This window comes from Artibeus jamaicensis, unplaced genomic scaffold (genome assembly GCF_021234435.1).
Source record: "Artibeus jamaicensis isolate MK-2021 breed Jamaican fruit bat unplaced genomic scaffold, CSHL_Jam_final contig_1015, whole genome shotgun sequence".
NCBI lineage: Eukaryota > Metazoa > Chordata > Mammalia > Chiroptera > Phyllostomidae > Artibeus > Artibeus jamaicensis.
The window spans coordinates 17136480-17280658 of NW_026521194.1; the positions used below are offsets into that span (position 1 = coordinate 17136480).

Genomic DNA, 144179 nt, shown 5'->3' on the forward strand with positions numbered 1-144179 from the left:
AGGTGAGAGTCTTCTTCGCTTGGTGTTATGTTTCATTTAGCTCAATTCCAAAAGGAATAAAAGAAAAATCCAGCCAGGTAAACTTGAAGGAGCTAGGTCTTTCATAAATCACAATTTGCACAATTTCGTCACAGGACTCAGATTTTAAATATCATGATTGAAAAGAGAATATTGTAAGGAGTGGTTATTTTTATGGTAGAACAATAGTTGTTTGTATTTCTGTAGTCTTCAAATGTCCCTGTTATGTATTATCTTATTTGCTGTTCACAGCAATAAAGTGCATTAGCTCAACCAGTTATTACACAAATTTTAGCAGTGAGAAAAGAATGACATTGTGTATCAGTGGACTTTTTAATTGAAATTGTGACGGGGGACCCAATTCAAACTGGCTTAAGCTAAAAAGGGATTTTATTATTAAAGGTGGAGGAACAGGTATGGCTTCAGGTCAGCATGATTCAGATTTCAATGAAGCTGCCAAGACCCCTCTCCTGGCTGTCTCACTGCTTCCTCCGGGATGGATGGTTCATTCCTCGGCTCTATGTGGCCTGTGGCTCAGTGGCTTTAGGCTCCTGTCACGACAACCCTGATATGCAGAGGTGGAGCAAGTCTCTTCAGGTAGCAAAGTTCTGAGATTCTCTCTGATTGGCTGCCCACCCATGAATCATCGACATAATTCTGGGACGTATGAAATGTTAACGGGCCAGGCTTAGTTTCTATGCTTCACTCCTGCAGCTTAAAAGAAATCAGGTCCATCCTAGAGCTGCTGGGCTGTGACTCGAGAAGAGGTAGCTCTCAGAGGACAACCAGACTGGGGCTACCAAAGCAGTAGATCCAGGATACCAGAAGACCCCAAATCAATAACTGGCTGACAGAAATCTTATATAAAAGCAGGGAACATATGTCTGATGTATAATTATCACCAAGAAAAAGTGCCCGAGCTAGAATGAGAGGCCCGGTAGGCTGAGTATTAGATTGAGTAGTACCACTGCTAACAGGTGGGGTTAGCTGTCCCGCAGGTCCAGACCGTGGATGGTTGTTGCTCTTGATCTCCATGTCCATCTGCCTTCTCGTTTCACGGCTGGGCTAAATCATCCTATATTCTAAAAGTTGCCAGTGGAGGTCATGGTCATGCCCATACACTGATATCTCTAAGACCCCCATGGCTACAAAGATCCCCAACACTTGCAGAACAGAACCCAAGTTGGAGGTGGGGATGGAGTTGGCTCCTATGGGTCAGGCATCAGCCTGGAGAGAAGGGCCGCCTCTACCCGAGGCAGTGGATCGAAATGGGTGGCTGAGCAACAGATAAATGGTGCATCCTTCATCAGCACTGATACCCCTTCTAGCTTGGGGTCTTCTGGAAGAGAACCTTCCCTCCAACCCCACAGCAGGGAGCACAGGGTCAAGCAGGGGCATCATAGCAGAGCTGCAGCAAAGGCACTGAAACACTGTGGAAAAGCATGTTTCCAGGGAGGGGCCACAGTGATTCTTCATAAGCCAAGTGCTGGGAAAATGTGAGTAAGAAGTGGGTAAAGCAGTCAAGGCGTGATCACTTAGTCAGAGCATCCTAAGGATTCCACCCAGAGTCCTTAAAAGGCTGACTGCCTCAGGTGGGTCAGCTCAAAACCATCCAAAACACCCTGGACACGTTTACAGGCATTTGGAAAGATTGCTAATTTGGAAATGTGTTCTACTGATAATACATAAAAAGCTTATGTATTAGTATCCTCCATTTTTGGTCTTTGAGGAGAACTAAATAATGGGAATATAGGAAGTAAGTTGAAGGACCAATCTTTCACGACTCTTGACCTCATGTGTGTCACCTTTCTTCCCTGTGCCCCGATTTTTGTCTATAAATCAAAAATAAGTAACCTCCTTCATAAGAATGTAATGAAGATGAGAAGATACAATGTAAAAAAAAATCGAGGCAAATAGACAAAAAATACTATTTAAACAAGTGTACAATTATAATCCACATTATTACTAATAATGACAGATGCAGTTATAGTAATACATCTATGTACAGGAAGAAGAGAATAGAGTAATTTCCAGTTTGGGTGAAGATAGATACACAAATTGTGTAAAGAGTAATAACACTTAGCTATCAATTGATTTTGCCTTTGTTGCAAGGAAAAGATTGAGAATTTCTACTTTTTGAGTAAACATACCCTTGGGAGTATGTTTACTCAACAAAGAATAAGCAACGTTTTGCATTTGAGGCCAAAACTAGAAATCAACGAACGTAACTTCAAGTTTTGCTCCTTAATTTTCATACCTTTCTAACAATAACCACCAGATATGTCAAAACCGATCTTTTACTGTCTACCTTGCGGGTATTTTCTAGTGTGAATGGTCGTAAATCTCGAAAGAAATATTGCTCGCTTTTTTTTGAAGAACCAATGGTGGGAGTGTACAGCTATACATCACACCCGCCAGCATTAGGTTTGCCCAGCAGGGACGTCTGGCAGCTTTTGTGGCTTCCAGCGATTTCACAGTTATTGTCAGAAAGGGCATCTCACCAAACTATTCCTTCTAATGTGATTTTATCTTCCTGAAATTTGTAATATTTTTCCAGTAGGGGTAGGAAATTTTTTTTGAGAGTGCACAGTCATGTTCAAGTAAATGCCCTGGAGAAATACTTTCAATTAAAATTCAGAAGGTTTAAAAATCCAGGCTAGAAAGGATTTCCCTGACCTACAAAACCTAATAAGATTTTTTTTCCTTTCCATTTTCTCCTTCCTCATCTTCTCTGAGTGTGCGGAGCCGGCCTGCTTTCTTACCTGGTGGCCCATTTAGCTCTGCCCTCTAGGCATTTAAGTCAGAAATGGCTTTAAAGATTGTTTTGAGAAAACTTGACATACTGATCTACTCTCGAAGTCAATGGAAAATTTTTAAGGTGGAGAAGAGAAAGAAACCACAAAAGCAAAGCAATAATAAAATCTTTTAGGTGAGTAAAAAAAAAACCTGACCAGGAGATAAAGAGGTAATTTGTGGTGACTGAGGGAATTAAAATAAGAAAATCTTAGAAAGCAGAAAGTTTGAGGCCTGAAGAGAGGGCAGGATGCAGGCAGCCACTGTAGGCTTGGAATGCGTTGGCCCCCGGTGGCCCTGTGTTCTCTGGGGCTGGCAGCCAGTTGTTTCATCCGTCCCACTTCATCGACAAAGTGGGATGTGGATGCCTAGGCTGCAGAATTTCTTCCTAAGTACTACGCATGGTATATGTAAAATACCTAACCAGTGTTGGTACATTAGGTATTCACTTATTTAGAGTTATCATTGTAGAAAACTAAACACCTGGGTATCAGGGAAAGAAAATTCTCTTTTTTGGTGAATGCATTCTTATTAGGATTATGGTTAAAAGCATAGCTATTCAACTGAAGTTTATAAAACATGACAAGTTAGAACCAACAAACAGACGCGTAGCAACTGAGATAAATTTAAGGGGATAAGCGTGTCCATCAGAGATCACTTTTCACTGGGAGGCAGGAGAGGTGCTAGGGCACACACACCCTCGGGGCCCTGCGGGTGCTGAACCCTGCACCACACGGAGCTGAGAGGGAGCGCCAGGATGTCTCCCCTGCCTTCCCCTGGTCCCTGTCCACTCCAGAGGTCATCCTGCCTGGCTCACTGGCACCTGCACTTTGCTTTCACATTCACTGTCGCTGGAGACGCAACAGTCACTGCTGTTAGACAGGAACTCCAAAAGAGACTAATACAGGACGCATGGTGCATGAAAGGGAACAGGGCTACAGTTAAGACTATAAATTTGAACGGCAGAGATGATCTCATGCTCAGTCGTCAGAGAGGTACACAGAAGGACTTGCTGAAATTTCCACTGTTGAGGATACGACGTCATGACCTCATTCTTTAGCTCCAAAGCCTTAATATAAGTGCTAAGAATAGCAAGCAGGACCCTTTTTATGGGCTTGTCCAGAACAACAGGGGGGACGGGCAGGTACTAATCACCTTCAAGAACTAGCAACAAAGGAGAGTTTGATGGCAGAGTTTGGTGGACAGCTTCCAAAATATCTATTTTTCCTAGACATAATCTTCAAAATGCCGTTATTTAGTTCATTCAACCCCATTCTCAATCTAAGTCGTTTGTAAATGTAGCTTGATGATAACTAGCACTTTTACTCTGGATTAATTGGGATGCTTGGATAAAATCATGTAAAACTGGCTTTTTAGTTTGTTTGTTTTAGGATGGTTATACATTAGGAACGTGTTTGGCTATAAGTCACAGAAAACCCAACTACAGAACTTTTAGCACAGGAGGAAATATTTCTCATGTTAACAAGATGTGAAGAGTCAGGCAGTTCCTAATTTTGGTTCAACTACTTAGTTCTCCCGGTCTTTCACTCCTAATCCCGATAACGCCAGGCAGCTCCAGACTGAGGCGGCGTAGAAGGCAGAAAGGAGGGACAGTGGGAGGATGGCACACCAGGACTATCCCCTTTTCTGAGGAAAGCAAAGGCTTCCCAAGAAACCCACGTTCCTCCCCCCCCCATGTTATGTCTACCCATCCTGCTTCCACCCCTGTGTCTCTCCTCCCCCCATAAAAGGATATGTTGAAGTCCTAACCCCCCACACTTCTGAATGTGACCTTGTTTGAAGATAGGGTCTTTACAGAGGAAACTAAGTTAAAACTGAGTCCTCAGGGAGAAGGCCATGTGAACAGGAAGGCAGCCATCTACAGTCCAAGGAGAGATACCTGAAATTGCCTTCCTGCAGGGCCCTCAGCAGGACCAAGCTTGCCAACGTTTTAACTGCAGACTTCTAGCCTCAATAGCTGTGAGACAATGCATCTCTGTTGTTTAAGCCCCGAAATTTGCGGTACTTTCCTACAGCAGCCCCAGCAAACTAATATATCCCACAAGACTTCTGTTTACATTTTATTGGCCAGAGCCCTTGGCCACTCCTAACTACAATGGAGGCTGGATGATCATGTATGTAGCTGAACACATGAGGTCTGTCTGGAAAAAGCCCAGCCGTTATTAATATAATGAAAACAATTCTCGAGGCAGCAATGTAAGCTGGCAGCCAAGGAGAGTGGACTGGAATGTACATGCAGGAACAATGACGACTTCACTGTACTAGTCAGTGGGGCAGTAGACGCCATTGAGTGAGCAGGTGTACTGAGTGGCTGTTGCATTCAAAATGACTAAGTGAGTAGAGCAATGAATCCGTGTCAAATTTTGTGTTAAGCTTGAACATTCCTCCTGGGAAACTAGGAGGATGATTCAGAAGGCCAGAGCTATAAGTAGCTGGTGATTGGCAGCTTCATCATGACAATGCACCTGCTCACGGATCACGTCTCAGGCAGAATTTTTTAGTGAAACATTAAATCACCCAGATGACTCAGCCCCGCTACAACCCAGATTTGGTGCCCTGTGACTTGTGGCTTTTCCCAAAACTAAAATCCCCTTTGAAAGGGAAGAGACGTCAAATTGCTGATGAGATTCAAGAAAATATGACGGGGCAGCTGATGGTGATTGGGAGAACTGTGTGAGGTCCCAAGGTGTCTACTTTGAAGGGGACTGAGGCATCATTGTCCTATGTACAATGTTTCTCGAAATTTGTATCTTCTTCAATAAGTGTCTCTATTTTTCATATTACATGGCTGGATAACTTCCAGACAGACCTCATATTCCAACCAAAGCATTAGGATTCTGGTAGGAAATTTAAAAAGATTGAATGTTGGGTGGATAACCAACAGTGTTTTCCATAGCAGGGAAAGTGTTTATTCTTGGTAGGTGGTGCCAGGATGGGTAGGACTCCCTCCAACACTGTTCAGAGATTTGACATAATACTTTGGACATAAAGTTGTGCAGTGGAAAGAACACGGGGGTCTGGATACTAGCAATGATGTTGCCACTACTCGCTATATGGTTTTGCCCAAGTTGCTTTAACCTCTAAGGCTCAACTTTTTCATCTCACAAATGGAAATACTATTCTATGCTCGTAACATTTTAAAAAATTAATTATTTTTTAAATTATTTTTCAACTACAGTATTCTTTCTTTTACTCCCTTCCCAGCCCGCCCCCCCCCCGTTCCCCCCACCACCAGCTACATTATAGAGTTGTCAGGACACCTAGTAAAATAGCAGACATGAAAATGCTTTTGAAAATATGATGCTCTATTCAGATGTAAAAGGATAATTAAAGAAGACATAATTCAGCTTTCATGTTTTGGGAATGAAGAAAAATTGGAATGAAGCAGTCATTTCTTAGAAGTTAGAGGAAGTGAAAAGTCAACCCCCATTCCACTAAATCTGATTTTTACCAATAAGCAGGCATTAATTGATGAAGTAGAAGTGACACCACAGGAAACAGTCTTATTATCACAGAGTAAGTAGCAATCAGGTAGGTGGGTGTGGCCAGGTGGAACTTGCTGTAGGCTTTATCACAAGTTTAGAAGAAGAGAGGTTCTGAGTCTGTGGCCTATAAGAATGCTCCTCAAATGTTTCCTGCCCACAAATTACCTGGGGGTTTTAGTAAAATGTATATTGCAGTTTAGTAGAGCTGGGGTATGGCTTGCCAGTCTGCATTTCTCACAAGCTCTCAGGGCTTGTCAGTGCTACTATATACAATCTAATTTGTTATTTTGGTAAATGTTCCACACGCAGTTGAAAATGTTTTCTTATATGCACTGTGTCATATTTTATATTTGACAATTGGGTAGACATCTTGTTGCTCAGATCTTTTATATCTTTAGTGATTTATTTCTGTATGTTCTGTCAATTTCCAAGACAATCTCAGTATAATTATAGATTTTTTCTACTGCTCTTAATTCTTCTAGTTTACTTTATCATTTTGGGGTTATAATAATAGCTACATATAGATGTAGAAGTGTTGATTATATTATAAAATATCCTTTTTATGTCTGTTTGCTTATTAACTTAAACTCTAATTTGTTTAATATTCTTGGATCTAAGCCAAGTATATTTTGGTTTTATTTGCATAATTTATTTTTTGTTCCTGTTACTCTCAACCTTTCTTTTTCCTTATATTTAATAACATCTCTTATAAGCACCATATGTTTCTGGTTGAAGAATGTGAAGTATTAATATAAGACAACTTCTGATCTACAAAAACGGAAATTTTATTACACCTGAGTTTTGTTTATTATTTAGTTTGACACCATCTTTTAATTGAACATTGCAGTCTTTGAAATTATTGAAATAATTGACATATTTAGGTTAAATTCACCAGCTTACTATTTGTTTTCTAGTTGTACTACTTATTCTATTTCTTTTTCTCCTTTTCTAGATTAATAATTTTATTCTTCCTCCTTTATTAGCTTGTTGTTTAATATTCTTACACTTTTCCTTATAATGGGAATTATAATATTCTCTTTGATTTTTAAAGTCTAATATACAGAGTCTGGCACAAATAACACCCCTTTTATTATAAAATCTTTTATTACAAAATCAAAAGCATGTAATTCTGTAACATAACAATATCACACTTCAACACACCATATGACATTTTAGATGAAATGTTCAAAGTAAAATTATATCTCTGGCTGGTATGGCTCAGTGGATTGAGTGCTGGCATGCAAACCAAAGGGTCACTGGTTTGATTCCCAGTCAGGGTACATGCCTAGGTAGCAGACCAGGTCCTAAGTAGGGGGCACATGACAGGCAACCACATGTTGATGTTTCTCTCCCTCTCTACCTTCCTTCCCCTCTCTCTAAAAATAAATAAATATTTTTTTAAAAGAAAACTATAAATTATTACACCCATGTATTACCCTACCAATCTCACTCAGGCAGGCATTATGTCTGCAGGACCCTGTATAATAATAATTTTTCCATGACTTGGGACCATGAAAGTGCTTTAGGATATTTTGAGTCCACTTACTTCCCTTTTTTGTGCTATTTTAATTCCACATAATTTAAAACCTCACAGACCTTCTTATTATTTTATAGAATCAGTATTTCTATTCACCCCCTACCCTATCTCCACAGCTTTGTCTGGCCCCATCATCTGATTTACCATCCTGATGGATGAACTCTTCTTAGTGTTACTTCAGGGTAGACCTGGCAACAGTTTTTGAAGGACATTTTTACTGGGTATGAAAATCTAAATTGGCGGTTATTTTCCTTCAGTACTTTGAAAATTTCATTCCATCGTCATCTGCTTCCAATATTTTTGTTGAGACTAAAAAAGTTCAGGTCCTGGCTGGTGTAGCTCAGTGGACTGAGCACGGGCCTGTGAACCAGACAATCGTGGTTCCATTCCTAGTCAGGGCACATGCCTGGGTTGCAGGCCGGTTCCCTGCAGGCCACTTCCCAGCAGGGGATGCACAAAAGGCAACCATACATTGATGTTTCTCTCCCTCTCTCCTTCCCTTCCCCTCTAAAGATAAATAAATAAAATCTTTAAAAAAAAGTTCAGTCTTATTTTTGTATTCATGAAAGTAAAATACCTCTTACCTTAAATGCTTTTCAGATTTTGTCTTTGGTTGCTGGCAATTTTTCTGTAAGTTTCTTAGAAATAGTTCTGTTCTATTTATTTATTTTGGCCATCTATAGCTCTTTGTAATTCATGGGTTTGATATCTTTGTTTAATTTTGGAAAATTCTTAGTCATTATGCCTTCACATATTGCTTCTGTCCTATTCTTTTTTCCTTTTATAGAATCTAGTTATACACATCAGAATGCTTCACCTTGTCCATTTGCTTCCCCATGTGTTTGCCTGAATATTTTCTTCTAACCAACTTCCAATTCTCTGTTCATCTAGTTCTAATCTACTTTTAAACTCTGTATTAGTCAGAGTTCTCTAGAGAAATAGAACCAATAGGATATGAAGATTTTATATATAAATACAGTTACTATAAGGGATTAACTCATGCAGTTATGGAGGCTGTGCAGTCCCACAGTCAACCATCTGCGGGGTGGAGACCCAGGAGAGCCAGGGGTATGACTCAGTCCAAGTCTGAGGGTTTGAGAACCTGGGGGGGGGGGGATAATGATGTAGATTTCAGGCTGGGTCTGAGGGCCTGAGAGCCAGGTGTGCTGAGACCAGGAGAAGATGGATGTCCCAGCTCAAATGATTACGTGGGAAGGGCAAATTCTTCTTTTCTCTGCCTTTTCTATGGGGATTGGAATCCACACTGGGGAGGGCAAACTGCTTTACTAAGGCCACTGATTCAAATGCTGACTTCATTCTGAAACACCCATGCACACCCAGGCAGAAATAATGGTGAGCTAATATCTGGGCACCATGTGATCCAATCGAGCCGACACAAAATTAACCATCACCAACTCTTCCATTACATTTTTATTTTTAATCATTCTGATTTTTTTGTTACAGAATTTTTTGTTAGTTATGGTCTCCAGTTCTATGCTGAAGTTCTGCATCTTGTCATTTGATTTCCTGATTGTATTTGTGAGAGTTATTTCAAAGTGTGTGTTTGATCATGACAACATCTGGATTTCTTATGGGTTTGCTTCTATTATCTGTTTTACCTTTTTATGTTTGTTTGTTTTTAATTGAGTGATGGACATTGTAGAGTTAGTTTGACATTCTAGCTTATCTTTTTTACAGCAAGGATTCACTCCTTTCTTCTGAAGGCAGCTTGACTTGGAGCAGATCACCTTACTGCAGTCAGGTAGTACAGTATCTCAAAGTCAGACTTCAGTCCTGGTCAGGAGGGGATAGTCTATTTCTGAACCCCTCCCCCCACCACCAGCTGTTTGGAGGACCCCATTATTGATATCTTCACCCATTTGAATTATTGAAATCTTCACCCAGCTTCTTTTTCAGCTGTGTTCTCTGATCATTTTCATAGCCACTCAGCTTGTTCTTTGTTAGTTACTTCAGTGGGATAAGATCATGCTGATTTGGGGGACTTATTTTTTGGAGTTTCCTATCTCTCCAGGACCTAGATTTGGCTAGTCCTTGCCTAGGCTAGTTGCTACTTCATCACGTAGCTTTTATAATTCATCCAAATTTTCTAGTTGTTCTCCGAGTAGAGGTGGGGTTAATCCAACATCTGCTTGTCTGCCTTTGCTGGAAGCACACAACACCCAACGATATTTTTAAAGCTCTTTCTAACACACAGCCAGTGGCGGGAATATTGAGTTTAACAGTGCTCACTGCCAGAAGCAATGCTGAACTTCATTCTCACTTTGCTTTTAGCCCAATAATTCCTTATTATCTTGTCCATTTATCGAGGCTCATGTCTCAGCATTTTGGTTGTTTTTACATAGAAGGAATCTATTCCAACAATCTAGTCTGCCATATTACCCACATTACTTTTTAATTAGATTCTTATTTAAATCTGGTTTTGGTTACCATGCTAGTTCCAGAAGGGCAAGCATCCTATCTCACTCATTCTTATAGCTCTGACCCTAACCTGCTGTTTGGCAGAAGAGGTACTCAGTCACAGCTGAGTAAATGAAATTACGCATGGCTTTAAATGAGATGACCCGGCTACATCTCAGTGGGTCCACTAGAACTGAAAATATGAAAAAAACCGAAGCTCAGTTTTGCCACTTTAAAAATGATCAAGTTTACAAAGAGGAGATTCTGTGCCCCAAGGGCATTAGTTCACGTGAAGAAAATTTACAAGAAACTCATTTATAAATAACAATGTAGATTGCTCAGGTTTAATGGGAGACACAGTTCAATGATAATGAATACCTATTATATTACTTCTTCCCTTATCTTTTGGTACTTGACTTCTGTCTTGTTTTCAATGCTGATAATTTTCTGTGTTATCATTCTTGTACTTTATTGTCTTTATTTATACTCCTCTGGAAATAGAAGAAAAAAGAAACAGGTATGTAAATAAGTAAAAATTGATATTATGTGTTTACAAAGAATGATGTCATACAAGTAAGTCCATGCAGAAGATCAAATTACAGATCAGAAGATTACTGTGGTAAACACAAATTAGAAAGGGGAAATTCAAGTTTGCTAAATACTTACTTTCAAGCTAAAGTAGATCTCTTTCTATTCTGTGATCTTTAAAGGTCATTTAGCATGAAGACATCCTTTACCTCAGGACACTGTAAAAGAAACTGAAATTGAATAAATTTTTGTTCCTAGTTTTTTTTCTTTTGCTCATGTTACCAGTTCCCAGAAAAGTCTGTCATTATATCACTTTGTGAAATGTTACAATATTTAAGATTACAGTCTCTCTTAAAATGTAACAAATGTAATAGTGGCTATTTCCTGACAGACTGGGAAGTGTCTTATTTAAAGAAATATCTCTTAATCATTCTGTAAAGTGGGTTCTTTGACAATGTTTCTCATATACTTTATGTAAGATTGGGTCATTTTAATTACAGAGATTTGTTACTAGAAGTCTTACATCTTCTATTTTCTTTCAACCACATTTGACATCACTTGAGGTAAAATCATTTCTCCCCATTTAGGCCAAACTAACAGAAGCCCACACAAACAATACCATGTCCAAACAATACTGAACAAAGAGTAGTTATTATTTTTAAGTTTTACTAAACATGCTTTGTGTAACCTTTTAAAAGTTGGTTTTAAAGTTTACATGGGCCCTGGCGCAGTAGCTGAGTTGATTGGAGCGTCGTCCCAATGCGCCAAGGTTGTGGGTTCCATTCCTGGTTAGGGCATAAACAGGAGCCGGCCAAAGAATGCATAAATAATAAGTGGAACAACAAATCAATGTTTCTCTCTCTCTGCCCCCTCTCTCAAATCAATTAAAAAATTAAAAAATAGTTTATGTGTACCGATATTAGATTACATATAAAATGAACAGAAAAATGTTCCCGAGGAATTTATAATCTCAAAAGGGCAATGATGTACATGAAAAAAGGACAGAACAAGAGGGGGGTTAACACTGACATCTCTCAATTATCAAGAGTTGAGACTGCAGAAAAGCAAAGGATAGTTTCATTTGTGGCACAGAGGGAACTGGGTAGAATTTCACATTCGAACACATCAGGTGAAGGGAGGGAGATTTCTACAGCAGGTTGCCCTGTGGCCCCCAACAAATGGGATTTCCCTAGCTTTCCGAGTAATGGCCAACCCTGAAGTAAAGCAGAAGAGCATGCCACACGTGGGACCCAGCTGAAATAGCCCTGCGTAAAACATGGGCACATTTGCTTAGAACAAGCTTTTGCAAAGCAGCAGGGAGAGATAAGAGCTGGCATTCTGAGGTGGACGCTGGAGCGTTTTTCCCCATTAGACGGCATAAGTGGAGAGTTAGGGCATTTGCCTCGCTCCTGAGGAGAGCAGTAACCAGTACTAATAACTCAGTTGACTCTTCTAACCATTCACATAAGCATCCTCCTGGTAAAGAAAATGCAGTGAAATTCAGATGAGCAACCTGTCAGCAAAAAACTGCTGCTGACATTATTAATCTTCCAAACTACCCAGATCTATCATAGGCATAAAAAGTCATCATTGGGCACTTGTGGAATAGGCATCCCTCACTTAGAGGAATGGTCACTGTCAGCAAAGTTGGAAGTGCAGAGACTTTCCATCAAATCAATCTTATTCTCCCATTGATTTCCATTATAAAATCTGAGATGCATTCTGCCGTTAAATCCCATTAACTGTGTACCAAACCCTTTGGAAATGGCATGTTTAAAAGAAAAATGAAATTCTGATAAAACACTGACAGTGATATTTAATATACTAATAGTACTGCTGTGCTGTATGCAACATGTCAGAACACAAATGCTTAGGATAAAACATAATGTGATTCTACAAACTGTGCTTCACATACAGCAAACGGTAATAATTCCCCAAACATTAGCAACTTCATTTCTTACTAGTTGCACAACTGTCTTGGCAGTTCTATCATTACATAGCCAAAGGAGTGTTTTCTTTTTCTTATTTAAAAATATTTTCTCCTTTTCTGCTGGTCTCTTTCCCCAAATCTTTGTCCAGAACTCCTGAATAGCTTGTGATGCTATTCTTAGGTAGGGAGAATCAGCCAACCTGGCCCAGTCCTAGTGGTTTATTGGATCCTCAAGCAAATTAAGCCTGGAACATCACTGAAGGCAAAACTCACAAAACTGAAGCTGTCTTACTGTCAAGAGAAGACAGCGTTCTTTGAAAAGACAATCAAGGCAGGGAAAGCACAGGAAGCAGGAAAAGAGGAGACCAATGTGCGATGGATCGGCTCCATGAGAGAAGCCATCAGCACAAGTCTGCAGAAATTGAGCAGGGCTGTGGAGGACAAAACACCGTGGACACCACTTGTGCATAGTGTCACCAGGGGTCGAAGCAGTTTCAGTGACACACAGCACACACACGCCTGGGATGTACCCACCATGGAGCGACTGCGCATCTCCTAGAAGGAATGCGGCATGGGGAAGCAGGGGTCTTTGAAGGCTGGACTGGACACTTACTTAGGAGCTAGAGTACCACTGTCTGACGTGGGCAATGTGTCTGAGTCTGCCATTTTGTTTTCACCCTATGCACTTGCATAATCTATGTTAAATGATGAAATGTTTTGTACCATATGTGTTGAATGACCAATTCCATTAAAATAAGAGTTCTAAATTAGAAGACAGTGACACTTCTAAGTGCTGGTAGCTCATGCTGGAAAACTGACCTCGGAAGAGTTACCAATCTTCCCAGGATTTAGATACCACGGGTCATAATGGCATTGAATGTCCAACATGCTAAGGTCTGGGCAGGACATTCCAGACAGTAAACTTCTGCTGACTTCTTGAATTCTTTCCCTTATCATAGTGGGAATTCAGTTGTGTTAAGCAATGGACTACTCGACTGAGAGCAACGAGCACATCACCAGCAGTGCACCCTGGGCCCTCGCCCTTAACCCCTTTGGTATGACACATTGCATTGCAAAACTCAACATTCAGCGTTGGATTTAAGATTTTATTAAAAAATAAATGTTTGCTACACTATATACCATACCCACAGAACTCTGAAAAGTCAATAGCAAGATTGAGATGTTTTCTGGAGATCAGCAGGCTACCTGCCAAGAGTTTTTGGTTAAATAGCCAAGACCAAGAGGGTTTTTGCCTCCCATCCTACGTTCAGAAATCTCAACATGTCAGAGTCTCAAAAGTGACACACGCAAGGAGTCAGATCCACGCTAATTAAACGCCCGAGGAACACAGTTCCAACTAAAATGTCTTTGTAGGGACAATAACAACCAGAACCCTGACAATGGTCACCAGGCTCCCCTGGTCATAACCAGCACATTCTTTCCCTGCAGGCGGGACAAGTGGGAAGCCAAATTATGAGCTGAGTACACAACAAAAACAAAAGGAGATGTGTATTCTCGAGGAACGTTTTATGTGGGACCCAACGGCCCTAGTGAGGCTGCCACCTCCCTCTTCAGTCACACAACGGCTCTCTGGTTGCATGTGTGCACGTGTGTCAGTGTATGGAAGGACACCTCCTTTTCTTCCAGACTCAAATATCTCCCACAGACTGGTTTGCTGACCTCCCCCTCTCTGACACTCCTGTTTTCTATGGTACAATGAAAGCAGGGTATCCAAGTTCCCAATACTCCACTATAGAAAGATCGTGAGAGGAAACAAGTTGTTACTTCATGAAAGTATTTACTGATGACATGGCCACTTATACATTAGTCCACTATTCAAACATCTGTTTAAAACCCCGGGATTCCAGCCCCCTCGACCCTCTGTGGTGGTAAACGTGTATAATACAATGCAAATACATTGATCCCACTGCAGAGTAAAACTGCAAATCTTGCAAAAGGTGTAATGTTTCATGATGTCAAGGAAAGTGAAGTTGGTAAAGAAACTGGCAAATGGGGATCTCTAGAGTTAAACAAAGGAAGGTATAATGACGCTTTACAAGAGAAGGAGGGAACACTGTGGATATCAAAGAATTAATTGAGACCTTCGGGAAAACTATGAAACCCTCAAATATTTATACAAAATGACCCTCTTTTTGAATATGGTGTAAAAGTCAAGTATGAAATAAAGCACATTTGATAAGGTGCTTCACATTTTGTAGAAAAAAATTAAGCCGACACTAACCTCCTTGACTTATTACTTATTTATTCTATATCAGGACATAGTTGTACTTACAATGTAAATTTTGATCAACATTGGATAGAATAAATGTATTTTAATAGTGTTGTTTTACTTTTTTTTAAAAGAAAAGTCCCCAGCAAACCTTCTTTCCCCCACTAATTGCTCTGAAATTTGGTTCCTGTTCTAAGCAGCTTTACTTTAAGGAGGCTTTACCAGTGCTAATCACACAGTGCTAATGAGCACTTCCTGTACTAATGAAGCAGAACTTTCCTAGTAGTAAAGTTTGTGTCTATTTGCAAATTAAATTTTTACTCTTTTGTTCATAAAATATCCTCATTTTTTAATTCTCAAGGGGGGGGTAACTTATTTACTCTTAGGAGTTTCCTATAGGATCACTTCCAAAGAGTGGTATTATTAAAAGTAATATTAGTGCTTAGAACCTAACCAGCAAAACAAAACAAGCCAGCAATATAGAACCAGAAACATGGAAATAAAGAACAAACTGACGGTGACCAGAGGGGAGGTGGGTGGCAGGGATGGAATAACAGGGGAAAGAGGGGGAAGGGTCAAGTCCAGGAACATGAATAAAGAACCCCTGGACAAAGATAAGGGGGGAGGGGTAGAGCAGGGGAGAATGTGGGAGCCAGAGGTGGGTAGAGCAGGGGAGGGTAACCAGGAAAAATGGGGACGACTGTAATTGAACAACACTAAATTTTTAAAAAAGTAATATTAGTGTTTCCAAAGGCAACTCATTTAGAGGACACAGACTTTGCAGTGAACTTGGAGTCAGACTTACGTTTGAATCTGCTTCTGCCATTTAAGACATATATGTTAATGAGCAAATTATGTGCCCTCTCTGAACTTTGGTATCTTCATTTGTGAAAAAGGAGCAATAATAGCTCCCTCACAAGACTGTGGTGAAGGTCAGATGCAAACATGCGTACAATGCCATGTACAGAGAAGGCATTCAATATGCAGTCGTTAGTGCAGTGCTGTTTATTTTGGGTTTGTTTGACTGCCAAAATTCCCTTGTGATCTTAATTTACTGATTAATTTGTATTCAGAGTCTTTGCATGTGTTTCAGAATGTGCACCTAAAAGTGGCTAACTATGACTAATACTGAAAATATACCTTTAGGAGTGCCTTGTTGCATAAATCTCTTGGAATGAATTCTAAAATATTCTGTAAAGTTTTGAAAAACGTCACAATGAGGTTGTCAGGATTTACACTGCAAAATTTTGGTTGACTTCTTCTGTAAGTTAGATGGCTGATATTTACATGGGGAAAAACCTCAATGGAAGCTCCCCTTCTCTACACCCAAGCAATTTTTATAAACAAATCTTGACTTAAAAGCTAGACACACAGAGTCCCATGCAGAGCGCAATCTTGAAAGTCATGCTTCTGGATTTGGACCCCGCTCAACTGCTTCTTAGTTGTGCGACCTTGATTGACCAACATATTTCTAAGCTACAGCATCTTCATCCATAAAGTTGGAGATAACTAAAGTACCTACCCCAGGGTTGTCACAAGAATCAAGTGAAACTTGACATAGAAAATGTTCACATGCCCATACAGCCCAGCACATTAAAAGTACTTAATAAATATTAACTATTATTTGCAAAATCTTCAAATTCAAAAATTAACAGGTATGTCATGCTTTGTTAAAAAATGGCAATAGTGTAACTCAAAAAAACAAAAATTAAGTTCACTTAAGTCTTAAACATCAAGTTATAGGCTTTGGTCTTTTGCCCCTGGAATTTCCTATATCTGAGTTCCTCTCCTTCCCCTGTTCCTTCCCCATGAACTTGGCTTCCTCCTGAGTGCTTCTCAATGGCTTCCTCCCCATCCCCCCACACAAAAGGAACAGCATGGTGGGCAGGATCAGGAAGGGAGACCTTGTTACAGATTGGCAAGGGTCTTCTACTTCCCCTCCTTCTCCAAGACTGTGGTATATACCTCTACAGGTCCCACTCCTTCAGATATTATTTCATTTACTGAACTAAAGCCAGGGGACAACAATGGCTAACATTTGGTATTCACCTAAGAGCACTAGAACTATGTACTAGGTGAGTTACAAACACTATTTTGACTCTTCATAACAACTAGGCAAGATAGACACCACTGTTCCTATTTCTGAGATAGGTAAACAGAGGGCCTGGGCTGTAAGTTGCTTAAAGACACAACTAGTAAATTTGCAGCAACATCAATGACCCAGAAGGATCAAGTTAATGCTTTAATCAGGATGTGATGGCTCTAAGTGTTTTTCTATGTCTGGGAAAGGCCCACCCCGCCTTCCAGAGAGGCACGGCTGCTCTCTCACACTGGCTCTAACACACACGTGTGCTATCATGATATCATCTTAATCAAATATGACTTTTAATCTTTTAATATCATTTATCACGTAGTAATTCATTTGTGTACAGGTAATACTAAACGAAGACTCTTGCGCATACCTTGCATTACTACAATAAGTACACCAATTAAACAATGGATGCTGTAGGTTTGACCAACAGAATTCCAGATATCAGAAAGTAAATAAACTACACTCTGCTCAATCGCACTAATTCCAGATTAATTCCCTCTAGCAAATATTTAATTTCAAATTTGTTCTAGAAAGCAGGATCTTTCAAATATTACGATACGGAATTCCACAGTCAGGAGGGAAAGCTGAGATGAGCCACAAAGGTGGACGTGTTTCTTCCACTACAAGAATTAAGTAACTGGATAAATAACCAATTCAGCAATCATTCCAAAAGTGGAAGTTCAGCTCACAGTCCATTTGTGGGAAGCTTGAACTACACTAACCATTTAAGGTCAAGAAAACAACCGGTCAACCTTAACAACGAGCGCTCTTCAGAGTTTTCACCTAAGAGATTGCAGGATCACTATAGATCTCTACCTGCCAGCTTCACAACACAATACGGTTCCACCTCCACATAGACATCTCTCCCAAAGCCACATGCGGAGCCAGGCTAACGTCTAACTCCCCCCCCTCCCCCCCTAGAAAGCTGACTACTCTCGCCTGTGCCGCACACCTACTACCCAGAGTCCCGCCATTCTTTTTAACACACTCAAGCGAAATGCCCTCTCCATCTATTCTAACTGGGAGTCGGCTTCCTAGTCTGGCCCCGCGCTGGGGGGTCAGAAAGAAAGGGCGGGCGGGTGGCCGCGGCTGCGCGAACCCGGGCGCTCGCGGGGCGGGGCCGCGCGCGGCGCACCGGGGGCGGGCCGGGCCACTCTCAGAGCCGCTTCCCTTTGTTCGGTGCTATTGTGTAGCGCTTCCTCTCCTGGCGCTCGGGCGCTGCGCCCGGGAAGCCTGTGGAGGAATTTGTAAAGGTTTTTTTTCTTATTTCAGTTTACTTTTTAGTAAGTGAGGATCTTCCTTGCACGGCCTCTCCCTTAAGGTTCCTTAAGTCCTGGTGCCTAAGACCTTGGTGGAGTGGAAAGGGTCATTCCCTCCCCGCCGACAGCTTCTCCGCGGGTCTATTGCCCCGCTCCTCCTGCAGGAGGCGTCCTAACCCCGTATTCTGGACTTGCTCCTCTAGACCCGCAGAGTTCACGCCGTAACGGCGACACGGGGACCACCCCCCCCCCCTCCACGAGGGGCGCAGGCACTAAGGCGAGGATCCGAGGCCGGTATTCGGCCCGAGTCTGGCCGCCCAGGCGTCCAGGGTACCGGCACGATCGTCGCCCAGACCCTCCCCTTGCCTTGCGCTCGCGCTCCCAGACCTCCGAACAGCCGGCTCAGCCCCCTTATATAGCCCTCTAAAAATAGCTCGCCTCGCACCGCCTTGTATGGCAGCAGGGAGATCCACAGTGCACCAATCCGCGCTCGCCGCTACAGACAAGCCCCGCCTCAGACCCCGTTTTGCACTACCCATTGGTTCTCAGTGACTTCATGAGCCTCCTGTTTACCTTACATGGTCACACGCAGCCTAATGGACGCCCTCCTCCGAGATCCCACGGCTGCGCGGAGAGCCCGGCGGTGGGAGGGAGTTTGGGGAGGGGGAAGAGCAGGAGGAGGAGAAAAGGAGGAGAGGCGGGGGAGAGACTACAAACTAGCAAGGGTGGGGTGGGGGTGGGGAGGGAAGGGAAGGGGGGGTGGGGAGAGAAGCGATCGCGAGAAAAAAAAAAATGCAACCTCCCAAAATAAAGAGCAAAGATTGCATTAGGAGCGAACAGCGCTGCAGAAATAGATGGCAGCTTCGTGTCAGTGAGTTTGCATCCCCTTCCTGATCCACGAGCTGGAGTGATTAGAGCCCTGGAAGGCAATTGTTACTCCCGTGGAGAAGTCCCCTTTTCCTGGCAGCCGTCTGCACTGTACACGCTGGATGCCTCTCTCCATCCACCCCACTCTTTTCTCTCTCACCTTCTCTCGCCCTCTCTCCTGCATTGATTTTTTTTCCTTTTTAGTTGACTGAAACAAAACAAAACAAAAGGGCCACTGGATGTCTGCCTTCTTGGGGGGTGAGCCAGACAGACTGACAAACAAACAGACCCAACTGTGTTCGGGGGAGGGTTTCTCCTCCCGTTTTGCCCGGCAGCAGCAGCATGGACGTGTTGGCTAGTTATAGTATATTCCAGGAGCTACAACTTGTCCACGACACCGGCTACTTCTCAGCTTTGCCATCCCTGGAGGAGACCTGGCAGCAGGTGAATGATTTAAATTACTTGTGTAAATAGTGCGGTGGCGGCGGAGACGCAGGGGCTGCGTTGGTGTGGGCTTTGGGTTTGAATTTCTTGTTTTATTTTTCCCCTCTTTTTGGCTGTTTGTTGTATAAAATGTTTTCGGAAACAGTCATCTGCGCTTTACCTCTCCACCCACCCCCTAACCCCTTAGAGTGCCGAGCCGAGCAGCCGGTCGAGCCGCCTGCGTTTCAGTCGCCAACATAACATACATCCTTGCGCCCACGTTGTCGGGCTCACTGTTCCCCAGCAGAGACCTGCCTAACTTCTGGGGTTTGGAGGAGCGGAGAGGGAAGGTGGTTTGGGGTTTTACGAGCCGTGGCTGACAGGATACCACGCACGAGCTCACCTACCTGATACCTTGAATCAGGCTCATCTCTTTCAACTGGTACTGACAATCGTCAGTTCGGGGGTGGGGGTTAGTGTCAGTAAAGAATAGGAACTTGATTTTGAGATCAGAAGGTGGGCAGCAGCAAGAGGAGCCCAGTGACAAAAGATACTCAAGGCTGTCAGAAGGAGGACGGGAAGACGTAACGCTGACCATGCATTGTAGTTTTCCCCAGTGCAATGCCTCCCGAAAGAAAACACCCTCTATGTGTGTCCTTGTTTCCCTTTTTTTTTTGTTTGTTTGTTTGGTTTGGGGTCCCTTTCCAGTTAGACAGCAAAACCTCTGGCAAGGGACCCGGTGTGCTTCCATGCCTCTGACTTTGTCTTTAGAGGACTAGTTAAGAAACTCCTTAGGATGCTGAAGGGCACCAATGCCAAGTTGGCTAGGCGTCCTAGCGAGGGCAGCAAAGTGGGGCTGGTGACAAGTTCACTGGGCTTTGTGAAGTGGAATAAAGTGCTGGTCAGTGAAAAGTGCTATAGGTCTGCTGCAGAAACCGTGGTTTTCTCAGCAAGAATTAGGAGCTGCGGAGGGGACATTCTGCAGGAAAGATGGTGTGTGGGAGGTGGTGGGGGGTGTAGGTATTCTTTGAAAATTCTACAATGTGCACCCAAGAAAGTCCAAGAAAATGGTCTGGATTTACACTTCGGAAGTGTGAACTTGCACAGTCCATCTTGGAGAAATCCAGTTGCCCTTGGGGAGGGCTACAGAGGCTTGGTGTGTGGCTGCTCTTGTAACTTCCCTGCTCCGTGACAGCAGCTTGTTATGGCTAATGAACGACTAATTTTCCTCTGCCAGGATCCGAAGCCGGATTTGCCAGCTTGAGGCTGGGATGTAACAGTTGCTGCTTTAGTGAGTGAGATTTGGCTTTCGGTACAACTGGCCGAGTGGCAAAGCCGGTCCTCTGTACCATTGTTGCTAGTTGCTGCTGTCCCTTGATTGGAGCCTGCCAGTTGTCCTCCAGGTATTGGCATCTGTTGTCTGTGTGTCCGCATGTGCATTCCTGCCCAAGGATGCTGGCAGGTATCCTTGACTTTGTCTCTCTGGATGCACACACAGTACGTTTTTAGCATAAGGCATTACTTCAATACAACCTTTCCCTGTCCTCAAGATTATTTTATGAAGGGTCTCACTGCATCTTCTTCCTCCTTGTATATCACATGCTAATTGAACCAAAATGCCGGAGTTTCATTTTCTGAAATAGCTGTCATTTCACACTGTCAGCTCACTGGTGTCAAATGGTCGGGTATTAACAACTGTCTAGACAGGTTAGACAGTTGATTTAGTCAGCCTGCCTAAGGCAGCTCTTGTTTGTGACTAACTGTTAAGCAGTGTTGGAGGGAAGAAAGTTGGCTTTATTTGTTACAACGTTCCCTCCTGATGAATCACACAACTTTGTTTTGGTTCAAGTTTTCACAGTAGTAAAGCCTGCATTGGGGGAAGGCCTCTCCAGAGGAAACCTGCTTTTTTTTTTTTTTACATCAGTTTATACCACGCAGGAGAAAATCTAGATCTGCAAAGAAACATCATTGGTTGGATAATTAGGGGATGTATTAGATCTATTGTTTCCTCAGAAGCCTTCTCAGCTTTTCCTGAACCCCTCTCCTCCCTCCCCACTCCATCCACCCCTTTCAAGGAACCTCTTTCATAGTTTCTATCAGCCGGCAAAGGAATTTTCAGCTCCCTCCCACCCCCATGTCTTGCCTTAACCCTTTCCAACTGCCAACTACCATCATCTTAGAACCCTCTGCCAAGCTGTGTCAGAGGCACTCAGCCTGTGCTGCAACATGGCTAGTGGGGAAGCACTCCTAAATAATACCACTCAGGGAGCCTTCCGCTGTGGACGCTCTAGTCACAACTGCTCGATGTTAAGGTGACTCTGACTCTTAAGTTCATAGTGATGACAAAACCTCCAACCTCTCTTCCTTCCTCCCTCTCCCTGCCCCCCTTCCCCTTTCTGAGTGTAAGGAGGGGGGATGGCTATGTGCAACTGTTGGTTCCAAATCAACCATCAGATGGTGAAATTTTGAGAGTCCTTTACTCAAAAGCCTCAAGAAGGTTGCCACAAAGAACCCGAGGCAGGAGGAAGTTTCTTCATGCTCTGGAGTAATGAGATTTTAGAGGTCAAATAAGGAGCAATTATTAGATGTTCTTTGGAAAGTGAACAGTGTACCTGGCCTTGAGGAGATGAGCAAAATACAGAGATTCCAGTAATCTGATTTGATTTTGTTTGTACAGAAAGAGTGGCTTGGATGATAAACCCAAGAACCTCTGTGCAGTTGAAAATTGAGGATGAACAATTTTGGGATTTTATTTTAAACATATGGCCTGGGATAACTGTCCTGCTTGATAGTCAGTGACCCTGTGATGGCCCTTCTGTCACAGGGTCACATTTTGACATTGAGTTTTCAGGCAATGATGCCTTAACCACAGAGAGCTCCAACTCTGGAAATCATTACTGGTGTAATTTTAAAATCCAGATGGACATCCAACATTAAACTGTTCTGTTCCTGGGCTCTCACTGTGTACTTAAGCACTTGGCCCTAGCAGCATCCTCTGCCTGTCCGTATAGCTGTAAACTACACTGTGCTTATGTGGTCTGTTATTTTATGGAATTCAGCTGATGCGCAAGTCTCATAGCTACCAGCCTTAACCTCTCTGGAAGCTTGCAGGACAATTTTCCAAGAGCTGTCTGAGCAAAAGTAGGAAAACGTCAAAGGGATGACAGAAGCTGGAGTAGCTCATAGGGTACCACTTGGAGATGGAGAAAGGGAGAGCCATTGATGAATTTTGTTGCCAGTAGAAACCATGACTTTTCTGGATCCACTGTTGACTTTAAAAATAAAAAGGATTTGATAAAATATACTCAGTTGTTTTTCTTCAGGAAGCTACAAAGACTTAGAATTTGGAGATATTCTCTATACCCTGCCTACTTATTTTGAAAGTGCAGGTCAAGTAATGAGGTTCTCAGTCTTGTTTGCATTGAGCTCTGCTTCATGCCATTTCGTGGCATGGCGTTATTTACTGGAAAACTCTTACAGAATTATGCTTGTTGTTAATGCTGATTCATAATTGGCAGATGGGGTCAGTTGCGGGCCTACTTTTTGCTCAGAGAAAATTTTCCACTGCTACTGGAAACAAATAAATAAATCATAGAACATTCCTCTCTCCTCCCCCATTTCCCCATTGTTTTAAACTAATGGCATACTTGGCTACTGTAAGAACTAAAACGTCCCCATAACACTGCAATTTCGTCTTGGTTTCAGGCACCCTGAAACACTTTTACAGGCCTTCGGAACGAGGCATCTCTAGGGGACGACCTACAAAAATGGTTGCCTTCCAAGAACGGCCTCGTGGTACAGGGGATGGGGTTGGATCTGCGAGCTCCTTTGCTTCTCCCCGCGTGGTGATCTTGCCTCCGCACACTGCCTTCTGCAGGCCTGAGCAGCCAGGTGCTGTCTCAGCCAGAAAGACAAAGCAAACTGGAGGGTCCCTGCGTCCGCAGGTTTGCCTCTTTCCCCAATTTGCAGAAACCCTTGTCATGAATTAGAATTTCTTGGCAACAGCACCACCCAGGGAAATTTGTAGACACAAAGGAGCCTTGCTAACCACACTGAAAGGATAAAATAGCTGGTGCTTTTTTAAAAAAAAATGTGATTTGTGTGCTCTTCAGTTATCATAGGTCTATTTTTTTTTAAACAGTGTCTTGGTAGATAAAAAAAAAAAATGAGAACTGTCCCTCTTAGCCAGATTTTTCTGTATAAGGATGCAATCACTACATAAAGTGTAGCTTTACAGATGAAAGCACATGTGAACGCGATCAATCACATACTTAGCCTTTCCTTAAGATTCATGCCCATGCTCTTTTTAATAGATACATCTTTGTGTGGGTGTAGGTGTTCTCAGACATCATTCAGTCTACCTGTTTGCAGTTTGGCATTTTAAATGTTACAATGCAGATATTTTTACTAGGTCTGTCTGTAGTGGGTGGGGGGATATAAAGGAAGTGGTGACTTCTTTGTTCTCCATGAAACTCCCACCCCCACTTCCTACCCTGAGGAGAATGTGATGTTGGGGTCCAATCCATTTAAAGGGCAGAGCAGAAGATGCACTGTGACAGGCTCACCCTGCAATGATTTATGTATGGGCATGCCAGAGACCTGCAGCCTTCAGATGTGGGCTCTTGCTCCCTCCCAGCCTGTTCTAAATATAAATGCCAGTGGGGGCTGTTTGCCTCTCCACTTAAATGGGAAGAGTTTAGAGAGAGTCCTAGTGGGGCTTTTAGTAGCCATTCTTTTATAAATCTTCAGATTCTTCTCCTTCCAGAGAATTCCCGTATTTTACATGCTCAGGACAAGAAGGCATTGCAATCTTTAATCACGCTGAGCCTGTTGGGGAAAGAAGAATGCAGTGAGCTCTGGCCAGTCCCAACTGGCTCATTTTGGTCGGGCAGCTGCCCACACGCGGAAGTAGAGGCCCTTGTCCTTGCAGTCTGTCGTAGCGTGTCAGGGGCTTTCACCACCTTTGCTGGACCCCAGGGTGGGCAAGTGCACAACCGCCTCTGTGATTCTGGTTCACTCAGTTGTGTCAGCAAGCATGTGTGCAGGCACTGGGATTTGCTGAAACTTTAGGACAGCTCCCCAACGGAACCTGCCTGGCACCAGGAGGGTGAGGGGTGGAGATACCAGTCTCTGCAATAAATCCCTTTGCTTTCCCAAAATCAGTGGATTGCTTGCTTTGCATAAACAGGCGGAAACATTTTAACCCAAATTGCCAAGTCTTACCAAGTGCAGTGATTAAGAAACTCTACAACCACTAATGCTATTAAACTCCCTGAACAAGTGACAGTATCTGATCATTAATGTCACAGGTAACACTGACAAGTTCAGAAGCACTCCTTTGCCCAGTTACATCTTGTGTTATCTTAGAACATCCGCATAAGAAAACATCTTTATTCAATTTAGTGTCAGAGCCCCCGAAATAAACAAAGTCTTGCTGTTAATAGGACATGCTTTAGCTAAGACTGACCATCACTTCTTGCTCCTCTCCCTACTTTGCCTTTATTTTCTGCGGCTGATTTGGAGGACTATTTTTATTGCCTTGGGTCCCGTTTGTCTTCCTCACTCAGTATTCTGGTGGGACCCTGAGAACTCGGTCCTGCTGAGTGTATTGTGTCTGTTGTGGTCTTCATTGGGGCAGCTTCCCACTGCCCTGTTTGCCACATGTGTGATGTGTGCGTGTTACAGTGGCGCAGTTGTCACCTTGGAGTATGGCCCAGGAGCAGCTACCGTGAGATGTGAGCGACGTCTGATTGCCTGGTGAAGCCATTCCTGATTGAGCTGGTAGACGCACCTAGTCACACCTTGCGGGATTTTTTGTGTGTATATTAAAATGTGGTGTGAAAAATATTTCACAGGAAATACCTCATTTCTTGCTTCTAGTTATGTGCAGAATACTGTGTGAGTGATACAAAATTGACTTGGATCCAGATTCTGCCTTGGATAAACTTGACTTCAGTAGAGGAGAGTAAGCATGTTCAAAATTAAGCAGGACAAAATTAGAATACAATTTCCAAGAAAAAAGAAATTTTAAGTTCTCTGAGTTTTTGTGCACTTAACTGCCTATCTGTATTTACCCACCTTGTTATAACCATTTTTACAAAACCTGCTTGAATTTTACTAAGTTCTGTTGTGCTTTTAGCTAATGGCACCGGTGGGGGGCTGGCGGCCCTTTTAGGACAAATGAGTATACAGTGTGAATACATGTCTGTCCATAATGGCCAGGAAACAGCATCCATGTCTGTGTCATTCGGAAATGATTAGAGGTAATTAAAATAATTAATGTGGAGCCATACGCAATAGCTATTTCTGAAGATGGGTTTCTTGACATTTCCTGGGGGTCATATCGAAAGTCAGGCCCCAGGCCTTGTACCATAGTGAGGACCATAGACTCTTAGAATTTCATATCCTACAAGGGGCTTCATTTCCCCAACTCCAGAACACCGGGGTTTCCCCAAGTGCTTGTTAAAGCCAGGTGAGACATTCATCCTCCAAGTTCACTCTGCTGTTACCACCAGCGGGTCCCAGGCTCTTCTGGGGGCCCAGATCAGTTCACTTGTTTTTCGTCACCTTGTTCTGAATATACTTTGAGCCATTTCTCCTCCCCCGCTCTCTCTTTCCTCTTAAAGGGAGGCAAGAAAATCTTTCTGACTTTGGACAGTACTAGTACATGGAATTTTGGAATTGTTTGAGCCCTAAATGAATGTGTGGGAGAAGAGATATATAAGTTGCATATATATGTATATGCAACTTATATATGCAACTTAATCCCTTTTCCACTTTTAATAATGTGCGGTAACCTGGAAAATGTTCACTGCCTTCAAAACAAAACAACAAAAGCCCCCAGTTACAACTTGAGTCCTATAAAAACATGTATTGTCACTTAGCCCTGGCTCGCGAGGCTCAGTGGATTGAATGCTTGCTGGTCTTCAAACCAAAGGGTCGCTGGTTCGATTCCCAGTCAGGGCATATGCCTGCATTGTGGGCTAGGTCCCCAATAGAGGGCACTCAAGAGGCAAACTTCACATTGATGTTTCTCTTCCTCTCATTTTCCCTCCCTTCCCCTCTCTCTAAAAATAAATAAATATGATCTTTCAAAAATGTACTGTCAAATAATAGCAAATGGAGGGGGAGTTAAGGGGGGGCATTGAGAGAACGCAGGGTAGTCGGGTGGATGATGGCACTGAGATGTCGTGTAGAAGGCCTTGGGTGTGAAATGGCTTTGTCTCTGATGTCTCCCCAACAACAGGCCTCCACAAACCTGCAGTAACACTCATGGGCCAATCCAGAAAACTCTTTTTGGAAGTGTTTTTAAATTTATTGAGAGGATTGGATAGGCAGTGAGGTTTGTAATGTTTTCCAAATTTAAATGGGTAATAATGTTGTGATAGGCAGTTGGGAAGCAAGTCAGCTTCTGTGAGGCTTTAGAAAGTCTTTTTTGAGGCTGGAGGTTGAAGCAGCCCTAGTGTTCGAAATGGGCTAGTGAAGACGGTGAATGGAGGATTGCTCTACACTCCTTTGCCCAGTGAATTTTTGCCCTCTCTACCCAATCTCTGGTGGTTACGATGGTGAAAATTCTTTGTTGGAGGTTGTTTCACAAATCTGTTTCACCACTAAGGTCTCTCAAATGGAAATTTCCATCCCAAATGGAGGCCACTCAGTTTCCTCAAAGCTGCAGCCTATGTCACTAACTCCGGACCTGTTCCTGAGTTTCGGGCCCACACACCTGAACTGGGAACGTGGGGACTGACCCAGGCTGTCTGGGTTGTCCGTGATCACCGCAGCTGGATACGCTGCAGAGTTTTCCTTATCGGCCTTTCCCTGGCTTTCCGATTTCTTTTACTGATAGGAGAGTTCTTCCTATAATCTAGGTTTGAATCTCCGACATCTTCAGCCCCTCCCTTTCCCTTAAATCTAATCAGTAGAAAAATCCTATTGATGTGGCTCCTCCCACATTTCAAGGTCTGCAGCTTTGTGCTCCTCTGGCCCTGCCTGGAGGCAGCCCCTGTCGCCCACCTCCCTGGGACTGACTTTCTACTTCCCCTGCCAGGGCTTTGAGTGGTCAGGGGTGCCCCAAGACATGGAGGATGAGGCCAGACTTCTGTGAGTCAAGATGTTCCAAGATTAGGTCTAGAGAATAATTTACACGCTGGTCCTTTTGTGTATAGCAAAAGCCATCCAAATGGATGACTCTGCTTTTCCTGCTTCTGTCTTTATTTGTCATTTCTGCCAGCCTTTTCCTTCCTCCTTCCTCTTCCCCTCTGATCCTCTTTGTCCAAATCCTACCCACGGTTGCTATGTCTTCCAGGAAACTCCTCCCGCCCCTTCCTCGGCCAGTAAGAATTGCTGCTGTTACTACATTCTTGTGTAGAACTTTGTATTTCCTCATGATGCCTTTCAGTTTTGTCTTGTAGTGCAGGTTTCCTTTTTATTTTCTTTTTTTCCCATGTTGTCTTATTTTTCCAGTTGGGCTGTATGATTTAGAGCAGACTTGATGCCTTAGTTATAATTTTTTTAAAAATATTTTATTTGTTTATCTTTAGAGGGGAAGGGAAGGAGAGAGGGAGAGAAATATCTATGGATGGTTGCCTTCGTGCATCCCCTGCTGGGAACTGGCCTGCAGGGAACTGGCCTGCAGGGAACCGGCCTGCAACCCAGGCATGTGCCCTGACTGGGAATTGAACCACGATTGTCTGGTTTGCAGGCCCGCGCTCAATCCACTGAGCTACACCAGCTCCTTAGTTATAATTTTGATGATAAAATTTTGGTACAGAATGCTGCAGGTTTTTAGAGAGCCTTGTGCTGGACATTCCATGGATATTTAAGGGTTGTCCTTTGACTTGACTTAAGATCTGCCTGTCTGGCCCTGGCTGGTGTAGCTCAGTGGATGGAGTGTGGGCCTGCGAACGAAAGGCTTACGCACAGTTCGATTCCCAGTCAGGGCATATGACTGGGTTGCAGGCCAGTTCCCAGCAGGGACACACAAGAAGCAACCATACACTGATATTTCTTTCTCTTTCTCCTTCCCTTCCCCTCTAAAGATAAATAAATAAAATATTTGAAAAAGAAAAGATTTGCCTGTCTATAACAATGGGTTTTCAACCACGGGTGCGTCCCAGGTCAGTTAAGTGAGTATCCATTTGGGTAGAATGGACAGCAGTCAGTGTTTTTTAAAGCTTCTAGGGATTCCAATATGCCGCCAGGGCTCACAGGTTTAAGAGTGTGTGTGTATATATATGTGCATATATATATGTGTGTGTGTGTGTGTGTATGTATATATGTGTCAGTTGTAGGTGCCTACTCCATTTATAGCAATAGTTCGTTTCTTGTATAACTCGAATCTAAGTGTAACAGAGGTTCATAATAAAGCAGGATGGTGCTGGTGGCTGTCGTCCACCTAGCTATCACTGACGACTCGCGACTGCTCATGTGTTATTCTACCCTTTTTGCTGTGCTTTCCCTCACCTGGAGTGTCTAATGCAGTCCCGTTTGGCTCACATTGCCCATGACCCACTAGAGGTTTGCTTAACCTGGGCAAATTCCATTTCTGGTAACTTTGTGTTGTTGGGCCTTAAACGCCAGCCGTGCTGTGCTTCAAATAATCCATTCTCGGAAAGCCCTCGACCATGATTTTCCACTCACCTCCGCCGGCACTGTGGTTTGCAAGGGATGGGTGTGTGCATGGACATGCGTTGGTTGATGCCAGATAGGCATTAGGTAGTAGCTCTCCATATTTGTTACTGACCTCACTGTTTGGAAGTAGACTCTATTTATGTGGGACTTCACAGGCCCCATGCTTCTAGTAAGAGGAACAAAAATAAACTGGAAGAATTGCTGCTGAGGACATTCAGTCAAGGAGGCTACCTCTCTGTCCATAGAAGGCTTAGCTCTTGTGGTAATGACTTTGGGCATGTGGTGATCTTCACAAAGAAGCCTTAGAAATGCCTCTATTTCAAACTGTGATGTTTGCCAAAACGTATGTACTGTAGTTACATCCTTTCATCTATAAACTGCCTTTGATAGGGGTACGGTTGGCAAGAAAGAACGTCCTGAGAGGAGCTCAGAGCTTAGGGTGTGAGGATGCCTTTCGGAAAGCTCAGTCCAGCTGTGAAAATGGCAATTAGCAGTGCAGCAATTGCTCTGGGAGGGAGTGCCTGCCTGCTCCTGCTCCCGACCCCACGCTCGCCGTCACCTTCCAGAGCTCAGTGAGCAGGAATCCAATGGAGTGGTCATAGTGTCGGCTCTTATTTTTGGAAAGGCAGCAGATTTGCTCAGCGTACAAAGGAGTGGAAATAGATTCTTCCTTTTGAGCTTTTGTTGCTGGTTCATTTGGTCATGGTTAGACCCTGTTAACAGAGCCCAGTTCCGGCCCATGACGGTGAAGGATGACTTCTGTGAGCAGGCCCCAGTGCAGGGCTGATTCTCCTGTGAGCTACCTGCGGTGCTGTTCAATGTCGCTTTGAGTAGCTTGCTCCACCGCTGTGTTCCAGGGGTTTGCTCAGCCCTCACCTGTGCATTGGCCCCTCTCTGTTAAGGTTCTCGCTTTCTATAATGTGGGCCAAGAGATGATTTCTCTTGTTTACTTGTGAGAGTCTAACAAACATCTGTATTGTTTTGCTCACCATCCCGTCATTGGCACATTCCTTCTGTGACTAAGGAGCAGGCAGGTCACAGAAATTCCCTTTCAGGGGTGAGAAAATGGGGGCAGAAGAAGCTTTGGCAAGTTGTCTTCATGTGGCTACGAAGCAAATGACTTGCAAAACCAGTGCTGGAACACACTTTGCTCTTTCCACTTGGCTAATCTTATTCTTATAATAAGCATCATAGTAATAGCCAATATATATAGATCATATACTTCCTAGAGGTAATATTTTTTGAGCACTTATATTGAGCATTTCCTTCAATCCTTACGACTGCCCATGTGTTACATATTCTGTTTATCCCCATTTTACAGATGGAGACATTGAGGTTATAGGTGTTAAATGGCTGGTCTAAAGTCACACAGTTTGGAAGTGGTTGAGCCAGGATGCAAACCCAAGCAGTCAGCTCAGTACTCAGAATTTTTTCATGTATACTCTCCTCGTTAGGTAAGAAGCAGTAAGGCAGAAGCCCAAAGTCATGGCCTAGCAATCATTGGACCTTGGAGATTTGAACAGCTCTCTGGTCTTTTTCTTGGGCCTTGGATTTCTCATCTATGAGAAAAACTAGACAATACTGAATTTCCTTAAAGTCACAGTGTTTTTTAGTAGTCGGATTACTTGGAGGCTTTGAAATAAGGCAGATCTGGAACCTTGAGAAAGCCACAATGCCTGCATGTTCGCTGTCCTGTCCTGTGCCTGGCGCGTAGCATCCACTCAACACGTGCTCTTTCCTCCCCCATTTTCAACTATTCTTCCTCCCCTCAATGCGCTTTTTCTAAATAGTATCACTCATCCCTCTAAGATGCCAGTGATCCGGGCGTGTCTAAGAGAAGGTGAATGATGGGAGGCTGGGCAAGGGAGTGTGGTGAGCATCAGAAACGGAATTCCTCCCTGCACTCACAGGAGAGGCTCTCCTGAGGTCACTTGTACTGAGAACTGGAGAGAGACTATCAATACCCATGACCCCCAGAAACTGGGGCTAGTTTTGACATCCTTGGAATTTGCTTGGTCTGTTCATGCAAAGAGCCAACTCCTTCCCTTTTCTTTCCCTTCAGTTTACTTATGACTTACTTCTCTAAAGTTTTTCCAGTATGCTGTTATTTTTTTTTAAGGCCAGAATTAGGCACATATAACCCAATACAGTGCTGGTTACTACACCTGCCGTTTCTGCCTTACCTGATGACTGAGCTTACAGCAGCTTATGAGAGTGAAGGAGGTTTTATGAGATCTATAAATATCTCAGATAGGATTTTTATTTCATTTTCCCCCTTCAAATAAGACATAATGGAAGCACTCTCACACACAAGGAATATTCTTTCCGTGATAAAGTGGGGCATTTTTGAATTGGCCTCTGAAAAGCAATAATTTGATGTGGTTGTTCGTGTTGAGAGTTTTATGGGGGAGGGGGAAGTGCCATGCATATGCTGCTATAAAACTCAAAGATCATTTCCTCCTGTGAAGGGTTAGCCCAGCACCTATGGAGAGATTTATCTCAGAGATGCCAGCCCTGCGTGCGGGCTGCATTCCCTCCTTCCTAGGAGGTGTGTGTTTGTATTTTCTTAGGTACATAGAAACCGTGGGAGGCAAGCATCGCTGGCTGGCGGGAGGGGTTCCCTGACGGGATGTTTCCAGTTCTTGGTCTAGTGGCTTCCCGCTGTCCCAAAGGAGGTTGTTCTCCACCTACCGCCCAGTTCAGGGGTTTTCTGGAAGGATTTCACACCACTTAACAGATCACAATTACATTTTTTTTCTCCCTGCAATGTCGCTTAAAAAAAAAGTCTTAAGCTTCTCCAATTAAAAAAAAAATTCATTAACCAATACCAAGATAGAAAGGTTTGTTTTTTTTTTTACCTTGCTCATTGACAAGTACCTAGAAGTTACCCTCAACTTGTAACTTAAAAAAATACACATTTTTATAAACAAGCAGGGACGGCTGCAGGTACCTCACTTTTCCTGTCTGTAAAATGGGAATCAGGAGCTCCATTTGCCATATCTTTCTAGGGCCATTAGGACAAATTTAACTATGGGTTTAAGTATTGTTTTTGAAAACTTGGCATCTGGCTTTATAACTACTTAGACTGTTTGCTTGTGGGTTGGTTTTTGCACTACCCCTCCTTACATATATCTTCTCCTAGTTCTCAGTAGTTTTGTGTTTGACTAGATGATAGTTCATTTTATCCTCTGAAAGAGTAAACCATGTGAGTTTAGTACATTTGAACCAAAGGCACACAAAGGATTTTTCCCTAATGCTGTTTAATTTTTTTCCATTTAACGTCATGTCTGTGTAATGTAACCCTGGCACTTCGGCTCTGTTACGTGCACCCATTCTTCCATGCTTATCATCAAAAGATGTGACTTCTCTGATCCTCAGGGTCCTCACGTGTGCATTGTGGGGTAGGGGTAGGAGCAGTTAAACGATTGGAGATACAAACAGGAAGCACCTAGGTTGAACTGGCTTGAAGAGGTGTTTTATTTGGCCGTCATACATGTTTCAAATTTCTTTTTGACTTGAACGCTTTTAGCCAGATCATGCACTCTTCAGTTAAGCGTGTCCCCACTGATTCCACCTTGCTTCATTTCTGATTCCTGATCTGGTGAGCATGCATTTGGGTTTCGACCCTTAGACTGGAAGCTCTCCAAGGCCCCTTCCTTCCCACAGTGCTGTGACCTGGGGACAACCTTTATTTCTCCATCACAGCCTCAAGTCGGCTTGCTTTCTCCTCTTGCCCAGACTCCATGTTCAGTTCTTTTTAGATTTCTGTGCCTTGTTGAATGTCTTTGTTTGGGACTCTATTTTATAAAGCAGCTTCCAAGTTGCAGCTCAGTTTCTCCTAGTCATCCAGGTTCTGTTGTAGATCATCGAAATCTGGGATGGAAAGGACCATCTGGTTTACCCTTCTCTGCGCCTGTGCTGAGCAGTTGCTCCAGAGCATGTTTATTCCTTATTGGTTGGTATTTGCAACATTTTCCAATTTGGAAACTGACTCTAAGTTTCCTGAGCACACAGCTTCTTCTTGGTCTAAGTGAGAACAAATGGGACAATGCCAAACGAAAAGTTGTTTTGGTCAGACTGCCCTCATTAACAAGTGACTGCTATTGTCTTGGTTTCTTTGTCCCTCCCAGAAACCCAACCGGTCAGTGAGAAAAACTCCTTTTTATGGAAGGAAAACCTGTAACTGGTGCTGAGGTTTCCGATTCTGACGTTGGGGCATGTTGTATAAAATTCCATTAACTGCTTTCACTACTTATTTTTTTGTGGAGCTGGATTTTATATGGCTTGTTTCACTGAGGAAATGATGCTTTTTGTATGAGGAACTCCAGGGCATTATAATAAAGTACTTACGTGAGGCCCAGGTAATTTGCTTTCTTCCTACCCTCGGCCCTCAAATACTGCCAGCAAAGACACTTGGCCTTCACTTTCTAATGCTTTCAGGATGCTATTCTGCATTAGGGGGTGTTTTAAAAATTTTATTCTTTTTTATTGACTACCTTATATTACTCAGGATATCATTTAGGTTGACCAGATGGTGCTTTTCAGGGTCATTCTTTTCCTGTTAAAAAAGCCATTCCTTTGAATGACTTGATGTTAAGTATTCCTTTTTGTTTTCTCCAATCTGCAATTCCTTTTTTCTTTTTAAATACTTCTGAGTGCCAAGTAAAGGTCCATTATCACGTGTGTGTGTGTGTGTAAATTATTTTTAAAACTAATAACTTTATCTTACTATATGAATAAGCTACTATTAAAATATTTCTTAAAAATACTTCTAGAAAAGAGGGAGGGAAGGAAGCAAAGGAGATAGGAAGGCAGGGAGGAAAAGGAAAGAAAGGGAGAGATACTGTGTGGACTTCAAATGCACTTGCACAGTTTTCCCTGTGAAAGGGAAGCAGAGTGCAAAGCTTTTGTCTTCCCACCCGAGATGCACCTGCCTACTTTTTTCCTCCTACTTTTACATCCGTGATCTCTTTTTTATGCTCCTTATTTCCAGAGACTAGGATTTTGCCAGTATTAGAGTTTGAGGGCCACTTGACATCTCATGGCAGTCCGCCTCAATTTGTAGACAACCTGCTTGAGCTTTAGAGATCAGGATTTAAGTCCAAACCAGCTCTGGGCCTTCAAGAATTGGGGGCCGCTTTTCAGTATTTTCAGCGCATGTGCATGTTGACACGGTGCAGGATGCAGCATGGCTCACGGGGATGCTTCCCAAAGGGTGGCCCACCATATTCTTCAGGGAGCACCGCTTAAGTAACGTCAGAATCCCCGTGGGAGGCAGTCTTTTCCCCCCAAACCTTCTGATTAATTCAAGGAGAAAGACTCAGCTTTGTGGAAGTATGTCTTTAACACCCAACGCTTAATAATCTTTCCTTCTCCTCTTCCTCTTCCTCCTCCATCTTCTTTTGTTTTCTTTCTTTTGTTTTCTAATGAAGAGGGAACAGATCTGTCTCAGACCCAGAAGTTTTGACAGGTAAACATCATCTAAAAGTTAACGTTATTTTGGTTTTGTTGTTTTTATTTTATGATTATCTTTTATTGATGGACATTTACACGAAAAGTATTTTGAAAATGTGCGGCCTTCATACACAATGCCTTAGTGAGGCAGTTGCAATATAAAAACAGTAGGGAGACGATTGTGCTGATGAAATGTCGATCTGGTCAAAATGAATAAAGGTGGAATGAAAAGGAAGTTGGGAGGCACTGGCATTGGTAGAAGATCCAAGTGGTTTCTAACAAGAAAAGCTGGAATTTAGTCCCGACTTTAGCAAGTATAAACCAGGGAAAACTGCAAAAGTGCATTTTCCCATTTGCAGTGTGGGGATTATAATAATAGCATTGTTCTGATCCAGTGATATGTGGCTGCGAAAGTGCTTTGTAAACTGTCGCCACGCCACACAATGTTACTGTTTTCCAGTCTGTGGTGGAGGAGGAGGCTTTTGTTTTCAGCCTAACCTAGAACTTCTTGGCCTTCTCCCTCTTGATTTCTACTGTTTTCTGCACAGAAATGTCATAGCTCCTTATTTGTTAAAAAGGGGCTGTTACTTGCGCCTTAGTCATGGAACTTTAAAAAACTTTCCTACTGGTTGTCTAAAAGGGGGGACAAAAAACTTCCTCATTTTTCTTTGTAGGTGTGCATGTGTTAGCTTTTTAATAAATTTTAAGAAAGTAAAATTAGTCTGTAGTGTGAAGTCTCTCAAAACTTCCGGCTAGAAATAATATGTTTGGCTTAATTATTTTTAAATACATCTTTAAAAATTAAAATATTTTATCACGTGCCTGACAGAATTGTGTACATTTGTATGTGTGTATGTGTGTTGGTGCCCAGGAGTGAAGGGAGTTTGGGTTTTATGTAGAAGTGAGAACTCTGGGACAGATGCTTCTGGAAGTGGAAGTCTTTGTGGCTAAAATGACTCATTAACAATGGGTTGTCACATGTGTTAGATGACAAGAAGATGGGGACTTACCTGGATAAGGAAGTCCTAGACTTACCAGGACCCGTCAGCCTGATTTCCAGGGAAGCCCAGCCCGTGCTACACAGGCAGTGCTCTCCAGGACGTGGACTCCGCCCCCACCCAGCACAGCCCCAGTCGGAGCTAACTCAGTAAAAGGGAGGTTGATCTTTCTGACGGTGAGGACCACCCTGACGGTGGTGGTCAGGCCCCCTGAGCTCTTCAACTAGGATGCTCAGCTCTCCATGCTGCCTAAGACAGGTGCCATATGGACAAGGATTTGGGACCCCAGAGTTTCAGGTCCAAAAGGCCACTCTCATCCTGCTTTACCTGGAGCTCTGATGGAAATGAGGGCACACTGGGACCTCTGTCTCTGAGAGGGCCACCAGGATTTGGGCCCGTCTCTGTTTTGTGGGTTGAGTAGCTCTGCCTTTGTGCGTTCATTTGAAGCGGATGAAAGGTTCTGTCCTATGTGGCCCCGGGGAGCCCTTCATGTGGTCTCGGGGCACACGAGCCTGAGAGGCACATGGGCCTGGCCTCTCTCTTACTCTGTCTGCCTGGACCAGAACAGACTCAGCCTCCCCTCATCCTGGGTGGGGCTGCACGTGGCGCCCCGAGGCTCAGTTTCCAGTTTGCCCTGGCTCCAGACTTTCAAGGGGGGAGCAGAGACGGAGGGGGACAGTGGTGTCAGCTGTTTGACCCACTGTAGTGACTTGTTGGGACATACCTCTGGCTCAACCTGTTACACGAGGAATTTGATTCTGGGGTCAGGCATGTGACAAAACACTTGAGTGTGCAGCTGGGTTTTTGCCATCGGTGTGATTTGCAGGGAAGTGTGGCCATAAAATGCTTGAAATCATGAATTGGATGGATGCTGCATCGGGAGAGCCATACCTTTCTTTGCAAAATTAAATGTTTATGTACTTCGAAGGTTCGGTTTTGATTTTTAAAAAGAAGATAGAAACTCACTGAACAATTAAAAAAGCTAACCACCATGACATGTTTGGAATCAAGTAGTAACATTTCCAAGTCTGTAACAAATAGCTTTACTGGAAAACATTGTTTTGTTCTTTAAAGAAAACCTAACCCGTCCTAAACCATTTTAAGAACTGGCAGATGCTACTGCCGCCCTGGCCAGCAGGCACCTGGGAGGTGGCAGGGGCTGGGGCTGGGGCTGGGCTTCAGCACCAGCTCCTTCATCATCTTCCCCTCACTGGAGGGTCCCTCTGCTGTGGCTTCCCCTATCTGGCACTAATTTATTTCATTTTAAAATCACTTATATTTTAAAATAACCATAGACTTGTAGTGAGTTGCAAAAATAATACACAGAGTCCCTTATATCCTTCATCCAGGGTTGCCCTCATACATAGATAGCTACCAGAGAACTTAGCGAATTTCCAGGCGCTCACTCTGAGGATGTGGGGTGGGTGTGGCAGGGGCGACCCTCTGGAAAGGCAGGGCGATGCCCTTGCCAGCCAAGGTCCCGGGGGACAGGAGAGGGGGCGAAGAGGAATCCAGGCCTCCCTGCACCAGCCTCTGCGTACCTCAGGCTTCTCAGCTGTTAGAGTGAAAAGTCAATTGTCTTTTGTTTGAATGAGAAAAAGTGAGGAATGAAAGTATCTGTTATATATGCTGATGCACATAACATTTCAAGTTAAAGGAATGTATTAGCACTTGTTGACAGTTTGGAAGAGAAAGGGGAGAGACTGTGGGGATGAGGAAAGGGAGATTCAAACTTTTCCAACCTTTCTTGTTCCATTTAAATATTTTTGATCTTTATGTATGTTCGTTACTTTTATTTTTTTTAAAGAACAATCCAATGGTGGAATAATGGGGCATTTATGCTTTCCTCATTATGGTTTTTTAAAAAGTTTTATATGTTAATGAAAAATATTCCAGACTTCTTGAGAAGAATTATTATTCCTCAATAATTTGGCTGTTCTTTTAGTGGGGCCAGTAAATTAAGCCCACTCTCCCTTCACTACTTCATTAGAGAAAACAGATACAAGAACTAGAGAGACAGAGGTTAAAAATCAGGTTTATTGTTGATAAAGCTGGATTTAGACCCAGTTGGGTAGTGCCATGTCATTGTGGCTTCCTGCTGTTCACCCACCCCCACCTCCTGCTCGTTTACTGGCTGAGGCATCTGTGGGGGCGATGCTCCCCCAGAGCCAGGCGCAGGGATCCCCCCCCCCTGCCGCCACACCTACCTGGCGCCAGTGCTCCCTCCCCACGGGCAGCGGGCACTGCAAAGCCCTGGGGGGTTAACGCGATGGGAGAAGAGTGAGCCAGCCTGGCTCTTCTTTTCCTTTTTTTCCGTGTCACCAGTCACTTTTCTCTCTTGGTCAGGAGTGAGTGAAGGGAGTAGAAGGAAGCTTTACTTCCAGAATATTCTTGGAGATGTTTACTTGTGGGAGCGGAGGCCACTCCGCAGAGAAACGTGGGACAAGGCAAAGGCTTCTCCTGGGCGGAAGGAAGACGGAGGACTAGGGAGCACTGTGCCCCTGCGGGCTTCCCAAGGAGGGGACAGAGGAGCCAGAGGCGCGAGGGGAGGCCCCAGGTGCAGGGAGGAAGACAGGAAGCAGCGGCAGCAGTTCTGCGGTGCTGTCACTCAGGGGAAGGGGGCCTCGGCCCACTGTCCTGGGCACCGGGACTTGAGGATCACTGGTCAAGAAGGCACTGGGAGCAGTCAGGGAAGGGGGGTGACCCAGTGTGTGTGCGGCCCTAGCGGGTCTCAGATTCCCCCAGCCCCACCTGCGAGTAAAAGCGGAACGCATGTGAGGAGCATTTACCTGTAGCCCTGCTGGAAAAGGGGTATGGTAGTCCCTCCTTACCTGTGGGGTTACGTTCCAAGCTGCCAGTTGGCGCCCGAAACCGCCGATCCTACCAAACTTCATATATACAGTGTTTTTCCCTATACATATCTACAATAAAATTTAATTTTATATTAGGGACAGTAAGAGGTTAACAATAATGACAAAACAGGACGATTATATAAATATACTGAAATAAAAGTTCCGTGCACGGCCCCTCTGCCTCTCTCGCGCGGCGATAATCCATCTGATAACCAAGCAGGCCCGTAAGTGATGAACGAGCGGGGAGTCTGTGTAGAATGGACATGCTGGACCAAGGGGCGATTCCTGTCCCAGGCGGCACCGAGCAGGACAGCGCGAGATTTCACCCTAGTGCTCAGGAAGGCATGCGAGCTAAAACTCATGAATTGTTTATTTCTGGAATTTCCCACTTAATATTTGTGGAGCATGGTTGACCATGGGTAACTAAAATGGCAGAAAGGGGACCCGCAGGTGGCGGGAGGGGCTCCTGTGTAGGCGGAGAGTGTGCGTGGGAGCTGGGGGCTCTGGTGCCTCCAGAACCCTCGGCTTTGGCGACCGCGGTGTTCTTTACCTTTCCGCCTGTCCACTAGCCCCGTCCTGGCCACTTCGCATTAGAGCAGCACCCATTCCTCGTCCCTGAAGTCAGCTGGCATTTGCTGATTAGAGCACACTGCTTGCCAACACAGGAGGAAAACACTGGAATAAACGCACTGTTCGTAACAAACCGTTGCGATTATTGAGAAGGAAGTGGAGAACACTGGTCATCGGAGCTGTGCTCCCTCTCCCTGCGGTGATTTCTTGTTCTGGTTCTCTTTCTTGAGGCTTTTCTCAGTGGTGCCTGGTCCGTGAGTTGTTAGTTACTCCTGCCAGAGGAAGTGAAGTCAGCCATGACCTCTATCCACATCTTGGTGTCACTCTCCCAGTTCTCTTTCTTTAACTTACTCATTTAATTCCTCCCTCTCTTTCTCCTCCCTTCCTTTCTCTTTTCCTTTTTTGATGTGCCAAGTACTGAGGTGGGTGCTGAGGATGCAGCAGTGACCCAAACAGCCATTGTCCCCGCTGTCTTGGAGCTTAGAGCGCAGAGGTGGACCCAGAAGACCGATAACTAGTTATGGAAATATGCATTGTGACTGGGACACAAAGGAAAGAACAGGGTGCCAGGGGAAAATATTTCTTTGGTGACTGTCCCAGTCACCCCTGAAAGAGGCAAGGAATTTTCCTATTCCTCTCACAGCTTTTACATACTTCCCCAAAATGTTCTCACAATCTTTTCCTGGAAGTTTACTGTTACTGCTCAAAAGGAATCTAAAGTGGTACAGACGTTTGAGACGGAGAACACTTACAGCCCGTATTTTACCTGTATTTCACTTGTTACCAGTCTCCTCTCCGGTGTGTAACTTCCCAGCTGTGTGGGGTATATCCGTAGGTGATGTTTTAATCTTGCTAAGCAAAGAAGTTGTCACACTTCATATTCCATATATATTGTTGGCCTTGAGTAAATGTATTATTGTTTAAAGATCTGTTTTTAGCCTCAACTTCTTTCCTAATAGATTTATATTATTTCTTCCATTGGGAAAATGATGAGGGAAGTAAAGAAAAGGAAAAGTTAGTGGGTCTGTCCATGTCACGTAGCAAATCATGTTAGGCTGTCTGACTAATATAAGCCTAAGCCTGTTTGAGCCTTGGTGTGTTAATGTGTAGTGCTTCCTACCAAAGTCTGTGTATGCAAAAGCAGCAGATGGTTTATGGTCAGCAGTGGGGGCAATTTTTAAAAGTATACATATGGAAGCATTCCATTCCTTAAGTTCTGCCCCAGGATTTATTGGGGAGCCACCCTTGTCCCCTTTGGAGATGTGTGAATAAGATCAATAAATTTATCAGCCACATTTGTCTCATCAAGATTGGTATGTGGCTCAAGGAAAAACCTTTCTGGGAAGAGGGATGCTTTTTTTAATAGCAAATGGATTAAATTGATGTCAGTGTGATTTGCAACAGGGATGCTTAACTTTCTGTCTAGAGTCAAATGCCGGAATCGGAGAAACTGCATTCAAAGAGGATGTTACAAAGATAAGACTTTTGCTTGATTTGTGTGAGTGGAGGAAAGATTTTGGGAATCAGATGTGTCTGAAAACTGGCCTTGTTTATCTTGCGTGCCTGCCAATGTGCAACCTCTCAACGACGATGACTGGCACTACTGAAGGATGGTGGCAGCATACCAGAGAGACCAAGGCATATCTTTGCAAGAAGGGAAGGACCAATGAATCCCTCTTCATTGGGTGTGCATTAGAGTTAGTGGTGGTGCTGATTTGGTGATAGAAGCAGAACGATTGGGTCATGTGACCTGGGTCAGGGAAGCCCGGACTCAGCTAGGGAAGGCCAGAGAGGGCTCCTAGGCAAGTCAGAAGGGACGCAGGGTTGGTGATTTCATTCCCAGAAGCGATAGCAATAGCACAACACCATTTTCTGGTGAAAACAGTCTCAGATGCTCATTTTGGTACTTGTAGGAGACTCAGGAAAGCAGAGTGAAAAATTAGCAACAATAGGAGTCTAAAACTTGTGACTGCAGGTGACAGAGTCCCATTTGTGTGAGGTATTTAAAACTTTCATCTTGGGTTAGCCCCCTGACATGACTTGTTGGCAGTTGACACCCAACAACCCTTTGCCTTCCAGACCTTGCTTGGTCGACCTGTACTTTCTTCCAGTACGACAACACCTCGGCCAAGGGTAAGGTCTTTTTGGGAGGCTGTGAACCACAGGTTCGCCTGTTAAGTTTACACGGCAGTCGCCTACCTAGAGTTGACTTTAATGAAGCATCCTTTCCCTTGGAGCTAGCCTGCCTCTCTCCCCTACCTTCCTTCTCCACCCAGGCAGAGAGCGAAGCCCTCTCTTACTATTTTTCAGAGTTAATAAGGCTGCTCTATTGATTTTGTGAGCCTCTCAGTCACTGGGAATGTGTGGGGGATGGGCCAGCACTCATGGTGTGCTTCCTCCAACTGTCTTTCCAGCCCTGGAGCTTTTGTTTCGAATCTGGAAGCTTCCGACCTGGGCTGTATTTCCAAAGGTCAAATGCGCCTGCACATCTTGTCCTTAATGAATTAGCTCCTGCCGAACTTGCCAGTGTTCAACCTGAGCAGTAGCAGCAGCAGCCTCGTGCCCAGATCCAATTGCTTGACACTCCACCCTTGAGAAGTGCCTCAAGGAGCCACTGAGGATTGGCCAGGGGCATGTGGTCATAAATGCAGATCTGCAGGAATGGGTGAGGTTTCCTCTTTGCTTAGAAAGCCAGGAAAACATCAACAGAAAGGTTACAAAGGAGAAAAACATACCCAGGCACAGAACCTTTATGGACAAAACATCGGATGGTTTTTAATGAGGGAATTTCACCTTTTTTTTTAAAAGGAGGAGATAATATTTTTTCAATCACCCTGTTTCCTCCTTCTATTCTTCTCTTCCATGTTTACTTCTTTTTTTGCTTTAAACCTGGTGTGCTCAGATCTACTGATCTCTGAGAAACTGATGTTTCTTTGAGGACGAGAATTTCTTAATTCATTGACCTTTTTATTTTGGCTGCCAGGAAACTCAGGGCCGAGTTTACTTCCGTGCTTGATTCAATAGAATTTTTTTTAGCTAAGATTTTTTATTTTGGAGGTGGGTAATATTTATTTCTGCTTTGTTCTCATTTCAAAGTTTATTCTATGTGCGTTTTAAATTAGGAGTCCAAATGTGAAAAGGAAAGTACCTCTGATGATTTTCTGAAACATTTAGTTTCAGGAACATTACTTGGCAACATTAATTTGCCCGTGGGGCCTCACTAGTATCTTTGAAACTCTTAATCTTTCCCCAAATTGATATTATTATTATCCCGAAGAACAAGCAATTTCTGTTCAGTAAGTGCGCTTGTAAAACTCAGCCAAGAGCAAACCAGCATCATTGTCAGCCGGAAATATCAGCGTGTTTTTAGGCCCCGGGGATGCGTTTCTTGCCGCCTTACAACGTGCACCCCGTGCATCGAATGTGTAATTTCCACACACTCAGCAGGGCTCAGGTGCACCACTGCTCATGTCGTGTACGCTTCCCAGGACGTCACTGCTCCCTTTCTCCCCTCGACTAAAGCCTGCGCACTTTCCAAGGCCAGCTTAAATGGATATCTTCACAGGGCCATCACTGGCCTCCGCAGGAGTGAATTGGTGGCTTCTCTGTGTTGCCCTAACGCTTGATTCACTCTTACTAGTTGTATACATACCCCGTTATTTTTAGTTGCCTGTATGTCTGTCCCTCAGTCCCTACTATACCCTGGCACCTTGTGGGCAAAGATCAAGCCCCAGGATTCCCTGAAGTGTCGAGCACAGTGTCTGATACAAAGGAGATGTTCAGTCAATAGCTGTTATGTTAATTTAAAAGAAGTACCAGATACAGTACCTGTCCCAACAAAATTCAAATGGGTACATCCTCCTTATTCTGGCAGAGTTCTTTCTCCCCAGTCATGCTCCGAACAGACAAATAGGCCAGTGGGACCCAGGCATCCCAGAGAAGAGCGTGCAATGAGAAGTAATAGTGGTTCCTGTTGAGGAAGCATTGATGGAGGACCTCCTGGTCACCACAGGGTGCGCAGCCCAAGAAAAGTTTAAAACTTGGTGCCAGACCTCCAGGCTCCTGAAGGCTTGTCATAGCACCTCCTTCCTCCTGCGCAGCCTTTCACGGGGCCATCGTAGCAAACTTCCCATTCCGGTTTGCGATTCCTCTCCAGAGCAGGGATCCAACCTGAAAGGTGCTGGGCGAGAGCAGCTGAGCAGAAGACGAAGGAGGTGCTGCTTGTGCGTGATTTGCTCCAGCCAGGCCTCTCCTCTCATAAGGAATTTCACAGGAAAACTGTGGGACGTGTTTATCACCGTCCCCAGTAGTCCCTGCTGTCATATTCCTGGACTGTTTCACAAGAGATTGGTATACACCTGGTCCCTGTAGGAACTTAAGTTTGTGAATCCCCTCACCCAGTTTTATCAGCAAAAGCATCATCAGCTTTGAGAGGAAAGCGTCCTCAGAGACAACACTGTCTGCCCCAGCATTCCAAGTGCAACCGTGTGGCCTTATACAACGAAGCCTCATCTAGGAGACCAGACAGAAACTGCCGCTGTCAGAGTCTGCAACTGAGATGCTTGGAGGCAAGCAGTTCCGTGAGCACAGGTATCAGAGTAGTAAACTTCATCTTGCTTGTGCCTCGCTCCCCTTAGGCGAGTAGGATTTGGTCGTGGGAAACCAGGACCAAGGAGGAAGTGACTTGAGGAAGGCCACAAAGCTAATTGGGCAGGAGAAGCTGGTAGAAGTCCCCCTGACTTTGGTCTGTTTGGTCTCCGTGACATCGTATTGCCCTTGATTTTATACACCTAAAAAAGCCAAAGGTTGAGAGATCTTGATATCCAAGATTGATTAGGCACCCATCCCAATAAGATGCCTAACTATCTGATTTTTTAGCAAAGATGATCTACCAGTGCACATTTTGAATCACAGTGCTGCTCCGTACCCACTGGCCATTGTCCTTTTTAGGTTGTTACTACCAGATGATTATAAACAAAACCACTTTAAAATTAATGTTTAGGTTTCATGTAGGGAACAGAGCCAAGTGTCCATTTTGCCCTTGAGCTGACCTGCTGCTCAAAGTTGAGTGATGCCCGTCACTAGGGGCGTGTTACCTGATAGGGGCCCGCTGTTGGCACCCACAGTTCTTACGCAGGCACGGGATGGTTGCAGTTCTCCTGTTTTCCATGGCTGCTGCTTCCCTCCTTTTCTTCTTGCTGCTTTTATTCATTCCTTGTCCCTTTCCTAACTTCATTTCCTATGTGAAGTTGAACAGAAGGGGGGAGTGATTGCTAATAGTGGTATTACAGTGAACCAAGAGCCTCTGCCGTTCTGAAGGACATGGGGGGGGAGCTTGTTGAATGCGGTTTGATCAAATTTGTATTTTTAGATTTATTAAAATTAGGACATTTAAAAAAATGATCATAATGTTCAAATATCCCCTCTTAAAAATATCACTTCTGCTTTCCATATATTTGGCATGAATCCACTAGACAAATAAAATTAAATTCTCAGTAAACTATTTATAAATTTTCCCTGTTCCTCTCTTTACGAAAAGATACTAGTTCCATTTCTTTCTGTCTCAGTGATTCCACTTGATGCTGACAGGTTGGAATGATTGAAATCCTGTTTACTTTTTAAAATCCAGCAAGATACAGAACAGGCAGGGAGAGCTCAGTCTCCTAATGCAGGGAGCAGTGCAGACCACGCACACTCCCCCTGAGTCTCCTGGGGAGAAATTACATAGAGATACTAGTGGGAAAGCTTGTGAAAGAAATTTGGGATTGGTTGTTGTGTTTCCAATTTTGGGAGATCTGGAACCTTTGTCAGGAATCCTATTCCTTCAAGGTTACTGCAGGATGGTAGTTTCTTGAATTTTTTAGAATGTTTTGAGGCTCTGGTAGAAGATTCAGAGTTGGCCCAGAAAAAGCTTCATCATTAGTAGCTGAGAAACTTTTGGTCGTCTCTGGTATTATTGATAGCATGGTTAGAGAACTGTGAAAAGCCCGATGTTCTTTACTAGGCAGGATTCCCCACAAACAGGGTGGGGACTTTAGTTCTTGCAGTCTAATGGTCTCACAGGGGGATTCCACGATGACATGATAAATATTGATAAGCATTTTCAGAAGCTTTCACAACAGAATTCTCTGTAAAAAAGTATATGCCATTTCATATGGCTCGAACTGGAAGAGCCCAGGTTTCACCTGGCTGCTGTAGCTAGGACTTTGTTTTGATTCTTTTGGCCTGTTTTCTGGAGAGAAGGGAAGGCTTCTGCAGGTCTCCGATTCAGTGAATTGGGAGGGGGGAGCTAGGGTGGGCTTTTAACAGCCCAGATAAAGCACTCTTTTCCTTAGCAAAAGTGTTTCTTTCAATTAAGTAGTTGTTTGCAAATCCTGAGACTGTGAATGTCATTTTCACTTTCTTTTCCCCAAAAGTACATGCAAGAACTCAAGTTGTTCAAGATTAAGCCGAATATGGCCACATTTCATGGCAATCACAAATCCAGACACATCAAAATAACTTCTTAATTAAGGCACTGGCTCTGCTGGGGCCCACATTCCAGGATTCTCAGCAGAGAAAACATGTTTTCTTTATAGGGGAATTTTATTAGCAGCGATGTTCCGGTATGTGGTTTGGGTTAATTAATGATGTAGTCACACTGGTGTCTTGCCATGAGTTGTATTCCAGTAAGTAGGGCACTAGGAAATCGCATGGGCATATTCTGTTGTGCCAAAGAGGAACCCTTCATTTGGACTAACAAAGTACATCTGAGTGAGGTCCGTCAACAGGGCAGTTTAAGAACTCTTAATGCGGAGACTGCCTGGGACTGAGCATCCTTTCCCCATACACTATTAGGTAGCATGTGCATTGGTTTGAAGGCGTATATGCTGTTCTAAAACATTTTGTTGGCTGAGGTGATTGAGACCTCAGAGTCGCAGCCCACCCACAAGCTCTCGTGGGCCTGACCTCCGTTGTGCAAGGAGAAGATTTGTACCAAGAACCACCTTTCCCCATGAGTGTTTTTATTAATTCTAAATCACGGCAGTATTTTAAAACTTAATTTATGTTGTGCATATGTAGCAAGCTTCCTTGGAGGTTGAAACAACAAAGCAACTGGATTGGAAATTAGATTTCCCCCCTTATGCTGCTAATGTAGTTCTTGTTCCACTGGGATTTCCCCTTTGCATGGGCTGATGATTTCTTTGAAACTGTATGGAAATTGGTTCAGACAGGAACAAAGGGGAGAGGGGATGGCAGTGATGATTCAAATTAGTGTCTCTTCTTCAATGAGCGTCTGGTGTGCCTGAAAGTACATGTCATCCGATATCAGCTGAGCCACCTAAGGTTAAGTAGCCAGAGCTACTGGAATCCAAACTTCAAGGGCCTCAGCACTTGATTCTTCCCTGTCAAGTTGGGTTGAATTGTTCATTTGAAACCTGCAACATTGTAATGTGGGTCAGGAATGGGCCAAGCACAATTTCTGTACATGATGGAAAACCTTCTCTTCCTCTCTTCCTCCTGTTTTTCAGCCAGCATGTGACAGATTCCTCTTGCCTACCATAGCGATTTTCAACCTTTTTCATCTTATGGCTCACTTAAGTAACTACTAAAATTCTGTGGCACACCAAAAAAATAGGTATTTTTTGCCGATCTGACAAAAATAGGTATAATTTTGATTTATTCACACTGGACGGCTATTGTGTTGGCCGTTGTCATTTTTTAATTTGACAATCTAAGGGAAAAGAGGTCAGCACCCTGACTAAATAGTCAGGTATTGCATGGTTTAAAAAATCTTGCGACATACCAGTTGAAAATTGCTGGGGTAACGTAAAGAACAGAAGAGAGAATGGCTTTGTGGCCGTGGGAAGAACGCCAGGTTTAGAAAAAGGCATCTAAAGTGCATGAAAAAGAATCTACACTTCATTGTCAGGGGCATGTGTATGCACACATACGTATGCTCACAGACACACGTGCACAGGAAACCCGTGAAGCTTCTATTCAGTATTCGCACTCTCAGCTCTTGCCTAGTTCAAACGCCATACTCTCTTAATTGGATTTTGGCTCATTTCCAGTTTCAGTGTTTGAGGGTTCCATATCTGTGAAATAATGATCCTAAATAAGTAGCACCTGTCCATAGAGATGTCTTTTTTATGTAAAATTCTTAAAGGGAATGGAGAGGAAAGAAATGCTTCTATGTTTAGGAAGTTATGGGAAAGTCACCCAAATGGGCCAAAAGAGGAATTTCGAGGGACCTCATCTGTGTAAGTCGAGTGCATGGTTGTGTAAGATGACAGAAGACACAAGTATTTGATGACAGTGAGGCTTGGATGGGCTTTTCATTTAAGGTCCGTTGGATGTGGGGATGCCACTATTGGGGACCGAATTGATGAGACCCTCAAGTACTCCTAAGGCCAGTGGCTGGAGATGCCTTTATCAGGGAGGTTCATTTGGGTGATAGAAATGGCAATAAATGACGTAAAGTGGGTTGAGCCCCTGTCTTTAATCCATTCCCTCAGGACAGCAGTTAATAAGCACCTGGTGTGGAGGCCAGAAGAGGGGTGGGTTTTGTTCATCTCTGTGACACTCAGGGCATCTGATGCAACACGGACTGCTGAGAAGAAATACCCTCTTCGTGCCGTTCGAAACCCCAAGACTGACTGCTTTGTCTTGAGACTCTTCTCAAGTTTCACTAGTTTCTGATGAGTGTGAGCCAGTGAGTGCTGAGGAGAAGTTATGATTGAGCCTTTCGACCTAATGAGGCAGACGGATTGGGGTAAAATGACCTGGGGAGACCAGGGGACACCTTCCCTGGAATTCCAGGATTGATTAATTAATTGAACCATACATTCATTCACCCAATGCATTTTGAATGCCTTTTCCAGGTGCTGTACTTCCTACACAGGTACACAGTCTCGATCCTGCCCTGTGGCCTTTTTCGAACCTAAATGGTGCCTCTCAGTTTGGGATATTGGATTTGTACCAGAGAGTTAAGCATCAAGAAATTTTTTTCCAAATGAAAAACATTGAAGAGATAGTAGCTGAATATCACCAGTAGTTAAATCTTCAAATATTGATGTATTGTACAGGAAATGTTGGTACTAAGTGTATACACATTGTTTCTGATGCTCTTGGGGTGAAGAAGAAAGAATTTTTGGTTTTCATCATGCTCTTGGACCCTGCCTGACCAGGCTGGTGCTCACCGTTGCTTTTCAACTGACTTGTGTTTTTTTTTGAGAGTTGCTCATCCATCCATCCGTCCATCCACCCACCCACCCATCCATATGACAAATGCTTGGGGCAGGCCATGCATCAGGGCTGGTTGCCTTTGAATAGCCCACATCCCAGTGAAATTCACATGTAGATGCTGCTGGGGCCAGTATCCATGATGAACCAGAGAATCCGTTTTATAACATCTTATTAACTTGGATTAGTGAGTGTCTCAGGCTTTGTGACCGAGGCAGCGAGGCCCCTGTGCAGAGGGAGGTCCGTCTACCACCTCCTTCCAGGTCTGGCAGCCTCTTCCTTTCACCTCCCAGTTGAGCAGCAGAGGTGTGTGTCAATTCTTTGATCATGTTTTGAAGGAGCCAGGCCATGCCCACTTTTCAGCCTTGACTTTTCTCCTACTGTTTCCCAGCATCATAGAACTGCAGTCTAGTGGGCTCCTCAGACGTCCAGTCTGCCTGGTACATAAGGAAACTGATCCCAAGGAGGAAAGTCTCAGCCCGAGTTTCTTGTTTACTTAACCTTTTATTCGCATCAGCTGTACTTGCACAGTTATTTGGTGTTGTTTATTTCCCCTTTCCATCTGTTTACATTTATTGTCTTCTTGGCCGTGCAGTGAAAATTAGCCACGACGCACACAGTGACTGTTGCAGGCCCTGCTCCCAGCACTCGACACAGATCAACTGATCTCATCCTCACACACCCTCCCGTGTGGGAGGGTGTTTTATCATCTCATTCTACAGGTGAAGAAACTGAGGCACAGAGAGGTTAAGCAACTTGCCCGATAGTGATGGGAACTGGTAAGCTTTTAACCTGAGTTTGGACCCAGGCAGTCTGGCTCCAGGGCGGGTGCTTTTACCCCCCTCTTCTGCCTCCGAGTACACACAGGGCCAGTCTATTTCCTTAGCAGCCTGGCGGCACACCCACGCAGCCATCCTAAATACTTCGGGAAATTCCAGATACCTCAGATTAAGTAAATGTACACCCATCCACGCCAGGAGAAGCGGCTTAGGGCTTGCTTTCATTACTTTCTGGCTGCCATCTTTCACAGCCTGAGGAGGATGACAGACACCCCTCCCAGCACCCCCACATTGTCCTCCACATTCCACAGTGGACGTTGAGAACTCTCCGTTTTCAACAAAATATCCTCTGGGATCACCAGCCACTAAATTGCATCTGCCACCCAGGGCCCCAGTGGGATTTGAACCTGTTGTTTTTGGGAAATTTGTGTATGTGTGCAACTGTGCTTCAGGGTAAAGGAAGCAATTGTGTGTGTGTGTACATGCAGATACATAGGTATGTGCGTACACACACACACACACACACACACACGTATATGCTGTATTTAACCCAACTGAGAAGGCTATAATATTGTTTCAGAAGGAAGTCAATGAAACGAGTTTGCTTTAAAAAAAAATCCCAGTAGCCTGAGTCAGGCTGCGCAAGTGATTTCGGAGAGGAAGGGGAGGTGATGTAACGGGATCGGCATGTTCCCATCTTGGCTGCTCTGTGCACAGGGGCCAGGGGAGTTTGGGGAGGGTGTGCGCCAAGTGAACGGGAGCCGGTGGGGGTAAGAGCAGGTTGTAAAATAGGATTAATCACCCCTTGTCAGACCGTTCCCTGATACTGTGTTGTCAGTAATTTTGGTTTGAATGAAGGCTGTCTAGCCAATTAATGTTTGTTTCCTTTGGCAAGACCTGTTGGGGAAAAGGATGAGATTGGTGAGTTTAATTTTTTTGTTTTGTTCCTGCATTTTGGAAGAAGAGGCAAGTAATGTGAGTTTGGGTTTTTAATGAAAGCTCCCCTGCCTGCCCCCCCACCCCCTTAAGAGGCAAGAGGCAAGACATGGCCAGCTGGTGCCTTGAACTGACACAGGTGCAGAGGCTGTGGGGGGTGGGGAGCCAAGAATAATTACAGGTTTCTGAAGCATTGGGCTCTGCCTGACACACGCGCTGATGGTGAAAACTGCTTTTTATGAGAAATTAATGGCGAAGCTGAAAAACCATCAGGCCGTTGTTGTTCTTGGGAAGCCATCATTTCTCGGGGGTGGGGCTTCTCCCAGGTCCTTGGCCTCTCATGAGCTTCTAGGACACAGTGCCCTCCTTCCCAAGCAAAGAGGACGGGCGCTCTCCTGCACAGGGCTGGGGTTTGCCTTTAGGAGCGTCTCTTACGCAGTTTTCTTTCTGTCTTAAACTTCACATTCAGCCAAGATCTAAGTCTTTGCTGTAGTGTAGGATGGTTTTTTATGAACTCTTAAGGCATGGATTTAATTTTATCTATGGAAATGTAATGACCAAAGCAAAGACAGCTAATGAAACTTATTTTCAAGCTATAAAGTAACAAATGGGATTTCTTCCAGTGTGCGTCCAACTACACAGAGGCTTAGTTGGGACCTAAGACAATAGCAGACCCAAGCATGTGACCCAGCTTGCTGTACATGAGCAGTGGTGTCTCTTGACCACTCAGAAGACTGACTTTAGTTATAGTCCAAGTAACCGGCCAAGTGATAACCAGTGAGTCTTCGTAAGGGCTGATGGAGGGTAGGTACAGCAGTTGAGGGTAGAGGCCAGAGTGGTAGACTTCACATTGGCATGTTCTGAAAAGTAGCCTCTGGGAAAACAATCCTGGACCAAGATACAAAGACCTCTGGGTGCACGGGCCATCATGTCCCTAGTGGAGACTGTAAACTTAAGGATCACAGCCACTATGAAGGAAGACAGTGCTTTTCCAAGTTGTTGGAGGGAATCGGGGAGCCCAGTGCCTTCTTTCAAGGAACGTAAGATCTGGGCTCCATCTTTGCCCAGGTTATGTGACTTTAAAACTAACTTTAATATTTAATTCAGATTTGAGTTGTTTGGGGCATTTCTTTATATGCAGCAACTAAGGAATCCTTGGAAGATGAAAAAGGTTTTTGAGGCATTTATTTCTAAGAAATCACCCTCTTCCTCAGTCCTCTATTCTTGTCTTCTCCCTTCCCTGCCTCCCCAAGGGAAAATATACCAACACACATTTTTCTTTAGCTGGAATGGTTTGCGGAGTAGAAATGCTGAAACGGTTGCGGTAGAAATTCCCCGACTTTCACGTTTATTTAGAATCCAGTTAATTTTCACAGCACTGTCTCTCAGAATTTACAAATTACCAGAGGGAAATATTTAATTTGGCTTCAGCTCCAGCAACCCGTTGACGTGAGACACAGTGGAGAGGAACGTGATCCTTACACGGCTCCAGTGTGGTGGTTATGTTGTGGAGTTCAGCAGTTCTGACGGTGATGTGTAATCCCGGTGTACCTCTGGGCTGCGCTGTTGGTGGTTGTTTTTTTTTAACTTAATAGCTAAAAAATGCAGTAAGAGATTTTTCTCTTGTCCCATATACTTGCTTACCCACATTTTCTAAACTAAATTCATTCTCTCCTAACCTTCCACCCTAATATTCTCTGGCAATGAAAGTCAAGAAAAAGTAAGAATTTATTTAAAATTTATGCAGGAGTCACTTTCTGGATCTCAGACAGTTGATTCTTGTCACTGGTTCATGTATCTTTTCTGCTGTGAGTTAGGTTCAGTGTCGGGTTCTCCTCCTCAAACCTGCTTTGAAATGTCGAAACCTGGGAAGATGGGCAAGAAACTGCAAGTGCTTGGTGTCCCATGTTTCTCCTAAGGGCTCACTGAACTCACTCCTCATGGTGCTTCTGTCCCCTCCTCCAGCCCCTGAGAACAGTGGCACTAGACCTCTCTGGCCATGCTGACTACTTCCTTTCCCATCTTTCAACTTGGACCTAATTTTAAAAGACTAGAAATGTGTCAGAATCATTACATCCTATCATCCTTGGGAGAGAAATAAATCATACAGTTCCCATAAATACCAATCTTTGCAGTCCTACAGAGGTTTCCAAGTTGATTTCAGGGGTCAAAAAAAGAAAGATTTTGCTAAAAAGGGTGATGTGTAAGCACATTCATACTGAGCTAGAAGAGGATGAGTATGTTAGAAGATGGCTTTTAAAAAGAAGCACAAATTACCCTATCAGTAGTTTGTTTGTGTCATTTGAAAATTTTATTCTGGAATATAAATGAAGATTTCAAAGCATAAAAAAGTAATTAAGCTTTTGGGATACTCCCAGGAGAACGGTAAGAGATTCATCTCCTTGTTGCTGTACCTCAGACCCTCTGGGGACTGTGGCACCATGGTTAATAGCACGTGACAAAACCACACATAGTAAATGTCAGGAAGGGGCTCCCACAGGCGGGCAGGCGCAGTTCACCTGTGGTGTGCAATTACCTGGGAGAGTGTTCTTTCCCGGAAGTCAAGCCCACCTCTCGCTCACTGGAAAAGCATCAGCAGCATTATCATTGTCATCGCCAGGTTAAGGTCTGATCTCAGAAGAAGCATGACTTGGCAACTTTCCATGAAGTGGAAAGCTATATTTCTGCATATTTTGCATCTGTGTTCTTTCTACAGTTTTCTCTGTCTTTGTACTTACAATTCTTGAACCTTTTAGGTGATTGAAATAGGTGGAATACTTGGGATTAAGGACAGCTGGCTGAAGGGACCACAGATGACTAATAATTGATTACAAGCATAGGTGGCATTTTATTTCAATGACTCTATATTATTCCAGGAAAAAAAACTAGCAAATACAATTTTATTTACTTATTTATTTTTGACTCACCAACTCAGGTATATGTGGATCCAAAGATGTCCAAGAATTTTTCATGATGGCACAGTTATTGAGTGGTGGCAAAAATATTGGGCCCATGACTTGGTGTTCTGTTCAAATGAAAAGACACAGAAATAAAAACTAGGACATTTTATGTTCTAGACGCTTGATCTTAAAGGGGTGGCACTGAGGAACCTGGACTAGAGTCTGCTCCACCCGGACCCAGATCTGACCACAGCGGTGGTGATGGGACGGGGTTGTGAGGTGATTGTGGTTCGCTTTTTCAGAAAGTTCTAACTCTTACAACTCTCCATCGCTTCAGACACTGAGACACCTCCACCATCTGAGATGACACAAGTAGAAATTTAGCTCTAAATGATTATTTTTATTGGTTGATAACCCATGTGGTATAACTACTATGATCATTGCTTTGAAGGAGATCATGATCTTCATAAACCAGACATACCACCGGTTTATGGGCTCTTAGATTCGTTTTGGAGATACTGATTAATTGTTGAGGATTGAGGAGGGGTGGCTTTCAACACTTGGCAGTCAGCTATTTTCTTAACACCATTTTTTTCTAGGCCAGACTTTCCTGAAAGAGACTTGATGTTGAACTTTGAATGAAAATGATTAGTGGGAGGGAAGATGAAAGGTTGTGTCAAGCATATGGGCAGAATGTAAAGAAAAGAGAGGAAAACAGGTGAAGGATGAGCCTTTGGGGAGGGTTGTAGGAAAAATGGCGGAAGTGCCCAGATACGTATGTAATCCTGACTGACGAGTTTTATGGGATTTATGGTGAGATAAGGACAGGTTGAGCAAAAGTCATGTTGGTAACCGTGGCATCATCATACCTCTGTATGACCCAGTTTCGTTTTTTTCTTTTTTAAGATTGTATTTATTTTTAGAGAGAGGGTAAGGGAGGGAGAGAAACATGGATCTGTGAGAGAAACTGATCAATTGCCTCTTGAAAGCCCCCAATCAGGGACCTGACCTGCAACCCAGGCATGTGTCCTGGTGGGGAACTGAACCTTTTGTTCTGCAGGACAGCGCCCAACCCACTGAGCCGTACCAGTCAGGGCTATATGACCCAATTTCTTTTTTTCTTTTTTTTTTTATCTCACTTAATATTTTATTGTGACTATTAAGTACAGCGATATTTTCCAGAGACATTATCTTCAGTGGGTACATTGGATTCTCCTAAAGGGAAAGTGTCTACTTTCTTCACCAGCCGATAGGTTGCTGCCGAAAGACCTATTCTGTATTCCAGCACAGTATACTATCATGAGACCACATGAATTAAAAATAAAGGTTTATGAAACTCTCCAAGTTCAGTGATCACACCAGAAGATTACTAAAAAAAGAAGGTAATTTCCCTTTAATCTCTGATTAGATGTGATTTTCCTAAGCAACTTCTTATTTTTAACTTCTGGATCATATATGCTATAGAAATGACTATATTTTAAAAAATTATTGTATTTTGCCATGAACAATGCTCACTTTTTTGCCCACACTTCTGAGGGAAAAATAAGGATGCATATTATACGTGTATGACCCAATTTCTTACGTATCTCTTGATCCTTTGAAAGTACCTCTCGCTGACAGCAAGGAGATTTTGGTCAACTTAATTTGTTGGGACATCCTGTTACCCATCAACTTCTCACTTTGAAACCCATCATAGAAGTAGTAGGCATGGCAGGAATAGGTTTGAATTTTTTTTTAAAACTAAGTCTTGGATTATCTCTTTTAATAAGCATGTTTCAAGTGATAAGGTTATGAACAGAATGGAGAAGGTATTAAAAAAGATTTTAGGGGGATCATTTCAAAACTAATTCCATGTGCTATTTGGTAGGCAACTAGGAGAAGAAGAAACCATGCACTTCAAAGTGGAGATATCAGAGAGCCTTTCAAAAGCTCACCTGTGACTCAAGTAGTAAGAAAATCATTTGGCACCAGGTACATTTCCATCCCACTGCTGACCCTAATGGGGCGGAGGTTGAGCCAATGGCTCCAGACTTGAGTTGTGTTGTTAGGTGAGGCTGAGGGAAACATTATTCTTCCAAGTTAAGGTACCAGGAAGACATAATTTGTCATTAAACTGATATCTACCAACTCATATTTGGAGTTTGCTTTCTAGAGTGTCATCGGGACAGAGTAAATTTTGGTTTTGGTGGAAAAACAAACATTTGAACTCTACATCCAAATTTATAGTCTGAAGATGCACCTAGTTTGCGATTGGGTATTTTCTTCTCTTTCTCCCTCTCTCTTTTGAAATTATTTAGACTTACAGAAAAGTTGCAAAATTAGTACGCGAAGTTCCTGTACATACTTTGCTCAGCTTCCCCTAATATTACATAACCATGGTACGATGATCAGAACCAGGAAATTAACATTGATATGATACCGTTAACTGATCTGTACACTTTGAAACACAAATTTTTCCCACCAATGTCCTTTTTAAAATCCAGAATGCATGCCAGGATTCATTGCATTTACTTGTATCTCCTTAGTCCCCTTCAATCTGTGACAGCATTTCAACCCTCCTTTGTTCTTCATGACTTTGGTACTTTTAAAAAATACTGACTAGTCATTTTGTAAATGCCCCTCAGTTTGGATTGGTCTGATGTGTTCTCATGATTAGATCGAGGCTATGTGTTCTTGGCAGGAACGACACAGAGTAACGTTGTGCTCCTGTCAGCCTATGGTGTCAGTGGTATGTGATATAAATATGTCTCATTACTGATGCTGCCTACTTTGATCATGTGATTAGGGTGGTACATGCTGGGTTTCTCTACTGTAAAATTACTGGTTTTGTCTTTGTAACCAATATTTTGTTGGAAGGTGTACTTTGAGACTAGGCAAATATCTTGTTTCTCATTATACTCCCATCTACTAATTTTAACACCCATTGGTGATTCTTGCCTGTAGTCATTATTATTTTGTTGTTTGCCTAATGGAGATTTTCTATTTCTTTTGTTCCTTCTGTGTTTATTAATTGCAATTTAATGTAAGGAGGAGCTGACCCTTCTTCATTTGTTTGTTCAGTTATTTACTTCTAGCACTATAGACTCATAGGTATCAATTTTATTCCATGGGTTAGTCACTGTTATTGTCATTATTCATTCTTGTTGTTTAAATGTCCAGACTTGCCATCCAGAGCTTCTTCAAGTTGGTGCCTGAGTCTTTTTGACATACCTCCATCATTTTATGAGCACACTGCCTTACCTTCTAGTACCACAAGATATTCGAGGTTCTTTTCTATTCCTTGCTCCAGCCTTTGAATTAACTATTTCTCCAAGGAGTCCTGATTCCTTAACTGGATAATGATATTTAGAGGCCAAGACCTCTGTGCCAGGTGTGCTCACTGCTACTGGGGTGTCTTTGCTTATAGATTCTTTCCATAGACAGAGCTATACTATATATATATATATATATATATATATATATATATACACAGAGAAAGACTCATACATGTATATACACATTTATTTCTATATATACCTCTGTGTGGTTGTATTAAAATCTGTGTGTAAATAGTGATACCTCAAAATCTAATTAAACATCATTAGGCATTTCTTAATAGAGTTCTTGTAATCATTTAAAAAAATGGTGACAAACTTTCTCTTTGGCTTGGAAATAATATAACATTAAAACCCTCCTCGTTCTTAACATCTCCGTCTTCAACACTCTTGATGAGTTTCTGATTGACACAATCTTCTCTAAGCTTTATCCCTAGCACGTATTACAAGAAGTTGCTTTCGCAAGACAAAAATTATCCCACAATGATTTCATAGGGCTATTCAGCACATCTTAATGGGTGCTCATGCTTCTGTAATTCTCAGATGGAATAAGAATGTCCTGTATTGGGTTGCAAGTGACAGCCTCTCTAAAGTGGTCCAGATTTTCCCAGATTTTAGTGATGGGAGGTATCGTCATCCTTAGATCATTAGTATGACTCATGTGTACCTGGTAATGGTACTCAAACGAGGGCATACTGGATAGGTTATTGTTGTTATTTTTAAATATTCACTTGAAGATGTTTATTGATTTTGGACAGAGAGGAAAGGGAAAGAGAAACTTTGATGTGGGAGAGAAACATCAATTGGCCGAATGACTTACAGGCTCTCAGATGGGGATTGAACCCACAACCTAGGTATGTGCCCTGACCGGGAGTTGAACCCACAACATTTTGGTGGACAGGACGATGCTCCAACCAACTGAGCCACCCTGAGTAGGTTATTTTTTAGTCCTCCTAGGAGAGTATGTAAATATGTTAAAAATCTTCAGTTCCTCAGAACTCTGAATATAAGGAGATAAGAGCTTCCTAACAATCACAGCAGTTTTTTAGTGACTTTAAAATCTTTGAGCTACAAAGTATATAAAAGGACAGAGCATACAAAAACTGTATCTATAGACGGTGGTGACGTCTATAGACGTAGTGCTTGCACATGAGGCAGGGAACGTCCCCAAGGACTGCTAATAACCCACGATTCTGCTGATTTTTACCTGGACCGTGTCTGTGTCCCCGAAGTCTGGTTCTGCTGTTTGGACAAAGCTAAAGAAGCACTACTTGTGTTCCAGAAGACACAGCTTAGTGGTCATTTCTGGGATTGGATCCTCAGTATGGTTCAGGATGGGGTGTCTGCACATGGCTTTTGTAGTGTGGAGTGGAGGAAAATGATTAAAGTAGTGGTATAAGGTTCATGTTATCTTTGTTTGATAGACATGATGTACCTGTTGGGTGCCTGGTAGGCGACAGTTAAAAAGAGAAGGGGAGCCCTGGCTGGTATGGCTCAGTGGGTTGAGGGTCGGCCTGTAAACCAAAGGATTGCCGGTTCGATTCCCAGTCAGAGCATATGCCTGGGTTGCCAACCAGGTCCCGGGAGGAGGCATGTGAGAGGCAACCACACATTGATGTTGCTCTCCCTCTCATTCCCTCTCCCTTCCCCTCTCTAAAAATAAATAAATAAAATTTTTTAAAAAGAAAAAGAGAAGGGGAAGTCTAAGGAAGGTTTCAGGAGTAAGATCCTTTAATTCAGAAGTGAATTAACTGGAGCTTAGACTGCGGGTTTTAATGCTACAGAGAAGAAAATTACAATTTCTAGCAATGAGATGGGAAAAGGAAAGGGAAATTTTGAGACCTAGAATTCAGAAAAGGGGCAAGTGTGGACGGTGCAAATTCTTAGACCTAAGAAGGTTGGGAGTGTTGCTGGTTTCAAGTATGAGGTGCTGGGGAGCTACTCCGCAAGAGCTATTATTTAATTAATAAGTGAGGTAGAATTAAAAGTTACGTTTCCAATAAGCTTTCCTTGGTCCATATTATAGAGTGTAGAGTTCATTGTCCATTCATCTCCTAAGAGCACATTAGCAGCACATTTTATTATTGTGTTACTTGCTATCACCTTGCTTTGTAAAGTTACATCATTTTTAGCTTGTAACTGCTTATTCCGTTCCTGCATCTCATGGAGCTCTTACAGTCTTCTCCTCCTAATGTGCAGACAGCCCTGCATCTTGCTGTGAAGACAGTAGTTGAATGAACACTTGTGACATGAGAGTTGAATGAAGATTGGAAGTAGTCATTAGTTTATACTGTTAAAAACCAACCGTGAGACCCACAGGTGATTCATAGCAACAAGTCTGTTTTTCTTATTCAGTAATGCAGAATTTTACCAGAAGGTTGATTTAAAAACCACTCTTTTGAAATGTCACCACAATAAAATCTTTGACGGATGCAACACAACTAAGTATATCATCAAAATACATTCCTAAGAGAATGAAGGCCTAGAGTCTGAACACTGGTTGGAAACACAGAGGCTGTGCAGAGGCGATAAATTAGGAGCTGGTCATCACATTTAAAATTTGCCATTAGTATTTCTCTGCTGAAGCTCAAAAGTTACGACAAATTGAGCTGGTATAAGTAAGCACCGTGGTTTTATCCAAGATTCTGGAAGAGTAGGATTTTCAGATGAGGAAAGCTTTTAAACCAGAAATTTCATTATCCATTTTTGCCATAAAAGTGCTTCCACCATCTTACAGAGACTTAGATGCACCAGGGATGAAGATTTGTTGAAACTGCGACCTTCCGGTTCCTTTTTCTCTGTTTCTTTACCAGTTGAAAACTTTCTGTTGACAGTAGATTGGGTTTCATCTTTAACAAGTCAGATAGCTGTGTTTGATTGTAATGGACTTGTGCTCCTTGCCGGAAAATATGTAGCAATTATATTTTGAATGACTTACCATGAACAACGGGGGCGTTGTACAGGTATTCTTTTAGAACAGTGTACACTCCTGATGGGCAGGGAGCCCGTGCTCAAGGCAGGACTCGATGTGGGCTGCTTGTGCCTAAGGTCGCCCCTTAGTTTGGGGGGATGTGGTTTGTTCTTCAGAACAAGCTGGGAAATTGGCTTAGCTTTGTGGTTTGCTCATCTACTTGAGAGATGAAGTTGGCCTAGGGGGAGTCTCGTCTTGCTGTGGAGACCTTGTCTGTCTCAGTTGCTTTGTGCTTAGGTGGGAACTCTTAGGGAAGCCTGGAGCATCTCACCTGCTGAATTGGATTGTGGGGCAGCGGGTCAGTTTAACCTTGAATGTTCTCTGGGATCTTGATGGTGCGAGAGAGCCCTCCTGGGCCTCTAGTTTCCCATCAGATGCAGTAGTTGAACTCATATGAGGTGACCTTCTGAACCCTTCCTTCAGGAGTGTTCAAGGAGTAAATAACAAGGTCAGACCTTCCAGCAGGAGACTTTCAGATACGGGCCATGAAACCGTTCTCTGTATCTTTCTGGATCTTCCTCCTCTGCCTGTCATGGTGTGGCCTCATGGTGTTCTTTGCCTCTGATAGCTGTTTCTCTCCCCTCCTCCCTCCCCTCTGCAGACATGCCTTGAATTGGAACGCTACCTACAGACGGAGCCAAGGAGGATCTCGGAGACCTTTGGCGAGGACTTGGACTGTTTCCTCCACGCTTCTCCTCCCCCGTGCATTGAGGAGAGCTTCCGGCGCTTAGACCCCCTGCTGCTCCCTGTGGAAGCGGCCATCTGCGAGAAGAGCTCGGCAGTGGACATTCTGCTCTCTCGGGACAAGTTGCTCTCTGAGACCTGCCTCAGTCTCCAGCCAACCAGCTCTTCTCTAGACAGCTACACAGCCGTCAACCAGGCCCAGCTCAACGCAGTGACCTCATTAACGCCCCCGTCCTCCCCTGAGCTCAGCCGCCATCTGGTCAAAACCTCACAGACTCTCTCAGCCGTGGATGGCACAGTGACGTTGAAACTGGTGGCCAAGAAGGCCGCACTCAGCTCAGTAAAGGTGGGAGGGGTGGCAACAGCAGCTGCAGCCGTGGCGGCAACCGGGACAGTTAAGAGTGGACAGAGCGACAGTGAACAAGGAGGGGCAGGGGCTGACGCATGCCCCGAAAACAAGAAGAGGGTTCACCGCTGTCAGTTTAACGGGTGCCGGAAAGTTTATACAAAAAGCTCCCACTTAAAGGCCCACCAGAGGACTCACACAGGTAGTGGTACAAGTTGGCCGCACGTGGTTTCTTCTTTCCCCTCCCTGAGCCTCCTGGTGGGAAGGGCTTCTCTTTGTTCCAAGAAATGGCATCCCTGCCAACCAGGAGGTGATAGGAAGGCAGGAGGGCCGGGGTGGGGAGGCAGGTGACTCCCTCGTTACCTTAAGATCTCCCGAGGTCCTGAGCACAGGACATGGGTTTGTCACTCGCTGGCTGGTGAGACCCTTTCAGGAGCAGTGCTGACCACAGCGTAGGATCGAACAGTTCTGGGGTTGCATAAACGAGGCTCTGGTGGTGCGACTTCCAGGCCTGCGTGATCCTTGCAGCTGTCACTCTCTGACACTTCTCATTGTTTCGGGAGTGTAGTTCTGTAGTTTCAATCAACACTGGGATCTGAGGAGGGACACGTGAAAGAACTCAGTTAAACCAGGTAGCCAGGGTGTCCCCATTCACTCTCTCCCCGGCATCCGTGATTTTTCATCAAAGCCATCAGCAGCAGGAGGGTTTCAAAGTTCATTAGATGTGATCATTCTATAATTAATTGGCATCTCCTCTTTTGCATTGTTCTCGGCGCGTGCTTTATGGAGAGATGGCAGAATGGCTTTTTAATGAGCTTGTTACTGAGAAGTTGCTGAAGTGATTATGTGTGTGGTAGGCGAGGGGTGGGGACCGACGGGGACTGCATATTTTACTCAGGACTTCCATTGTGACTCCCAGGAATCATATCCATCTTGGGAGTGATGGGATGATTTGGAAGAATGGGGTTTACAGAGAAAAGGCTGAGATTGGCATTTTCCTTGAAACTGGTCTTTGTTTTCTACATTGAGATGGAAGCTTTAGGGCTGGCATCTCCTCTTGGTGTTAGCATCGAAGGAGCAATTACTGTCATTGATGGGTTTTAAACAAGTCCCGACAGCATATTGCCGGTATGGTTTCTGCCTGCTGCTTGCACTGTACAAGCTGAATAGGGAAAACTCCAAAAGTATGAGCAGCAGAGCAAGAGTATTGTTGGAGAGAAGTGGGTGATGAGTCTCAGCTAGGAGGTATCTGACAAGAGTTCTTTGGGGGCTCACCACTAGTCTTTCCGGGGCTCTCCGGTGGTCTCTGGACTGTGCCACCAAGGAATCATGCACTGCAAAGTTCACTGGCTGGAAAAGCAGAAAAGCCTGGGTTCATCCTGCCACTAACTAGCTCTGTGACCTTGAGTGTGTCCCTTTACCTCACTGGGCCTCATTGCCCACATCAGTCATATAATCTGGCTCCTACAGCCCCTTTCAGCTCTCCTGATCTGGGTTCTGTGAAATGTCTTCACTCAGTACAGGAGGACTTCCCTGCAGTAGGGATGAATGATGTGATTAGAAGAAATGACCATTTTGAGCCACAAAGTTCTTCCCATCCTCCCACAGGAGGATGAGCATTGACACTGCTTCCTCTCAGCCCGGGACTCAGGCACGCACTCCTCTTATGCTGAACTTCATTTCCCTCGTGGCTCTTGCTCGGTTCGTGGGAAGGTCTCCTAAGACAGCTTTTGAGCCCCGTGGCTCAGGTGCAGAGTCCCACTCACGGTTTCCCATCAGAGTTGGCATTCAAGTTCTCCACTGCACACACACCAAGGCTAATGCTTCCTATTGTCAGCGTTATTTCTCTTGTGGTATTGTCCTCAAGGTCATTTCTTTCTCAAGTAATGACACGAGTCAAGTAATGACAAGACATTGCAGTATTCCATGCTGCAGTCCTGCCTCATCTCCCACTCCCCTTAGGAAACCAGAGAAAGCAGGATGAGGTGAGACCTTTGAGTTTCGTTAGGGGTATATAGAATTCATGATGATGGACACATTTTGGAATTATTGATACTAAGACAGGTCCTGCCTAGTACGGTGGCTGGACAGCTCCGGGGAAGCAGAGATTCCTTTCTGGGGGATGAGAAGGGAGTTCAGAGCATTTTCTTCTTTTTCTTATCCCTTCTTCCCAACAGATGTGTTGTGTCAGAAGGATCACTCTTTGGGGTGATGTGTTATTTGGTACTTTGTTTGAGGGGCATTGTGCACTCGGTGATTGATTATCAAGGTGGAGCTCATTATGTTCCCCGGCATGTCTCACCACTTTCCATCTGGTGGACTGAAGTGGAAAGACCCTGCCACGAGGGGAAGGCACTGAGAGCAGGGCTTTGTGGTTGGGTGGGCTTGGGTTTGAGCTTTGGCTCTGCTACTTCCTAGGTTTGTGACCTGTGTAAGTTATTTCTCCTTACTCATTCCCATCTTCCTCATCTGTAAAACAGAGACACTTGTGTTTACCTCCTAAGTTGTCTTGAAGATTAAATGAGAAACTATATGTAAAGTACTTGTAAGAGCTTATTAAAAGATAGTGGTAGCATTCATTGTAGTTATTACTATTGCTGTAGATATTGAGCAGTGATGTTTTCATGGCAAACCACCCCCCACCTCCAGCTCTATATAAACTAGCAATAAGCCACTTAGCCAAAGTTAAATACCAGCAAAAAGCAAGAAGCCCTCTGTCCTCTCTCCTGTACTTTTCAGTGTGCGGGTGATGATGCTCAGGGACACCATTGTGGAGGGTGGGACTGGACGTGCAGGCATTGGCCACTGAAGCTGACCCGAATGTAGACCAGGGCTTTTCTCAGACAACACAGGAAGCAATCACCTTGCATCCTCAGAGACAAGCATGGAGGGGAAAGTATGTGCTTATAAGAAAGAGAAACAGACAGGAGGGACGCAGAGATGGGAATGAAGGATGGAGGGAGGGAATATGAATTAATTTGGATTAAATGGATGAGAATCAGAAGTATTTATTTGGAATTGGTGTGAATGGGGCACATGGGGAACTGAAAACAAAGGTGATAATTTATGTGGTGTGGATGAACTAAGAATAATGAAAAAAGCATGAAAGATGGAACCAAATTAAGTGCAGATATATCAGGGAAATGGACTAGTAAAAGCTTGAGGGCAAAGGTATATGGTGCTGGGAATTCAAGATGAGTCTGCTGATAAAAGTGAGTGGACAGGCAAGAGCTGCTGAGGAATGTTGAAATGAAGTTTAAAAAAAATGGGTTCTGGTTGGATTCAAGCAAGCTATTTTAACACAGGGCTCACTTTAATGCTGCAAAAATACTTCCTTATTTTTCAGTTAGGAAGTGTTTGGGGACAGAAAAAAAAAGGATAAGCAAACCATCCAGGAGAAATATTGGCATTTTGTTCTTTAGAGAACAGTTGTATATATGCTCTCTCTTCTATATATGTTGATATGTTGAAAAGGAGATAGTTGCAAAAAAGGAAATGAAATCCAATGTGCAGGTCTTTCTTTGTGCACAAGAAAGACAATACTTTGTTGGCAAGGTAAGATTGCTTGCATGGAGGAATTTTTTAAAGTGTTCTTCACTCAATCTTTATATAGACAGAATTTAGAATTTACTGAGCTGGAAAAAGTATGCTCCCCCCACTCCACCCCCTTGGGCTGTTCTTTGAGGATGCTGAATCCTTTAAACTTTTGCCCTGGAGGATGTTAGACAATGAGGTGATTTTTTTTCCAGGTAGCAGATGTTCAAGTTGGTAGCTAGGGCACAAATACGGGTTACCCAAGGAGGTGAAGTTATGGATGGGGAGCCGGGGGGTGGGGGTGGTGGAAGAGGATTATGCTGGGACTGGGACAAAGGGAATATTGTGAAGCAGCAAAATCTCAGTGAAAAGAAGCATATAAAAATGGACACGTGGTTTGTTCATCGGGATGAGCGCTAGTGCAGACACGGGTGGAAGATGTACTTCGGTAGCCGAGCCGCCACAGACCTTTCTCCTCCGCTCTGTTTCTGCTCTCTGGATAATATCTTTTTCTTTCTCAGTGACTCAACCATTACGATCATCTTCTTGGACTCAGCTAAATAATTCTGATATTTTGATGCAGGAGAAACCTTTACTTTCATTTTTCTAAAAATCAATTTATTGTGCTCACTTTTAGCAAAAATTAATTTGTTAAAATGTTAGTAGATGCTGTGCAAAAAAAAAGTTCTTTTTCACATTTCTTCTTGATCACATCTCGGATGGAAAAAAAAAAAAGCAAAAGCCTGATGCTTTGTGTTAAATGAGCAGACTTTTCTAGTATGGAAATTCATATAAAAGGATGTTCACATTTGTACTAATAAGAGTGAGTCATGTTAGTAAAGTCAGGACAAAGGGTGGCAATGAAGTCTTTGGTGGCCGGTCACAGAGGAGGAAGGAGGGAGGAAAGAGGCCATGTCCTCACATGTGCTAGTTGGAAGGTTCTCTCTGGGGACTGGGGTTACTTTAGTGTAATCCATGGGTGGTGATGAGAACATTGTAGATTGTGCAGTGAAGGATGAAAAGGATGTTTTCAGACGGTGATACACGCGTGCAATTAGCATTTTATATCTGCTTTGGGCCAAGTCATAATTGATCAAGATGTGGCACAATCTCTTAAGTTGAATTAGGGTTTATGGAAGTGGTTCGTTTTTAAATGAAAAGGTGGCCTGAAATATTACAAACAGAAAGGTGAGCGTTGTGTTTAAGAGGCAAACCAAAGTGGTTATGTTATACATGTAATGAAAGTTTGAAATATATTTCTTTTACTTATTCAACAAACAGTATGAAGCACTTGCTGTGCATTTTTTGAAGTCTTCTACAAATATTAATCCTTTTAATCCTTGTGTTCATACAATGACATAGGTACTCTTTTTATTTCATAAACGAGGAAAATTAGGTCCAGACAGGTCGAGCAACTTGTCCAACCTCACATAGCCCCTAAGTGGTTGGGCCAGGACTGGACCAAAATACTGTTGCCCCAGTCCAAGCTCTTCTGTGCTAACTAATGAAAGAAAAAGGAGTCAAATAGATATTTTTCTTGATAACCGATTATTAAGAGGAAATGAGAATCATATAGTTTAAGTACCAGTCGACAATGAGAACTACTCTAAGTGTCTCCTAAATAGATAAGAGGTGGGAGGGACTTTGAAACAAAGTGCCTCATCAAGTGACAAAGACCCAGAGCGAGGAAATTGCAAAGGATGGTCTTCCATTTCCAGGCCCATTATTGTTACTGCTATAGCTACCATTGCCATGGTCATTACTATTAAACCATTTTTTAAACCTAAGTATTAAAGAGAGACTTTCTTGTAACAGTCCCAGTGGACTCATTAAAGTGACAAGTGTTAACACTCTGTACCTATGAAATAAGAAGGGCAAACGTTATCACGTGTAGGGGAAACTGAGGATCAAAAGTATGAAAATGTCTTAGCCCAGGTTATATGACCTGCCGGGGGCAGAATTAAAATTCGACCAATATCTCCTGTCCCCTAGGCTTGCGTCTCGTTTGATAGATCACCTTGCATCTTATTTACTTTGTTCAGTCGGTCATTCCATAAACAGGTCTCCAGTGCCCGCAGCTGTCGGGCACTGCGCCGTGGGGGGCCAGCAGAGGAGGGAGGGAAGGCAGCTTAGAGAACTGCGAGCGAGGGCTTCTGTCAGTGGCCAGCAGCAGCACGGGTGGCTCCGAGATAAGTCACCTTTCTCTTTCTGGACAGGGTGTTTATTGATTCTGTGCATGTTCTTAAACGATGCCAATGTGATAATACACTAATGTATATAAATGGAAGCCCTAATTCAAGGTCAGGCATATCAGCAGGACAAAAATTGAATACCTCAGTCTAGAACGCTAGGGGACTCATCGACCACATTCAGCCTCCTTGGTGCCATAGATAAGAATTCTTTGATTTTATACAATGGCAACTGAAATAGGGCAATTCTAAGACATTAAAGGGCCTTTAATATTCTGAGACACGTGGCTGCTGATGTTTATCCATGTGTTGAGGCAGAGACTCATTAAACCCCGATTATGGGATAGAAACTAGAATAAGGGTTAACTGTTCAGTTCATGAGGTGGAGAGAGTTTAATAGGAATGTTTGATGTCTTGGATTTAGCATATTCGAGATTTAGGAGAAAGGGTTTGTAAAAGGGAGTGTGAATGAGGTGGTGGGAAAGGATGGGAGAATTTTATGGTTCAGAAAATGACTTCGAGTTTCACCACATGATAATTTAGCAATTAATTCATGCTGGCTCTTAACATTTATGAAGATAAATTTAGGTAAACATATATTGGGCAGAATATCTTAAACTCAGCATATGCACAATGAGCACATTTATTTTATCATTATGATATAGTAATAAATGTAGGCTTTGTGAGATGCCTATTCCAGATGTCCTTTTAATGGATAATTAGTAGTCACACAGTAAATAAACATGTTAAAATAAGAATGGAGAGCAAAATAAGAACATGAAATTAATACATATTTCATCATCTGCTATTTATTGAAAACCTGCTGTACAAGACACTGTTCCTTCCCCGTCTCTGAAGACCTTGCTTTTTGATGGAAAAGCCTGAAATATATTCTTCATAAAGTCATTACATTTAGAAACTGATCCCAAGTTGAATTTAGTAGAAATTTCAGCTAAAACCTTGAAAATGGATCATGAGAAAACACACTTTTCATGTAAGGAGGTTAGTTCTGGTAAGTGAGTGGAACTCTTTGGGAATCCCACTGACCATGGCCTGTTTGTAATGGGACTCAAAGCTCTGCCAGGCTACTCGGGTGCCAACGGAGAGGCTGGGTCTTTCTAACGAGACCGTTTCGACTTGTCCCCACCCTAGTAGAGATGAAGTGGATTGCCCTGGGCAGACCTGCTTCTGACACTTCAGTTTCTTCCTTCCTCATGCCCCATCTTATACCCGATGCATTTCTGCGCCCAGTCACTTCCTGCCTTTGAAGCCTTCCTTTACATCAGAAAGGATCTGGTGGCCATACACAGGATTGGTAGATGACACGTCCATCAGCCATTGTAAAACACTGAAATCTTTCATTATTATTTTTTTAATGTTCAGTTGCAGGAAACTGTTAATGGAATTTCAGGAATCTGCAGGCAGGTCGGAGACAAGCTGGGGGTGTGCTGGGAGCTGGAGCAGCACGCCTGCCTCCCTCGCACCCTTTTCCCTCCCCTGCTACTAGGTTTTCCACATTTTCTAAGAGTAACTTCTGTTCAAACACTAAAAAAAGTAGTGTATTGTTATGGCAGCTATGAGGCTAAATGTTAGTAGAAGCAAGACCCTTCACAGCAATCAAATTAGTGACTTTTGAATGTGCTGGTTATTTGGCCAACCAGTAATGGCGTTGTTCCCCATTCCTGCCGTGTTCAGGCGCCAGTGTGAAGACGTGACTAGCTTTTATAATGGAGGTTAAGCCACTTAAATTATTGAAGAGTGTCTGTAGTCAGGATAAGTTTTTCTTGGTCTGTTGCATGTTTCTGTTCACCCTACCTTCTTCTTTATCCTCTGTGCTTATTGACTTGGGGACTGACCAGGATTCGACCTCTTACGCTTTTAGAAATGGGAGACCAGGATGCCCCACTGCCAGTTCCTTACGGAACCGAGGGCCAGCTTTGTCCCAAATCAGGCCTGCGTGGCAGACACCCTTCCTTTTGGGACTATACATGTGTTCCTTCAAAGGTTATGAGTTTTAAAATTTTTAAGTAAATTTATGTTATAAACCACTCATCTGGTATCAGAAACCATAACCGAGGCTTTTTGTTGTTGTGGTCATTTCTACCTTCAGAACGTATCCTCTTCCCATTACTAGAACTGATTTAATTTATGGAATTCAGTCATGTCAAACAGTACTACGCATAGTATTTTCAGGCAGCCAGTGTACAATTTTAAAAAGTCCCAAGTTTATTAAGACGGCATAGTTTCAACCGCTTCACTAGGTGAGCTAAAGTTGATGAAAAGCCTTTTGCTGGGAGCAGGAAGCCAGGAGCCACCGTCCTCTGAGAAAGTTCTTTTCCTTTGCGGTGGAGTATCGCCCTATCGCCCCGTTGGGTGTGTAACAGTGTATGTTGTCTTTCTTTAGAGCAGCGATTTTCAACCCATGCACTGCAAGAACTATTGAAACATTCAGTATCTGACTATTTAGTCAGGGGCACTGACCTCTTTTCCCTTAGACTGTCAAATAAAAAAAAAATGACAACAGCCAACACAACATCCACAGCCATCTGGTATGGATGAATCAAAATCATACCTGTTTGGTTTTTTTTTTTTTTTTGGTCAGATCAGCAAAAATGTACTTTTTGGTGTGCTGCAGAATTTTAGTAATTAATTTATACATGCCATGAGATGAAAAGTTTGAAAATTGCTGCTTTGGAGCCTTTGCTGTTTTCACAACAAGGCAATTTTGTGAGAAGGACTATAGATTGTTCCAGGACTAAAGCCACTGTCAGGTGAGGCAGGTTCTAGGAGTTTCATGCAGAATTACATAATCTGTGCCCTGATGAATAGAACCTAAGAAAAAGGTTGAGCCTGATATGTATTTTTAGTATATACAAGAGTAGCAAGATACAGTAAGAAATATTTCAAGATAGCTGTGCAGTAGTCCTGTTTAAAAGTTGTCTGTCTTAATTTTGTGTGTTTATGTGATTTAATGTTGCCTCACTGGAATTCATTAATGTGATTGTTAATTTCTAATACGATGTTTGAATCACCTGTACTCAATGCCTGTTGTAGAAAGGAGATTATGATTCTTCATATTGAATTCTCAATTGGTCATGAGCCTATTGAAACTAGTATTGGTATTTTAAAAGAAGCAACAAAAGGTACATCTTCTTTCTCTGATATTGGTAATAAGACATTTTATTTTCCTAGTGTTCAGCAGAGAGTGTCAGAAAATCAATATGAATAAATTCAAGTACATAGGATTCAGCCTATTCGAAAATGTAGTGAATGGCAAAATGAGAGTACGCATTATTAATTTTTTTGCTTCACCCACATGTAAATATTAGCATGAAGAAAAGGTACCATAGACTACTTAAGAAATTTAGGCAGAAAGCAGTCTGCTGGCTTTTTTGGTTTTTTGTAGGCTTTCTTTTCATTCTTTGTTGTTGTTTAGTGTCTCAAAGCTTACAACTAATCTGAATTTGGAACTAAATACTGTCATTACAGAAGATTTTTTTTCTGAGTTCTTCCAATTTCTCTGGGGACAAAATAATGGCCACTTGAAGCAGTGGAGAAACAGTAATTAGGGCAAATAGTAATACTGTGCATGATTGAGGAAAATGTGAGGCAGGGAAGGAGAAATGCAACAGACAGACTTGTACAGCCTGTTACTAGGAAACCACATCAGCATTAAATACAGTGTGCTAATTGGCTATCCTGTTTCTGCCTGGGTACCAGCCTGGGCCTGCTACACAGCTGTTTCTGCTCTTTCTGGTTGCTAGGTAACTGCATCATTTTTTTCCCCCCACCCCTTTTGTGTTCTGGAGGCTAATTGGCTACTTCTGCTTCTGGTGTTGCTGCTGGGTACCAGTCTGGGCCTGCTGCTCTGCTGTTTTCCAGAGGGATTTAATGGGGGGGAGGGGAAGGAAAAGGGAAGATATGCTGGCAATTAATGGAGCATAAGTGCAAATTCTACACAATGTCTGGCACCTGCGTCCCCTCATCCTGCTTTCTCAACTAAATCTTTCAGCTATGAAAACACATTAGAATCTTGGAAGTGTTTCTTTTCTCTGCCTACCTTTTGAATATGGTTCAAAAGAAACAAGACATTTGAAGACTTACTACTTAAATGGTGGATTCAGTCTTCTTAAGAAGAAACTCGCAAATTATGACACACCTAAATTTGATATGGGCATGATAGAATTTGCGCAGACATTAAAATGACTAACTTTATTAACAAGGCAGCATTTTTAACATATTAAGAATAGTGCCACTTTATCTCTTAAATGGTCCAAATTCCTTTGTAGCCATGCTTCTTGATATCAGACAGGTTTAAAGTAAGAAATAAAATGGACTAAAAATGATTACAAGGTTTTCCCCAAATGTCATATTCATTTAGAAGGAGCAAGGAGAAGCTTCTAGGCCCATGAATTTGCATTCTAGATTTCATTCCTGTCGCGTGCACAGCACGTCTCAAGTACTTTTTGGTGATACATTGTATTTATGTAGAAATAATGCATGTTTTGCACACCTTATTTTCTCTCCTCATAACAAACAAATGTGGTACAAAATAAATCTAAAACCAGCTTTGTGATTTAAACAAGGGTAATTACTTTCCATATAGTTGTATCTCCTATTTAAGTAGAGCTTTCCGTTTCAGCAATATTGACATTGTCACTGGAAGTGTAGGGAGAAAGATCCTTTAGAAGTGAAGTGATGCTTCAAGAAGGTTTCACTTTAAATAGTTGAGAAATGTATGTAAATTGGGGCTCCTTGAAGAGGCAACTTCATCTCCCAGGGAAGGAGCTCTTTTACTGAGAAAACTCAGAGCATGTTGTGTGACTATTGCTGTGACTACGCACAGCAATAGTTCTCAAAGGCAACTCTTACTTGATGCCAGTGGCTGGTTCTGGTTTCCCATACTAATGAGACCTTCCATCCGCGACTGAAAGTGAAGCAGGAGGACCTCTATTCTGAGCAGTAAGCCGTGCCACTCTACGATCGGATCAGGCTCTGTGGAATCATTCCTGCTCAAAGCATCCTTAAAATAGATCGAAGGCCTCAAACGAGGCTAGGATGATGGAGAGAATATGCCATAGATCTTAAGGAAACCAGCTAGCTGGTAACGATCAAACTGCAAAAGGAAACCTTATTATCAGAGGATAACTATGGAGCAGATATAGTCCTATATCTGCTACTTTTGAGAGGACTAGTTGTTAATCACTCAGCAGTATTGGTTCGTTAAAAGACCTAGCCATTTGATTATGAGGAGCTGTCATAAGTCAGAACATCCCCTTCATCTCTTGACAAGTTTTATATCATCTTTGGGAGGAGGTGGTTTTGATTGTTTCAGTGTTTAGTCTTTGTTAATGGCAGAGTGTCAGAATAACAACTTTCTGTGTGTTATTGCACACTGTCCCTTGCTAACTGAAGCAGGACCTGGGGCGAAAAGGCCCCCAGTGTCTGTCTTGTCCACCACTCTTCAGCCGTCCCTCACTGTGGTTACGTGTCTGCATTCTGGCTCTGGTAGGACCTGGGGGACTCAAGGCAGCGTCTTTGAAAAGGCCGAAGTAGTCCTGGGTAGCCTCAGCAGTAAACGAACACCAGTACCCACTTCTGCGCTGCTTCCCTGTGCTTCCAGGCGGGCATATCTTTATTCTCTAGACGTCTGCGTGTTTAGAGAGATAGTGGGAGCACAAGCACACTTTGGGGCTTGAGGAAGGGAGGTACTCCTCTAGCTGCTTCAACCTTAGGATTCCCCTCCCTCACAAAAACTTGCTTTGCTAATTCTCCTCTTCACACAAAGCAGCCACCTCATGCACGAGGTGGAGCAGTTGACAAAGCTGGGAAGAGGTATCTGATGACTGCTGGCTGCCCAGCAGGGCTGCTGCTCACCCGTGTTATGCCTTCGTGCAAACCAGACAGAGGTGCTTCTTCCATGGGCAACCACTGCCTTTGGGTTCAGCCCCTCAGCCCTAGGTGGGACGCCCTGCACTCACCCCTCGGGTGGCTGCCTGCTCGCCACAGGAGCTGATCCAGGTCGTCGGGCCTTTCTGACCCTTCTGGAACTTGTGAGGCTGATGAGGTTCAGGCAGGAACATGAAAGTGACATGACTGGTCAAGGCGGATATTGACGCGTCCTCTCAATGGCTAAAGAGGCCATTCTGTGCGAGGGCAAAGCTTTTAGCCCTGCCGATCTCCCCAAATGTGAGACCATTAGTTGCCTAATGCAGCAATTCTCAACTTGGGCTGATTTTGCTCCTCAGGAGACATTTGCCAATGTCTGGAGGCATTTTTGGGTTGTCACATCTCGGGGGAGTTTGCTCTGGCATCTAGTAAGTGGAGGGCAGGGATGCTGTTCACATCTGATAGCGCACAGGCCAGCCGCCACCATAGCGGCGACAAATGTCAGTGGTGCAGAGGTGGAGGAACATTGGCCTAGCGCAGCCTTGGCTGTTCTCCAGGTTTTCTCTTTGGGTTACGCTGCACCGCCAGCAAAATCCATCCTCATTCTTTTAAGAATACCAAACAGGTCTTGCCTTCCTTCTTCTGATCTTCTAAAAGTTGACTAAATATAAAAATTGTGCCATCTATTACTTCTGTTGGGACTCAGTATCCCCATCTCTGCCGGAGGCTCCGCTTTGTAGCTGCCACGTTGTGATGGCGGCTGTTCACCGGCCGTCCACTCCCGCTGGCGGTAGGCTCCTGACCTGTGCGGCTGCGAGGTTTTGCTGAGGCAGGGGTTTGGATCACAGGGCCTGCCAGGCTTGTACGTGGGAGGGAGGCGTTCAGCCAGGAAATGGGCCCAGCTGACCAGACAGTAACGATCATTTCCTACCTGTCCTCTCACGGACAGCAACCTCCCTGAATCAGAACTGTTGTTTCCCATCAGAAAGGAGGTTGACTCCTAGGGCAGAAATAAGACTGAGGATAAGTGTTTTCAGCAGAAAATAGAACTTTTATTGGGAAAACTGTATTGAAGTATGTGGTACGTCAGTACACTTCCTTTCATTCACTATTCCGGTTCCAGGGAGAAAGGCGCTCTCTCAGGTAAAAGGATTTAAAAGGCATCATCTAATGGACGTGTACTTTATGCTTGCATTTGTCAGGAGATGTGAATTATGTATTGGCCCCTTCAGCTACATTCATTCACATGCATAGAAAATAACATTGTCGGACGTGTCATCCCCAGATACAGTGGACAATATGCTATTATAATTGTGGGGCATTGTCCTAGCTGTTTGGAGATAATACTGCTGACATTATTCTTCTCATACATGTCAATGTGGCTGTAGGGAGTGCGTGACATCTGTGTCTTTCACACAGATTAGCTTATCCCCTGCTGCTTGGAAAGGTTGCGATTAGTGAGCTGGCCTCCTGGGGTCCTGGGAAGTGCCATGTTTTGGGTCCCAGTTGTGGTTGGACCTTAGTTTTAAGTCCTATCGGGAATTAGTAGTGTTGATCTTGAAGACCGGGTGTGGCGATGGTTGTTTAGTCAGCTCCCCCAGAGCAGATGTGCTCAAGAAAGGGTAGGCTGAGGCACGCCTACTTAGATCAGCTTTGGGAAAGAGAAGCAATTGAGTATCAAGCCTGGAGTGGGTGCCTGCACATCATGGCTTTATGCAAGTAAGCACGCAGTGACCACGCCACTTCCACTGCTCTGTATAGCTTGCCAGCCGCTTTCACATCCCTCATTTTATGTAGCCCCCATCTACCTATGTGGAAAATACTCTCATTATTCCCATTTTACAGATGAGAAAACTGAGGCTCAGAATGATTTGTTTTTCCCCGAAGGTTTCTCTGCCAAACTGTAGAGCCTACCCCATTCAACAGAATTTCCTTTAGAAATCAGCTATTTTTCCTTTAGAAATCAGTGCTAAATTAAAACAGAATAGAATCAAACTTATATTTACGGTTCAGCAAAACAAATCGCTTAATATTTGCCATCCTACTTATTTCACACATATGTGAGTTGTTACTTGTCCAATGTGACAACAAATTCAGAATAGCTAAGAAAATGGAATGACTGTCATATATTCTATTTTGATTGAACTTAAAAATCCTTGGTCTTGATTGATTTTTTTTTTTCTATTTTAAGAATGCAAGCTAGTGTTGAAGATGCAAACAAATGCAAGGTGTTGATTCTCAGGATGATATCTCACTACCAGTGAACTGCATAGTTTAGAAGATTTTTGGAGAGAAATTGTAGATGGAAACTTCTCTCTGGAGTCCTCTCTTATCAGTGAACTGGAAAACCCACACAGAGGTGCCTTAGAGAAGCTGCTGAGAGAAGCAGCTGGGGGAAGCCGTGGGTAGGCAGGTGTTGGTGTGTGGGTCACACGTTGTTGTCGTAGGCAGATCAGAGTTTTTCTAGGGGAGTTTGAACAAATCACTCTTAATTCTATTTTTATTCATATGATAAATGTGTAGTTAAAGATAATCCTATTTTATCTCCCTTTTGTCTCACTTATATGGATGTGCTAAATGTCTTAAGAGAAAAACACTTGCTTGACACCGGAATTGCAAATGCCCATGACAAGCAAGGTCCCAGACCCAGGTTGAGACTTGGCTGCTATGTGCAGCCATTGCTCCTCCATGTTCACAAAAGCCCATGCTGAGGAGCTGCTTTCTAACTAACACCCCGCCAACCGGATCAACAGGAATCTCCCAGCGATGGGCGTTTGCACCCTCTTCCAGAGGTCTGACGAAAGGAAAGATGTTAGCACCGAAAGACGAATTCCTGGAAGGTACAAGGAATAACACATATGACCACTTATTCAAAGGCTTATTTGCCTCCGAACAGTAGATCGGTTTCTTTGTCCAGTCTCGTGTTCCTGTGCATCTTGGCATTTTCAGATTTACTTTCCCCTTTTATTTGTTCTGCCTGCCGAAGAAATGATGGTAGTAAATCGTTATGACTGGCAGGACCCCACTCCCATTTCATAGTCACCTTTCTCTTGCTTAGGATTTGCCACTAAGCATTTAAAAAGCTTTCTCACCCACCTGTGTGTCTTTTGCCCCCTCCCACAGGCAGACCTTGAAGTTTCTCTGTGGTTTTCCTTGGCGTCCATCTTCTCCACGGAGAACGGTTAATAAGCAGAGGCAGGGACTGGAAAGAATCCTTGCAGCCAAAGGAAACCTTTCATACATCTTCCCTACTGCTGTCATCGTGTGAGCTGGGAGGACCATAGGCACAAAGCTTATGGGATCAATTACCACGCGCTCACTGTTAAACATTTTTTTAATCTGTTGTGAGAAGAATAAAGCAATAATTAAAATTAACTGAGCAGCTTTTGCTGTATTGAGGCGTTAAATCTTTGTGTAAACACAATCACATTGTGCAAACATAGTTCTTTTCAGTTGGCTGATTTAGACAGTGAAACCACTGAAGTCTGGAGGTCTCTGGGTCAAGGGCCCGTTTTGCCATGGTTTGAAAGGTCACCTGCTCATTTGTGTCTCTGCTGTGCTGCACAGACGGCCCCGAGCGGGAACGATTCCTTGCCCGCCGCGGCACAAAGAGGAGCTGGCTGGCACTTGGCAGATAGTGGTCGGAGCGGAGGGGGCAGGAAAACCGCACACAAAGCAAGACTGTTGAACACGGGCGGGTGGGGAAGTGCTGGCAAGCCCCCCTGGCCCCGTTAGTGAGGCAGCTCCAAGGTGGAGAAAACAGCAGTTATAAAATATAAATGTGTTTATTATTACACTGGGCCCGTGCTATATAATTTTATACACACTCGTATTGGTGATTTATGGCTGCGGCTCCGTATGGAGAAGCTTGCTAATTTACCCAAATTGATAGGGAGGCTTCTGAAGATGATCAAACTGGAAGGAGCTGTAACTGAGAAAAAATGTTCTCCTAAAACAACCAAAACAAAAAAAAATTTGAAAAGTGGCTGCTATGTCAGAGGCATCCTTTGTTCATTTACTTTAATAAGCTGTGCTTCACTTTAATTATTCATGATAATGTGTGTCCTGGAAGGAGCGTTCCACCCGTGTCCCCGCAGCAGTGGCTGTTACTGCTGAAACAGCCTGCCCAGCTTCTCTTGCGATTGTCGCGTTTTTCCCAGTGAGAGGTGAGGCAGCTGGAGGGTGGCAGGTTTACGCATACCTGCTGCCCCTTTCTGCAGCAAAGGAGAGAGGTGGGGAAAGGTGGAATGGTCCCAGGCCAAGTTTGGGGCAGACTGGTCCTGGGCCTGTGTCATTGCCCTGAACCCTCCCCAGGTAGGGGGTGATTTTCCCGTCCTTGAGAGCAGAAAATGGAAGTCTAGAAAAGCCCCAGGGTAGGCAGCTAATAAGTTCGGGTCTGGCTCTGAAGTATTTGGAGCCTCCTGCAATATTTTGCTGGAATTCCCCAGCAAGGAAGCCAGGAAGGGGCAGAGGAGCAAGACCTCCTTCCTCCCTGCTTCCCCCACGGCCCGTCCCATTTGCTGTGTTTTCCACGCGTTTCCTGGTCTCAGCAGCTATTACCCTCATGGTTTCCGACAGCTTCCCTAAGTGTTTTTTGTCTTGGCAGAATCTTGAATTACTTGTTCTGGGAGCTCTTCAGAAGGAGAGCACTTTGGAACAGCATGCACTAGTTCCAGAGTACCCAGAGCATCCATGATTTATGCCCCTTTCAGAGGAACTCCACCGTGACCCAGGGTAACCTGATGGGCAAGTTCTACCCGAATGTTTAATTACTAAAGGGGAGGGTGGGGCTGAGTGGCCGCCCACACTCGGCAACAGAACCCTGGGAGGCACTCCCGATACGCACCCTTTATTTCCCCTTATTACATCCGTTTTCACATCTCATTGGCACTGCTTTCCATGTTTTGTATCTGTTCACTTTTCTCCATCCCTGCTGCTAGGAGCAACACCATTGCTGCTCCAGCCACTACCTTGTCTCTCCCAGACTGTCGTAGAACCTCCTGCAGGGTCTCCTCACATCAGCTCTCCTCCCTCTGCAGCCCCTTCCCCATTTGGTGGCCAGAACGACATTTGTCAAATTTAAATCCAGCCATGTTATGCCTCTGTTCAACATCTCACAGTGGCTTCCATTGCTCTTCGGATGAAGTCCACATTCTTAAGTGTGGTCCCCTAAGAACACTGTGCAGTGGAGACACATAGTGTCAGCTATGCGTGCGATTTTAAATGTTCTAGAAGCTTTATTTTAAAAGCAATTAGTTGTGCTAATTCAATCATTTTAATATTAGGCTTTTATTTAACGTAATATATCCAAACTTATCATTTCAACATGTAATCAATATAAACAGTGATTAATGAGCTATTTCACATTCTTTTTTCCCCAAGTCTTTGAAACCTGGCGTGTGTTTGGTACTTGGAGCACATCCCGGTTTAGATGGCTCACATTTCAAGCGCTCAGGAGCCATATGTGAAATCAGATAGGACCGAGCAGGTCTTCGAGCCTTCGTGGTCCAGCCCCTGCCTGATTCCTCAGCCCCATCGTGTCTCTCCCTCCCTTAGGACACACACTTCAGATCTTCCTCTTCGCCAGTTTCTGGGTGGGGTGTGGGTGACGATATGGCAGAGAGTGAAGAACCTCTCACCCTGCTAAGGAGTTTGTGACAATAGCCCAACACCGAGCCGGCTTCATTTCACCTTCCGCGCTGCAGCGCCTTCAGGCAGCCGAGGTGGGGTTCAGAGTGAGGTCCTGGCTTTGCAATTGGCCTTGGGGGTTTCCACCTGGGTTCGTTTCTCTAGGGCTGTGTCAGGGGACACAGATGATTTTTGAGAAAGTGAGGGGAATGAAATGGAAACACACCGGTAACGTGAATTTGTGGTTATCAGCCTCCTCTGAGGAAAATTAACTGCAACTTAGGTCCTGTAGCATGTGATACTGTTGCATGAGCTTAAAGATGAGAGCGCGGGACCTGGGGCAGGAAGCTCGAGTTGTTGGTCACACCCCTGTTTCCAGTCTCAGGAGATGACATTCCTTTACTTACTTATTTTTTAAAAGAACAGTTACTGTATGGGTGCCTCTAAATTGTTCAGACACTCTTTCCAGTTGAAAGGTTTCTTTTATCTGCAAATATTTCCAAAGGAGATGTAAACATTTATCCTGCTGTGATTGTAAGTAATTAAAGAAGAGGCAGAGTGAGGTAGTGGTTAAGCCTGTAGACTCTGAAGGTGGGACAGCCTAGGTTTAAATTGTGACCGTACTGCTTACACATTGGCAAACTTGGTGAGTGGCTTCATTTCTCAGTTTCCTCACCTATAAAGTGGAATAAGATAAGAGCATGCATCTCATAGGGCTGTTGCGAGGATTAAAGGGGAGAATATACATAAAACCCGTAGTGTTTTGTAATGCCCAGCACATAACGCATGCGTGATAAATGTTAGTCAGTAGCACATTTCCCCAGGATTTGTAAAACACTCTCCTCAGTCAAGGTTGGGTGGAGTCAGGGCACAGGGCTTGGCGCAGGATGATCGTTCAAGGTAGATTCTCTGGAAAAGTACATTTACTATCTAATTTGCATACAACACTTTGTATATCTGTGTGAGAAGACAAATAATAGACATTTCATCAGGGTTTGATTCTACCACCCATGTATCCAATAGAAAAGCCAAATATATTTCAGCGAATACGAGACCTGGTAAAATACGAGGTCTGTCCAGAAGGTATCTACTCATGTACTCTGAAAAATAGAGACATTTACTGAAGAAGATACAAGAGACTTTGTAGCTGGGTCAGTGATGCCTCAGTCCCCTTCAAAGCAGGCACCTTGGGACCTCACAGTTCTCCCAGTCACCATCAGCTGCCCCATGTATTTTCCTGAATCTCATAGACAGTCTGAAATCTCTTCCCTTTCCAACGTGATTTGAGTTGTGGGGGAAAGCCAGAAGTTGCAGGGCACCACATCTGGGCTGTGGGTGAGCTGAGTCACCTGGGTGATTTGATGTTTCACCAAAAAACTCTGCACCAGATGTGATGCATGAGCAGGCACATTGTCCTGATGAAGCTGCCCCTCTCCAGTTGCCCATGGCTGTGGCCTCTGACTCATCGGAAATGTTTCCTGGAGGAATGTTCAAGCGTAATGCAAAATTGGATGCAGATTTGCTGCTCTGCTCTCTCAGTCATCTTGACTGCAATGGCTACACAGTACAAATGCTCACTCAATGGTGTCTGCCACCCCCACTGACTAGTACAGTGAAGTGTCATTGTTCACACATGCGCATTCCAGTCCATGCTCCTTGGCTGCCAGGTTATAGCGATGTCACACAAACTGTTCTCATTATAATAACAATGGTGGACTTCTGGACAGACCTGGTATATACCATATTTTAGTGATGCACTGGCTTTGGGCTATTTTCCTATACTTGGTGTTTAGTTGTGGTGTTTTGTCTGGTTCCTTCGGTGTTTTAATCAGTGACATTTTGCTAGTTGAAGAGTTGAGGCTTGAGGTGTCACCACTGAAAAGAAAGACCAGCCCCAGGAGGTAGCCCGCTCCTAACACTTTAACCTTGATCTCTAACCATCTTAGCTAGAACCAGGTGATTTCTGGCCTTTTCTTCACCAGTGAGGTATATCTGGGCACTGGGTGTTGATAAGAGCCACCTTGAATTAAAATGGATTGAATAAAGGTGGGTTGAATGCAGACGGATTTTTGTTTGGACTATGTTAATAATCTCGTGGCTTTTATAGAATTTTACAGTATGCACGGCACTTGCACACAGGTCATTTCTCTTCACACTTCACAGCAGTCCTGTGGGGCCAACGTTCAAGAAGGGGATAGCCCCATTGTGCAGAGGATGAAAGTGAGACCCAAGAGTATATAACTTTTCTAAGATCACACAGTAATAGGAAAAGCTAGGACTAGAACCCCGGTCCCCTGATGGTGAGTTGTGTATGTGTTTTCTGCTAGGCTGTGCTTGGACACGTGAGACAGTATTAACGAAGGTCTGGCGACTGTTGTGAAGAAAAGAAGTGAGATGTGAAGTAATGTTTATATTGCAAGTTCTGGCCATTTGAGTGTGTATCATTTATTTGTGGCTGTTGCCTGTTGAACTAATAAGAACATAAATGAAATTATTTGTGATGGAGACACAAGCCAACAGAAACTTAAAGAAGATGTAAGATTCTTTTTTCTCTTTCACATAAAAGTCCAGGCTCTCAGAGGGCTGTGCTCCAAGAAGCTGTCAGAAGCCCAGATTCTTTCCATCGTATTGGTTGCCCGTCCTGAGGGCTTCCACCCTCAAGAAATTGCCACGTCCACGCAATTCAAGATGGCTACCCCCAGGCCTACTTTCTAGGAACCTAGTTTTCATGCAGCTATAAGAGAATGCAGCTTGAAATTGCACTTGTCACTTCCATTCACATCTCATCAGCTAGAGCTTGGTCCTGTGTGAGCACGCAACTGCAAAGGAACTGCGACAGGGTCTTCATTCTGGGTGGCAGTGAGCTCAACTAAGTTTGGGGGGATCTCTTAGTCTAAACAAAAGGAGAGAATGGATGTAGAAGGACACGCAGAGGTTGCAGTTGCCACTGTGCTCTTCAGTCTTCACAGTTTCTTTTTAGCCTGCCATGCAGACATTTTAACATGAAACATTTGACATCTGAAATTCTAGTGTATACATGGTAAGAGAAAAATCCTACTTCATTGCAAAATCAGTATAACTGCGTGAAACCTGGGTCCCTGTGGAATGCCAGCAGTTTTGATTGGAAACAATGTACATTTTGCATTTTGTGACTACTGCACTATTGGAATCCTATGAAGTGACTAGGAAATTAATTACTTGACAGAGCAAGCATATAGGGTCTAATTTACCACATCTTAATATTTCTTATATCATTGCATTGTCTTTTTTGTAGCATGTTGAAGATTCAGTAGAAGAATGAAGAGAAAGTGTTTTGTAGCCTTGGGTTTGGCACTGACAAAGTCAGGACTGTTTGAGGTTAGAGAGATAGAGGCTGACAGATTGCATGAGGGTGTTTCTGCATATGTGGGTGTCAACATGTTTGTGCTGAATTGTTTGCAGATTAGGGTGCACGCACGTGTTTCTGTGTTAATGTGGATTCCATGGGTGGCTTTAATCATTGTGTTTTCTTATTATGGAGTAGCAGAACAAAGATGTGGGAGGATTTAGGCTACAAGCTCAAAAGAAGGTTTGAAAGGACTAGTAATGTATGGGTATGTTTGTCCGATCAAGTTGATCAAGGGCCTTTGGCATGTCTCTAACTTTCTGAGTCTTGGGGATACTTAGGTCATTAAACATGGCCTTCTGTTCTTGAAGGTGCAGGTGTGCCTCTTACCGCCTCTCCAGTTCACTCCTGAAACTCCTTCTCATATACTCATCGTTCATCTCAGCTGTAACAAACTGCTGACTTCCATCTCTGGGCCTTTGCACATGCTGCCCCTTCTTCCTGAAATGTCCACCGTTCTTGTCCCCAGCATCCTTCAAGTGTCCATGAGGCTTATCTCCTCTGGGACACCTGTCCTGATGGTTCTACAGCATCTTAGGGTCCTCCACACATCTGTGCACATGCCTTTATCAGACACCGTGGGTCTTGTGTTGCTGGCATGCAAACGTGGGCCTTTCCCACCTGGGGTGCCTCCTCTGCAGAGACCCTTTCCTTGTCCCCTCAGTCTCCAGCAGGGTCCCTGCTCAGTACGTCTTAGAACCAACGAATGATGTTGGTTAAATCCAACAACTCATCCGACTGGAGAGGCTGTATTCTTACCATCTGTGAATTAGACGAGAAGTCTGAGTTTTCTTTCTCACCTGTGGACAGAGATGAGGTGTTTTGGAGATAATGCATGTTAGGGCTTATGAATCTGGAAGGCAAGGTGGTAATGAAGTTTTTGTACTGTTGATTTCTGATTAGCCACCGATCTCTTAATTAGCAAGCATCATACTGAGTGCATATAACATGCCTGAACCTGTACTAGGTGTTGTGGGTGATGATGAGGAGGCAGGAGAGAAGGCATGCAGCCCAGGGCCTGGACACTCATTGGATTCTTAATCCAACTTTCATTTGGAGGTGTAAGATGTCCCAGATTGAAAATTTTTAAGTACTTTTCATGCAGTATGGGTGGGGAAAAGCAGGGCAAAGGATTAGGCCATAAAAAGATAAGTATCTGCAAGAAATAGTAGATAACAAAGGGTAAGAACTCAGAGAAAGTTCTAGTTTTCTGACCACGAAATACTTGAGGCCCACATGGCATGTAGAAGACAGACACATTCCGAGTAGAGGACATCCTAGTAAGTGGGAAAGGCTAGGGGGCGCTGCTCGGGCTGTTGGAGAGTGAGAGGGGTTTGTATGGAGTGGGGGGTGGATAAGAGGAAAAAAATGAGTGAGGTGGTTTTGTGGACATATTTTCCTAAGTACATAGGCAATGGTATGTGAAAAGCATCTGTCTTGAGTTACTATTTGTCAACATAAACAAATTTTTCTTTTGGGTTACTCTTTTTTATACTTTATACCTGGGTAAGGTACTTATTTGGATTGCTTTAGCTAGTCAGGCAATTCAGCCTCTAAAAAAAAAAGTGTTTGATCATCTTGGAAGAGAGTTATGGAGACAAACTGATGTTTTAAATCTTGACTGAGTTAATATTTGCCTCTAAAAATCTCCAGGGAATTGGATCCCTGCCTTTTCAAGCTGAATGGTAGCTGGTCAAATTTGGGCTTCTGGAGGGTTGATATAGTTACCTTTTTAATTTTGGGATAAATTGCCTTATAAAATATTGATATGCTTAGCCCCCTTCCTCACCATCTGCATTTATATAACCAGGGAATAAAAATTAAGGTTAGCTTTAGCTTAATCATAACAAAGTCAGGATGCTGAAGCCAATCATTTGATAAACTTCCAAAGTTGAATCTGAGGTGGTTTGGGGTTATCCACTCCTATGGGGTTTTGAAACACCATGGATCCATGTTTTTTATATGTACATCAGATCTGTAGCAGAAAGTTAACTTTGCATCCTAATAGTAAATGATTTAAATTTATATTTTCCAATTTTTAGTTAGAAAGAAATTTAGTTAGCAAAAAAAGAAAAAAATGAGTGTACTTGGGACAATAATTTGGCATCAGCCACTAATGTGATACGTGCCAATTGATGACTGCCGTGGCCCTGGATCAGAGCAGGTTTGATTTAACTTTGCCTGCCTGCCCTCCTATCCTGGACTTCATGCCCTTCCTTCCCATGGCTCCCGGGTACCCTGTAGTCTCACCCTGCCCTCAGGCTCCCCTAAGTCCTTCCCAGGAAGTGTCAGGCGGGCCTGCGCTCTGCGAAGCTGTGGGCTCCGCAGTTACTCTTATTTTCACTACCACACTCCATGCACCAAGAATACATTTCTGGCTGTCCCCACTTGAAGTTGTACACCTGAGTTGCCAACTTCTGCAACTGATTGCCTCTTTGGGGGAAGGGCTCCCATTCTCTGTTGGCTTATTTCTAAAGGGTGTACTTTTGTACTAGAGGTATCATCACTTTCAGAGTGGCTAGGCGATACTTTTGATATTAATTTAGCTTGGAACATGTGTGAAGCAAAACAAACATTTCTTCATTCCTTAAATTAAATTTTTAAAAGTGATTCAAAAATTAATGGTTTGGTCATTGTGGTAGTAATCCACTATTCCTGCATGTGGCTATGAGTTTAGAGCTCATATTTTTAATAATAAAGTTTCCCCCCAAATATATCAAATTGAATTGTGGAAACCTGGCCCACAAAGTAATATCTTTACTCCTAAACGGACGAGACATCTTACAGATTAATTTCACGTAAATTCATGCATTGTCATCTTGACGGGGGAAAAAGGTAGATGTTTTAACACCTTTTTTCTTCAAATTTAGTATACTTAAACTTCTAAGTGGACATTAAACTCTTTGGAATGATCCCTAAGAAGCTAATAAAAATAATGTTTGAAATTATTAATGTGGGACAACAACAACAACAAAAGCAAGGAAAAGGAATAAAAACAAAACAAGGAAAAATTCAAAACAAATTAACCACAGCGCCAGTGAAACATTTGACCGTCATGTGAGAACGTGAAACATTTAACCGTCATGTGAGAACGTGATGTTTCAGGTGTGAATGTTGACATCTGAAGTTTTAAGTAAAGTCTGCAATTTTGGAGAATTGCATTTGTAGGAGTTGTGGGGTTTTGTTTTACTTTGTTGGGGAGGGGATTAGCTGTACCTCGCTCAGCCCGCTGAACAATATTAGAGTACTGTATACATCTGTATTTAAGTAAAAAAAAATTTGACTTTGAAAATATTATGAAACTCCCTGGCTTATGGGAAACATGCTGTGGTATCTAAAAACACATGTATTGAAGTCACAGGTTGCGCGTTGCAAAAAACCCCACGTGCCAACAGCTCTTCCAGCACCTGGGGTGGTTGCCAGATTTTGGGACAAACCAACCCAGTCTTCCTCCAGCATTTCAGACAAATTCACCATGAATCTAACACTTCACTTCTAAAGGAACATTTTGGAAATGTTAACAGATATTAAAATGGAATATGGCCCCAAAGGTTTGTTTAATCCTGTATATTTCCTGACTATGCTTCCGAGGCAAGATGGGCGTGAAAAGTGACTCACTGCGATGCCCAGGCTCCACTTTAAGCCTCGTGCAGAAGCCCTTTTGCCCTTGCCCAGAGGTGATGGAGGTCTGTACCGTAGCTTTCTTTGGCCTCCATGCCTGCACACTCCCTTTTGGTGTCACCATTATCGTCAGACTCCTTTTATCCATTTGGGACTTTGTAGTTGACCAGTCAGTGCCATGTGCCAGATCCCATTGAATCTCCCTACCTATAAGGAAGCAGAATATTTGTTTTTAATTCCTTCTCCACACAATTAAGAACAGAAAGTCCCAAAGAAGTTACTAGACTCTGCAAATCCACATTGCTGTTACATGCCCAAGACAGAACTAGAAGAATCTGTTTTGAGATTATTTACCTATTTTGTTTTGATAACGGATCCGTTTTGAACCACTAGAGCAATAATTCAAGCTGCAATGAGGCATCAAGGGAGGCTTGCCCTAATGGTCTGCTCCTACAGCGGCTTGGGGGTTCCTCTCCACAGGTCCGTGCACATGCCCTTATCAGACACCATGGGTCTTGTGTTGTTGGCATGCATGCATGGGCCTTTCCCTGGGGTGCCTCTGCTGCAGAGACCCTTTCCTTGTCCCCTCAGTCTCCAGCAGGGGACTCCTGCCCAGTACGTCTTAGAACCAACAACTGGTGTTGGTTAAATCCAACAACTTGTCACACCGGAGAGGCTGCATTTTCACCATCGGTGAACTAGATCGGAAGTCACACTAGTTTACTTTTCCTGCCCACCTGTGGGCAGAGATGAGATGTTTTTGGAGATAAATACTTGTTATAGCTTACATATCTGGAAGGCAAGGTGGTAACAGTCTTTTGGGCTGATTATGGAGAAAAGTTTAGGAAGGGTAAGTGAGTGCTTACGCTTCAGTTAACAGTTGGATTTCCACATAGAAAATATATTTTAAACCAATGCTGTCCAAAATAGAAATACATACAAGCCATATATGCAATCTTAAATTTTCTAGGAACCACATTTTTAAAAAAAGTAACAAGAAATAGGTGAAAATATATCCAAAATATTATGATTTCAATATAAAATCAATAAGAAAAGATTATTCATGAGATATAGTTACATAGTTTTAAAATTCGAAGTCTTCAAAATGCAGAGTGCGTTGTGTATTTACAGCATATGTAAGTCCCTTTAATGGTTAAAGTGTAGTTTTAGCCCCAAAAAAGAGTATAAAATATAATTTATGTTGCTTCAGTTTTTAAATTTTAATTAGAATTAAATTAGAAGTTCAGTTCTTTTGTCATGTTAGCGAGGTTTCAAGGGCTTATAGCTGCATGTGGCTGGTTTTCAAGAGCTGTGGGATCAAACAACCTTTCTCACCTGTCTCCGTACTGCGGCAGGAGCTACACATCACTGAGGATGGGATTTAAATGTTAGCATACACACTTCTCAACAGCCATTGCAGGATGGGGATCCAGGCCTTGGGGAGGGAGCTTGACCTAGGCAAGTTATTGTTGTATTCGCTGTTTAGGAATAATAAAAAAAAAAAAAGAGTAAATATCTGTATGCCCTGTAAAGTGACAAGTGCTTTGTGCAAAATGAACGACTCAGATGCTAGCACCTAGTAGGCCTTCAGGTGAGGCAGTAGTGGATAAATGAAAAAAATCAACACGGAATATAAGTAATGAGTACACATTCTGTGTTATATTATAGTTATATATACTTTTGAAATTCTGGGAAATAAAGCCCTGGTCTCATTTTTCATCAATCACCTAATCTAAACACTGTGATAAAAAGAAAAGATTTAAGATTCAAATGAAAATTAAGAGAAACTCAGACAATTTTCCAAAGCAGAGTTAAAAACTTCGGGTGTTTTTAGTTACAGCACATACACATGAAAAGGATTGCCAGTGGATGGAGCAATGCTCACTGCTTACTGTTTTCCAGTGTTCAGAAAGCGTAGTGACATTCTCTCTTTCTCAATGTCCTTATTCCCCAGGTGGCTGAAATTCTCTCGTGCTGCTGAGTGTGCTGTGAAAGCAGTTGATGGGTCTTTGCTGATTTCCTCTAGACATCCTCAGTGGCAACATAAACCCATTACAAAGTATTCTTCCTCCTTTCCATTTTGCTTTTCCATTTCCTGATCTGCAAAATTTCAGGCTCCTAATCCAAGTCCTAAAGAGACCGGGACCTTGACATGCCCAGATAACAGACATCTAGTAACCACATTTTAAAAAAATAAGAGATAGATAAAATTAGTTTTAACAACAACAACAAAAAAACTGGGCATGCCAAAGTCCTAAGTCTCCTTAGGATTAGAAATTGGATTAGGAATTTGAAATTGTGCAGGTCAGGAAATGAATGCAGAAAATTTGCATTAGTGATGTTTATTTTCAAGGGACTTTTAAACCTGGAATGCAAGAGTCTGACACATGTTCATATTTCATGCTAGAGTCTGTATCTTAAAGGCAAGTTTATACTGCAGTAGTACATTTAGCCTATCTCATATGCTCTCCCAAACACGTCTTCACCGAGAGCCTTTACAAATGCGTTCCATAAAATGACGCACTTGGTCTCCCAGAGGGGCTGTTGCCCAGGAGACCGGGATCCCGGGTGTAAGATGAATGTTTCAGGATACTCCTTTATGAGGCCTGGGCAGATAGGGAAGCAGCAGAAGTGATCTTTGATTGAAGGAAGATTAAAACCCATTGTAGAGCTCCACATTGCCCCTGTCGCAGAAGGGCGGCCAGGTTTAGACAAGCAGGCGAACAAGCAAACATTTTCTACTCTTCAGCCAGTTTAGTACCCGAAACGAGAGGGACTGAAATCACACAGGCTGTCCTGCCTGTTGAGAGTGCTTGGGTCTTTGCTGCAAATCAGGGTGCTCCGTGCACTTAATGCATGCTACCGCATCGAGCTGGGCCTTGCTGTAGTGCTTTTGGTGTAACAGTGACCAAAACAGATGCCTGCATGAAGCTTATGCTCTAGCAGGGGAAGTAGATAGAGTACGAAAAACAATAATCTAATTATAAAGTGATTAATGACATGGAGAAAGTGACAGAATCTGCTTTTTTTCCAGAGGGTGGTGAGGGTAGGTCTCTCTGAGAAGGAGGCATCTGAGCAGTGATATGAATGAAGTGAGGGAGCCAGAGTGCTCCAGGCAGAGGAAGGAGCAGGTGCCACAATGCTTACACCAAGGAGCGGGTGTACCACAATGGTACAGCAGGTGAGATAGTAGGCCCTGGTGAGTCTGGGGGGATGGGAAGGAGATGTGATTAGAAAGGTAGGCTGGGGCCAGATCCTGTAGACTCTACTCCAGGGCCTTACATGTTTTCGACTTATTCTGAGAGTGCTAGGAAGCCACTGGAGCACTTGCATTTTAACTGCTTGCTTCTTCACCTTTTTGGGGTCTTAAACTTATTCGGCGGTCTGGTGAAGCCTGTGGAACCCTTTGCAGAGTAATGCTTTGAAATGCATAAAATGAAGTCCAGAGGATGTCACAGAAACCAGTTATATGGAAATCTCAAGGATAAGGCGCCCTGTAAAGGACACGCATGCTCTGCTTTACATTTCCCGAGGATTTCTCTGATGCCTGGAGGTGCAGCAGGCTGCAGGGGCCGAGGTCGGACGCGGCAAGACCGGAGCCCTTGCAGCCCCGTGCTTTTCACTTACACCAAGGGCAGCAGCCTCTAACCCAGGGTTGGCAGCACGGCTTCTTGAGTGCAGGAAGAAAAATGTGTAACGTCTGTTTATATTTAATTTACCCTAATTTTTAGAAAAGTCAGCCTAGTACATCACTCACTTTTTCTTTTTGTAAATGAACTGGAATCAAATAGAAAATAGAGTGCATTCATTAACCAGCACGACGGCAGCAGGTTTTGTTTCGTGTGACCTTTGTGTCACTTGTACACATACATGCACGTACATGTTCCCTTGTGTGTGGCGAATTCCAGTGCAGAGTGTACTGTTTTCGTTTTGAAGTACAGATTACTTTCAACATTAGTTTACACTGGTTTCAGGTGTACCGCATTGTGGTTAGACAGTCATATACCTACAAAATGTTCCCCCGGACATTTGCTGTACCCACCTGGCACCATACATATTTATCTCAGTACTATTGCCAACACTGACTGTATTCCCAATACTGTATTTCTCTTAAATTCCTATATTGAGTGTGTGTTTTGTAATATCCTAATATATTAAGACTTCAGTGCATTTATATAATTCATGATAAATCTGTATATGCCGAAGGAGCATGTTGAAAAAGCATTTGTTCAGAGTGTGTTTTCGATCCATCAGATTTGATGATCACGGTGTAGGGACAGTTAACAGATGCCACCCTGGTGCAGACCAGAGGAATGTGTTCCAGAGGCCATTTTGTGGAAGAGCAGGAATTCTTGCCACACACAGTTCAACCTTGCTGAATGTCATTCCCATTTCTCAAGCACTCTTAGTTCTCTTCAGGAGCCCTCATTTGGTTATAAATCTATTTATATCCGATTAGACTTGCTGTCACCTCGGAGGTAACACGTACTCCCCCAGGGAAACAAGTTGTGTAGGGTTTATCTCCAGATAGGAAAAGTAGTGGCTGCTATTTCTCCCAAAATGCAGGGGGCTCTGAAGAGTGTGTCCCCCGCCCCCAGCACTGTGAGCTGCTCGGGCCCCGTCAGGCCCCCGTGACACGGCCGCCTTCATTCACACGTGCCCGCTGGACGGGAGTCCTAACATCGTAAGTCTCTCTCCCATCTGCCTGTCTGGTACAGGCTGTTCTTGAACATGCTCACTCCTGTAGACGTGCAGTGGGGTGAATGGCTGGCATCGCCCTGGGTGCCGGGCAGTCGTGGCATGTGAGGGTAGGCTGTTTTCTGCTCTGTACCTGGGCGCGGGATCTGGAGGGTGGAGCAAGGAGAGAAGAGAGGGTGGGGCAGATGAGCAGATTTGGCATGAAATCTGCTCAATTATGACTGAACTGCTTGTTTCTTTTTTCTTTCTTCCTTCCCCTCCTTCCCACCCTCCCTTTCTCCCTTCCTCTTTCCCCTTGTTTCTGAAACAAAAGACTTTCTTTCTTTCTTTTCTTTTACAAAGAAAGAAACCCAAGCCTTTCATAAAGTAGACTGTCAGGATGAAAACTAACACATTGTGGATATAGGTGGCTTCACCCCCAAGAGTGAACAGTGGGTGCTGGTCGTCTTGGCCATGCAAAATTCTGACAATTTCACTGACCTGCTTGCCAATAGAAATTGGTTTATGGAAGCGGGTATAGAACCCGGGAATGAGATCAGCCTAATCCCACTATTTCTGAGCCCTAAATATGACATCTTTTCAATTCTTTATGGGTTTTTTTTTTTTTTTTGCTTCTCTGACTTCTTAACACTGCCTGTTCCAAGAACTGCTCCTTCATTTGCCTGAGTTCTTTCTTTGCTGTTTTAAATTTCTTGTTAGTATTTGTAGAAGTGGCTACTTATAGGTAAATTAATCAGACAGTGGAAAAATAGCTTGATGAATCACTATAATATGACTTGGCTAAACTATCAGGGTACAGAGGGGCGTATCCTCAGCATGGTTCTGTGTAGCACCTCACCATAAGCAGGAAACAATATTAGTGATATGATTCAGAGTCAGGTTCAAGCTCTCTGTAGTTGCTGTCTACACAGTTGCTGAAGGGATGCTGGAATAGCTACTGGATAGGACAGTGGGTTTGTGCCAGAATTAACTAAGAGCCTACATTATTTCCTGGGAAGTAACTAAATCCTTGATATTGTTTGTCAAAACAAAACAGAACCGATTTTTAAATTTCTGCCATAGAAAAAGTAAGCAGTTTGAAATAATAATAAAAAAAGAAACAGTAAGGACATCCACTTTAATCTCTTTCATTTTTCTCCCTTCCTTCCTGTGTCCTTCAGAATGTGGTTGTCTATGATGGACGGGTCAGTTCGATTGTGGCATTGATTCTGGGGACTGGATGTCTCTGTATTTCCAAATACTTTGTTGTATTTGCGTTGTGTGTGTGGTCCTCATGGCTCCAGGAACCTCCAAATTTACTTGTACTGGAACGCCTTTGGGGTGGAGGGCATGTTGAACTTCTGAGGTCTTTGGTGCCTCATTTCCCCTGTTCCTTGTTGCTGTTCATGAAGATTTCCTTGGAGTAACGAAGCCTTGTGAGTAATCGATAGCATTAAGAAGGAAGCTGACACGCCATGGTGAGAGGGACGCTTCTCTCTCTAACTGGGGTCACTCCCCACCAAGCATCCTAGTCATTCAGAGCAGATCTAAAGAATGTCCAGTTTTTCTGACCCGTTCTCCATCTATAACTAAGAACATGTTTAAAGCTTACACAGACTCTATTTTCTGATAGTTAGGTTGCTTGGAGTGACTCCAGCCCCATGTCTGGAGCCTAAGCTCTTGAAGTTATTGGCACCCAGCTAGGCCCGCCTCCCCGGCAGCCTCCGGGCACACTGGCGAGCTGCAGAGGCAGTGAGTTCAAGTGAGTCGACTGTTTACCTGTGTCGGGGCCAAGAAACGTGTCTTGTATACGTGTCTTATGCATGGCCATTTATTTAAACCTCACAATACCTGTGGGACGCTCGCCCCCATCTGACAAGGAGACTGAGGCCTAGTGTGTTTAATGAACTCAGAAATATCCCAGGTGTGCTAACTCCAAAGTGGATTTGACCCCTCCCCTCTTCACCTACTATTCAGCAGGTGCACTTTTCTAAAATTTTGGCTTTAAGGATCCAGAAGGTGAACTTTTAACCCTTCTCAGGGATTCATTTTTCCCGGTTTCCAAAGCTGAATGGGTTTCCTCCTGTGCTTCCAGCTCTCCGTGTCTTCTTGGTTCCCTTTCAAAGAAATGCCCGCGCTTCTCGCGCCTCTTCTCTACGGGTCTGACAGAGCCGTGGCTCACTAGGGCACCGATTTAACGAAATGAAAATTTCAATCATGTTTGGTTTGATTCTCGGTGATACAAATAAAGCATTGTGATCACTTTGTAGTCAGGCTGAAAGGGAAGAAGAAAGTGAGTCAAGTATAGTCCTGGGCAATGTCTTACGTTACCTGCTGCCTAGGGAAGGTTTGGCTGTGAAAAATGGAGAAATAATGGGACAGCCACAGGTCATCCTCTGGCCCCTGTGTATCCTGAAGTTTGGGGGTTTGGCAGTTTATAATAATTATAAGTTAAGGGAATCTGCCGGGTGCCAGGCACAGTTCTGATTAGTAGGTAATATATATAAATTCACATAACACTAATGTATCCTCTCCAAACCCTGAGAGGTCCATACTGTTATATCACAGAAAACAGAGGCAGAGAGAAGTGCATATGTTAACTTAGACAACTGGGGGCAGAACTGAAGGCCGAACCCAGGGAGGTTGGCCCCAGGGCTCATGACCACTATGCTAACCTGCCTCTCAAGTACTGGGCTCAGTTCTCAATGAGAACCAACAAGCCATACAGCTGGAAGGGTAAATGTGTGTCATGCTTGGTGACCGACATTGACGGGCTAAAAAAAATGGTCTGAGCAAAACTCCTGTACTTTCTTTTTCGAATCCTCCATCTGTTGGCCCTGTTCAAAAAGGTCACTGGAGTCCAAGAGCTCGGATTTCGTGCTTTTAAGCAGCTGCACTGTGGCTAACCACCCCCCACACCCCACAAATCGACTTTAAAAATATTGTGTAATATGTATCTCTCTCTAATATGATGCTCTTGGAGTCATTTAAGTTATGGGCTTCTTAAATAGGACGTTGTGACTGTTTCACAGAAATGCCAGGAATCGTCGAGTGATGTTTCCTTTCTTGTCGAGCTGTAGCCCTTTCTGGTGACTGTCCATCCGCTCACACATTTACTGGAACGAGCCGTGTTCTGGGAGACCTGAGCCGTCTGCCTGGCCAGGCAGCTACCTGGCTGCAGTTGTGGGAGGAGACCGAGAAGGCTGAGGCTGTAAATTACTGTATGTTCTGGAGAAAAATAGACTAGAAGCGTTTGTGGTTCTGATGAAAATAGCACATTTCCTTTCTGCCTGGACTTTGGGGGTCAAAGTGCTCTAGGGAATAGCAAAGAAATAAAAATTGATCCCTCCACAGTCAAAGGAAATGCTCTGACTTTGGGAACTGAAGTGACAGCTCCAGATTGGAGGATCTTTTGAAACCACGTTTTGAAGGTTAAAATAATAATAATAACAACAACAACTGACATGCTGTGTTTAGGAAGTGGAGTCTTTCAAGATGGATGTATATATCCGTTCCCCAAGACTGACGGGCAGGTCGCAGACTCTGATCGGTGTGTGGCCATTTGTTCCTGTCACTGACCATGGTCATTCCGTCTCTTTGCAGGTGAGAAGCCTTATAAGTGCTCGTGGGAAGGGTGTGAGTGGCGTTTTGCACGAAGTGATGAGCTCACGAGGCACTACAGGAAACACACAGGTGCAAAGCCCTTTAAATGCAACCACTGCGACAGGTAAAGAAACCTAGAAGCTTCGGGACGGGGAAGGAAGATGGGGGGGTTGGCGGGTGGGCTGTCCACCTGCTCTGGGTTTCATCGAAAGCCCCTCTCCCAGAGTCTCAGATCTGGGAATACCTTTTACTTCTCCTCGGAGGAAACCAATGAGATAAAGGGGCCTCTCCTCTATGTATGTAATCGAGAGATTGTATGAATTCTTGGTTCAGGTACACAGGTATTCACTGGACACCAGCTGTGGGCCAGGAACCGAGTTAGTCACTAGATATCAGTAAGACACAATTCCTACCTTCAAGGAGATGGTGAGACAGATCGTTTTAGTATAAGATAAAAAGTACTGGGATGGAGAGTGGTTACCTGTAGCTGCTTCTCCTGATCTTTGTATGAACATCAGTACCATTTTCCCTCATCCTTAGTAATGTGAATAAGAGTAGAAGGCCTGCTTAACGGAAGGATGGCGAGTTATAAGGCTTTCCTCTGAAGTATTACTAGACATGAATTTACTGGACAGTTCCCGCTCTTTGGGGGCCTGCACCAGTCTTTCTCCTTTGAAAACAGGCACAAAGGTCTCAAAGATGGCAAGGCTTTAAGAACTTCTCCTGTAATTACATTTCAAACCTTCAGCATTTGATGGTGCAAGAAAGAGCACGGTAGCAGCAGATACTACACAAGTAATAGTATCTGACAGCCTTGGCATTATCAACCAATAAACCCCAAAATGGAGACTCTGCAGGCCAAGGTGAAGGCAGGATTAGGTTTAGACATAATCAAATAATGGGCTTGCATCTGAGCGTGTTATCCTTCTAATCCTATTTCTGTGTTTAAAAGGAAGCTTAAGAAAATTAACCATCTTTTTAATGCAATACTAAAGGTCTCAGTTATGATGAGAAAAATGCTTCTAATACGATAAAAGCCCTGAAAGCCTCAGGGTTCCCTGGCTTGGCCAGCGGCTGCAGGATGCCCGTAGAGGCCTGGCTCTCCTTGGAAGGAAATTCGATCTCTTTTGCATCCTGCCTCCCAGGTCCCCGGGCAGGCACCTCCCCTCACCAGGCCTTCCTCTGGAGTAGCCTGTGTTTGTTTGGAGAGCAGGTCGGTGGTGGCCAAGTCTCCCGGTGGCCCGTGGCTTGGTGCTCCTTTAAGATGCTTATAAAGGAACATTCATGTTTTTCCCCCCTTCTTCCTGAAAAGGCTATTTTCCTCTTATCTTCGTTCTTTAAGAACTAAATAAAGCCCCCGCGCCTTCTGGAGCCCAGAGATAACCTCCCACCCCTGGGCTGAGGAAGTCCACTTGTTGAAGCTATTGTCATTTGTTTCTTTGGAGCTTTCTTCTGCTCACCAAGAATGCGACCTGTCTTCTCATTTCTATCCCATTACCTAGAAGTCTCAACGGCTCCTCTGCAGATTATACTTCAGTCACGTTTCTCCTTATTTGGCAGCTTTCCCCCAACTCCCACCTCAGGTTGATCCCTCTCTAGCTCTGGCAACTAATGAAGAAGCTACACAGATGGGGATGCTTCGTCCGCAGTCCTCTGGGGGAGAGCAGCCTGTTTACCCCGTGAGCTGTTAGAGTTTGGTGTAGGAGGCACACACAGGTCCCCCACCCCTGGGCGGCGGTGGGGCCGTTCCTTGCAGGCTGCGTATTGTGGATGCTGTCATCCTTGGAGATGGACAGAGAGTTCTTTGGGGGAAATGGCCAGAGTTAGTATTTCTTTCTTCAGATGAACTGACTTACTGTGAAATGTACAATTGTGTAGCCATGGACATATGAGGATTAAATCTGATCATACAATTTATGTGGGAAATATTTCAAACTAACTAGATATTTCACTGAAGGATTTTTCAGAGATGGGCAATTTGGTTAGTCTTTTTGCTTTATCAAAATAATACTATGGTTTCTGGGTCTAGAACTTTTATAAGCAGATGGTACAAATTCTGCAACATGCATGGTAATTGAGAGAGATTGTGAGTCACTGAAGGCCTGTGGCATTGGCCAGTCAGTGCGTTTTCCACAGTGTCAGACACGAGAGGCTGGACTCATTAGTGTCTCAAGACAGGGAGCACCCTGCCTTTCAACTGCAAGGATTGTTCTAAGAACAGTGCAGGCCTGGGAAGTGGCATCGGGAATCGGAGTGGTCCCAAGCAGATGAAAGGGAAGCGTGGAGTGACTGAGGACTTGGCATTGCTTAGAAGACATCTTTCTTCAGAAACAGACAGCATCTGTGGGCCTTAGCAAGACACTGGGTCCTGTTGGTACCACAGTGTGCATGAGCATGAGAAATCTACCTCTGGCCTCTTTAATTTGAACAAACTACCCTATTTCGGGGCCAAGCGAGGATGGGGTTTCCCTTTCCTTAAAGCATGTACCATGCATATTTTTATATTGTGTATAAGCTAGAAAAAAAATGTGTGTTTATTTTGCTAACATTTAAAATTGCTAGATGCCCTAAAAATCCCTGTATTTCTGGCTTTGTCTGGGAAAAAATCAGACAATCCTGTAACAGTGGGCTTGTGTTCCCACGCGGCCATAATGTACTGGAGCCAAATACTGCTCTCTGCCCATCGGAGAGGGCCATGTGACCATCGGTTTCTCACTGGCGGTTCCCACCACTCCCTGGGGTCTCCCGACTTAAGGCAGACCAGGCCGTCAGGTGACGTGGATTATCACACTTGCTCCATTGTCTACTCTTAGCAATATTTCTTCGGATCCATGCCTTCTCAAAAGTGCTGTGTGTTTCTTACATTTGACCCACTGCCCTCATTGACTTCACCTCCCTGACCCCTGAGGCCATTGCATTTTGTGACCTTTGGCTTCAGGCCTGGGGTCGGGGACGGTGTAAGCAGTGAGGCGGCTCTGCCCTTTCCTTACGGTCGGCCTGAACCATGCAGCCCACTGAGAGAACAGCTGCTGGAGAACGAGCCTTGTCTCTCGGCCCCCAGAGCACGAGGCTGTTTCCACTGGTGATAATGGCAGAACAGGCCATTGTTCTGCCAACTCGGCGTGGTTGTGGTCCGGGGATGAGGCTGCCAGGATAGTCCCTCGAAGACCTTGGGCAGCCGAGAGGAGGATTTTGATCTTTGAGACAGCCCACTTCTGGGTGGTGAGAAATACCAGCTGGTATCTGGCCCTTTGGTGCCCTAGAGGGTTGCCGTTGGCTTAATGCCTGCATGACTTCAGTGTGCCTTTTTCATAAGCAAGAGAAATGACCATTGGGGTTCGACTGGTTCTCTGTAATGAACAAATTTCAATCACTAAGGACTTTCTTATTTAAGGTCACCTGCCTGTTGTATAGTCATAAATACCCTCTGGGGGTGTATTACCCTTAGAATTACTTGATTTTGCATTTCTGGCTGCTGAGTTTATCTATTACCTTTTACTATTCCTATGTGGAGCTCAGTAAGCGTAAATTAATAAATATAAATTAATCATGAATAAGTATCTTGCTGGTATATTGAATTTGAATAAACACCTCAATGGTGAGAGACTTAGTCTAATGTTGAATATCTTATACTCCTTAGAATTTGAACAAATAATGATGCTAGCTTGATTCTGGAGGGATGCATTTCATATCATGTTAAGGATCTGGTTCCCACACCCCCACTTGTGTTTTTCCTGAAGAAATTGAACACTTGTACGTATATTGCTAGGTGCCCGGCACAGAGTAGGCAATTGGTTAAAGGCAGAATGAAAGTCTAGAGCGCACACGTTACTGAATGGTTATTTCGAATGAAGTTCTGGATCAAGAATACTATTTTCCTCTAGGTTTCCAGAATATAGAAAGGGAAGGAAAGAGGTTGGTCCACTGCCGAGACCTCTCCTTCGCTTCGCTTCTTACCACCTCGGGTCCCCGTGTCTCCCTTTAGGACAGGCAGAATGCTCCGTCTCGGTGGTGTTGCTGTCTCGCGGGCCTTGGCGGATCAGGCCTGCCCAGGTGACCTTACGGGCTAGTTTTCTAGTTGCCACCATTACCAGTTGCCACAGATTTAACATCATTTTTATATATCTTTACCAATTTTATCATGTAGTAGTGCTGCAGGTCACAAGTCTAACGCAGGCCTCACTGGGTTAAAATCGAGGTATCAGCAGGGCTGCATTTTTTCTTAGAAGCTCTCAGGGAGAGTTCATTCCCGTGTCTTCTCCGGCCTCTAACGGTTGACCACATTTCTTGCCTCCTGACCTCATTCCCCCATCATCCAAGCCATTGAGTCCTTCTCATGCTATCAGTCTCTCTGGTTTTCTCGGAACAGTTTCCTCTCCCATTTGGAAAGACCCTGGTGATGGCATTGGCTCTATCCAGATAATGCAGAATAATCTCCCTATTTTATGCTCAGCTGATCAGCAAATTAATTCCATCCACAACCTTAATCCCCCTTTGCCTTGTAACCTAACGTATTTACAGGTCCTGAGAATTAGATGTAGACATTAGGGGGGAACCATCTGTTATGTTGCCTACTACAAACTCCTTAACTTGACCTCTCAGCCCCCTTTTTCTCAGTCTGAAAAGCAGGTGTGGCTCAGAGCCTGGGCTCTGGAGTCGGACGGCTTGGGTTCAGATTTTGGTGATGAGTGTCTCATCTGGTGGTGGGAGTAGGAACGGTACCTGTTCAGAGTGTTCTTGTAAGGATGTTAACTTGAAAAGGGAAATACCCGCAGTGAGAACTTCTCAGCTTCCACCGTCTTTCTCTGGGCTGTTGGGACAAAGGAAAAGGAGAGGAAAGGGAACCAGGAGGGAGGGAGGGAGGGAGGGAGGGAAGCAAAGAGAACAGTGGGTCAGTGGGCAGTGCTGTGTGTGCACCTTCAGGGTAGAGCAGGGTTGTGCACATTAAATGCTAAATCCCCTGCTGGCTGGGTTGCTTTTCTGTGTACCAATGACACCAAGTTCTTGTTTTTAAAGAAAATTTTATCAGTGCTTTATAGTAAATCAGATCCCCTTTAGATGGTGCCCTGGTGATGCTCTAAGGGGTTTTCCAAACAACTTGCTCATTCTAAACCAGAGCCTGAAGTAAGCTGGTATAAATAGAATTATTATTATTCAACACGTTACTGGATTAGAATGTTTTCCACTATACTTTACCCATTCTGATGTGTTTTTTATTTTACCTTTGTTCTGTTTTATTTCATTTCCTTGGAGTTCTATCCCGCACATGTATCTGTTTCAGAAATAAACACAAGCAGTGTGTAGAGAATGTTGGGGGCAGAGGATAGAGTGAGTTTTGTTTGTTTGTTTGTTTGTTTTAAGAATAAACAAACATAGGGAAATCCTGTACTGAACAGGAAAAATTGCTAACCTGAACAGGACAACATGCTAACATCCTAATGAGAATTTTGGACTGTGCAGTTTTCTTGGGCCTCAGGGTAGCTGGGGAATATTCTCACAGGTGAACATTAAGTGGCCAGTTTCAAGAGAAGAATCCAGAGCTAAGAACGGCTGCTGTCTTATGTGCCAACTTCACTGGGATTCTCTCTGGAACCTTAGTTTGTAGGTTGTGGGGATATGGAAATGCCCACTCTGATAGTTACAAGATACAGACACCTGACTCAGATTTGTGTTAGCCTCAAAGGGTATTTCATAGCTCGGGTGACTGAGAACAGAATTAGATTTGTCTTCAGGCTTGGCTGGATCCAGTTCTCCGATATCGTCATCAGGACTCTCTCTATCCACTGGCCCAATTTTTCTCTCTTGATTTGGTTCTCAAACAGGCTCTTTGCCACCTGGCAGCTCCAGGCTTCAATCTTACTAGCTTAGCAGCCCCAGTGGAAAGAGCTTCTTTCTTTCTATAGTTTCAGTAACTATCCCAGGGCTGGCTCTTATTGAGCTATGTGGGTCATGTGACTGTTGCTTAGCAGATCACTTAGGAGGAGGGTCAGCCCGGTACAACTGAGAATGCAGGAGAGTTGCTCTCCAAGGGAAAATCAAGTTGGTGACGTTAGAAGAAATGAGAAGGGTTGAAGACGAGCACTGTACCTACTCAGAGTGTTGAGGAAGACACCCCGGGATAGACCTTAGGTACCCAGAAGCAGTCAGACAAGTGGGTTTACAGGTCCACCCGGGATCTGATCTCAAGTCTGCCACTCACTAACTGTGTGACCCTAGCCTCACCTTACCACACATATACCGAAGGGTGTGAATACTTACCATGGGAGGTTGCTCAGGAGGTTACTGGGGTGATGACATTGGGGCAACACCTAGCACACGCCTGCCTGTTCTGTGGTACTCGGCAGATGTGAGCTCCCTTCTCCACGCTTTTTCCCCCGAGGTGAATAGAGAGTGTCTTTGTAGACATGTACAATGACAGGCAGCATTTCTGGGCTTTCGTTGTAAAGCTGAAGACTGAACTGTGGGTGTTGAAATGTTCAAGTTCCGCCATTTGATAATACACGCCACTCATTCGTCGAGTATTTATAATATACGGGCATGACACATGTTTCCAAAGCATTTGCACATTCGTTTCTTCTTCAGTGATGACTGTATGATAATAAAAGCTAAGGTCCATCAAGACTTTCCCGTGTGCCAGGCAATAGTTGAAGCACTTCACATAGATCGTTTCATGGAATCCTCACAACCCTCACAGCTAGGAGCTGAGTGCTGTTTCACAGAGGAGTGATTGAGGCACAGAGACATTAACATGTTAGGAGTGACAGTTTCTGGGAGAGCTGGCACTGGAACCCAAGCAGTCTGACGCCTGAGCTCTCCTTCCTAACACACTACCTTATTTCTCAATATACCTGTACTGTCTCTCTTTCAGGTAGCGTTCATCGTTTTCTTAGGGGCGATGGAAATTGAATTTTCTACCTGGACCTCTCTGATATTCTCGTTATTGTCGTTTCTATTTCCTAGGTGTTTTTCCAGGTCTGACCATCTTGCCCTCCATATGAAGAGACATATCTAAAAAAACCCTAAAGGCCAGAGTTGCCACGATGCCGGCCGTGGTCTGAAGGAAACGCCGTGAGGCCAAGGGCTGGACTTCAGGCGGGGAGCCACTGCCCCGCAGAAGAAAGTTCTCCCTTCCACACCTCTGTGTGCACACACAGACACACACACCCACACGCGCTCTCACGCACAGACCCCCACCACACACTGTCGTGCACTCCGCTGTATTTAAAATATATACGTCTATTCTTTATGCCTTGCCCTAGCCAGATGGTAGAAGATGAAGAAGAAGGAAAACCGGTGAACTCAGCAAGGCAGACTGGCTGCTCACTTCAGCACTATTGGAATTATTTCCCGCTGTTGCCAATGGAAAATCAAAAGAAAACGGATGTGACGTTTCTGCAGGCGGACAGCCGTAAGAGGGGCTTATTTAACTTGCTTCTCAGTGCAACTCGATAGGAGAACACAACGTCTTAAAGTTGCATATGTGTAGCACTAATGTTCCTTTTTAAATAGTTGGGGGAAAATGACCTAGAAAACCAAATTGCAGTTTGGTAGCCAAAATTAACTCCTGGTTTATTTGTCCTTTGTGTGTGAAAAATCCTACTATTCCATGCGTCCAACTTCCTCAAAGAACTGTTGATCGGTTTTGGTTCTTCTTAGTACCCTTGAGATCTTTCCAGTCGATACCAACGGCCTTAGCGGCGACAGACTCTGGAATAACACCTTACACCTTTCTGGCCTGCATTTCTCTAGACTTCACTCTTATGGGAGGAGTTTTCTTTTTTTTACTTTTTGACTCTTGCACACCATATGCACTAGGGATTCTGGAAACTTCTAGCATGACTGCAAAGTGGCCAAGAGAATAAAGTCCTTGATGATAAATCACAGTCTCTCCCTTGAGCCTCACCTTATTGCCAGTGCTAGATTTTTTCTTTTTAATCTCTCTGTTTTTGCTAATGAAAACTTGAAAAGCTTATTTGGAAGCTTAAACGTTTTATCTTTTCTCCATGGACTAAATAAACCTCTCCAGGACTCCCTCAGCACGTGGATGTCCAGCTCTCAAAGCAGCCAATCAGATGGGACATCACAGTTCTCTCATCCCCTTGAGGCACCATGACCTCAGCCCGTAGCGATCAACCCCGTGCTGTGTGTCATGGCCACCCTGTACCCAGTTTCAGAGTACATGTCGCTAGTCTCAAAGGGCAGCTGCATATTGAACCTAACTCTGGGTTACGACCTGACAAAAAGCCAAAAATATCACTCTTTCCGGGAATGGGGAAAATGGAAGATGCCTCCCAAGGCTAGTGGCTTCAAAAAAACATCATCCTATCTTCCCGTCATCCCCACTGAGCTCATGTTCCTCCACTCGTTAAAACACACGATGCAACGATGCCACTGTGGGAGTGAAGGGTGGACGTTTCAGGAAAGGGTTGAGATGTTTCTTTCATGGTCTGGCTAAAAGGAGAGACATGTTTCTAGTTTTTTTTTTCTGGCTAGGCCCATCATGACTTGTGACCTAGAGCACCCGGGATCAACAGAGGCCTCACGTTTACTCTGCAAACTGACTCCAAGGGGGGTTACATTCCTTGCTTTTCATCCCACACACACACCCGATGTCGGTCTCTATCTACTCGCATTCTTAGCTAGCTGGCATTGGCCTCAACTCCAAAGACTGCCTTTAGGACCATTAAATGGCCTATGCAAGCAAGCGGGGTGGTTATTAGGACAGATTGTATATTTTGTATATTCTGGGACCATCCCTTCAAGACACGTCTCAAAAACAAAAATGGCATTTGGTCCGCACACGGTTGCTGCTCCTTCATACCAGCTGGCTCCCCTCCTGCCCTCCTTTGACTGTTTGACTCATTGACTGTTAAAATGCCACCCCATACCAATCTGGGATGCAAAACTGAAGTCTCTAGAAGGAAATGATAATATAAGAAACACAAATGCATTTATGACAGCAACCTTCAAGATCCTTGGCATTTGCTTCCTCCGCTTCCTGGAACCTTTGATTTCACTGAAATGTTGAAACTTCTCATCTGAGGGTAAAGGAGCTTCCTTGTCACAAATGTTGTAGCTGCCAATTGGACCCTGGGGGCATTCTGAGGTCTGGCCCTTAAACTTTGCTTTCTCTTTTTCCTTTTTTGAATTTAGACCAAAAACAAACAAAAAAAATTACAAAAAAAAGACCCACAACAAAACAACAATAAAAACCACTCTAAAACACATACACAAACCTACACACACAAAATCTGCCCATTTGCCAGAGGCAATTATGTATATGTTAGTTGGAGGGTATTTTAAAAAATCAGTTTTATTCCAAAGATTTAAAAGTAGACATGACTTAGAAACAATTTCTGGAGCACTGCTTGCTGACAATCTCGTAGTTTTCAACTGCATTTGACTGCATTTTGTGGCCAGTCCATCAGGGCGTACCACGGGATTATATTTGAATGTGTGGTGCATCCTTTCGGGATGAAGGATGTGTGAGGGACCTTGAACCTCAAGTGTATTAAACTGTAGCGCCTCCAGTCAGTGCACTAGATGAAACATTAGACGCCCCCGATTTTGTTGGTTCGCTGGTTGCCCTTCCTGCAGCAGCCTCCAGCAGGAACGCACGCACACTCCAGAGATGGCATTGGCCGTGGCCACCACGATTTACAGATGTTCTCTCCCCAGCTGGAGCTGCTCTTGCCTCTTGAAATGCTATTATTAAGAGTTTATAGTACTTAATTTAATTTTTGAACTGACCAATGCAAGGCTCTATTAAAAAGAAAGTTAAAAAAAAGAATGCAAAAGAGTAATCGTTGCTTGTTCACTCCCTGTTGTCATCTGTGGTCTTGAAAAGCTCTCATTTGAATGTGGCAGAACAAAGGCCCTTTGGGCCTCATCAGTGTCTGAACTGTGCTGTAGTTCCTCTCTCTTTTGTATCAGTGAGGTCCTTTGTAATCTGCTCCTGACCTTTCCAAGAGCAGGGTGCGCTGAACTGCGCTGGTGGGGCTGGCTCGCTGCAGAGTCATTTGTTGACTGTGAGAACTGGCTGAGAATTTGGTGGGTGCTAAGTGTATGGCTTTGAAACTGTTCCTCTCTAGCCCGATTGACACCTGTGAATGATAACCAGTCCTACCCGTGGGAGTGGGGGTAGAGCCCCGATCATTTCGGAAAAAAGATTTGTGATCAAATGCCCAGCATCTCCAAAACGGTAGAGATGGTTGGGCAGAGCCTGCTGGAGTGAACAGGCTTTCCAAGAAATGACTTGAAAATATTTTGCTCCCAAGAGGACAGGTTATTTTAAACAGTGCTTTAATGGACCTTTGAAACACATCGAACTGCTTTTTCATTTAAATGGTTACCTCCTAACGTTCCAGGCGATCCCAAATTTAAAAGGAAAAACCTGGCGTGGTGTTTCTTGTGATTGCCCCCTCAAGCACACTTAATCCAGGGTTCAGAGTATGATGTACAGAACGAGAGTGTTTCTAAGCCATTGACAATTTTGACAATTTATTTCAAGTTGTGCTTCTTTCTCCTACCACCTGGCTGTAAGTCAAAGACGTGGAAACCTGAAATGACATGCTGCTCCTAGCTACTGGCCTCTTGCCCCACTAACGGTTAATCTGCCCAACTTAATGCCTGGTGGTAATGACTATTATGTCCAGAAAGAGATGATTGGACTCCATGACAAAGCTGCATTTTATAAGATATCAGAGACCCCCAAATGAACTCCATGCTGACCATTTCCTTCTCTTTACGTGCGTTCCCTCGCAAAGCCCTCCAGATACCCGCATCTCCTCCCGTCCTGCACCCCTTGTGCCCTTTTTACATCTTTGATTGCCTGATTCTAACAGGGTAAAAAGACAGCCAACCTCACACATGATTAGCAGAACTGATTCCTATTTTTTTTGAAAAATCTTCTTTCAATCTAGAAGCCAGAGAAGATTTTTTAAGGACTTTAGTTTGGGATAAACGTCCAGATTAGCCATGTCTATTTGCATCAGAGGGGAAATAAGTGGACTTTCAGGGCGGCTCCTCCAGGACCCTCAGAGCATTTTGCCTGTAGCCCCCACTCCTGAATTCCGTGGCAAAGCCAAAAAGAAATAAACAAAACCCAGTCATTAGTGTTATTGGCTCAAAATGGCACTTCATAAAATAGAAAACACAGTGCAGAGTGCTTTTGCCTTCTCTTTTGCATGACTAGGTTCTAGGAGAGGGAAGAAGGTAGGGAAAGTCAGAGAGAGGCAGCACTTTTAACTACAAAAATCAGGTTCGTTGTTTCTTTCTTTTTTAAAAGTCTAATGAGGGCCAGCATGTCTGGCCACAGTTTTGCACCCAGATCTTTGCCAAAGTGAAAACTCATTAAGTCGAACCTGGTTACGGAAGTTTTCCCTGGCCTCTTCCGGAAGTGGGCACCTGCCAAGCGGGGGCTGGGGGCAGGAGGAGAGAATTTTCATTCTGGGTCTGGATCACATTTCGGTAAACATGGTGATATCTCAGTGGGAAAACAAAAGGGGCTGGCCCGAGTATACATCAGTGCCTCTTCTATGGCCTCCCTCCCTCAGCCAGGATCATGGGGGTTACTAGAGATGGAACAACGACAGAATGTGTCCGAGGAAGCAAAAGCTGCTTCTCAGGGTGAGATCCCATGACCGAGTGCCTGAGGCTTCAGGGTTTTCTCTTGCTTTTAACACTCTCTCCCAAACCTCTGTTGGTTTCTAATGGAGCCCAGAAAAGGGGATGATTAAGCTGCAATGAACTTTTCTCGTGTGCACCCTTCCGATCTAGTACTGTATTCTTCAGGTGTTTTGCATTTTAAGTCTAAGTGCTCGGGAAACAGGTATCAAAAATGGAGAGAGAAATCGTAGGTCACCGCTTCACAAATATCCCAAACAAAATACTCTTTTCAAACAGGGCTCCCTCTAAGCAGCCATGAGGGAAGGTTGATCCGTTCTTGGTTGGGGACTGTTTATACGATTTTTTTCAACCGCGAGCTTTGGAATCGTACATTGCTTTGACTCCAGCTTCTGTCTACTGCCATAAAATGGACCCCACGTCAGAATAATGAGGGTGGTATGTCTGCGCACACCTAGGTGTGTGCACACGTACCTATTGTACCTTCGCAGAAGGAAAACAGGCTACCGACGTTTAAGAGGAGTAGCCACCAGTGCCTAATACCTTTTTGGGGGGATGGATGCTTATAATTGCCAGTATATTGAAACCACACTGGGAGTTCCACATGAAGGGGAAGGGCTGAGGGTGGGGGCAGGGGACATTTTAATCCCGGGCCTTTGGACCAGAGGCAGAATACTTTCTGCATATCTAGGTCCTCCGAGGCTTTTGGACTCATTGGCTGGTTCTCAACCTTTTTTTTTCCCCCCCTCCCCAGCATGCATTTTCTATACTCAGATTTAATTTCCTTATCTTTCACTTTTGCTTCATTCCAGGGAGGAAAAGTACACCTGTTTGGCCAAGATCTCCTTGCTAACACAGAGGCAAAAGTAAATGTTTAATAGTTTTGAAGCCTCCCCTTCCTTTCCACAAACCTCCCCACACGCCCCTCGTCATCCCCCTGTCCCCACCACACATCTTCCCAGCCATCGCCGTTTTTCTTTCAAATCTCTACCATCCTCTTAACAGGCTTGAAGAAGTTTATTTTTGCACTATACATTTTCTTTTTGCCAGATGTGTCTAACGAGTGTGTTTGGAGAGATCTACTCCCAGCCCCTCCCGTCCCCTGCCTCCCCGGTCACATTCTCTCAGGCCTTCTCTGGTATTTATAATATATCACAGAAGTACCCAGTCTTATAGCCCTCGGTTATGCCTTTTTTTGACATTTTATTTTTTTTAAGCTTTTTATATATATATATAAATATATTACTTTGTCAAGTTTTTTTGCTGTACAAAAAGTCTTAAGATTTAAAACTATTATTTGTATTATATGATGGTGGTATGTTAATGTTACAAAATTATTAATGAAGAAAAAATTTATTTTTGTTACTGGTCTGTTTCATAATTCTTTTTTAAATTGGTATATTGTAAGATATCTATGCAAAAAATGTTATGTGACGCATTTTTATTTAAGAATGTAATATGTGTAATAAACAGTAGAATGTGTTTGGCCTTGGAATGCCTTCCTGTATTTCTCCTTAGCTTATTTCATTGAGAAAGAAAACTCCTCAAAGAGACACAAGTGGGACCTTATCTACCACATGAGAACGTTTTTCTCAGAGAGAGAAAGGGAAGGTGAAAGACTGTATTAGTCCATTTTTCTTTGTTTGGGAAGTTGTTGGGGGGTGTTTTATGGTTTCAATGAGGTGGCTCAGTGCCCAAATAAAACAGAGCACTGACGACTGATTATTTCTATGAGGAGGAAAGGAGCAAATTGTTGGAGGTTATGAAAAGCAATATTTTAGAATGAGGAGGGTTATGGGATGCTGTTTGTTTAGCGGGGTAGGGGAGGCTTACTAAGAAACAGTTTACTTGGGGAACAAGGGGTAAAGTTTGTTGTGGGAGAGTGTTAAATAGAAGCATCTTTGGGAAGGATGACTAGTGGAAGCGTGAAGAGGGCCACAGGTGAGGGGATAATTTCGGTGAGAGGTGGGAGGAGTCAATTTACAGGAGGCGGTTGGTGACCGGACCAGGAAGAGCTGACCTACCACAGGCAGAGGAATCCGGGGGCCTGTACATGGTACGAAAGGCCAGGTGCAGTGTGAGCTCCCTGCAGCACCGAGGAGGCGGGATGAAAGGCCTGGGGCAAATTCTCAGAACTGAAAGGAACACTGACTGAAGTATTCTCTTTCACACATGACTTCCAGTAAAGAACATCAGAGTAAGGACGAGGACGGTAGAGAGTCTAACTGGTGTCATTATCCCAGCATCCCTTCCAGGGCGATCTCCCAAGAGAAGTTGTCTCACTCACTGGAAACAACAAATAAACGCATCTGTCACTTACTTGGGACAAAGTACTACTCATGCTTTCTTATCGCACTTTGGACTTACGGAAAAGGATACAAAGGTGAATCGCTTCTATCGCCCATCAAATGAATGTGACAAGAAAGTTTTCAATACATTTTCACGTTCAAGACTGTTGCTACAGTGACTGACTTGCCACCTTTGTACAGTCAGGTCTCGGAATGGGGAAGCAGCAGTAAGGAGTATCGCAGGGGGTTTGGCAGGGGAGCTGAGGGATTTTGTTCTCACCCGAATACGACTGAAGGTAAAGAGAACAGGTGATGTTGCGGGGGCCAGGAAAATGTTTTTGAAAACAGGCAAGTGAGCCAGCTGGGCGACGGGGCAACCCAAGGCAAACTGACGATAAACTACAGGACCCAGTGGGTAAAACTCGGGGCCCGGAGGCTGCAGTCCAGCCTCCGGGCCCCTGGTCAACTAGTAGAGCCATGACTAGATGAGTGATTTAACCACCTCAAAACCAAAGTCGTTCGCCTAGGAATTTCTTTGCATGAGGAAGTATAAGAGAGCGTTGTGGAATTACTTAGAACAAAACTTATTACCACATGATAATAAGCCTGACTTGTAAAAGGATATCGAACTGGACATTTTAGGTGGAGGACAACCTACCTTGTGCCGAAATGTTAAGAGGAAAGGGCGGTAAGTCTAACCTATTTGGAATAAGGAAACAAGCTGGTTTATTTAAGTGAGTGTTCTGGGTAACAAGCTCTCTCATATTTAGAAATATCTTTTGCTTAAAATATATCTAAAAATTGCCTACTTCACAACATTTTCAAGCATCCATTTTTTGCAATATAATACACATTTGGGGGGACTCCAAACTGAGGTTGCCTGACCCCACCCTAAATGACTCTACACTTCATACCGAGTGACTGTACTTTCTTTGCTGTGCTATCCCTATAAGTTGCAAGTTCTTTCTGTCGCCTGACAATATTTTTCTCCTCGTCAGCTAGCACATATCAGAGAATTGAGCTCGGTAAGTTACTACAAAAATAACTATAATTTGAATTCAACAGACAGTAATCTGAAAGTGTAACCTGGATATTCTAGGGGAGTGAAGCATAAACCCCGCTAAACCTTGTGACAGTTATAATTTGAGGTCGCCTATTCAATTGGGAATTCTGGGCTAATGGAAAGGAATCTTGTAAAAAGCAGAGCTCAGTGGGATTGATAAATAATTTAGTATAGCTAGCTCATCCTCCACTTACGATGATAGGTTTAGAAGAGGAGGTGGTTAACACTTTTAACTGAGACACGGATTTGAGGTGGTTGGTAGGTGATGGTTTCCCAGGTTTTCCACGAGGAGCCAATTCACTGTTCCTTCTCCAACCTTAAGCATTTTGTCTGAGCTCTAACAAACTATTGATGTTGACTGGCTTGAATGTGACCTATTGCCTTTTTAAAAATTCTGCCTGATTATAATATAGTTACACATACCACCACACTTTATTTATAAATAGCAATGGTGAGAGGGGAGATACAGGGTGGAGGGGAGTAACAGGGAGAAAAACATGGGACAGCTGTAATAGTACAATTGATAAAATACATTTAAAATATTGTTTAAATTAAAAAATAAAAATAATGAAATGATACAAAGAGAGATACAAGAGGGTGGGCGGACAAGATTGATGTTTATGTAGCATTTTTCACTTCACACCACTGCGTTTGAGCTGCCTAACAACACTGCATAGTGATAAGTGTCATCCATCACCAAGACCCTTTGCCCTCACAGGTAGAGAAACTGAGGTTCAGAAAAGGCGTGTGGCTTTGTGAGGGCCCAGGGGAGATGGTAAGTGGTAGAGCTGACCCATAGGTCCCTGACTCTCAATTTAGTGCACCTTCCTCTATCCCTCACTGCTTCTGGAAGGTCAACCAGGAGCTAACTCAAAGCAATTCTGACTTAATGTGTCCATTTCCTCTCCATTAACCTATAATATACATCACATGCTGCAATTGGAAGGGCTCTAGGAGACCTCCTTCAGGGCCACCAAACAGGCTCATAGAGGTTGCAATGTGCCCAGAGTCATAACAGGAGTCAACCCAGGGCTGTTGATATGCAGTAATGATCTACTCTTTGTGGTTGTATTTCTTAAATTTTAGTCACCTGAGTACAACCTTCAAGACTCTTGCATTATCCTTGCACTATTATTTAATATTTTTCTTTAAATTGACCCACTTAAAAAATTTAACATAGGCTAGCTTCATCCAAAGCAAAAATATTCCTAAAACCTTCGATTGAACTGTTCTGCCTTTAAACACAAAGGAAAGTTAATAATGTAACTCAAGATAAAACTACCTTTGTGTTACATTAAAAATCTCAGTTACCACTGCCAGTGCTGGAGAGGCCCCGTTCTACGCCATTCCGTAAAATCTGCTCTGTACCATTTCTCTTGAGCTAATTATTTAGTCCATATGATGCTCCTTGGAGCACGTTTCAAATTGAATCTCAACCTAAGTGCATGTGAAAATTTAATAAAGACTGATTTGATGACCGGGAAGTTACTTAAGGACCCAGAGGTCTCTCAGGAGGAGGAAGATAATATGGTCCTAAGTGGAGTGGTGTGCATTCCCAGCCGCGCCCTCCCGTCTGCAGAGCACCCGTCTTCCCTCAGGGAAAGGTGCTGGCAGTGGACCGGCTGGTGGCCAGGCCCCGCCATTCCTCCGGGAGTGGCGCCCTGACCATTAGGCGTGGATGGCATCGAGCAAGTCACCCTTCCTCATGTCCCCCAGTCAACAGTCAATGCCTAGGAACAAATGCTGCAAACTGCATTTCCTATGCTATAAAATGGCTTTAAAAAGTGGACTTGCGTTGACGACATGTTTCCTAAGATCCCTGGGCCACCATCTACACATGCTCACAAACACACAACTCAGCCCCCGAGGTGTTTTCCCAACCAGCTTCCAGCACCTGATATTTACATATATTAAAGCTTCTCTATTTTTAAAACTACCACTAGCCAGGAAGGGGTAACTCTATGTTTTATTCATCATGGGCACTGTAATATGAATCAGTTTATTCTATCCTTTCACAAGAAATGGTTTTAAGTACAAGGAGGATGAGAGAGATGGGGGTTATGGACAAGGAGAAAATGGAGAAGCAGGTGGCCCACTTTGGGACACAGGAGGTGGGGAGGGGTAAGCAGACAGGCAGGCAGTTCTCTGCCCATCACTGTGGAGACACGGGATATCGAATGACTTCATGAAGGCACAGATGAAATATTTTGTTGCCAGCAAAGTCTGCTACATGGTCAAAATGAGCATCTACAGAAAATTGGGTCTGCGGAGCTTATCACAGGAAACAGCTACTAGTGGCCTCTAGTTAGGAAAAAGTAACGGATCTCTGGTTACAGGCTTCATTCTGTTCCTCGAAGCCACAACTTCCGGGGTCCTGGTCCGGTGAGCCCAACGTCAAGTTTCCTCCATAAAGATGGACCGTCCCTGAGTCCCTGGGGAAATTTTTAGAGAAACATTATTTGTGGAGTCTAATATCAGAGCCAAAGCAATGATATGTCTTCTGAAGCTGTATAATATGCCGTGTTTTCAGGATTAGGTCTGCAGGCCGTTGTGAAAAATAAGAAATAAACGCCCTGATCTTATTTACATGCTCAGGTGAACTCATGAAGGCAGAGACTGGAAGATTTGTCACTTGAAGCTGCAAATGAATTGTCTCAGTGTCAAATTTGCTATACAATCGTTTTTCATCCCTGCTTAGAAATACCTTCTTACACTCTAGTGTACATAGGATATGATGGCAATATTAATGAATGGTCAAGATATGAATCTTAACTTTGGCTGTAGGAACTTCGAACACTTTTCTGTTCCCAATCTTGATTTTTTTGTTTTTCTTTCCCGTTTACTCCCTTTTCCTCTTTTCTTTTTAAAGATTGTATTTATTTATTTTTAGACAGAGGAGAAAGGAAGGAGAAAGAAAGGGAGAGAAACCTCAGTGTGTGGTTGCCTCCCACACGCCCCCTATTGGGCACCTGGCCTGAAAACTAGGCATGTGCTCGACTGGGAATCGAACCAGTGACGCTTTCATTTGCAGACTGTCACTCAATCCAGTGAGCCACACCAGCCAGGGCCCTTTTCCTCTTTTCTTTCTCCCTTCCTTCTTCATTCTGGTATCTGAAAAAAGAAGACTGTGAGGAACTGACTCCAAAGCCCCTCCTGGGCTTCCCTGTGTGGTGTTGACCTGGCCCCAGACGCTTCTTCCTCCTCCTCTCCGCCTTCTCTTTAGTCACTCTCTCCCAGTTAGTGGCTGTCCATTTTTTTCAGCATAATTTAAAATGGTACCACTAAGAGAGTTTTGGTTGTTTCCCTGGTTTCCTTGGATACAATTAGAAACAGAAGACCACCTGATAACACGGATGCTTCCAGCGCAGCCTCAAGTGTTAAACACTGTCATGTGCGGGGCAGTGGGTCAGTCACTGGGACATGCATGTCATATAGAAGTGTGTCACCCACATACATACTCATTGGAATGTTTATTACCAAGACACACGAGTGCTAATAAAAGAATAATAAAAATAGTTGTTTGGTGATTCTCAATCCCAAGGATCTTGTGAAGTCTCACATGTGAATTTTCTCCCTTAGCTCAGAGTCCTGCCCATTGCAATACGTGTGGGTTTTGATTTGTGCAACCTGATCATCCCCCAAATTAAAACTGACTTCTGTTTTAAGCACGTGCCGAAGCCAGCTGTGTGGGGTGTTGCTCGCGGTGTGGGCCAACAACCGCCTGTGTCAGAATCATTGAGTTCTTTTCAAAAATGCAATTTTCTGAGTCTCATTCTTTGGGAGTAAGAACTAGGCATCGGCATTTTAACAGATTCTCTCAGGTGCATTTTCAGAGCACCTCATAGTCTGAGAAGCACTCATAAATAATGCAAAGCAACATTTCAAAATGCAAATAAATGTTCTCTAGTTTTTGCTCCGTAGAAATATGGATTTTCATATGTACTTAAGATCTGCTCAGAGTATAGTATTTTGTTCCTCTGACTGCATTTGCCTGGGACTTGTCACAGTGACAAATGCCCTATCACCAATTTACTGGGTGACTTCTAAGGAGGTGGCTGATCAGGTAAAGTCGTCCAAGGACTCTCTTCGAAAGTGCTCCAGGTGTGGTTTTAGAAAAGAGCTCTCTTTGCAGCCAATGGGTTTCTGTTTTGTTGGTGTTCCTTCAGCCCTTCCACTTGGCCTTGGCAGCACATGCCCTGTGCTGAGAGGGTCTCCAGCAGAGGCCCTAACCCGGGGGGGGGGGGAGCGGTGGGGAACACCAGTCTGTTACTGGGCCTGGAGGACTCACCCGCTCTGGGCCCTGCCCCTGGCTCATTAAACACCAGTGCCCCCCTCTCTGTGTCGGGTCCTCTCTATTTTTTCAAACCTTTGCCTCCTTCATCACTGCCGCAGTTATGCCACTGCATTTCATCTTTGATGCAAGAATTACCTGGGACCAAGAGCTCAGAGGACCCCAAATGAGTGCTGTCTGTCAACAAAGCCCTTGGAGCGAAGAAGCTCCATTTTATTTCCAGATTTTATTGTAAAATCCATGTGGCAGTGGATAATATGGGCTTTTCTATAGTCTGAAAAGGTCATTCTAAAAATAGGCTGTGGAAGACCTAGCAGGAAAAAATAGGCGCAAAAGAGGAATTTTCATCTGATTGCAAAAGCACTTCCTGAAAACAAATGTTCAGATACAGGATCCTGCTGACCTCCTTCCTCTGGCCCTCGCACCCGAGGGATGAGATGGTAGGCTCCGAGAACAGGAAGGGAGTTGCCATAAATCTGAGCTAATTTGGAAAGGGAAGGATGAAGCAGATACTCAGCAATCAATAGAGCAACGTCTTGTTTTGTGGTCAATGTTTACGGCTCTGTTGCTGGAATGTGATCCTGCCGCATCGCATCGGAACATGAGCCATTAGAAGTGAAATGAGTTCACCTCGTGCCTCCTGGAGTAACTGGTGTGCATCGCTCCTCCAGGTGCAGGAGGCCAGAGTCCCTGCCTGCAGCTTAGACAAAAGGTTTGCAATGATGCTCTCCATCCTCTTTAGCTTTTATTGTTTCATGATTCCCAAGAAGGAGAGAAAAATGACTGATGTCTCTTTCCTTCTCTCCTGTTTGCAGGACGGCATGTACAAATGCCATCCCTCCACACCCGAAAGTGCTGTCGGGAGAGCAAATAGGGAAACGGAACCACAGTGAGAACAGGGACTAGACTGTTTCCTCCCTAAGTTCAATGAGCGATACACTGCTCAGCTGCCCAGGGGGATAAAAGCAAAGCATATGTTTTCTTGTCATGGAAAGGAGAAGGTATAAAAAATGCTTTGACTGAAAAGCAAGTTCACTAATTGATTGTTAATGACTACACAGCCCTAAATGTCTGGAATTTGGTGTAGATTCAATGTAATTTGACATTTGCCAACCGTTATTAAATCTCTTTGATGATCTCCCGGTGCAGCGAGGAGGAGCAGCTGATTGGCTCTTGGGGATGGAAAAGCAGGCTGGTTGGCACGAAGTCAGCGGGGTACCTGGAAAGCAGCCCTGGTCTCCCAGCTCCCCTCTGCTCCCCCAGGCCTGCTCCCGCTGGCGCTCCTGACACTGGGGTCTCCTGCGGTCTCCTTCCCATTTCCGCAGGCTCTCTTCTCTTCTGTTCCCCTCGTTCTCACAGGTGTGCTTCCTTGCCAGCACCAGTTCACCTGCCCCGCTAAAAGCAACATATCCTATGTTCTATTGCTTTCTCTAACTCAGAAGTTAACATCTCTTTGCAAAGAACAAAAATTTATTACAATGGTATTGAGATAAAAAAAGATTAAGATAAAGATGACGGGGAAAACCCCTTGTGGGGAAAATCGTTCCTGGAATTTGAAAGTCACTGGGCCTTCTATCTCATTTTCTCTCTCTTCTTTCTCTCTTCCCTCTCCTTCTCCCTCTCTCTCGTTTCTGTGTTTCTTTGCCTACTGCTCTGCCCTTCCTTCCACAAACCAGATCCTACAAAGGCCATCCTCGTCCATTGTGTGTGGTCCAGCGTACCTACGTGCCTAGCTGCTCTCAAATAACTCCCTTAGTTCTAGCCTCTGTGGGACCTGTCTCTTGGCTACCCACGGGCTCTCCGGCTCCCAATTCTAATTTTCCGTAAGGAAGAACTTAATTGGCCAAGCCTGGGTCTAGGGCTGATTACTGGCCAACTCAGCTGTTGCTAAGGGAAAGGGGTAGCAGGTGCCGGGCAAGTACATGGTGTCCATCCATCCAGAGCCGAGAGTGGGTCATGGGCAAAGAGGAAAACTCGGGCAGCTCTGGTACACTCCCTCAGGGCCGTGTCCCGGATCCCCCTCTTCATCTTGGGGTCAGGTATCTCAGAATATCCAACACGGTCTTGCAAATAGTTCTATTTTAATACATACCAACACTTGTATCAACCCACTCACTTCAGCAGAACCACCAACTCCTCCTCATCCGTACTTCAGCTGCATCTCCTCTCAAAAGATTTAGGAGGGGAAAAAAAATCAGAGTACCTTTCAAGACTGTTCCAGAAAAATTGAGAGAAAAGCTGCAGCAATGGAAGGGGAAACCACATAACCCTATCATAGTAAGACAAAGACGAGCTTTCTTTCATTAGCCTGTGCATGAGGTAGCACAGGGCACAGGCAGAAGGGACGACAGTGTCAGGAGCCAGGAAACATTCTCCAGTCCTAACGGTGCCCCTGCTGAACTGCAGGACCTGGGGCGCATCACTTAGCCATTTGGGGCCTTGCTGTCCCATTCCAGAAATATAAAGAGAATAGATCAGATAAATCTTTCAGTGCCTTCTTATTCTTAAATTCTGTGATAATATAATTTCAAGAAGTACTTGATTAGAACACTCTAGAATACCCATATAGAATGGCCCCAGAGAGTGGTTCGTCTTTGCATACATTTTTTTACTCATTAAACAGAGATTTGCCGAGAGTTTTTAAGCTAGCTAATCTCTTTGCTAGGCTCTGGATGTATATGTAAATGGCAACAAACAGATGATTTCTACACTCACAGTTCAGCACATGAAGGAAAATCTGTATCATCTACATTGCAGTATTTCTGAGGTAAAGTGTCCTTTCGTGGCAAATGCTGTCTCCTCCTACAGAACTCCGCATAACTTGATGAGAGATGGCTCCTTTCTGTCCGCCTAACTGGGATGGGAGCCTTCACTCCCTTGGTGAGACCCTTGGAGACCTGACTCTGAACTGCGGCAGAGACCACGGGGTGTGGATGGAAAGAGAAACTGGCCAACTTCCCCACCTCCCGTGGCAGGTCTTTCTAACAGGACTCCCTCTTTAGGTTTGGAATAAGTTCCAAAAACATAGAGAAAGCCTTTACATTCAAAGATAAACGTAAAAGCATTATGAGACGCAATCAGACATTAAGTATGAATTACCTCCCAGGTTGACCATCCGAGCCTCTGTTAGCAACTTGAAGAGCGTTTTAAGAATTACAGGAGTTTGATCCATGGACATGATGGGAGGTGGGCCTGGGCACATGCCATGCTCTGTGGTGCGGGTTCGCATTATCGTTACTAATGAAAATCTTGAACGTTTCAGGGGAGCGTTTCCTGGATGTGAGTCGAATAACAGTCCTTGAGGAAAAGGACATGCTGTTCACATGCTCCCCAAATCTTGGGCCAATGGCCTTTGTTCTGGGCTCAGGGAAGGGAAAACCATGAAGAGAGAGGCTCCGCTGGCGCTGTGCAGTCTCTCTGATTTCCCTTCTCTCCTGCAGCCACCCCAAGTGTGCAGCTCCCCACCCCAACTCCTTGCCCAGCTCGGCTTCTCCTTAACTGTAGAATTGCCGGGGAGGCTGGGGACAATGTCTCCCAGGTTCCATCCTGTTCTTTCTCAGAGACTTCATCCCCAAAAAGCTAGGTGATGTGTTCTCAGAAAACACAACCCTGGTGGGAATGTTGGTCATTTTCTTTGCTAAGTGTTATTTTTTCCATATTAGAGGTCTGATTTCCTGCAATTCTTGGAGAGTACGGGGAGGAAGAAGGGTCAGGAAGCTGGGCACAGAGGGGAGCAGTGATTAAGCGCCCACTCATTTCCGGTCTGTTCCTTCACAGCCGCAGGGAAAGCGGTTTGAGGTGTTCCTGCATTGGTTATTTTTGTGTAGAAAGAACAGTGTCTTTGTTCATGGATCCTAGGTGATGCAAGCAGAAGATTCAGCATTTTTCCCTTTGGTTGTCACCAGCAGTGTGGCTTTCCTGGTGCGTCACCTCACGGGGCCGTTTCCTCAGCCCTTAAAAAAGGACAATACTTGCTTGTTGAATGATTTGGATTTCCTCCAAAATAGAATGTCAGGCCAGTCTAACTTACTATTATTATTGTAAAAGGCTTCTGTCCTGCAGAGTGGTTTTCACCAACCAATCACTGTTTGAGTACTTGTAATAGTAAACCTATTATAGGGTTGCAGGGTTGGATTTAATTATTTAGTTTTTTAATAACAGTTTTGCACAGGTACAAAATGAAGAGAAAACTACTTATCCAAGTGCTTACTAGTGATACAATAGGATAATAGTGAAAGGTATGAAGTTCATCCAGAAAGTATCCAGCCGTATAATGGAGACGTTTATTGAAGAAGATACAAGATACAAGAAACATTGTACATAGGACAATGACACCTCAGTCCCCTTCAAAATAGGCACCTCAGGACCTCACACAGTTCTCCCCATCACCATCAGCTGCCCCGTCATATTTTCCTCAGTTCTCATTCACCGTCTGAACTCTCTTCCCTTTCAGAGGTGACTTTAGTTTCGGCAAAAGCCAGAAGTCACAGAGTGCCAAATCTGGGCTGTAGAGGGGCTGAGTCACCTGAGTGAACTGATGTTTTGCCAAAAATCTCTGCTCAAGATGGGATGCCTAAACTACAGCATTGTTGTGATGAAGCTCCCAATCACCAGTTGCCCATAGTTGCACCCTTCTAAATCAGCCCAATAGTTTCCACAGAGGAATGTTCCAGCTCAATGCAAAATTTGACGCAGATTTGTTACTCTACTCGCTCATTTTCAATGCGACAGCTACACAGTACACGTGCTCACTCAATGGCATCTACTGCCCCCACTGACTAATACAGTGAAGTTGTCCTTGTTTATGCTTGTATATTCCAGTCCACTCTCCTTGGCTGCCAGGTTACATCGATGTCACACAAACCATTCTCCTTATATTAACAATGGCTGGACTTTTTCTGGACAGACCTCGTATACCTCTTTTAGTTATTGTTTTAATAGCTTGTTGATAGCCTTAATAAAGTGCCTAATAAATTTTATGACTACTTAATAGTCATAATAAACTCCAGTAGGATAGATATTATCTAAACCCAACTGCTCCCTGCTCTTTGTCTTTTGAATGCATACAAAAGTGCAGGGAGGTTGAGTGATTTGCCCAAAGTCACAAAAGTACTAAGCAAAAGAGGTGAAAACATCCCTCTGCTATTCATTCTGCTTCCCACCTACCATGTGCTGATGAGCACTTCATGGAGCTAAGTTTACCCTACATTGATGAGATGCCCAAAGATTTGGTTCACTTAGTAGATGTTTATGTTTATAATTAAATTATTATAGTGTTCTGGAAGTTTGTTCAAAAACTGAACTTTACTACACTTTCATTAAAGTAACCAGTCCATATTTAAAGGGTTGAAACACAACTATGTATTATATTTGGTCATTTAGAAGATCAAGCCTTTTTATTTAGTGTTGTGAAAACTGTATGGCCCAGGAATCGAGATAAGGATTAATTAATCCACTAACTTATCTAATGAGTACAATAAGGTAAAGGCTTTTCAACACTGGGGATTCAGAGATGCCCAAGGTAATTGGCATTCATTACTGAGGTAGGACTGTATATTTATGTTAACTTATTTATTTTTGGCAGTGACAGAAATTTAACTTGAAATAGTCTATGCACAAAGAGGGGTTTATTATTAGGACTAGGGTATAATGCATTAAGATGCCAGAGTATCTTCATATAAACTATAAAACTGAAACATGATTTCTAGAACAACTAGAATGGGGTTTCAAGAGCTCAGCTGGCCTCTGTCTCAGCTCTGTTCCTCTTAGCTCATTGATTCCATTCTTCTCTGTCTGGAGACTTCCACTTCTTTGGCCCTCATGTCAGTTCATAAGGCTGCCAATAACTCTGAAATTTATTGCTTCAAAATCAAGAGAGGTTGAGTTGCTTCTATCAGTTCCGCTTCCTAAACTGGACCAAGAGCTCACCCAAGACCAGACGAGTCTGTCCTTTGGGGGGTGGGGGGGACACTGTCTGGAAAAAAGCTGCCACTAGGGAAGTGATGCGGAGAGAATCCTGTGAGGGATGGACAGTCTCTATATTCATGAAGCTCCCAATCTCAAGATCTATATACAGATAATACTCTAATTACATTAGCTCAGTTACAGAAATATATCAGGTCACTCTAAAAACAGAAAAAGGAGCAATGACTAGACCTAAGAGAAATCCAGAAATTTGTACTAATTGGGGTTCAAGTTGTGTCTTGAAATACAACAAAGTAAAAAACAAAAACATTTCAGTGAGGAAAGGGCTTTACAGGCAGAGAGAACAGCATGTTCAAAGGCTCAGAGGCATGGAACCACGGCATGGAGCAGTGAAAAGATGAGGCTGGAAAGAGGAATATTAGCATTCATTCTATGTCCCTTTCTACCTATGACCCACCCACTTTTCCACCTTCGAAGGAGCAAAGGAGATCCTGAAATGATGGAGACACATTGCATAGCACATTCAGCTTTTCAGAGAACTTTTACATTAACCCTTTCATTGGACCCACACAGTGCTGCTACGGTGGAGGTAGGACACAAATTCCCCCACCCTTTTTTATTGACGAGGAAAGATATTTTTAAAGGACTGTGAACTGGCTAAGGTTAGTTCAGGGGTACAACTGAGAGTAGAACCCAAGTCTTCAATTCCCAACTCAGTACTCTTTCTACCCCTTCTGGAAGTTTTCCTTTACTGCCTTTAACCTAAGGCATCAAAACTGAGTTGCTAAGAATTCAGTCTATTGTGACAAATCACTGGGATGGTCCCAAATAGAGTTATGCATATTTTATTTTGCTCAGTTATTAAAATATCTTGTAAAACCTCCATTCCAGAAAATTATATGAAAGAAGAGATTCTTGTTACCTGGAACAGGAAGGGAGAAAGACAAAGTAATGACCACTCAAGAACTTGTTAATTCTTATGATTTATTTATTATAATCAGTATATGCAGATTTAAGCAAATCATATAAATATGTATAATGAATGGGTGATCATTTTTCATCTTACAAAAGAATTTCCTGCTATATTTTAAGCTACATTTTAAGTTAAGATTTTTAAGATGAAGACAAGGAATGTGTTCCATTTTTTAAAGAGCCAGAATTTGCCCAAGGTGGCCTGTTGTGCCTGACACTTAGTCTGTAAATGTTCAATAAATGTATGATGAATGAATGAATGAACATAAGGAATTTTTTAAAATAAGCACACAACATAGATCTATGATTAAGGAGAGCAGATCTTGGTGTATATTTAGGATTGATTTTTGGCTGTACCACGTACTAAATGTAAAACAACTAATAAGTATTTACCTAAGTCTCCATCTTCTTAATTGTAAAATGCAAATAATAATTGAACTTACTTCCAAGGTTGTTTATTTATTAAATACAAATTTATTGGGCACCTACTATGTGCCAGCACTGTTCAAGGTTCAGGAAGATAGTTGAGAAAACACAGGTGACAGGCCCCTAGGCAATAAACAAGGAAATAAGTAAGTGAGTTCATTTAAGTTGTGCAGTGGTGATACAAAGGAAGTAAACAGGGTAATGTAGATGCAATTGTGGACATGTCGGTTACTTTAGACAATAGCAAGAAGAGGTTTTTCTAAGGAGGTGACATTTGAACTAAGGCCTTGGGGAGAAGAGAGTGAGCATCCAGTCTCTTCTCTTCTACCTAAGCATCCATCCTTAGGTGGAGCTAAGGAAGAGCTTTCTGTGAGGAGGAAGCAAGAGCAAAGCTGGGAAGGGACAGGATTTTAGAGCTGAGGAACAGAAAGGAGGCCCCTGGAGCAGGAACACGGGGAGCCAAGGGTGTGAAATAGGAGAGGGGCTGGAGACTGGCCAGGTCACAAAGTGCCTTGTAGGGCCATGTCAGGGGTTGGGACTTTGCTCTGAGAGCAGTGGGGATCCACTGAGGAATTTAAACAGAGGAGTCCCTTTACCTGATGTACATTTTTAAACAAGCACTTTGGCTCAGTAAAAAAGCATTAACATCCATTGCATTGCTCTGGTGAAAAATCTGAGTCCTTCTTTCCCTCTCCCTCCCTATCGATATATCCATTGAACTCACTTTTGAAGATATACCCCAGGCATCTTAATTTCTATTCATTTTCATGAAAACCACCTTCATCTAAGCTATCTCTTGTCTAGGCTATTGCAATACTACCTTAGACATTGTATGCTGGAAACTTATCAGGCTTTCAAGGGGAGAGGGCAAGTAGGCAGTTAGATATTTAATGCTAAAGCCAGGCTGAGGATTACATGAGATAATGGACATAAACATATGCTATAGCACCTGGCTTCTAGAATGTTCTTAACACATGTGATTCTTTTATTTATATTAAAAAAATAATACTCATTCCCCTGGTGCTTTTGAACATGATGAAAAGATGAAGGGATTTGGAGCAGGAGACTGGGCTTTTTTGTCCTAGTTTAAAAGAAGTGTGACTTTGGACGAGTCCTAATGTCTCTGAGTTGCTGTTTTCTCCTCTGGGAAATGAAGATGTGAACACCTGTTCTTCCTATTATACAGAGCTGTTGTGAGCTTCAAATATAATGATGGATGCGAAAATGCCTTGTAAGCTGAAAAGCATCTTTTCATGAGCGATCAACCATATGGAATTACATTTAATTCAGTTTCCTTTTGTACCTGACCCCTTAAGTTCCTATACTGTAGGACAACATTATAAAACAAATTTTATTGTATGGCTCTGGGGTGTTCAATTTACAGAAAGATTGAGTCTCAAATTCTTGAACCTCTGCCTTATATAACCCAAACCAGGGCTGTCCAATAGATCTTTTTGTTGAAATGGAAATGTGTATCCATGCTATCCAGGACTGTAGCTACCAGCCATTGTGGTTATTTAGTACTTGAAATGTGACTAGTGTGCCAAAGAAACACAGCATTTTATTTTTTAATTTTAATTAATTTAAATGGAGCCACATGTGGCTAGTGGCTGCTGCATTGGACAGTGCAAGTCAAAAAACCCTTACTTTTTCAGTGTCTTCACCTATAAAATGATGAGGTCTTTTCTAGATGGTTACAATGCACAATTCAGGAATACATAAGCCAATTTGGATAAAATAAGGCCTGAATCCTGAATCACTTTTCTTATTCTCAAGTTGAAGATAATCCTAGATTTCTTAAAAGTTCATAGCTGTTTTATTTATTAATGAGATAAAAATCTTCAAAACAATGACAACAGTCTCAGAGTAAAAGGCCATCCCGGAAGATGAACTACTTAAGAGACACATTCTCCTGGGATTTACATGTTGGTATCAAGTAGACTACTTGTTTCAAAGTTAACATTTTTCATTTCTCATTAAGAAAAATCATTAGGTAAAAATATTTGGAATTAATAAATAAACAGATGGCTACAGTGGGGATTTTTTATAAGATGCTGACAGTTGTGAGGTCATAAGGGGTTTCTGTGATGAAGCTGGCACTAATTTTGTCTCTGCATAAGGACCGTTATGTTGTTGTTGGATATTTAGAACATTAGCTGAAGTATATAGAGAAATAGACCAAAAAAAACCCAGTAATGTGATTGAATTGTTTGAGAGGAAAAAATGAGAGCTCGGCAAAAAAAAAAAAAATCCCCCCAAACAAACACACCCCAAGACAACCAACCAAAAGGACCAGAGATGGGAGATATCGAGAAGTGTGAAAAGCTTTTGAAGGGGAGAGAAATAATACAGAACTGAAATAAGAAAGAAGGAGAGGGAACAGATTGGGGTAGGCGGTGAGAATCAGAGAAGAAATTCCATATCCATTTGTGAAAGACACCAGGAGCTAAGCCTGTGTGTGTGTGTGTGTGTGTGTGTGTGCGCATGCGATGGGGACAGGGGCTGTAAGGAAGACCAGAAAAAAATCCCTTTGGAAAGAAAGAGTGATAGGTAGTGAGGACAAGGAGGGACAGCTGTCATCTCATTTAATTAAGAAATTATTAATGGAACAGACGGGCCAGCCCTAGTGAGTCTTTACTGATGAAACGCTACTAAAACTGCAGATAATAGCAGCTGAAAAGTTATTGAGAACAAAAGTGGTGAGAATGCTAATTTAATTGATAACATTATACTTAACACAATGCTTATAAATTTTAAAATCACACATTAAATAAATGAAAATGACTCTGGGTATCATCTAATTATGGTTGTTTAAATAATGTAATACAATTACATGTTTTAAAAAAAGCCCTAATTATGGTAAACGATTAGTCTTGTGTTCTGAATTCTCCTTTCAAGAAGTTAACTGTTCAATCCTGTAGTCTTAGTGGAGGTAATTTTCTCCTGATGGCCACACCTTTACCAAACCTATAGAGCTGTGGGTCAAAAGAAGATAAATGGCAAACTTAGCTTCTAAATGCCTTGGGTTTTCCTCTTCTGTTTCTTATTGTTTCATGATAAGGGTATCTGGCTTCTCTCTCTCTTTTAAAAAAAATTTAAAAAACATTTTACTTATCTATTAGAGGGGAAGGGAAGGAGAGAGCGAGAGAAATATCAATGTATGGCTGCCTCTTATGCATCCCCTGCTGGGAACTGGCCTGCGACCCAGGCATGTGCCCTGACTAGGAATCAAACCTCAATCCTTCGAGTTGCAGGCCAGTGCTCAATCCACTGAGCTACACCATCAAGGGCTGGCTTCTCTCTTCAAATGACCACCTTGTCTAATTTTTTTCCTTCCCTCTCCAACCAGGGCTCCTTGACAACATCCCCTGCCTTCATCATAAGCAAACATGGCATCCATCATGTTAGACTAAACGTAATATAGGTTGTACAGGAACTCAGCCACACAAGTTCACGTCACTAAGGGCTGTCTGGGTTGAGAGCCAAGAACCATAAACCTGTGGCTCTGACCATGTTGTTGACTGCAGTTGAAGGAGAGAAAGGCAACGTTGTGCTCACCTGAGTCCTTTGTGGACAGTCAGCCCTGAACTTAGTACTTGGAGCAATCGCCTCATGGTGGGTAGAAAGAAAAACACAAAACAACTAATTAATTTGAAAATATCTTTATTTTTCCTAATAAAACAAGAACATTGCAAATTATTCCAAAAAATACAAGTAAAGTTAAAGCTGTTATAACTCTACCTAAACAATCATCATTAAGCATTTGATACATTCTCAGAAATCAATCTACATATTAACATAAATAGGATCTTATCTATGTAGTGTTCTGTAGGATTCTTTTTTAACTGAAGGTATAATGGCTATATTTTTATGTCAATATGCCATATTTCACTGGAAGACACTTGTGATTGTAAGGTTATGTACCAGGAAGAAAAAATGCTGCAGATTATAAACTGTAGGCTCTGTAGACGATAAAACACATCTTTATTTCAGAGATGTTAAAAAACTTAAAAGGTATCCTATAAGTGGTGAAATACAGTATTAACAATTTCCTTAACCTATTGACAGCTGCATAATATTCCATTGTAAAGACATATCATAAATTACTCAACAAATCTCCAATGAGTAGACACTTGTGTTGTGCCTCATATTTTCAAATGTTTGTGAGCTTCCTTCATGTGTATCTTTGCCCATGTTCTATCACTTCCTCGGGTTGAATTCCTAGAAGTAAAACTGCTGGATTAAATGTGTTAATCCTGTTCATGCCAGGTCTACACTCTTATCAGTTGTGCTTCAGAGTGCTTATGTCTTCAGGTCCCCAGCAATTGCTGTATCATCCTACTTAAACCTAGGCAAGAAAAACTGGACCTCAACCAAAAAAATCTGAAGCCATGCACCTCATTTGCCATCTACTATCATTTCTAGTTTCCTTTTTGGTATGTCTGATACTCGAGACACTTCGGTAGTTTCAAATGGTGATGTCTGTAGAGGGTTCCTCAATGATGAATGAAGCCAAATCCATTTATTCGTGGAGAGTCACCCTTGGCACAGGGCTGTGGTCAATGATCTGCTTTACTGCTCTTCATCTTCCTACAAATTAGGGACAAGGCCTAAGGATCGCACCTTTGGTTGAGACTTAATACGAATAGTGCCAGTAAATTAGACTGGGGCTACTTCCTGAACCCTCTTGTTCATTTGATCTGAAATCAGTGAACCCATACTTGGGAGACTCAGAGATGAACAACTTATGGTTCCTGCCCAAGGAACTTACAATCTAATCAAGGAGATGAGATACACTCATATAAAGTTATAGAACAACAGAATATAAGCTCATCAATTGCATGAGACAGGATATGATTTAGTGTCAGATGTGCAGGCATTAAGCTTAGAATTTGAATGAAATCTGGAGACAAAATGCCCTGTCCTTCTGAGAGGCACCAAGACCAACGCTGATATGCCATGGCCCTCCCGAAGCACAAAGATGACACATGGTTGATTCTACTCAAGGCAGCATCTGTGTCCGGTGCTGTCCCTCAGGAGTCTGAGGCACATCCACAAACGCTCAGTCTTTTCCTGGAGCACCAGAAGCCAGCTGTCCCAGTGTCCTGTGAGCTCTGGAAGGGAGGGGCTGGAACATTTGACTCCAGCTCCTCTTCAGGAGCAGTGCCCCAGGGCAAGATACAGAGTTGCAGGATCCTAAGAGCACAGACTCACCCTTCACCCAACTCATGGCTGCTACACTAAGAAAGGGGGAATTTACCATATTTCCATGCCCAGTGGTATAGGGACTAAAGTCCTATTCATAAAGCAAGCTTCCTAGTTAATCAGTAATTCAAGTTTCGGGACATAAGCCTCCCAAACCAAATTAAGAGAGAGAGAAAGGGAAGGAGGAGAATGGCAGGTGGGGTGGTGGGGGAGGGGGCGGGAGACAGAGAGAGAGAGGGAGAGACAGAGAGAGAATTATTTTATTTATTTTATTTTATTTTATTTTATTTTATTTTATTTTATTTTATTTTATTTTATTTTATTTTATTTTATTTTATTTTATTATTTTATTTTATTGTTTCTGAAGCCAGATACTCATAGCTTTTAAGAGCCACCATACACCGTCCTGCTTCAGGGCTCTGATTTAACAGGGGAGACAAAAACCAAAGGACTCACTTGCTAATATGGAAAGAATGCAAAAGTGCCTGCCCTGGGCCCTCTAGGTCAGGGCGTGTGCGGAGGTAAATGACTTGCAGGCTGTGAACGTGTGGGAGGAGCCCTGGATGCTGAGTCAGGAGAGACACCTTCCTGACTCAGAAATGTGGTCAGAATGCCAGGGAGCATTTCAGAATCAGTGCAGGTTTGGACACACTCGAACCTCCTGAATCAGACTCTTCGGGTGGGTGAGGCGTTGTTTTTTCAAGAAATTCCACCAGTGACTCAGATGTGCTCCTTTGGTTAAAAAAAAAATCACTAAATTTGGTATTCTCTAGCAAGGAACTCCCAGCCTCATTTCTGATGTTCTGGGGCTTCTTTGTAACAAAAAATAAAGAAAAACAAAACTGAGGATTTAAATCATTTAAATAATACATTTTAATTTCATTATTTATGTTTATATTTAACCTAATAATGTTTGATATAAGATTGCAGTGCAATTGAATCTCACAAGATAATTAAAAACTTATGAAAATATTCATTCTTGGGGAACCATAGGTGGTCTGATCCAAAAATGGAACACAAGTTTCAGGTCGTGTGATGAATGGCTACTTTCAGTCCTGTCGTGGTAACTCTGAGACTGAAGATAGTACCTCATTTGGTGAAATGATTAAAGTATAAATTTGACCCTCTTCATTAGTGGGAAGGCCAGGCCCTGGACTTCCTGCCTCCTCTTCCTCACCTCCCTTCCACTCCCTCCCCTCCCCATGAAAGTCCTGGGTTCAGATGTGATGATCAATGTGACGACCCCTTGGTCGTACCATCTCTAGGCTGACTACTTTCCCCCACGGGAAGAATTGTTAATGATAATATTAATAAGAGCAGCTAACATCTGCTGAACTCTTACTATGTTTCAGGCTCGATGCAAGAGGCAGAAAATAGGTTTTCCTTTCTATCCCAGTAGCATAGGTCCCAGAGAGTCTACGATTCTAAAGAAGCCTTCTGTTTTCCACAATAGGCCCCATACTAACATATTACGAGTGTGGAGTAGGGTTCTTTTCTACTCTTTCAGCCAGTGTGTTGGCTTTCACATGATCGTCATCACTTGTTAGGATACTCAAGCACCAGTCAGACCCTGAGTCCTTGACATTGCCGAGGCTTATGATTTGGTGACCAAGAAATACATTGATCTGGTGAGGTCAGACTAGATACGTGAACAGAAACCTCCAAATGAAATGAGAATGAGAAGTTGGTGGGAGAACTTGCAAGTATGCACACTGGAGGGTCCCATTTCTGCCACTTGCTCCTTGGGTGGCACCTTTCCTCCTTCCCACCTTGGAGTCTCAGCAGCGGCTTCCCTTCTCCTTTACTGATGTCTCATAGGAAATGAGTCCCTCTGAAGCCAGGGTTGCACCCCTGACCACGTCCCTCATGCCACACCCTCCGGAATTCTCCTCCAGAGGTTTCACATCGCTTCTTCCTTCTCTGTCCCACAGCTTCTGTAGGTCCCTCTTCTCCACTCCCACACACCTTCAAGACTTCTCTTTCCTCTGTGACTCTCTCCAGCCATTGACACAGCTTTCAACCTTTCACAGCGACATTTCTTTTGGGGGGAACAAAAGAGGATTCTACAGTTACTCACTGCACAGTCTTGTCACGCCACCGGCATGCAATACGGTTTCTCCTCCCACTGTGTTCTAATCCACCACATGCCTCAGCACCGGCCAATTCTCTGACCTTGTCACAGTCCTGCATGTGGGGCCTCTCCACTGGATTTAGGACACTCAGTTTCTGTGTCCTTAGTGCCTTTCAGAGTCCATTCTTCTTCCTAATCTCTAAAATTAGTGATTTTCAAAAGATTCAGCCCATTCGTTCTCTATGTCCTCTCTCCAACCAACTTCATCTACTTTACCCACTCATTATAAACAAATCACGCCCCCAACCTTGTCCTAAACTCCAGGTTAGTTTTTTTCCAACTTCCTTTGAGACATTTTCAACCAAACATTTTTCTGAAATTTCTCACTCCACTTTCTAAAATCGTACTTACTAGTGTTCCCTATGCTTAGGCATAAACTACTTTTCTCTCTTAACTTCCCTATTTTATTCATTTCTTGATCTAGAAACATGTCTTGATCTAGCAACAACTCAAGGCAGAAACATCCCCTGGCCCTGCATCTGGGTAAAAATAGAGGAGGGGCAGGCTCTGCTGTGTTTCTCGGACAAGGAAAATAGAGGTTCTTCCATCTTCAATGCATGGCTTCCAAGGAGGCTTCAGGCACTGCATCCAAATGGCAAGAGAAGAAAGGGACATTGGGACTCCAGTGGAGGCTTATTCGGCCACATCAGGAAGTGGTATGCATCACTCTGTTCACATTCCATTGGCTAGAACTTGGTCACATGACGTAACTGCAAAGAAGACTGACTAATGTTATCTAGCTGTGTGCCCAGAAGGAGATAGGTTGTGTTCAGTAGTTAGTTGTCTTCTATACTCCCTGTGACCAGTGTTCAAATTCTTAAAGCAGTATCTTTTTCCCTTCCTCTCTGTCCTCCTCCCCCCTTTCTCCCCCTCCTCCTTTTTCTTCTCCTTCCCCCTTCTTCTGCTACCTTTTCATCTTTCAATTAGTCACCGGGTCCTGCTAATGTTATCTCTGCAATACCGCTGCTTATATTTGGTACCACCATCTCAGCTCAGGCCCTTATAAGCTCTAACTGGACAACCATATGGTCTTCTAACTCAGGTCTTTCCCCTCTAATCTCTCACTTATTCAAGCCATTATATTCCAGGCCCCATGTTAAGTGGCTAGGGAAAAATAAAGAAATTGATAGACCTTGCCCCTGCATTTATAACCTCATGGGGAATATAGATGAGTAAATGGCCCTTACCACGTTGGATTATTACTTGTGATGAGGAAGTGCAAGATACAACAGAAACATGTGGGAGGGACCGCAAACTCCCACTTAAGAGAACACAAGTATACCCTACTCGCTGACCCTCTCATTGCCCTCATTGGTTCCTGGCCCACCGTCCTTAATGCCACCAGAAATGATCCTGTATATTTATGTGTTTGTTTGCTGTTTTTGTGTCTTCTCCCAGAATGAAAGCTCCGCCAAGAGCAGAGGCCATAGCTAACTGGTCAGCAGTGTATCCATATTAAATGTAACGCCTTGTGAATGATAGGTTTGTCATGACTCAATGAAGTACCCACATGCTCTTCACATGTGTCTACCGTTTCAGCACCTTTGTGGTCAAAATGAGTACTCCCTATCTTGGTGGGGCGTGGGAACATCCAGTCTCAGCGTAGACATGACTCCATTCACTACAGGAAGTGAGAGCAAACATGGGGCAAATGAAAAAGTGCTGATGTGTCAGAAGGGACCTAGTCTGGGAGGTCCAATTAGGTTTCTGGAAGAAATCATCTTTAGGGTGAGGCATGAAGGTACCTAGGAGTTACCACGGTTTTCTGATGATCAGAGGGAGATGGGGTGGAAGACATTCTAAGCTGGAAGGAGAGAAAGCATGGCTGAAATTCAGCATCGGGAAGAGGGGAGTTGGTGGTAGAGGAGTGAGCATGGCCTTGTAAACTGTATTTGTGGGTTTGGATTTTCTCCTAACGCCAATGAGAAGCCATGAAGAGTTTCAAATAGTGGAGCTGCATTAAGATCCTATTAGAGCTTTAGATTCCTCTGCTGCTCAATTGCAGAATAGATGGGAGGAGGGCAGGACAGACGGCATGACTGAAGGCTGCCCAAGCTGTGACAGCCCAGGGGACAGATCCCAGTGGCATGAGCCAAAAAGTGCCAGTATATTTCAGATTAATTTTTCAAAAGTATTAGCTCAAATGATATTATTCTCCCCAAAAAAGTCTCCAAATGGCAAAGGTTGCAAAAATTTGGACAATGGCAACATTTCTCTACTTCTGTTTGATCTTCCCTTCCAACTCAAATGCTTTCTCCTCCTTTTAGCTTTCCATGACTTACCCTTGCTCTGAATTGTTCTAATATTTCCTATTTATCCAAATCAATTGGTAGGAATGTCCCATCCTATATCTTAGTAACCTTTACATTCATCCCCAGCCTTCCCTCAGTAGATTGCTAAGATCTTCAAAAAGTGACCTTTGTGTTATTTCATAAAAAAATGTGTTTATAGAAATGTAATATGAACAAACTAAGTCACACTAGGATATTTGTCACTGATTATGACAGCTTTCCCTGTGATACTGAAATTTTAAAAAAGGAAAAAAATTCTTTGGGAAAGAAAAAGTATATATTCCAGTCTTGCTGAAATCATGTCTCCCTAGCATGTTCCAGAGTTCACAGATGGTCCAATGCTACAAATCAATCTGCATGGGATTCTGACACCTTTGGGAAGAGGCATTTGGGTGAAGGTCCCCTACAGGCAGTACCTCTGCGGACCGGAAGCCAGCACACCGGCACTTTCCAGGAGGCCAGGAGCTCCTTCCTGCCTGAGGCACGCTCAGATGCTGACACAGAAGGATCCATTGGCTCCAAGGAGTTTGTGTCTTTTGTCTGGTCTTTTATTGAAAGGCTCACAGAGAAGAGAAATATGTTTTAATTTCAGGTCATGTTGGTGTTGGAGGGTTGCCTTAGTCTGAAAACATTTCCTGTTAAAAGTAGCCTTTCTGTTCCTATTTGCATCCTCCAAACCCTAGGTCCGTAGAGGCCAGACTTGCGGTTCGGAGAAAGAAGAGCACTGGAGGACTTGGTGGGGCTTTTGCTTGTGCTCTGAATGAGTGAGTAGAAGAGAGTAGGGAACAGTGTTTGAAGCAGCCAGAACAACTGTCACCTGGGAAACCAGTTATGTGCACACCAGGAAGTAAAATCGAAAAAGCCCATTTCTATCACCCCATATCTTCCCTTATGGGGCCAGAATAAGCCAGTGGCCACTGCTGCTGAGGCAAACACCTCAACGTTAAAACATCATTATCACCCTTCTAGTTATCTTCCAGCCCGCACACATGATTCTTCAGCAATCTTCATCTTCTGTTTTTCTTTTTCTTTTCAATAATTTTTAAAATAACAAGCATTTATCTTTTGTAGGATTTATCTTTGGATATTATTTGCTCTTTTCATTTCATACCATCCTTTTATTTACATTAAAATGCCACCTTTTCATAAGAACTGTATTTTCAATGGCTCTTATGAATGCCGTGTTAAATCATTGTGGCATTTATTGGCTTTGGGCATAAAAAGATGTGAGCATGTGTCCGCTCAGGCACTAATATATACCTACCATTCACCAGTTTGTGCAAGAAGGTGAACAAGAATATCATTGCCCCCCATTTTTTTCTTTACACAGTCAAATTGAAAATACAGTGACTAATAACAGAGATCTAAACCAGAATTTATTAAAAGAGGCACCCATATATCTCCTGATTTTTTTTAATATTGAAAAACCACTTTCATGCACTTGGAAAGAAAACACTGAAAAAAGAAAAGAAAAGAAAAAAGGATGGCTAAGTAAGCAACATCAACGTTGCTTAAAAGCAAACAGCAACAGCTGACCAGGCTGCTAATCTCCTATCTTCCCTTTGCCTGCCTCTTTAGAAGGGGAGTTCATGGCAGATAGCAAGGGAAAGAAAAGAAAATCCAAGGATTTTCATCAATTACACACTGGTAAGCTGCTCCCATAAAATAGAAAGTTGACTGTTTTTATTTATTGACCCTCCCCTGGACTGAAGGACTAAAGACGTTTTGTACACTTCAAAGGAAGCAGTGGGCTTGTCGGTTCTTACTGATGCCCAGAAGGAGAAACGTGGCATGTTTATATATGTGTGACCATTTTGGACTTCGCACTTTGCAGATTGTCATTATTTTTGCTCAAAACCAAAACCCTGAGAGGAGTGTGAACTTGATTCATGCAATAAATCAAGTGCTAATGCAGGGTGAGAGTCTGAACCCCTCTCCCCCCATGGCAATCCTCCGCATGCTTCCAATGCTATTGCAATGATTCAGAGAACTCAAACTGGGCTGTTATTTTTATCACTCAGTCCCCAAAGTGAAATGTTTGGCTAGTTTGGTCCTTATTCCCGACACCCACTCCCCATATTTAGACATGGAAGAGTGAAGACAGAAGAGCGAAGACATTAGGGAAATTAGTCTGAAAACAAAGCTCAGGAAAAAAAATAAAAAGAGAAGGGAAGGGAGGGAAAGCCAACAGAAAGGCTGTGTCTAGACAATCCCCCTTTGTTTTCAGAAGGCTCCCTTCCTCTCTAAGACTCTGTCTTCCTTCCCTCATTAATTTTGCTCCGCAGCTTACCTCTTAGCCCCCAGGTAAGGAGAGATCAGAGCCAGTGCATCGGCTCTGGAGGCGGCGCTCCCCGGGTGGCCACGACCTGCGGGCGCTCAGAGAACACCCGCAGCAGCCAGACACCGGCAGGCACCCAGCAGGCGCCCAGGTTGCCCTCCCTGAATGGAAGGTTTTCTCATCCCTCCATGACCCTGAGGGAGATTAATAGTCACCCTCAGCTCTGGGCGTTTGTTCTTTCCCCAGTGTCCTTGACATATTAAAAATATCCATTTTAATATCTCTAAGCAGGAGGAATAACCCCCAAAAGGTGAAGGCAGGTTGTAGACAGAATTATTCAAAGACACCACTGGGAACCCATAATAATTACACTTTGGATCTCTGTGCCTTCTCAATGTGGCATTGGTCCTCACCAACATTCTCGGAGGGTTTAAAAAGAGGGCTTGAAATGAGCAGACTTGCAAAACAATGGCTTAATACTTGTTATCTGCATGACCTTGACCAAGCTTGAACTCTCTTAGCCTCAGTCTTCTCATTTAGAAAATGGGGACAATAATAATCCCTGCTCAGAATGCTCTGAGAGCACTAGATGAGCTAGCGTGAGTGTGGCTTAATCTGATACGGCTGCACTGAGGGTGTCGCACAGGCTGGTGAACAGCAGTGAGACGGGCTAGTGTGGGTGTTGTGGCTGTGCACTGATTTTAATTGTTGGTGAGATGACCTGAAATCTTAGTGAAGGTGTACTCTGTGTCTCTGTCGAATGAAGAATTTCAGGAAAAAACAGAGTGGGCTGTGATATCTGTTTTCCTGTACAGTCAGGAAAACAGAAGTCATTCCAAGGATGTTAACAGAAGGAATTAGATATAAGAACTGATTATGTAGGTGGCAGAAGGGACAAGAAGCTAAACAGGATGTAGTGAACCAACCCAGAGATTAACAACAGTAAGAAGCTGCTGCTTAAGATCGAAGAAATAGCCCTGGCTGGTGTGGCTCAGTGGATTGAGTGCGGGCCTGCAAACCAAAGAGTCACAGGTTCCATTGGCAGTCATGCCTGGGTTGTAGGCTAGTTGCCCAGTGGGGATTGCATGAGAGGCAACCACACATTAATGTTTCTCTTCCTCTCTTTCTCCCATCCCCTCTCTCTAAAAATAAATAAATAAAATCTTTAAGAACTGAATAAAGACTGAATAGGGAAAAGGTGATATTACAGAGATGAGAAGCCAGGGACTAAGGTAAGAACTGGCTGGGACCCCAAAGAGAGGGGCTTATGCCACAGAGGGGTTTGACCACTGTTGTAAACTGTCACCTGAAGCAGAGACAGAGAAGTACCTGGGTTCGCCCTTTCTCCTGCCCTCCAGCACTGACAGTTCTTGGCATCCACTGATCTTGGCCTGCAGCCTGTCATCGAGGCTGTCTGGAAACTAGTTTGCAGAGCATTAATGGCTACAGAATCAGCAGAGATGGACTCCGACCTTGGAGGAAAATGAACTCTTCATATCTATGAGGTTGATATGTTGAAAAGAAGCCATTGCGGTTCTGGGTCTCAACTGTTAGCTGGAGCACCTAAAGATCAAGTAGTTTGAAGCCAAGGGCTCGTTTTGTCATGACCATAACTGAGGCACAAGATGTTAGAAACATGGCAAGAGAGGAGAGCTGACAATCCCACACCTTTTGGGAAGCTTTCTGAAATTTCTTCTTTTTTTTTTCATCAAGAGAACTCTTATCCATAATCATTCAATAACTTCCATAAAAAACTCCATCATTATTTATCAATGCTGGTTGATCAAACCGCTACTTACCATGGTGAGCAAATGACTTTGCCACCATGAAAAACCACCGGTGATGCTTTGGCCCATTAAAGAGTGCAAAGGGGAAGAAAAATTGTTAGTGTCTTTGCTTTCCACAAGATTGCTTTTTAACTGAGGGGTGTCCCTTTGAAAATGTATTAGTCTTAAATATGAGAGCGCGCACTAGATAAAGACTCCACCTGACACATGCTGTAAATGTTCAACCAGCACCTTGGCCGCATCTCTCTGTCCTAGACCATAGCCCTTGTTTCTTACAAAGTGCCAGTCTCTGGCTCGCTGCCCAGTGCAGAATGGGCTCCCTAGCCATTTCATTACCAGAAATTACAGTGATCATCAGCCTAACTGGGAATAGCGTGATCTGAAACACAATTGTAAGTAAACTGAAAGTCTGGGTGGCCCAGTGATGACTAGTCAGAAATATTACCGCCTGGCACATGGCACCAGATCCTATCTCAGAATCTCACAGGTTGTTTTCCTTTTCAGAAGCACTCACTTAGCATTAACATGACTGGAAGGAATAAAGCCATTGTTCAAATCTTCAACTTAGGTATCAAGGAACTGAAGCACCCAAAGGTTCTGATATCAGGGTCAAAGGCCCCGCTCAGAACAGTTTCTAAACTCCCATGTAAACGATCATGATTCGGTCTGGTGTGATTGCAAGTCTGGAATTCTTGCATAGTGCAAAAAAATAACGCTGAAAAATGGAATTTCTCATGGCCAGAATAGTACACGCTAATTTATTGAGGTCTGGAACACCCAGTCCAGGAGAAGCACGCCCCAGGAATTTCCCAGAAGACAGAAAGCACTGGAAATTGGCTCTATTTGCATCTGGATATAAGTGTAGGAAAGATCACCTTCATATGAGTTAGAGGAACCCAGCCTCAACGTCAATGTCTCTACTAAAGTCAAGTCTCTCCCCTCTGACGTGAAACAAACAAGCCAAAGAAGGACTACAGATTTGTTTGCCAGGATGGAAGAGAATGTTCCAAAGTGTGTTGCATGGGTTTAGCCTCACGATAATGCAGTCACACCATAGCAGAACGATCCCTTGTTGTTCCAAGTCTGAACTTTTGGCTAAAGTGTGGTTCAGACTAATCCAAGAGGCCGAGGACCATGAGGTAAGAAAGGAGAGTCCACTGACCTGCCTAATGTAGGCTGGATGAGAACAATCGAGAACCTTGGCCATTTGTGTTCAATCCACTCTAGATTCTCTGCTTCTGAACTGCAAGGCTCGTCGGAACAGGTGGAAATAGCACTGTGTAGCAGTCCCTAGTAGGAGCATCCACTGGGAACATTTCTGGAGCTACCTCAGGACAGCCATGGTGGCTGGTAAATCAGGCTATCCGTGTGGCCTCAGTGAAAGGGTAAAGAATAATAAAATGAAGATAAAGTTTGTATCAGCCCTCCCTGTGCATTAAATATAAGAGAAGTGTCCCTAAATGAATTGCAGTCTTTCTGAAAATGATGCTCTAGAAAAAAAGAGCAAATATTGACACTTCAATAATGTTTGCCCAGCAATCAGTGAGCTGTATACAGCACTCAGGGTATCTCTGTTACTGGAATCAATTAGGAAAACAGAGAATTGATATCCTCCAATGAGAAATATATGGTAACTGCTGACAGTACAGATAACGTCAGCTCTGCAAATCATCTCTGAAGTCACAGGCCTACCTGACGCTGTCATCCATGCTTAGGCAATCTGTCTGAGAACGCAGATCTTACTTCAGTAAGAGCCAGCTGCTGTTATTACACGCTCTCTCCTCTGATGTGCAACTCCCTTCCCCTGCAACTAACTCTTCCTATCCATCCATCCACCCATTCAGCAGATTTATTGAGAACCTACCTAGGGCTAGCAGTATTTTAGGATGGAACAAATCTCTGGTTCCAGTGTGTATATAAAGTAAGACATGATCCTATGTCTTACTATTAAAAATAAAAATGAATGAGCCATGTGAAGATCTGAAGAAAGAGTGTTCCACTTAAGGGATCCACAGATGCAAAGGCCCTGAGGTGTGTTCAACTGCCTTCTCTTTACCCTCCTGGTATGTTTAGTTGTTCTTCAGTCTCTTATTGCTTCTCGGACTGGTCCGTCCTTCTTGCCTTTGTCCCCGCCTTCTTCTTTCCTCCCTCCCTCCCTGCCTCCCTTCCCTCTTTTTATTTTACTATTTGTCTATTATTTATGCTGTCAGAGGTCTTTTAAGGAAATGTTAGGGCCATGAAGGTCTTACACCATAAAGACTTCTCAAATATATTTGTGTTGTTATAGTTGCTTAGATGCCTCTCTCGCTCTTCCCTGAGTTTAAGTTTCTTGAAGCGAGGTTACACTCAGGTATCTTTGATTTTTGTGGATTTCCCAGTATAACAGGGGCCACATAGGAGAGACTCAGTGTAATAAATATGGGCTCAAACTGAAATGCTTGTGGCTGGAGAAGTTTGTTGAGATGAAATTGCTTACCCAATATATTTTGTGGCAATTCCTGATATCCCTCCTTGTGTTCGTTGTAGGTATTCAGTTTATCTCTAGACAACTAAAAATTGTTTAAGTACTCTGGGCAAGAAACCCTGAGATGTTGCTATGTTTATGGTTTGAGCTCTGTTTGGGGTCTCGACTGTCATCCTGTAAAGTCACTGATAACATTTCTTATTGATAAAGGCAGTTCAGTAGCATGTATCTAGTTTTTAGCCTGTACAGTATAACTGAATGGATAAAATGGAAAGGTAAACTTCATTCCCTTCCCTTAACAGGAGGTGATTCCAAACAGCCATCTGATGATTCGTATTGTGTTTGGGAAAAGCCCCAATCCTCCGCTTTTGGAGCCAGTGAAAATTCTGTTCACAGTGCTCCTCTTTTGAGAGAGAAAAGATTTCATGCCCCCAGGTGAGATGGGGGAAGGGTGGTTAACGTAAATTCCCAGCCCTCGAATTTCAGGATCACAGCTCTGGCCACCTAACCTAAAACTAGTGTAGATGAAAAGGGTTTTTAGAGCTGCAAGCTGGCGCCATAGCGATGGGATGGTTGCTAAGGATGTCATTATCACTCTGATTGCAGGAATCGGTGAATTAATTGGCATGACCTCATTTAAGTCCTTGGGGCCTACCTGTTCACAAATTACAAAGGAGACAAAAAGTAGATCTTTCTATAGTGTCAGGAGGCAGCACCTGTTCACATTTAACATAGCATTTAAAACAAGCTATAGCACACATTATTTATCTACCTGTTATATTTTTCTCACCCCACGCCCTCCTTCCTCATAGAACTAGACATGGCCTGCTTACATTTTTTTTCATTGCTCTATTTTTCCTGTTTCCTCTAGAGGAAGGGGGAATTTTTTTTTTTCCCCTGAAAATCAGCCATTAAACTGAAGAAGGCTCAAGGAAATGAACTGAAATGTCTTGTAGGAAGAAAAATGGCACTGTGAAGATGAAAAAAAGCCCAGGATAATGGAGATTGATTGCTCGCTCTATCTACGGCCTCAAATAAAACTGATTGAATTTAACATGTTAGGTTACAGTTAGAAAGCTTAGTTGTTTCGGTCGGGGTAATACAGTTTCAGGTTTTCACAGGGAGCCATTTATTTATTTTTGCATTTGTGAGTCATTTAGTCATTCCCCCGTGAGTGAGAATACATTTAGTTTCCAAATCCCTGCTGTTAGGCGTTCTATTAATACCACACTAGTTGAAATAAATGGAGCAGTAGAAACTCTTTGGTGGTGAATTTGTTTGTCAGATTTTTTTTAATACTGCTATTTTGGTAAGTTGGCTTTCCAACCTCTCCAGCGGTTTAAATATTCTTAACTTCTCAACCTTTCCCTCTCTAGCTTCACTTTTGATTGTTGCTTTTGACTTAGTATTGACAATTTTAAGGCCACCTGAAGGCTTATAACCCAAGAAATGCAGACAAAAGATGGGGTGTATGGTGAACAAATACTAATCAAGTGATAGGGTTGTCAAAAATTTTGGAAAAAGCAACAGTTTTTTAAACACACGTTTTCCCCCCAAGCTTTTGTACTCTGCCCAAAGGGGAAATCCAGCCTAATAGAGAGGGAAATTGGTTCTTCAGACATGGAAGTGGCCAGGGTCAAGTTTTCCAGGGCTCTAAAGGGGATTTTCAAAAGTACTTTATTGTGTAAGCACAATAAGGTTTGCTCAGCGCCTTTGCAGTACAGCTGAGCAAAGATAACGTCCTTGTTATTCTGAGCAGCTAATTACTGTCAGCAATTGTTGTTTGTAATGAACACGATGGGGATAAAGGCAGGCTTGGGGGGAGGGGATGCGCGGGGGGGGGGGGGGTGTCTCTCCAGCTCGGTTTTGGACCCAGTCCAGCCCTCGGAGGCTCATTGGAAGCAGCCTCAGGAGTTCTCCTTCGGGGACACGTTCGGAAAAGCCCCAAAGGGGCACTGGAGGAAGGCACGTGGACGCACACACTTTCCGGCACTTGCGAAGGTCAGGCAAATAATCGAATCACTCTTCCTGGGCTCTCACGTCTTCCACTGCACCGAGGAGGATGGGGGAGGAGAGATGGATGAAGACAGGGTGGTAGTAGTGGTCCATCCTCCTGCCGGGGAGGGGGAAGGGCTGGGCCAGGCGCCGGGTTTCTGTCGCTCCTCTCTGGGAAGCCTTGGGAAAGAACAAAGAAAGAATGACAGGGAAACAGACTTCGCTGCACACGTGCGTTCGCAAATACACACACGCAGCACTTCCAGTGGGGAGTCGGTAGGAGCAAGGATAATTCGTGCCTCGGCCTGAAACTTGGGGAGGAAACCAGCCCAGAAGTGGATTGCCGGGAGGGGAAAAAAGATGAAAACAGTTTCTTGCTTCTCTAAGTGATAGGCCGCTCTCTCAGATCTTAAATTATGCCTGTATCTGAGAGAGGTGTAAAAAGGGTAGCACCTGCCACTGACAAGTGAGGAAACTGAGGCTCAGAAAAACCGAGGTGAATCCCGCAGGGACACAGATCAACGACCGCGGCTCAGATGTTGAAGGAAGGAAGGACTGCAGCTCAGGTGTGAGTGGAGAGCAGGTGTCCAGGGGCTGAGCGCAGCGCATTGGAGGAAGTAGGAGAGATGAGAAGTCCCGTGGCCGCCGTCAATGGACGTTATAAGGAGACTCACATCTCGGGAGGCTCTGAATTGTGTCTGACTTTTTCTGCCTGGTTTATGAAACCAGTAAAGTCAGTGAAACATTTTACTGGCAGTTCCAGTGCATTCTAATGAGCCCATAGTTGGAATTCCCATTAGAGCCCCTCCAATCCCCTGAAAACAATTCGGGGGTAACTGTTGAGAAGAAAACAAGAATGGAGGAGAGACCCCACTTCCTGAAGCTACTTACTCTCTCTGATTTGTGGGGGAAGCTCTGGCCACCGACTTCCTGCCTACATTACTCAAAATTTTCACCAACTCCCTCCTCCATTCTCTACTCATCGGTACACCTGAAATTTCCCAAGATCGCCTTTCAGGGCCCACCTCATCCAGCGGTGGACCACCACCTGAGACAGGTCCCAGTCCCCTCCACCTCTGTCCGGAGGGCCAGGCCGGCTGCTGGCTGGGAGAACTGGAGTTCTAGTGTTTTCCATCCCAGCCTCCCCCAAGCTTAAGTTAATGAAACTGGAAAGGAACTCACTGCCATGGCTGCCCAGGGCCGCAGTGACTTGGCATTATGCTGGGGACAATGAGGGTAGTGTTTGCTGGCTGTGGCTCTCACAGCAAATGTCACTGAATACATTTGGAAGGAGCAGGCCTCGTTGGACACAGAAATCAATTGGAAAAGGAAGAAAGAATGTAGAAGAGTTTCATTTCTTAAACTCAGTAGCCAGGGTCTGAACTTGGATGTAGGTTCAATCTCCACTGAAGTAGAGTTCGATTCTTGGTCAAGTTAATTTGCCTTCTTTGTGCCTCAGTTTCCTTATCTGAGGAAACACACACATGGAGCATACATGGAATCAGTGCCTAATTTACAAGTTTATTATGAGGATTCAATTATATTATTTGTGCGAAGTAATTAGCACAGAGTTTGAAACATAATTAGTACTTGCCAAAGTCAGTTTAACAAGCCCCACTCCCTCCAGTTCCCTGCATCTCAATTTGTAGAATTTAATTAATATGTTTTAGGTAGAGCCATCCTGAGAAAATGAAAAGCAGAAAGAGATTTCGCTTTTGAGTTTAGTATTGTGCTGTTCATGTTTTTCCTAAATACTGCCCATTGAGGTGGTTAGAGAGAACAACTGTTGCAAAATGAGAGAAACTTTTAAAAAGTCATATAAATATTGACTTTCCTATTCCACTTAATCTTATGATTTGACACAGTTAAATGTAACGCCTTGTGACTGATAGGTTTGTCATGACTCAGTGTGGTACCCACGTGGGCTCCACATGTGTCTACCGTTTCAGCAGCTTTGTGGTCAAAATGAGTACTCTCCATCTTGGCGGGGCGTGGGAACATCCAGTCTCAGCGTAGACATGACTCCATTCACTACAGGAAGTGAGAGCAAACATGGGGCATCCCGCCTGCTTGCCTGCTTGGGGGTGTCTGGGCAGGTTTTTCAGGAATAGTCCAGTCCTTGAGATACAAAGCAAGTCCATTCTGGTTGGCAAGTGGCAGGTAACAGCCCAGCCTTTTGCCTTGCCTGGAGGGTTAACACAGAGGATATCAGATGACACCGCCGGAGGGTGGAGCCCAGGAGGAAAGAATTCAAAGCATTTGGACATCCTGGCAGGGGGGCAAGATTAAGAAGTCTTTGGGGAGATAGCAGGGCCACAGACCCTGGGTTCCCTATCAGGACAATGGGTTGAGATTGTAGAAAGAGTCTGGTTTCGGTCCTAGCTCTAGAGAAACTGAACGTGAGATAAGCTATCAAGGTAAGGGCTTCAGGCCTGAGGCTAGGAACCAGCTGCTAGTACTGGAGGGCTGGCAAGGACTAGATCTTAAGGATAACACACAGCAGTAACAGCAGTAACAGCACACACTTACATAGCACTGACCATGTACCCGGCACCAGCCAATCCCCCTGCTTTACCTGTGTTAGCTAATTCTGACAATAAGCCCACGGGTTGGATGCTGTTATCATTGTGCCCATTTTTCAGAGGCAGAAACTGAGACTTAGACAGTAACTTGCACCCAAACACACAAGTAGCAGAATTGGGACCCAGGTACCCCAGCTCCGACATCCATTCTCAATCACTGAAGCAAATGGGTGCTCAAATCAGTTGCTTTTTAAAGGGTTATGGGGTCCAAGACTTTGGCCAGGCCTGAGCCTGCAGGTGAATACGGAGAGTCCCCAGCAGTGGGGTGAGTGGTACCCAGAGTGTAGGAGTTAGGCTTGGCCTGACGCTATGCCCCTGGGAGAAAAGAATCCTAGCTCTTCCCAGTAAATGGCAGTTTATATTCCAGTTCAGACCTAGATATTTTGGTTTGGGCTTCAGTCCTTTCTAACCCAGAGGTCTCCGAAGAAAGCAGATTACTTCTGGCACAGATCTGTAGAATTTAATGCTGCTCTAGTGGACTCAAAGGTCCATCTGCCAGCTGGTCAGATCATACTAGAGTTCGAAAGAGAAAGTGAGCAGTTTCTGGCTGCATTCCAATGTCTAAATTCTTTTCTTTGAAAAAGAGAATTAGACTTTATTGAGGGCCTACTATGTGCTTTATATAAATAACTGCTTTTAATATTTATAATGATGAGCACCGACTTACACCATACACCAAAATAAATTCAAGGTGGATAAAAGACTTAAAAAGAAGCCGAGAAACCATTAAAGTCCTAGAGGAGAACATAGGCAGGAAAATCTCAGATATTTCACTCAGCAGCATATTTACTGACATGTCGCCTAGAGCAAGGAATATAAAGGAAAGAATAAACAAATGGGATCTCATCAAAATAAAAAGCTTCTGCATGGCTAAAGAAAACAGTATTAAATTAAAAAGACAACCAACTGTATGGGAAAATATATTTGCCAACGATACCACAGACAAAGGTTTAATCTCCAAAATATACAAAGAACTTACACGACTCCACTCTAAAAGGACAAGTAACCCAATTAAAAAATGGGAAAAGGACTTGAACAGACATTTCACCAAGGAAGACATACAGAGGATTCAGAGACACATGAAGAGATGCTCAATATCGTTAGCTATCAGAGAGATGCAAATTAAAACCACAATGAGATACCACTTTACACCGGTTGGGATGGCTATCATAAACAAAGCAACAAACAACAAATGTTGAAGAGGTTGTGGGGAAAAGGGGACCCTAATCCATTGTTGGTGGGATTGCAGACTGGTGCAACCATTATGGAAAACAGTATGGAATTTTCTCAGAAAAATAAAAATCGACCTGCCTTTTGACCCAGCAATTCCACTGCTAGGATTATATCCTAAGAACCCCAAAACATCAATTTCAAAGAACTTATGCACCACAATGTTCATAGCAGCACAATTTACAATAGCCAAGAGTTGGAAGCAACCTAGGTGCCCATCAGTAAATGAATGGATCAAAAAATTGTGGTACATATACACAATGGATTCTATGCAGCAGAGAGAAAGAAGGAGCTACTACCCTTTGCAACAACATGGATGGAACTGGAAAGCATTATGCTGAGTGAAATAAGCCAGGTGTTGAAAGACAAATACCATATGATCTCACCTTTAACAGGAAGCTAAACAACAAAACAAACAAGCAGCCAGAATAAAAACAAAAGACAATGAAATAGAGAATAGGAGGACAGTGACCAGAGGGCAGAGGGGAGGAAATTTAAGGGGAAAAAGGGGGAGGGATTTGGAGGAACAAGTATGAAGGACACAAGGACAAGAACTAAGGGGGGTGGAAATGGGAGGGAGGTGGGGAGCACAGGGCGGGTTGGGCTAGGATGGGAGAAATAGACAGAAAACTGTACTTGAAAAATAAGTAAATAAAATTAAAAATATATATTTATAATGACTTAATTTCCCAGGACCACTGGAACAAAATACCACAAACTGGGTGGCTTAGAACAATGGAAATGCATCGTCTCATAGTCCTGGAGGCTAGAAGTCTGAAAGCAAGATGATGGCAGGCTGTACTCCCCTGACACCTGTGGGGAAAGAGCCTTCTTTGCTTCCTGCTAGCTCCCAGTGGCTTGTCGGCAACCCTAACCCTTCCTTGGCTTATAGATCCATCACTTCAGTGGTCCACCTTCAGATAGTGTTCTCTCTGTGTCTCTTCATAGTGTCTTCCCTCCCCATGTGTGTGTCTGTTGCCAAACGTCCCCCTTTTATAAGGACACCAGTCATATTGGATTGGAGCCCACCCTAATGATCTGCTCCTGACTACATCTGCAATGACCCTCTTTGCAAATGAAATCACATGCTGAGGCTCTGGGGGTAACAAGTTTGTGAGAGGCACCTATAAAACCTTATTCAGTTGGCACCCCTCCTCTTTTCGCAGACAAGGAAAATGAGGCGCAAGTTCACTCAGCTAGTATGTGGCAGAGAGCAAGAATCAAATCAAGACTAATTCCAGGATCTGCTTTCTTTGTGTCCACATGAGGCTTCTTTCTCAGGAGAATAAGCAGTTTGCTCGGCTCCTTAAGTGACACAGGATACCTTTTAAGAGCCAGCGTGTTTGTTTATGACATGTCTCAATCTTGCTAGTGACCTGGAAGTCCTGGTGCCTACACAGTGCTTGCTCTTTGGACAAGCCTCTTGTCCTTGCTACTGAATAAGCAAGATGTACACCCCGTGTGATCAAGAGGAGTCTCAGAGAGCGCGGGCTGGGTAACTCTAAAGGTAGATGTTCCATCCCCAGGTTTCCAAGGCCCAAGGAGAGTTTCTCTCCCTGTATAAACAGCAGATGTCTTATGACACTTTTTACTCTGGAAAGATTCACCGTTGTGCAGAGTCAGAAACATGGAGAGAGATCTCTCGTATTGGCACCTGATGCCTCAAAACTTAACGTCTTAGCCTCGACGTCTGGGACCTGGAAGCAGTGAAAGCCAGTTGCTTGTAGGCATCAATTGGGCAGCTTCAGAAATGGCGAGAAGACTTTGGCAAATGGAAACAGTACACGGACAGCAACAACGTTAACAGAAAATAATTGGTATTTATAGGATGCGGTGGATAGAGATCCCAAAGTTCTCATGGCTGATCTCCATTCCCAGGCCTCAGGAATTGGAAGAATTGGCCTGGAATGTTGTTAAAATGTAACTCCTCCCCATCTTCCTCACCATTCTGTTTGCCATTAGAATCACAATTTGAGTTCTTGCTGAAAAGTGAACACTGGGTCAAGGGGGAGGTTTGGGATATTAACCACCATCCATCTTCTGGGACCGAATGTGCTTCTGCATCAAATTCTTCTTTCGATTTCCTTCTCTGATAAAATGCAGCATCCAGCTCCTCTCATCTTCCTGCCTCACTCAAGTTATATAATTATATTGTTTTCACTACCCCTTACTGTCTGGCTTTTGGATACCCATGTAATTATCAGATTAGCTCCCATGTGAAATCCTTGCTTTTGGTTTTCCTTCCAAAATGCTAAATATACATCTAGTAGCAGAGAGCTGGCACTGGCACATTAAACAGCCCGGAATAGAATGGAGCCAGATGTAAGAGGGTCTTATCTCACTCTTTATTAGACTGCGGGCAAGAGCTGAAGAGACTCTTACACTGAAGATCTGCTTGAAAGAGAGCCACATCGTAGCACTATTTTGCGGCATGGGTCCCCTTTATCTTAATTAATAAACAATACATTTACAGGTTCCAAATAAAGAGGGCAGTGCCGTCCCAGTACACTGATTGTTTCCTATAATGAATAGGAAGATGACTAATTAAAATGATTTGAGGTGCCACCTTTGATGTTCAACCTGAACTTTCTAGTTGCTGGAGGTTCATGCCCTTCTCTATGTCTCTATTCATTTTACAAGAAGATCGAGAGAGATTTGGAGTGGCCTGACTTGCATAGGAATGTTTTCACCTGCGTATTTCCTGGCAGTCAGCTATCTGATGAGAAGCAGAACGTTATTTAATAGAGTACTGGGTCCTCAGATAGTGGTCTCTTCTTGAGAACAAAGTTAACTTACGCAAAGGCTGTTGTTCAGTTACTCATCCGCAGCAGACTTGTCTC

General features: G+C 43.6%; 1 protein-coding gene across 4 annotated transcripts; it reads left to right on the forward strand.

The window, feature by feature from the left end:
- The first annotated feature begins 19093 nt into the window (after window positions 1-19093).
- On the forward strand, window positions 19094-105840 carry KLF7 (KLF transcription factor 7). Of its 4 annotated transcripts, none has more exons than XR_005085365.2 (4): window positions 19094-19622; window positions 59832-60462; window positions 74460-74712; window positions 74996-75249. XR_005085365.2 is itself a non-coding variant. In XM_037165934.2 (4 exons), the coding sequence occupies exons 1-4, from the start codon at window positions 19521-19523 to the stop codon at window positions 99796-99798; spliced, it is 909 nt and encodes a 302-aa protein (XP_037021829.1). In that variant the 5' UTR covers window positions 19094-19520; the 3' UTR covers window positions 99799-105840. The 4 variants fall into 4 exon arrangements, 3 of the variants coding, with proteins under 3 accessions (XP_037021829.1, XP_037021831.1, XP_037021830.2); XM_037165934.2 differs by lacking the exons at window positions 74460-74712; window positions 74996-75249 and adding exons at window positions 92787-92910; window positions 99747-105840; XM_037165936.2 differs by lacking the exon at window positions 74460-74712 and having other exon boundaries at window positions 74996-75243.
- Window positions 105841-144179: the final 38339 nt, after the last annotated feature.

Bases quoted from the DNA above. Each gene is read 5' to 3' on its own strand.
- KLF7 (XM_037165934.2), top strand. From the start codon at position 19,521: ATGGACGTGTTGGCTAGTTATAGTATATTCCAGGAGCTACAACTTGTC. The intron at 60,463-92,786 runs GTAGTGGTACAA...GTCTCTTTGCAG, and splicing joins CCACCAGAGGACTCACACAG to GTGAGAAGCCTTATAAGTGC. The intron at 92,911-99,746 runs GTAAAGAAACCT...TCTATTTCCTAG, and splicing joins AAATGCAACCACTGCGACAG to GTGTTTTTCCAGGTCTGACC.